Below are 121896 nucleotides of genomic sequence, written 5' to 3' on the forward strand. Positions count from 1 at the left end.
TGCGAGCCACAGTCTAAAATAAACCTGGCTGGAGGGAAAGACCTGGGTTTGGCACCCCACCAGACTCTGCAACGAAAATGATGAAGGCCTGTGACTAGCTCAGTTACACAAACAGGACAAAAGGACTTAAAAGTTGGAGGCAGCCATTTTGTAAATACAAAAAATCCAATTTGGCAATAGCCAAGTCAACATTTCAAAAAAGTAGGGGCCTGAACAATAGCACAGCAGTACGGCATTTACCTTGCAATGGGATGGACCCAGGTTGGATCCCCAGCATCCCATATGGTCCCCTTAGCCTGCCAGGAGTAACCCCTGAGCACAAACATATGTGCCCCCCCCCAAACCCCAAAACAAACGAAAAAAGCAGACTCTTGCACCAGCCAGAGCATCAGGCACAGCACTGCCAGGAGAGTTCCCTTGTCCCTAGGCTCAGTGCACGCATAGTACTGATGCCAAAACACCTCCCCAAATCACTGGCCTCTCTAGGTACCAGCTGTTGAAGCTCAAATCTTCTCACACACACCCTACACTGGTGTGCTAGAATACCTTCCCTATGTCTGAGCTGCAGGCACTATGCCAAAAGAAAGATCTTTCTCATTGAAACGGTTAAAAAAATAAAAAAAAATCGGGGTCAAAGTGATTGCACAACATGTAGGGCAATTGCCTTGCACTAGGCTGACCAAGATTTGATCCCCAACATCCTATATGGTCCCCCAAGCTTGCCAGGAGCGATTTCTAAAAGCCAGGAGTAACTCGAGTGCTGCTGGGTATGACCCCAAAAAATAAATAAAAATAAAAAATTTAAAAATAAAAGGGCTGATTGCCTATTCTCTTAGAGGGCACTATGTGCTGTGCTAACAGGATCCAGAAAATGCTGGAATGGATCAAGAAGCACTCAGTTATACTCACACCTATAGATGGACTATCTACTCCGGTACACAGAGGTTAAGATCTTTTATCTTTTGGTAATTAAAAACATCTTTCCTCCTTCATTATCTATATATTCTATAAAGAACCTCTTATTAAAATTTCTTTTGGGGGAGGGGATTTGGGCCACTCCAGAAATGCTTGGTGCTTACTCCTGCTTCTGCACTCAGGAATCACTCCTGGCAGGGCATGGAAGACCAAGACCATATGGGATGCTGGGGATCAACTCAATTATCAGCCTGATGCAAGGCAAACCACTCTACCTTCTGTAATCCTACCTATTGCTGGAGTGATAGCAGAACTGCTAGGGCATTTGCCTTGCACACAGCCAACCTGTCTCCAGCATCTCTATGGTCCCCCGAGCCTGCAAGGAGTAATTTCTGAGCACTGAGCATCATCTGGTATGGCTCACACATGAAGAGGAAAAACAAACAAGCAAAAAAAGTGGCACATGGTGGGTGGAAGCTATACTTATTTTTGGTATTCTATTTTAGGTACCTATGAAGTACTTCAAGTGCTATTTTGAGATGATTTTCCCCCTCCTTAATGTAAGTTCTGCATGTGTAAAAAATATTGATGCTAAATACATATGCTTAGGTGCTGGCCTCAATCATACCTAAATTTTATTAAAATAAAAGTACTCTAAGCTGTCTTAAGTATCATCCCAAAAAGGAAGAATGAGGGACCCAGGAGAGCCTGTAGTTGAGAACAGACTTCATGTGCAGGGGCCTGGCTTCAACCCTGGGCACCACATGGTCCCTTAAGCACTTTCAGGAGTGATCCCCAAGCACTGAGCCAGGAGCTGGGTGTGCCCCCAAAATCAAAAAAAGGAAAAAGGTGGAATAAATGTTCTGCCCACTCTGAATCCACCTCGTTCAGGAGCAGTCCCTCCTGGCCTTGGCCAGTTTGGTGTGTGTGAGGTCGTGGGCCAGGTATGTGTTGGAAACATTTAGGGTAGGTCCTGATCTAGCTTACCAGGACCTGAGCCAGGAGAGAAAAACTCTACAGCTCGCTGCAGCTGAAGGAAACTCGAGGGTACATGGAATAAAGCCCGAAGCTTGCTGGGCCTCTGACCACCCAGATGTCACAGGGTGTGGCTTGTGACACAGAGGCTCTAGGCTCCACTCCTGAGGGCCCTTGTCATTTGCACTCTAGCTACTGCAGTCTGGGGGGGGGGGGGAATGAGGGGGAAGAAAGCCCTGCTAATAAAGGCCATGAGCTTTGGAGACCCCACGAGGTGACCACGTGTAGAATAAAATAATAAAGAGACCCTTTGGATGGGCTTGGATGGTGGTGGATGGTGATGGAGGCCTTTCTCTGCCGTCCTAGGCCACTCGATGGATGAGTCTGGCAGATTTGTCTGGTCATATGAAAGGTCCTGCCTGGCCTTCTTTCCTGTGTTCCTGGAAACATGGATTTCGAAAGACTCTTTCTGAGAGGGAAAATGTAAAGAGGCTTTGTGATGCAGAAGAGCTGGATGTCTGGTAGAGTTTTTCAGCCGAATTGGTCAGAAGAGGGAATGCAGATTTCAAAGAACAGTTTCTTATGCTGCAACAGCTAATAAAATGAAGTATTTAAAAGTCTTAAGCCTGGTACATCTGATCGCACCTTTCCATCTTTACAGATGATACAGAGATGGTGCCATTATTAAGAGACAAGGAGGAGTATCAGAACTGAGGAGTGGGATGTTGGAACTATACTCCCTAAACACCTGCAACTCCACACACTTCAGAATAATGAGACAGCGGAGTGGAGGGCCAGGAGGCAGTGTGACCGCTCAGACAGGCCAAGAGGGCTCTGAACATCGCCTGCCAAGTTCCCAGCAGTTAAAGGAGACCAAATCAACAAAATGGGCGGTTTCCTTGGCTCTCTCTAAATGAAACTTCTAGGGCCGAGTTGGAGTCACTTTCTAAACCCCAAACTGCAAGGCTTCTCAGCCACTTTCAACAGTGGGATAGGGAGCCAGTCTCAGTTACATGAACTCACCAGGGAAATCATCTCCTCTCACTTGACTGACCACGACAGTGCATCAATGAATATGCTCTTAAGAAAGGCCAAGATATTCATGGAAGCATAAAACAATTGTACCTTTAAATAAAAATGCTTTATTCGTTCCTGACAGGTTATCAAAATGTACATTTGTTGACCAAGTAAAAATGGTACTCTGAAATAGCTTACTAGGGCATCTCTGCAGAACTGCAGGGGAGTAAAGATTGTGTCCCCTCTCCCTTTCCACGTCTTCTACGTCTGCCCCGCACTGCACTGCTTAAATGGGAACATAGATGTGATTCTACAGGGCCAATGTGCGTTCCCTTGCCTCTCCCAGACAAGGCACACTGTTCCAGCAGCTACTATTCCTAAGCCCCACATCTCCAGACTTCCACTCTGCACTGTTGTGACTTTGAAAACGACATCAAGAATAAAGCACAGGACTTACAGTCACCTACATACACACCCACAGGATAAAGTGCAATACGACAGACCCTGTCTGGATGCTTCTGGGTCCATGGAAATAATAGAGGCGAGACCCAACACGCCATAGGCGGGTGCTTAGCCCCTTCCTGGTGTTTCTACTGAACATTCTCTTTGCTCTGCTTCTCCTATGGCATCTGCTCTCCTTCTCAAGAAAAGTTTCATGGTTGTGATTCTTTTATAAATTTGGGGGGGAGGAATAAATCAAAACAGCTCCTCAGTGCCACAAAAATCCCTTTTGTAGCAGCAGGACTTGGAAAGGGAAGTGCCAGGGGCTTCTCACCTGTGACACTGCCTTCACAGGGGACCTGACTATAGCTCCCCACACTAACTTGGCAGCAAATGTTTTATGGACTTTGACACCAGCTACTAACTGCTTCTCCAGGCAAGTACCAAACTAGCCATAAAAAAAAAAAAAGCCGCCAGTTTAGGGGTTGCATGTTGCTTTGCTAGTGGATTACGGAGCTAGGAAATGCTGTAATTCCTGAGATGAGCACAAAATCAGAGTGAGTGAACCTCTCAGCAGCTGCACCAGGGCAGGCACTGTGCTCCGACCTCCACCCTCTCCTCCACCGGCTCCCCAAAGCCCCTCTGAGCACTCAGTCCTCCCCGTGGCGCCACTTCTGCGACTCATCCTGCCGCACATCAGGCCGGATCTGGTTCCTCATACCACCCAACACATTGGATGTGGCTTCTGTGGCCACAATCAGCGGCTTCACCACAGCTGGTGGGATCTGGCGCAGGACTTCGCCCACAGCGCCTGTCACCCCACGGCTCTCATGCTCGCGGGCTGCTGTCTCGTAGATGGTTTGAGCCGTGTCTGTGATGCCCTGCAGAGGAAAAGGCGAGAAGATACCTTGAATTAGGGGGGTGCTATGAGCCACAGTACAGTGGGAATGGCATTTGCCTTGTAGACGGCCAATCCATGTTCAATCCTCAGCATCCCATATGGTGCCCTGAGCCTAGCAGGAGGTATTTCTGAGGGCAGAGCCAGGAGTAAGCCCTGAGTGCCACCAGGGGTGGCCCCAAAACAGAGAGAGGAGAGGGGAGGAGAGAGAGGATAGAGAGGGAGGGAGGGAGGGAGGGAAGGAAGAGAGAGAGACAGAGTGAGAGACAGACAGACAGAGTCATACCCGGTGATGGCTCAAGGGTTACTCCTGGCTATGCACTCAGAAATCACTCCTGGCTTGGAGGACCAGATGGGACATTGGGGGATCGAACCACGGTCCATCCTAGGTCAGCCGCATGCAAGGCAAACACCCTACTGTTGTGGCATTGCTATGACCAATTTCTAATTGTAAGGGACAGTAAAAGATCGTGATTATGTCTTAGTGTAGTGGTGTGACACTTGTATATAAAAAAAAAATTAACTAAACTGCAATTTCTTTTTTTTTTTTTTTTTTTTTTGGTTTTTGGGCCACACCCTGTGACGCTCAGGGGTTACTCCTGGCTATGCGCTCAGAAGTTGCTCCTGGCTTCTTGGGGGACCATATGGGACGCCGGGGGATCGAACCGCGGTCCGTCCTAGGCTAGCGCAGGCAAGGCAGGCACCTTACCTCCAGCGCCACCGCCCGGCCCCTAGACTGCAATTTCACATCTAGAACTTTTCAGAGAGATTTAGTGATCCAAGAAGTTTCTTTTGGCACTAATAATAGTTAAACAAAACAGCAAATAAAGTTTCCTTTATCGTCACTAAATATCGTCACTAAAGAAATATGGTGATAATTCCTCTGGTTCAAGTAAAACAAGAACAAAAAAATGAATTCTACTAACTTCCAGAAAATAATAATAATAATTATTATTATTATATTATTATAATATAATATATTATATATATTATATATAATATATTATATAATAATAATAATAATTATTATTATTATTTGTTTTTTGGGTCACCCAAGGCAGTGCTCAGGGGTCACTCCTGGCAGGCTCGGAGGACCATATGGGATGCCGGGATTCGAACCACTGTCCTTCTACATACAAGTCAAATGCCTTACCTCCATCTATCTATCTCTCTGGCCCCCAGAAAATCATTTAATTTGTTTCAAATGATTATTTATGTACTAAAAATGATAACTGTTGAAAATTCAATTAAGATACAAGGCTAGGGCCCGGAGAGATAGCACAGCGGTGTTTGCCTTGCAAGCAGCCAATCCAGGACCTAAGGTGGTTGGTTCGAATCCCGGTGTCCCATATGGTCCCTCGTGCCTGCCAGGAGTAACCCTGAGTACCTCCGGGTGTGGCCCAAAAACCAAAAAAAAAAAAAAAAAAAAAAAACCAAAAAAAAAAATACAAGGCTATAAGGAATATTTTATTTAATTAATTAGAGAAAATCCTATGTAAACATGAAGCAGAACCAAGGTTAATAAATAAAAACCAAGCTTGAGGCTTTTTTTCATCATAATAAAATAATAAAATAATCATGACTGCTCAGATCTGAAGTTGCATAGGAGTTACAGGTGATTTTCATGGTGAGGTGCTTGGGTTCGAGCCCAGGCAGTGCACAATATAAAAAATAAGAAAGAAGCGCCTCCAGGTGATTTTCATGGTGAGGTGCTTGGGTTCGAGCCCAGGCAGTGCACAATATAAAAAATAAGAAAGAAGCGCCTCCAGATGATATGCTGTGCCATTCCACTGTGAGGGCTCAGGGAGTAGCATAGAGCAAAGGGGCTTGAAAACTCCTGGGACTCCAAGAGCCTTATGCCAGTCTAACTGTCGCCACAGTAACGAGGCAACCAGGTGCCTTTCAGCCAGCAGAGTCAGCAAGGTTGTCCAGCAGGAGTGAGCAGGAGGTTCAGAAGCCATGCAGTGCTCAGGGGCTACTCCTGGCTCTAGCTTTGGGGGTTGCTCCTGGCAGTGCTTAGGGGCTCAGAGACCAGGCATGCATCTGCCTGCACCCTGACAGAGTGCTCTCTCTACTCTCCAATCCAAATGCTATTTTTAAACACTATCTACATGGTAACAGGAGAAAATAAAAACCACATAAATGCAAAATAAAAAAGTTATTTCCACACAAGCCATGTCAGCATTCTCTCTCCCTGCACCCCTTTCTAGGCTGCTGGTAACAGGTACTTTTTTCTCAGGCCATGATAACCCCAAATAATAGCTAATGCTATCAGTAGGGCCCGAGCTCCATTTCTAAGGCAATTTGGTAATGCAAAGAGAGACACAGGTCATTTAGGCATGGGGTATAAAATGTGTGAGGCCCCAGAATCTGGAAAACAGCAGCAATGAATGTGTCTCTCACTCCCATCATGGAGCATGTGAATACAGATAAGTCCCTTATATGGGAAAAGCAAAATACCAAGGCGATGTTTAGACTTAAATAAACATGGACTTTAAAGAGCTTGACATGGCTCAGCAGGTCTCGGTGCTCCTGAAAGAATTGAGATCACCACGACTGCCCTCTCTGAACTCTCTAACCACAGTGAAAGGCAACCAGGCTGGGCCAGGGACTTTCTCCACAGAAGGCCAGAGTGCAAGTGGTCCCAGCTTATTTTACAACTGGCTTTGAAAATAACAACCTTTTCTCATATGCTTTTCATCCACTCTCTTTTTTATAGCCTTTTTTTTTTTTTTTTTTTTTTTTTTTTTTGTGGTTTTTGGGTCACACCCGGCAGTGCTCAGGGTTTTTTCCTGGCTCCATGCTCAGAAATCGCTCCTGGCAGGCACAGGGGACCATATGGGACGCCGGGATTCAAACCAATGACCTGCATGAAAGGTAAACGCCTTACCTCCATGCTATCTCTCCGGCCCCATTATAGCCACTCTTTTTACAACATTTTAAACTTATTAAAAATAAGCTTTAAAAAAATGTATCGCGTCAATGGGGAGGGGAAGGGTCCTCACAGGCTGTAGAGCCGCCGCAGTGGCGGGCTGGGTGGGCAAGACAGGGACCAAGAAGGAAAAAAAATGTATCGCTCATGCTTGTTAGAAGTGTGCACAAAACAGCTGCCTTCGGACAGGCTGCCTGGATACCTCTTCTTGTCAGAATAGAAAAGAAAATATCCCAAGTGGATCCAATAACTGAATCACAAGCACAATTTCCTTGAACCTTTTCATGTCAATGAAATTCTGGGGATCAAACCTGGGTAGACCATCAAATGCCCTCCCCACTGTGCTCCCAATCTCCAATGGGCCCAAACTCCATTTCTAAGGCAATCTGGTAATGCACAGAGAGACACAGCCATTTGGAGATGGAACATATAATGTGTGAGGCACTAGGCTCAATCTGGAAACACCAAAGAAGTCTGTTAAGTATCACAAACCCCAAGGTAAATAAAGCAGAGAACGAGTTCAGGTCAAGTCCAGTTGGGGGGACCTGGATGTTGGTTCCTATGGCTCCTTGTGTGTTTCTGTAGTGCAGAGAAATAGTCCCCCTACCACTTCCTGCTACTCCCAGGAAGTCTTTCCCTCTATGCAGACTGCTGTGCTCACAATTAGGCAGTGCTGAGGCCACTCCCTGCGGTGCCTGCAAATACTCTCCAAACCCTAGAGGAGAATCAGGAAAGTGCCAGCACCGTGCTCACCTCCTTCACCACACAGTAGGCTTTGGCCACGCCTTCCCGAAGGTCCACTGGCTGGTGGGCTAAACGGTGATGGGGAAACCTTCTGATCTTCCGGGGCTCAATGGCCAGAGTACCAGGGGACACCATGTCATAAGCTGTCTCTGCAGCTGCCTGCAACATTAGAGATGAATAGCCAAATTAGATGAGAGTCTGGGAAGTGGGGCACAATCTGGGATGGCAGAGAGGAACTGGGAGGGGGTGGATGGGGAGACACTCGCTTCCTAGCACATATTCCCACAGCATGTGAATTTGAGACAATAAGAATTCACATGTCACAATCAGGACTTTTTTGTGGGTTTTTTTGTTTGTTTGTTTGTTTAGTTTTGTTTTGGGGCTACATGCAGCAGCACTCAGGGGTTACTCCTGAATCTGCACTCAGAAATCACTCCTGGCAAGCCAGAAGACCATATAGGATGCCAGGAATCAAACCCGATCCAGTCCTGGGTCAGACCAGGTCAGCTGTGTGCAAGGCAAAAATGCCCTACTGCTGTGCTATCGCTCTGGCCCCATAATCAGGACTTTTGAGTGCATGTTAGAAACTAAACCTGGGACTAAGCTGGTGGTCTTCATCCCATCCCTCTCTGTGGGAATCTTTCCATGTTAGTCAGCTGGCGAAGAATGCAGTCTGTGAACTGACTGGTAAGGTACCATGCCAACTTGCCACAGCACACCTCAATAACCTCACAAAGGGATCTAGACTGTTTGTTCATAGTAAGCTACTCGGTGGTTTTTATACACAAATGTGGCAAAACAAATGCCCAGCTAACTACAGTTTACCTGGAAAAGGGAAACAAATCTGACACTGCCTTCCAGTGTTTTATTCTCATTATCTAACCCCATGGATCCAAAGCAGTGTGATAACAGTGTGAATTAATTCTATATAGAACAAACATCTGTTCTCCAGTCTGTGCATTTCCGTAGGGTCACAGTGCAGTACCTGTATGGTCTGAACCATCCTGTTGGTAAGCTCCAGCGCGGCCATGGCTGTGGAGGTGCCAAAGGACGCTGCGCCTCTCTGAAACCCACGCACAATGCGGCCGTCCTTCCGGTACTGCTCGATCGGCAACCACACCAAGTCCTTGAGGCCTTGCACTGGAAAAACAGTCCGACACATGAAGACATCAACAGTGAGGCTGAGGTCTGACTCTGTTTCCATTCTAGCCTTGGGAGCATTTTCCTGTTTTATTATTGGAGTAGGGGAGGGAATGCACCCTAGATGTGTTCAGGGATCAACTGAGCAGGATTTGAGAATGCTGGAAACCAAACCTGAATCAGCAGTATGCCAGACAAGCACCCTACACACTGTCCTATTGATGTAATGGCAGCTAGATTTGGACATGCCCTTTGAATACCCCCACTGTAATGATAGTTGAAACTACACGTGCCCTAGGCACACCCCCTTGTCATACCAGGTATAAAAGGGAAAACTTGGACAGCTGGAGTGGGAGCCCAAGATAGACCAGAACAGCATCTCCTGGGGGTGGGGAGTGGGAGACGGAGATAAAGCTGCCTATTTTGTATCTATTCCTCTATATTTTGGGGAAGGAGGTTGGTTTTTAGTTTTTGGTCCAGACCCGGTGGCACTCAGGATTTACTCCTGGCTCTGCACTCAGAAATTGCTCCTGGTGGCTCGTGGGACCATATGGGATACCGGGGTTAGGGATTGAACCTGGGTCCATCCCGGGTTGACTGTGTGAAAGGCAAACCCCATACCACTGTGCTATCACTCCCACCCTATCCCTCTATCTTTCTATTGAACCTAGACTACGGGTCTCCCCAGTCAGAGGTGGCCAGTGAATTTCTCTCTCTCTCTCTCCCTCTCTCTGAAACCCACCCTGGGCAGCAGTAGCAGGCTTCAGATTCGATAAGGAATAAAAAAGGATACTTGGTTTTTATCCCTCCCATTTTCTCTGTCTCCGGCCCCTTTCTCTCTCAGACCTGAGGGAGCTGTCCCTGGCAGCTTTGAACCTCATGCAATTCTGCAGCCCTGGCATCCTTGCACCTCTGCAACAGCTGAGCAGCAGGCAGACTTGTAGCTTACTACAATAACCTGCAGAAGCCTGGCAATTTTGTAGATAACCGCAATAACCCTCCTGTGGAAAACTGTGGCAGTGATTCTACACTGTCCTATCTCTCTGGGCCCCATTCTTGTTTTTTGGTTTTGGTTTTGGTTTTTGAGCCACACCCGGTGATGTTCCTGGCTATGCGCTAGGAAATTGCTCCTGGCTTGAGGGACCATATGGGACGCTGGGGTGTCCATATGGTCTAGGTTTAAAAAAAAAACCTGTCCTTGGGTTTTTTAAACCTAGAATTGGAAGTAGCATTTCAAATGGATGACCAAACATGAAAACTTTCTAAAAAATTTATTTCTCAGGTCAGAGAGATAGGGTGGGTAAGGCACCTGATTTTTATACAGTAGGCTGGGGATCAATCCTTTGTATACCATATAGTCCCTGGATACAACCAGGAATGACCCTCTGTTCAGACCCTGAGTACCACCAAGTGTGGGCCAAAAGTAAATAAATAAATTTTTTTTTCTCAATGTAGTTTTTGTTTGGTTTTTGGTTTTTGGGCCACACTCAGCAGCACTCAGGGGTTACTCCTGGCTCTGCACTCAGAAATTGTTCCTGGCAGGCTCAGGGGATGGGATGGTGGGGGTCAAACCCGGTCTGGCTCCCGGGTCAGCTGTGTGCAAGGCAAACGCCCTACTGCTGTGCTATCACTCTGGCCCACAATGTAGATATTTTTAAAAACATCAATAAACCTAAAATGGTAAGCATCACAAATCAGGCAAAATAAACAATCTTCTGATGAAAAGAAAACTCACCTAATTGTACTAGTGAATGCATTGGACCAACACCTCCCAGGATTCCTGGCAGCTGGTTTTTCTTAATGTCAGTGAGCCACTCTGTGATTGCATAGGAGAATAATTTGTCGACACCTAGCAAACTGTTAGTGGATGGAATGGAGAAAGAAAATCACAAGCTTAAATAAGTTTAGGTGTGTTTGTTTTTGTTTTTATTTTTCAGTTGACAAAGAAAACTGGGACCTGGAAAATAGCTCAAAGGGCTAGAGTACCAAAAACAAACAAACAAGCAAAAACAAATAAACCAAAAAAACAAAGGGGCCGGAGAGATAGCATGGAGGTAAGGCGTTTGCCTTTCATGCAGAAGGTCATTAGTTTGAATCCCGGCATCCCATATGGTCCCCCGAGCCTGCCAGGAGCGATTTCTGAGCATAGAGCCAGGAGTAACCCCTGAGCGCTACCGGGTATGACCCAAAAACAAACAAAAAACAAACAAACAAAAGCACAAAGGGCTAGAGTGCATGCTTTTGCATGCTAGAGGCTGGGTCCTATCCCCAGCACCAAGTAGGTTTCCCCCAAGCAATGCTAGGAGGATCCCTGAGCACTGTGCTGGGAGTAGCCCTGTGCACTGCCAGGAGTAGCCCCAAAACAACTATCACAAAAACCAAAAGGACAAAGAAAATTTACTAATTATTAGAGAAAAATTATTATAGAAGTTTAATCTGAATTATATATACACATATAATTCATCTATAAAGTTAATTATGATATTTAGTCTTATATCATCTGTATAAATAATTTTCTACTACTTCTTTTAGTCTTTGGGCTACACCTGGTGGTAAGGGGCTACTCTAGGGCTTGGTGCTCAGGAGACCATACAGACCAAAACTGGGACTCATACATGTAAAGCAAAGGCTTGGCCCACCAAGCCATCCCTCAGTCCTTTTAACATATTTAACACAACATCTACAATATTCAAGCAATGGACTCTATTTCACTTCCTAGTGCCATATATCCCTGAGCACAGAGTCAAGAGTAAGCCCTGAGCACCACTGGGAGGCTAAACCAAAAATAAACAAATCACCACCCAGGTCTTAGCAACCTCACTATGAGACTATGTCCCAATCTTTTTTCTAAAAAAAGCTAATTTACAAGTTTGGACAGTTTTAAAAAGTCTGTAACTAAAGCTGTTCTTTAAAAAAAAAGACCACACTGTTTTTGAAATAAATCTACTTTCAGAATAAAACTGCTTAGTAAAGGTTCTTGAAAAATGAGCTCTCTGCAAACAAAACTATAAAATCATGTTTGCTAAGAACTCTGAGTATTTAATATGTTGTAAACTACCTTTATTAACTCTGTCTGAAAACCTCATACAATAAATCAACTTACCCATGCCGATAGAAAAGTCTCTTTAACTTTAATTCAGAGCAGTTTAACTGGGCTAGACCAATCAATATTCCAGCTAAAGTACCCTGCAGAAAGAAAAAAAAAGGTCAGCCTGCCAAGTAAGAGGCTTAACTTTTAATTTTTAATTTTTATTATTTTAAAAAGAAAAATTAAAATCCATACCCAGTGACATGCAAGGGTTACTCCTGGCTATGCACTTAGAAATCACTCCTGGCTTGGGGGACCATATAGAATGCCGGGGGTATGGAACCACGGTCCGTCCTAGGTTAGCGCTTGCAAGGCAAACGCCCTAACTGCTTGCACCCCCACTCCGGCCCCAACAGACTTAACTTTTAAATAGTTATTTGAGTAAATCAAATCAAACTAAGGAATTTCAAACATCTATAGCTAGAAAACACATTAGTATAACTTTTATAACCCAATCCAATAATATAAAGTTTCACTTATAGGTTCTTTTATAAATATGTACCTTACTTTAAAAAATTTAATATATATGTCATTTAATTTATATAAGTTATGACTACAAAGTTTGAAAAAATAGAGCCCACTTAAAAAAATAATTTGTAAAGCATATTTGTACAAAATTTACAAATCTGGAACCTGAGAGATAATATAGTGGGTAAAGTACCTGCTGTGCATGCAGCCAATCCAGGTTCAATCCCCTATATACGTATGATGCCCAGAAGCCTGCCGGGGTGATCTCTGAGCACAGAACAAGGAGGAAGCCCTGAGCACTGCTGCTGAGTGTGAGCACCCCCCCAAAAAACCAAAACAAAAATTTCCAAACCTGATCCATTGATACATGTTTGCCATGATAATCAAGACGAATGGGAACTTCTGATGTGAATCTAAATTCTCTAAAGATAAAGAAAGTAGGGTAATATTTATAATCCAACATTTGTAAAATGAGTTTAGATATAAATTATCATGCTCAACTAGAGAGTAAAAAGACAATATAAAGAATATGTTTACAATATAAACTATAATAGCATAAATCATACAAGTATCTTGAGGCCTAAATAAAAGAAAATGTCCTTTAGTCTATATGCAAGATAACTAAAATAACAAGTGAACCAATGTCCATCATTACATAAATTGCACTTCTTTGATTATATTTAAATTTTCTCTCTTTTTTTTTTTTTTTGATTTTTGGGCCACACCCGGCAGTGTTCAGGGGTTACTCCTGGCTATCTGCTCAGAAATAGCTCCTGGCAGGCACGAGGGACCATATGGGACACCGGGATTCAAACCAAACACCTTAGGTCCTGGATCGGCTGCTTGCAAGGCAAACACCACTGTGCTATCTCTCCGGCCCCATTTAAATTTTCTTAATATTTTCCTAGTCTCTAAATTTTTTTTGTTTTGTTTTGTTTTTGTTTTGTTTTGTTTTGATTTTGATTTTTGGCTCACACCCAGTGGTGCTCAGGGATTACTCTTGTTTCTGCTCTCAGGAATCACTCCTGGAGGCATCAGGGAACCATATAGGATGCAAGGGATTGAACCCAGGTTGGCCCCCTTGCAAGGCAAACGCCCAAAAGCTTCAAACATAAATTATTTTTTTTGGTCTTTGGGCCACACCTAGAGGCACTCAGGGATTAATGTTGATTCTGCACTCAGAAATTGCTCCTGGCAGGCTCAGGGGACCATATGGAATGCCGGGATTCAAGCTACTGTCTGTCCCGGATTGGCCGTGAGCAAGGCAAACGCCCTACCACTGTGCTATCTCTCTGACCCTTTTAAAATAAATTTATGTATGATTGTTTATTATCAGTAAGTGTGATGCCTTTTTTTTGGGGGGGGGGGGCCAGAGCTTGTGCTTAGGAATTTCTCCTAGAGGACTCAGGGACCACCATATGGGATGACGGGGATCAAACTCGGTTAAGCCTGTACAAGGCTCAAGTGCCTAGACCATTGTGTATGTGTGACAACTATTTTATAGACCTATATACTGGGGTCAAATAAAAATTTCTCATTAAAATCGAAAAATTACCCCATGCCGGAGGCATTCTCCCTAGCTTGGGGGGTGCTGGGATGTTGCATGAAATAATTAACGATGAGGCTGGATGGTGGAGGATGCCATCCAGCCCACATGGCTCTGCAACCTCCATGCAGCCGGCGAGTTCCAGGCCCAGGTGAAATCACTCACTCACACGCAGCCATCAGGAAGAATCATCTTTATTCATGCCCTTGCCACCACAGGTGTGTGGCCTATGTCAACCTTTCAAGCACAGCTATATTTTGCTAGCCCTGCATCTTATCTCCTGTTAGCCATCTTCCCTTTGGGCTCCATGCGGCCCAAAGATCCAAAAGCCAGGAAGCCAAGCCGGGCCAAAAGAGAAACGGCAAAAGGGGCGAATCCCCTGGCTCAGAGGTTTATCTATCCTTTTCCAGACCCCTCCCAGAAATGGGAGGTCTTGCAGGTAGTTACACCTATTATCCGGTTCCCAAAACTCCTCCCAGATATGGGTGGGTCTTGGGGTACACCACACTGGGAGGCTTGGCAGGTCTCTAGCCATTCCCCTATTTCCCCCTGGACTCTACGCCTTTCCTGAGTGCCAGTTCAGGTGGCCTGAAGTGGGTTCCAGGTGGACTCTTTTAGGGGTCCTCAGGCTTCCCCCCCATCCCTGCTCTAGGGAGGAGCAAGGGGAGGGTTTGGGCAGATATCCGGCTTCCAGTTCCTTGATCCTGGAGGCCAGCTCTTCCCAGGTATGGGGTTAGGGGACACCCCATGCCGGAGGCATTCTCCTTAGCTTGGGGGGTGCTGGGAGGCTTGGCAGGCCTCCAGCCGTTCCCTTATTTCTCCCCTTTTCTCCAGGCCTTCCCTGGTTGCCGGCCCAGGTGGACTCTATAGTGGTCCTCAGGCTTTCCCCCTTTCTCTCCCTACACTGGGGGGGACGCATAGGGAGGAGGGCAGGCCAATGCAGCATTGGTGTACGTTGGGACATTCACTGGTAATTTTTTTCCCATTGGTCTTCATTTCAAAAACCGTGCAGGGAGGCGGTTTATATATATATATATATATTTACTTATTTACTCTCAGCCGCCTCTTGGTCTCTTCCTTCTTTCATTTTCTAACTGTGTTTGCTACCATACCAGGTTTCTGATTAGTTCCCACTCAAATGCATTTCCCTATATTGAACTGCAGGGAGTCATTTTGCAGACTCCAAAAAGCTAAATCACAGATCAAAGTAGTGTCCAGGATTCAGCACCCTCCTCCGACTATTTCTAATGACATAAAAGGGACATGCATCTCCTCTGAATATTGTATATTCCCTCAACCGCTATAACTATTATTGAATATCCCCCTAAACAGTGACAAATGTGTCCACTGTCTGAAGTCAGATTGTTTATTTTCCCCACTTTTTATCTTTTTTTCTCTTTGTGCACTGTTCAATAGGAATTTTGGTGAAAGAGTCCCTCAGTTTAATGCTTATGTTTGAACCAGGTCATGGGGATTGTTGGACTTGTTTTTGCGGCCCCTTTATGCACTAATAATGCCACATGGCATTATTCCTTGTTTGCATAGGCACATTAAAATGGAAAATACTATACATACAAATAAGTTCTTATCTAATAGAGATAGGAACATACAAATTTTGTGGTGCAATGGGAACTTACATCCTGAACATTGACATGATAACCTGGCACAGGCCTCAGAGGTTTGGGCATTCTCCATTCACCCCTGAACCAGGGAAGCCATCTATGTAACATCTAAAGTTGTCTATGACATCACCTGGAATCAATCCTCTAACAGGGAAGACCCTACTGCTGCTCTGACATCGATTTACTCAAGAGCCTTCCCTTAACACTGAGAAGATTAAAACAACAACAACCTGCGTACTAGACAGGGCTTTCTGCATTGCTCTTTAATTGTGAGTTGAAATTAGACGATGCTCCAAACCATCCTAACTTCAATGTAGTATATACAGATTCCAGGATCTTCAATACAGAAACATGATACCAACAACAGGGACTGTGTGAAAAATAAAACTGTTTTGGCACTACAGACAATGAACTGGATTGGACAAACTAGTTTGCCTGGAGCCTAGAAATGGTCTTATGTCAGGAAACTTCAGGGGTAGGGTCTTCTTGTATTTAGGCCAAGGTTTTTCCTTTCCATGTCTCCCATACTTTGGTGGGCCTATGCAAACGATAATTGCCACTCTTAACACCGTTTTTATTGTGCTCCTTTGACTCTAAATCTTTAAAAAACAAAACACTTAAACTTTTGAGGTTGACTTGAACTAATATGCAAGTGCATGGAAATGTAAAAATCTACTGTCTTCAAGTTTAAGGAGTTACATAAATTTTATGGCTTTAGATTGCTTTGCATACCTTTAGGAAAATTTATAATGTACTGCAATCTGGGGTCTTGGGGGACAAAGTAATTGTACATGGGTTCTGTTTTATTGTTCTTTGATTGTAAATTTAAAATTGGGGTGTCAGCAGGGGTATTTCTTCTTAGAACTCTGTTTTTGGGTGATTGTCCTTCCACTGTAACTTTAAATTGTCCTCTTTCTTTGTATCAAAAAAGAAAAAGAATTCAAAAATTTCTCAATAAAGGGGCCATGAATAGAAGAAAAAAAAAACATTTAATTTAACAGGTAAAATTTTTCTTAGAAATATTTATTTTCTCAATCCACATTCACTATTCACACACAATAAATTAATGATGACATCACTCAACTAAACCCAATAATGTAATCATGACCAAGAAATAAAAGAGAAGGAAGGTCTATAGAGAAAGCTTGGGGAATTTCAGCTCACACAGTCCAACTGTGCCCTAGGACCTTAATTCTGAATACCATTCACGGGGGAATTTGAGACTGCATTTTTCAAATGAACACTTTTTTTTTTTTTTTTTTTGGCCACACCCGGCAATGCTCAGGGATTACTCCTGGCTGTCTGCTCAGAAATAGCTCCTGGCAGGCACGGGGGACCATATGGGACACCGGGATTCGAACCAACCACCTTTGGTCCTGGATCGGCTGCTTGCAAGGCAAACGCCGCTGTGCCATCTCTCCGAGCCCTCAAATGAACACTTATAAACAGGCTATTGACATTGATACGGGGAATTTTTTTGTTTGTTTGTTTTTGGGTCACACTGGTGGCACTCAGGGGTTACTCCTAGTTCTGCACTCAGAAGTCACTCCTGGCAGGCTCTGGGGACCATATGGGATGGCAGGATTTGAAAAAGGGTCCATTCTGTGTTGGCTGAGTGCAAGGCAAATGCCTTACCGCTGTGCTTTCGCTCCGGCCCCTGATACTGGCAATTCTGTGGGAGCAAAATTATGATATTCGGGTGGCTACAGAAAGCAAAGGAACTTGCTTCCGAAGTTTGGAGTACAATGACAGAAATGGCACAGTGAATAGGGCACTTGCCTTGATTGTGGTCAACCCTGGTTTGAATCCCCTAGATCTCTTATGATCCCCGTAGCAAATGTCAGGGCTTACATATGTGCACAGTAGCCCCTGAGCATTGCTGGATATGTCCTCCGCATAAACAAAAAACAACAGTGAAAGTTGGGAGTAAAAATTAGGATTTGAGAAACTTTTTTTTTTTTTTTTTTTTTTTTTGGTTTTTGGGCCAACACTCGGAGGTGCTCAGGGGTTACTCCTGGCTGTCTGCTCAGAAATAGCTCCTGGCAGGCACGGGGGACCATATGGGACACCGGGATTCAAACCAACCACCTTTGGTCCTGGATCGGCTGCTTGCAAGGCAAACGCCGCTGTGCTATCTCTCCGGGCCCATGGATTTGAGAAACTTTTTATCCCCTGCAGACTAAATTTCCATGGTATACCCAAAGCCATTCTCCAAGTCTGCTTGCCCATGGGAGAAAAATGATTCCTGAGTCATTAGCCAAACACCCACTTTGGGTTTCTGGGTAAATGAGGGTACGTGCATCTTCATTTTTACACGCTTTCCCTCTCCACCTATAGGACAAGCCATCTAAATGATTTTTAAACTCAATTAAATGGGAATTTTGCTCATATGCACACAGTTAAGTTGCTCAATAAGCATCAAAGATGGTTGAGAGGGAAGAGGATAAATGGATAAATAGCCTGGGAAGTAAACTGAATCGGAATTAAAAAGACAAGAACATTCCAGTCCTTGCTTAACAGCAGCACACCATTCTGGACATTAACTTCCTCACGCTGTAAAGCAGTGGTTCTCAAATAGTGGGTGCCCCTCGGGGGGAGGGGGGGGGCACGAGGCTCCATAAAGAGGGGCGCGTCTGACCTCGGCAAACACTGTCAAAACGAGCTAAGCCCCGTGTTTATGTCTCTGTATGTCTCTGGAGCTGAGAGTTGCTGTGTCCTGCTTCAAACCCCACTTCGAAAAGTTATGTATTGCAAAACGTGCTCATTGTAGCCATTAATCCTGACATCACCTCTGATTAAAAAATCAACTCAAATTATTTTATATATTTTTGTTTTGCAGGTTAAAGTTTATTTTAATAAAAAATACTATGGGGCTGGTGAGGTGGTGCTAGAGGTAAGGTGTCTGCCTTGTAAGCGCTAGCCAAGGAAGGACCACAGTTCTATCCCCCGGAGTCCCATATAGTCCCCCAAAGCCAGGGGCAATTTCTGAGTGCCTAGCCAGGAGTAACCCCTGAGCATCAAATGGGTGTGGCCCCAAAAAACAAAAAAAATAAAATAAAAATACTATTTACAGTCGTGCAAGGGGGCGCACGAAAAAAAAATTTTTTTTCCCTAGGGGGGACGTGACAGAAAATAATTGAGAAGCACTGCTGTAAAGTGAGTGAATAATGTCAATTATATCATCAATTACTACCCCGATCCTGAATCCTCTGAAATACTTAAACTAGAAATGGAAACCTAGAGGCTGGAGCAATAGTACAAGTAGGCATGTGCACATGGCCAACAAGGGTTTGATCCCTGAGCAGAGCCAGGAGTAAGCCCTGAACTCTGCTGGGCGTAGCCCCAGAAACAGAACATGGAAATCTTTGAAGGGGGGAAATGTTAACAATTATATATACATTTATGTATAAATGTCTATATATATTTATATATAAATATATTAAATATAAATGTTTATAATAAACATATAGACATTTATATATAAAGCATTTTTAGCTGAATAAAAATGTATCAGATTGGCCTTTCTGCTTTCAGATCACAAGTATTTATAAAAATCAACTTAATGCTTAAGATATATTTTTATTAGTAAAGAAACAATTAAAAATAAAAAGCTCGGGGCCGGGAAGGTGGCGTATGAGGTAAGGTGCCTGCCTTACAAGCGTTAGCGTAGGACGGACTGCGGTTCAATCCTGCCCCCGGCGTCCCATATGGTCCCCCAAGCCAGGAGCGATTTCTGAGTGCATAGCCAGGAGTAACCCCTGAGTGTCAAACGGGTGTGGCCCAAAAACCAAAAAAATAAAATAAAATAAAATAAAAAGCTCACTGTGTTGAGCTAGAGAGAGAACATAGCAGAGAGGGCACTTACCTTGACACAGCCAACCTGGGTTGAATCCCTGGCATCCCATTTCCTGAGTGCAAAGCCAGGAGTAACCCCTGAGCACCACTGAGGGTGGGGTAGAAAGTGAAGTGGTCAAAAAAAAAATAATATAATAATAAAAAGCTCACTATGGAAAAATAAAAGATGTTCAATTTTTTTGTTTTTGTTTTTGTTTTTGTTTTTGTTTTTGGGCCACACCCAGCGTTGCTCAGGGGTTACTCCTGGCTGTCTGCTCAGAAATAGCTCCTGGCAGGCACGGGGGACCATATGGGACACTGGGATTCGAACCAACCACCTTAGGTCCTGGATCGGCTGCTTGCAAGGCAAACACCGCTGTGCTATCTCTCCGGGCCCAAGATGTTCAATTTTTTTTAATGAAAGATTTAGAATTATCAGAGATTATATGTCCCAGAATCTTTACATTTTCATAGTTTTTCTTTTCTTTCTCCATCAGGATAATATATTAAAAACATAAAACACTTCAAAAAGAGCTCTCTTGCCTATTTTGGTGCACCCAAGGGCTAACCTCACAACTGTATGCAAACAAGGGGCTTGCAGGATAGGCACAGAAAACCGAGATTTTCTTTCAGTGACTTAAGGAGAAAGGATCTTTATCGGTTCTTCTTCCAATAAGACATGCTTCATCCCTAGCACCAAGAGCTAGGTGAGAAAGAAAAGGGAAGAATGGACTTGAAATGAGGGACAGCCACGAGGTATAACCATGTGAGGTGAGCAGTGGCAGTGGCCATAGCAGATACTGCAGCCAGGGGAAGCCAAGAGTCAGGAAAGGCCTGATAGTTGGAAAAGGCCTGAGAGTGATGAGAGTAGGGAAAAGCTTGAAAGTTGGGAAAGAGTGAGGAGAGAATCGAATTGAGGTGACAAAGAAGAAAAGTTCCACGAGGGGAAAAGCAGGAATAGCAAAGTTGTGGTGAGTGGGGGGAGGGGGGAATACTGTGATTGGAGATGAAGCCGCTGAGGGGGAGGCGTGAAAAAGGAAAGAGCTGAGAGGAAAAGGAAATGCTGGGCCCAGGCTAACTACAGGGACTCCTGAGCCAGACCACTGTGTGCTGCATGAGAACTCTAAAGGTGCAGGCCCAGCGACAGACCCAGGAATTCAGACACCCGCTGACTGCTGCACAGTGCAGAGAAATGCTGCTGCAAGGCTCATAACTGCTGACATACAAACAAATCACAAAGCAATCTCAGCACATGAAGATGACTTCCTCTGTTATCAAGCCCAGAGTATTCACCTGAAGAAGACAGGCTGGTCGCTGAAGGATGCCTCCTCAGCTGAGAAGTCCTTTTCTTCTTCCCCGTTCACCAGGCCCACCAATTTGGCACTGTCCTGTACAGAAGGTTGCTTTGGCCTAGGAACGGGAAGAACCAAACTTGGCTCTTTGGAAGTGCTTAAGTGCCTTGGCAAACTGCAGGTGACATCAGCTCCAGGAGACTTTTTCACTGAAATATGGAAGATGCACATTAGAAAAGTTAGATGAGTTTCTTGAGAGTAGATGTTAAATCTCGATTTCACTCATTCTACCGTATTTTCCGGCGTATGAAATGACCCCTAATTTTTATGCATGTGTCCTGATACAGCAGCTTTGGCTACACAGAACGTCCCTGTGCTTTAACTGTATGTACCACAGTGAGTCAATCACAACAAGCAAAGGTTCAAAGGTTATACTGTAATAGACTTCCTCTCTGATTCTGGCCAATCTGAGCAGGCTTTTTACAGTGTAGATTTGGGTACAGAACAGTGTCTAATTTGCATGCATAAAAAGCCTGCTTGGATTGGCTGAGTTAAGAGAGGTGGTCTGAGCAGCCTTGCAGTGATTGGTGCAATATCGAGTTGGAAAATTCGTTTCGTGGCAATATCCAGACGATTTTCATTTAGCAGCATGAAACGTTTTTCAGGATATACTCGGCATATAAGACGACCGCTGGTTTTCGGTTGACTTTTTTTCGTTTCAAAAGTCGTCTTATATGCCAGAAAATACGCTATAATATTTCAACTAAGATGCACAATTACATCTATAGAGAAAATGGACTCATCTTTCAAGGCATGTTTACATAAACTAAACTTGCATAGTTACCGTATTTTCCGGTGTGTAAGACGACCCCCTAATTTTACAGTTAAAACAAAGGTTTAGGCCTATATTTGCTGTATAAGACAGAATGTTTCTGTGCTGCAACTGTATCTTCCACAGTGAGCCAATCACAACAAGCAAAGGTCCAAAGGATATACTGTAATAGACTTCCTCTCTGACTCTGGCCAATCTGAGCAGGCTTTTTTTTTTTTAGTTTTTGGGTCACACCCCGCAGTGCTCAGGGGTTACTCCTGTCTGTCTGCTCAGAAATAGCTCCTAGCAGGCACGGGGGACCATATGGGACACCGGGATTCAAACCAACCACCTTTGGTCCTGGATTGGCTGCTTGCAAGGCAAACGCCCCTGTGCTATCTCTCCGGGCCCCTGAGCAGGCTTTTTACAGTGTAGATTCGGGTCCAGAACATTGTCTAATTTGCATGCATAAAAAGCCTGCTTGGATTGGCTGAGTTAGAGAGGTGGTCTGAGCAGCCTGGCAGTGATTGGTGCAGGATCGAGTTGGAAAATTCATTTTGTGGCAATATTCAGACAATTTTTGTTTAGTGGCATATTTAAACATTTTTCGGGATATACTGGGCGTATAAGACGAACCCCGATTTTCGGTTGACTTTTTTTTTGTTTCAAAAGTTGTCTTATATGCCGGAAAATACGGTAAACAAAAAAATTGTTTTGGTTTTTGAGTCACACCCTGCAGTGCTCCTGGCTCTACCCAGAAATCGCTCATGGCAGGCTGGTGAATACGGGATACCAGGAATCGAACCAGCGTCCATCCCGAATGCACCTTATGCAAGGCAAATGCCCTATTGCTGTGCTATTGCTCTGGCCCCAACACAAAGTATTTTTATATAAAAGAATAAAGATTCTTTTTTTTTTTCTTTTTTTGTGATTTTTGGGTCACACCCGGCAGTGCTCAGGAGTTACTCCTGGCTCCGTGCTCAGAAATTGCTCCTGGCAGGCACGGGGAACCATATGGCACGCTGGGATTCAAACCAATGACCTCTTGCATGAAAGGCAAACGCCTCACCTCCATGCTATCTCTCCAGCCCCAGAATAAAGATTCTTAATAAAGGCCTTTTAACAATTAAAATTGGCCCAATCCCTGGTTACTAAATTTCTGAAACCACAGATATTGTCTACCTTCGGGATCTGGAGCCATCAGAATTTCCACTTCAGTAGAAAGACTTGTAAAGAAATCCTTCAGGAAGAACAGAGCATCCTGAAATTAAGAGAGAGGATTAAAACAAGAATGGAAAAAAATATAAAGGTACAGTGATTTATAAGATTATGATCAAAGTATCTGAAAGTCTCTTATTTTAGTCATCATCACATAGTACAATTTACTAAAGCCTCAGACCAACTCCAGTAATGTTCCTTCCTCCCATACTTCCCCTCCTCCCTTCTTCACCCCTCCATTTCTTTTCTTTCCTCTTTCTTTTTTCTCACATACAACTCAGACACACTTCCTCATTAATTTTCACAATTCATAAGAAAATTTACAAATGTGAGAGCCCTACCCACACTACTCTCACTCCAGCCCCAGGTCATTGCTATTTTTTAAACACACCATTTTCATTCTCTAAAATCAGTAGGGTAATATTACTAACAGTAATAACTGACACATATTTACTTGTGACTTAAGAGTCAAGTGACTTAAGATCTTGTTATCAGGGGCCGGAGAGGTGGTGCTAGAGATAAGGTGCCTGCCTTGCAAGCGTTAGCCAAGGAAAGATCGAAACCGCAGTTCGATCCCCTGGTGTCCCATCTGGTCCCCCCAAGCCAGGGGCAATTTCTGAGTACTTAGCCAGGAGTAACCCCTGAGCATCAAACGGGTGTAGCCCGAAAAACCAAAAAATAAATAAATAAATAAAAAGATCTTGTTATCAATGTTCTTGTTACCACTAATTGCTCTTACCATTGTTACACTGCCTTAAAACATTTTCTTCATTACATATAGTACTTGAAATAAAAGTTAAAAACAAAATTGCCTAGAGCCAGAGTGGTAATACAGTGGAGTGTTTGCCTTGTAAGCAGCCAGCTTGGATTCGATCCTAAGCATCCTTTTAGGGTCCCTCTAGCCAGCCAGAAGTGATTTTTGAGCGCAGAGCCAGAAATAACCAACCCTTGAAAACCATTGGGTGTGGCCTTCCAAAATAAATACAAATAAATTGCCTGGGGGCCAGAGTGGTGGCACAATGGTAGGGCACTTGCCTTGCATGTGGCTGACTTAGGACAGACCATGGTTTGATTCCTCGGCATCCCATATGGTCCCCCAAGTCAGGAGCGATTTCTGAGTGCATAGGCAGGAGTAACCCTGGAGCATCACTGGGTATGGCCCAAAAACCAAAAAATAAATCGCCCACCAGGAGTGATTCCTGAGTGCAAAGCCTGAGTAACCCCTGAGCATCACTAGATGTAGCCCCAAAATCAAATAAATAAATATAATAAAGTGTCTAAGCCTGTTCTTATTCTTCCCTTCCACTTAAAGTAAGTCTAAATATAAAAATATTAACAATGCCACAAAGTTTAATGTGAACATGAATGTTTTGTCCATATGTTTCACAGCACACAAAAAAGTTTGATGATTCCAAAGAATTTAAGTTAGAAGTCATCTTTTTTGTTTGTTTGTTTTTTGTTTTTGGGTCACACCCGGTGATGTTCAGGGGTTACTTCTGGCTATGTGCTCAGAAACCGCTCCTGGCTTGGGGGACCATATAGGGCCCCAGGGGATCGAACTGCAGTTAGTCCTAGGCTAGCACGAGCAAGGCAGATGCCTTACGGCTTGCACCACTGCTCCAGTTCTAATTATTATCTTTATTTAAGCACCATGATAACAAACATGTTTGCAGTTGGAAAAGGCATCTTTTCCACAGCATATAACCAGCCAGGGGTAAGCCAGTAATATGGAGGTGGCTCTGATTTTGCATAGGGTAGTGGACTCAAGAACTGCTCACAGAATTTCTGTTTTACACATATATGTTTAGTCTTATATAGAATTTACATGGTATACATTTATTACCTATTGATTTACCTATTTTTTTTATTTACTTTTTGGTTTTTGTTCCACACTGCCAGCACTCAGGAGTTACTCCTGGCTCTTTGCTCAGATATCACTCCTGCAGGCTCGGGGCCATATGGGATGCCAAGGATCAAACCTGGGTCAGCAGCATGCAAGGCAAACGCCCTACCCACTATGCTATCGTTCTGCCCCCCTCCCACTGATTTATCAATGTGTGTTACAGAGGATCTATCAGTATATTCCATTTATCCTAGGGCCACTGGGTGGTGCTATTCTAATGTTATAATGATTTTGCCTTACAAAAAATAAAAACAAAAACAAAGAAAATTCCAGATGAAAATCCCACTCCCCTAGCCTGTGATTTTTTAAAACTGAATCATCATGAAAGAATTACATAGTTGTTAATGGCTGAGTTTGAGTCATACAATCTCTTTCACCAGGACATTTCCCACCATTAATGTCCCCAGTTTCCCCCTGACTCTTTTGTTCTCTCTCCCTTTTTTCTCCTTCCTTTTCCTTTTAAGCATCATTATTTGCAATATTGTTACTGAAGGGGTATCCTGCATACCACTTTCCCTCCTTTCAGTAGCCAGTTCTTGTCCAGAGTGATCATTCCCAACTCTCATTGTCCTAGTGCTCCCTTCTCTGCCCTCATTGCCCTCCTCCACCCCCTCTTTGTGGCAAGTTTCCTACCTCCTGGTCCTCATTTCTACTGTCTTTGCATATTATTCTTATTTCGTTCTTTTACAGACACACACACACACACACACACACATACACACACCCTCCAACATTAGTCTGATATTATACACCCTCCAACATTTATCTGATCATTCTATGTCTGTCTCTTCCCTTTGACTCATTCCACATATAAGCACATTTCATGACTTTATTTTTCCTAATGACTGCATAGCCTTGTTGTGTATATTTTGTATATTTTTATTCTGGCCACTGTTACACCCTACTCAGGAAGGGCACACATCAGAAGTGTTGCACTCCTGAAAAAGAATTATTTGCCAAAAAGGCCCGCTTAGAGCAGTCAAATCAGTTGACCCTTCGCGTGGATTGTTTGGCTATAATTCTAAACGTGGCTGTAACTATCTCTCTCTTTAATTTTGACCATTATTAGAAATCAGGCCTTAATATTTCTTTCTAACAAAGAAGCACACTATCAAATCACGCCAAAAGTCTCCCACTGACCAGTTCTTTGTGATCTCTGCTACCTTGGCGCCAAGATGTTTTTTCCAAAACTTAGCTCATGAGTAAAGCAATTTTCAGTTTTTCCCAAAACTCTAAAACATTTCTCTCTCTTCCCACTTCCCTGAAAATTACCTAGTTTCTCCTGTTTACCCAAAACAAAGCTAACCCACAACAGAAACTGCTTTTCACCTTCAGTATCGGTTCTTTAATATGCAGATTTTAGCCATGGCCTTTCATTCTGTTTCCCTGACCATCTCCCACTTTCTTTGATCTCCAAAATTATACCCCACATTCCAGAGCTTACCCCTTAAAAGTTACCCAGCTCAAAAAATAAATTTGTCTTCGTCTTTCTAGACGCAAGTCCACATGCATTGTGTGTGGTAATTCATTTCTACAATATTGTTCCGTCTTTTCGCCATTTCGTGTTCCCACTCTCTCCCCGTGAAGGTTTCCCGGACTCCACGAAGAACCTGCTTAGAGGCGCTGGCGTCTGCAGCAGGCCACTGCTTCATGTGCAGTGCAGAGGGTGTCCCACTTACTACTCTTGATTTCCGTTTGCTTAGCCAATAACACTGACTCACTGATGATGCCTCCAGCTTTAGTGCCATGATAACATCTACTATGTTCTTCTCAATATAATTTATGAATAAAGATCTGATATTGAAGTCTTTAATCCATTTTGATTTGACTTGTACAGTGACAGAATTTTTTTTCCACATAAGAGACCAGTTTTCCTGACACATTTTGTTGAAGAATCTTTTCTTCCTCCACTTCCTGTTTCTTGCTCCTTTATCAGAGATTAACTGGACGTAGTAGCCTGGGGACCTATCTCTGAACTCAGTTCTAGTTCATGACTCTGTCCTTACTCCAGTCCCACTACACTGCTTTGATGATTACCACTTTATAGGATAGTCTGAAGTTAGAGAGACTAAAGCTCCGGTCTTCTTTTTCACTACAATTGTTTCGGCTATTCTGAAGAGGTTGTGGGGATCACTTCACATCAATGTTAACAGCACTTGACCAGAATAAAAACACACCCCAGGGATGTGAAGGGAAAAATCTACTCACCATTCACCTGATAAGACTACTATTCAAGATATATAAAGCATGGGCAGAGCTTTATAAGAAAAAAAATTTTTTTAATGTGAGGAAGGAATAAACAGATTTTTCTCAAAAGTGATCTGCATGGGCCATAGAGATAACATGGAGTGTGGTGTACCTGAGACCCACCCATTTCTGGGAGGGGTCTTGGGAACCGGATAATAGGTGTGACCTTACCTGCAAGACCTCCCATTCCTGGGAGGGGTCTTGGAAAAGGTAGATAAGGCTGGGACCAAGGGAATTCGGCCCCTTTTGGCCGTTTTCTTTGGCCCTGAAGATGGCTAAAGTGAGTTAAGACGCAGGGCTAGCCTAGAATGGCTGAATGCTTGAAAGGTTATGAGTAGGCCACACACATGTGGTGAATAGGGCATGAATAAAGTTAATGCTTCCTGATGCCTGTTTCTGAATGAGTCTAATTTCCGCCTTTCACCTGGGCCTGGAACTCGCCGGCTAGATGGGGGATAAAGCCACGTGGCTGGGGCCTAAGCACAAAGGCCTCCATGCATCGCCATCCAGCCCCATCGTTACTTATTTGACACAACAATGGAGGAAGGACGTTGGCCTTGCATGCAGAAGACGGTGGTTCAAATCCCGGCATATGGTCCCCTAAGCCTGCCAGGAGTGATTTCTGAACGTAGAGTTAGAGTAACCCCTGAGCACTGCTGGGTGTGACCCAAAAACCAAAAACCAAAAAAAAAAAAGTAATCTGTATGGCTAACAGGTACATGGCAAAATGTTTGGCATGATTCATCACCAGAAAATGCAAATTAAAACAACAGTGAAGTATCATTTCATAACAGTGAGAATGAACACATCACAAAGACAAAAACTGCCAGTGCTGGTATGATTGTGGGGAAAAGGGACCTTCATTCACTGCTGGCAGAAAAGACGAGTAGCCCAACCTTTTGGAAAAATAATATGGAAATAAATAATATATGGAAATAATATGGGAAAAAAACTAGGAGTTAAGTCTCCATATTCATTCATTCACAATTTCATTTCTTGGCATCTACACCAAGGACCCAAAAGTTCTTCAGAAAACACATTTGTGCTTCTATGTTCATTGCAGCACTAGTCACAGTAGCCTAAATCTGGAAACAACCCAAGTGTTCAAGAATAGATGCCTGGATAAAGAAACTGTGGTACATCTAGACAACAGAATATTACTAGGCCGTAAGGAAAGATGAAGTCATGGCACTTGCTGCTACACATGTGGATCAAGAGAGTATCAGGCAGAGTGAAGTCAGTCACTAGAGGGACACAGAATGATCCTCTCTCATATGCAAAAACACATGAAACACAGTAAGGACTAACAAGTGTCCACAGGCAACAGAACTGAGAACTAGCCCTTAGTGGGAAGCTTACCACAGCAGCAGGGAAGGGAAAATCAGATGAAAGAGGAAGGTGAGGGAAGGGTATATTATAATGGGACATGGTGGGGGGAAGCAGACACTCTGGGGGAAGTTGTGGTGTTGGAATGTGTTATGCATGAAGCTCTTCTAGTGCCAAAAATAAAATTTGAAAAATATTCCTGGTATAAATTTGTACTTTCAAAAAAACTGAGTCATAATGATTAAACCATCTCAAATCTGATGACCTGAAGAAAAAAATAAATATAATTTAGGATGAATGGCCAAAGGAGTTAAGGCACTTGCATTGCACATGGTCCATCCTGGTTTGTGTCATCCCATCCCCCATCTTCCTGTGTGATCTTACCTGATGGTAAGACCAGCCCATTTCTGGGAGGGGTCTTTGGAAGGTAACAAAGAAAGAAGATAGAGAGGAGTCAGTAAGGAACTTCAGGGGAAGTAGGCAGGATAAGGAGAGGACAGAAAGAGGTTTGAGATGCAGGGCAGCTGGAAAGAGGCTGCTTAAAAGGTAAGCCTAGGTGGCTAGGGTGTACTAATAATAAAGCTTCGTGTCTCCTGAAATGACTGCTGTGAATCATTTCCGTACCACTACACTGAACCTGCAGACCTGGTCAGCAGGAAGGGGTTGCAGGCGCCCGAGCTGGAACTGGAGGAGAAAGGCCTCACCCTCCATCCATCACCATCCACAACCATCCAGGAATCTATAATTAATATGTATTTCTACAGTTTGAATCTCAAGCACCATATATGGTTCCTCGAGCATGACCAGGGATCACCCCTCAACACAGAGCCCCTGAACATCAAAGAGTGTGGCAAAAATAATGACTACAACAACAATAATAATAATGACTAGACTTCCTGGCAGCAACAAAGGATCCCCTTGCCCCTCTCCAGAAGAGAAGCAGAAATACAAGGTGCAACACTTGGTGACGAGCTGGGGATATTGCTACAAGTCAGCCCTCTGGTGGCCAGCAGGAGGGAATCAGGCTTTCACGAAGCTTCTCTGGACAGGAGAGAAACTGGAATCTAGGTGAATGCGAAACCACCCCAACACCTTCAAATGAGGTAGGGAGGAAGAGGAGGAGGGAAGGAAGAAGTAAATGGGAGGGAGGGAGAAAAAAGGGAGGAAGAATTTTAACCTTGACTACAAATACAAATGTACATAACAACAAAGATACTAATATTCAGCTTTTCAAAATGGTCTAAGAATTGGGGACTGGGAGGATTGTGTGTGAACAATACTTAGCAATGCTCAGGGATCACCCCTGGCTTTGTGCTCTGGGATCACTCCTGGCAGGGTTCAGGGATCCGTAGATGGAACCAGGTCAGTCACACCAAAGGAAAACATCTTTCCTCTTTGTAATATCTCTTCGGCTCCCAGAATTTTTGTTGATATTTATGCTAAACCCTCCTATGCCGTACAACTTTTAAAAGCAGCAAAACAAAATACTGTACAAAATGGACTTGCAAATGCATCGGAAGATGCTCAGGAAACCCAAGTTCACCTGCCTGAACAGAAAAGCTGAGCCAGGAGAGAGAAAGCATACTGCATCAGGAGTGGCTCCAGCTGTTGGAGGGGATGTGGGGGACACACAGGATTCACATGGAGACTGCTGGCCAATTTCTGATGGCTCTGCCCTATCCCCTTAGCAGCAGAGCCTGGTGCACTAAAACAACTTTCACACAAGTTAATAATAAATACTGTGATTTTACTCAAATTGTTCCCAAGGTAGAACAGATGATTTCATCATAATCTCAGGAACTGTACTTGTGCTACAAACCTGGTCAATATTGAGGCGAAGTGGCATTAGGGACACTCGTAAGCAGCATTCCTGAGGGGACTTGCCAGACTCTGGGCGCACGTGTAACGCCTTCACTGTCAACTACGAGAGAAGAGAAACATTCACTGTCAACTATGAGAGAAAAACATTTTCCTCAAAGATGTTACAAGCTTGGCTTCCACTAAAAAAGGCAAAAAAAAGTAGGGTAGGGGCTTTCCTATTTTTATTTCTCTTATTAGACAAAAAAGGAAATTATTCATGCTCTTTCCTGAAAAGTCAAAATCAAACATTTCTGGGTGACACATGACATTTCCTCAAGAATCTGATGGATGGATAAGATTATCACATGAATTCCCTTTAGAAGGAAAAATGAAAATGATACAACTTGCTTGGCCTTGCAGTTGATTCACAGACCCATAGTCCAAAAAAACTTCCATTTACAAGTGTGAGAAATCTGTGCCACTTCTGAGAAAATGCAACCTTCTGTGTAGATCACTACAGATTTCCTGTTATCCTCAGGTGTCAACAAATCAGCAGTTACAGTTAATGAACCTTCTAGGAAACATGCCAATTAGTTCTACAAACAACAATGTTAAGCTGATGGGCCAGAGCAATAGCACAGCAGTAGGGCATTTGCCTTGCATGTGGCCTACTTGGGAAGGACCCCATTTGACCCCTGGCATCCTATATGGTCCCCCAAGCCTTCCAGGGATAATTTCTGAGTGCAGAGCCAGAAATAACCTTTCAGTGCAACCGGGTGTGAGCCCCACCACCCCAAAAAATTGAGTCAGAGCTAGTACAGTGGGGAAGGCACTTGCCTGGGTTCAATTCCCAGCATCACATCTAATCCCGACTTCTGCCAGGAGGGATTCTTTAGTGCAAAGGCAAGATTTACCCCTAAGCATCACTGCGTGTGACTCCAAAACAAAAGGAAATCAAACAAAAAGCCCCAAGACTTGAAGCAGCATACTGAACAGGAATTTTCTTATCAAAAGTGAGTAGCCAAAAGTATCCAGTCATTTCCTTCAAATTATTTGTCAGTTATTTATGTAAATATGTTTTCCAAAGCGATCACATATGCAAACACACTCAAAGCCTTCTCGGATCCCTGGCATTCCAAATGGTCCCCCGAACGCCTGTCAAGAGTAACCCTTCAGCACTGCCAGGCGTAGTTCAAAAACCAAAATACCGAAACAAAAACAAATAAAGCCTTCAATCTCACCATGTTGGAATGAGCTTTTCGTGGCATTTCTTTGCTGCAATAGAGGTACAAAAATTTATTCATCTGAGATGTGGCAAGGCGGTCACGGATCTCCAGGTCCTGAACAGTGAACACCTGCCGGGAGACCGGGTGCTCCACGAGGCTCGACTCACACTCGGGCTTGCAGGGCGGGTAGACCTCATGCTGAAACTTCACCTACAGGACAAGGAGGAGCTAATGGCAGCACCCATCTGCTATGAAGTGGACTCTCCCTTTGAAGCTCAGGCCCAAAGCAGCACACATCTCCCAGCTAGGACAGTCTAGCATCTAGGAATTAGACCTCTGCTTGGAATGCTGACCAAAGAGAATAAGTCACCACAAGTGCTTCGTTCATCCCCTTGATCTTTGAGCTAATCGTGCTCAGTCATGCTGGGCACAATCTAAATGGCATTTCTTCTCTGACCTGGGAAGGTTCCTTCTTCAAGCAGAGCCCTCAACGGGAGCAAGATATCACACCCTCATCTTGCCTGGCTATTCAATTGCTTGAAAACCAATTGATGGGATCAGGGTTCCTGGTCCAAAAGGGGCCAAAATATGGCATATATGGAACTGCTACTTCTATGCCATATTCTCTACCAGGTGATGCTGGTGTAACTCCAGAGAAGCTGAGAAAGTTGAACACAAATAATATCCTGGTGCTAGTTCTTCTGGCCCTATCATCCAATCAGCCTAGGCCCTCCCATGCTGTTTGAGGCCTGGTGTGGGAATGAGACTCAAAGCAGCCCCATTGGGTCTGTGGGTCTTTGCTTCTGAAGCACCACCTTACCTTGCTTAGCTGTATCTCCATTAAAAAGTCATGATTTCTTCCTTTTCCCCCATAGACCATATGACGACTATGTCTTGTGGGGGTGTGAGAAGGCGAACTGTAGGGACTTCTAAAATGGGAAGAGGGGAGCTTTGGTTAACTTATTTTCAAAGAAAAGCAATGAATGAATGACATCAGAAAAAAAAAAAACAAGATAAAAAAAAGTCGAGTGACTTAGAAAATGAGCACAAGGGGCCAGAGAGATAGTGCATCGGTAGGGCGTTTGCCTTAGATGCTGAAGGACAGTGGTTCGAATCCCAGCATCCCGTATGATCCCCCAAGCCTGCCAGGAGCGATTTCTGAGCATAGAGCCAGGAGTAACCCCTGAGCACTGCTGGGTGTGACCCAAAAACCAAAAAAAAAAAAAAAAAAAAAAAAAGAAAGAAAAAGAAAAGAAAATGAGAACAACATTTCCACAAGTTGTACAGTTTCCCACCAAAACCATATGCTCTGTATTCTGTAGATAGTGAGATCATAGACAGAGCCATTAGCATGAGTATCTGCTGGCCAGAGAGAGAATGACAAGAGTCTCTGAATGTTGGGGACTATATCACATAATTCAAAAATGAAGCCGCCTTAGAACTTCAGAAATCCTTTCTAGAATACAAGTCCTAGAGGACTCAACTAAGATAGAGAAGTTATCAATCAAGTTAACAACCAAGTTGGGGCCGGCGAGGTGGCGCTAGAGGTAAGGTGTCTGCCTTGCAAGCGCTAGGCAAGGAAGGACCGCGGTTCTATCCCCCGGAGTCCCATATGATCCCCCCAAGTGCTTAGCCAGGAGTAACCCCTGAGCATCAAATGGGTGTGGCCCGAAAAAACAAACAACAACAACAAAAAAACAATAACAACCAAGTTAAACAATTTTTCAGGTTCCCTCGTAAATAAAAAGCAATTTATCCATGAACACCGAGCCCCAAGTGATGACTCCCTGAAGTTTTCTCTGTGCCACCCCCCATAAAAGTCTCTTTAGCTGACTGATCATGCTAAAGAATCCTTTGGAGTCTGACAGGAACCCTTCTGGAAACTAAAGGGTCAAGGGCATGATGCATGCTGCCTGCCCTCATGGCTCACATGCCCTCATGCTCTGTGAACTGAGGGCAGCAAAAGTTCATAATCCGCTTTTCGAATAAGCCCCAGACATAGGCTTTGACAGCCCAGCTGGCTATCAAAGCTTTCTGCTGAGTAAGAAGTCACCAAAGTCACTGCTTTAATAAAAATACAAGTAAGGCAAGTAAGCTCACAGATGAAAAACTCTGAGTGTGATATTTAGTTTCAAAACTACCTTATTCATATTCTTGAATGGATAAAGTGCTAAATATTTTTCTATATAACTCATTGGCTTACCAAACAAAGGTAGAGAAAAGTTAACTTACCCATAACTTTTAGCTGGAGATGGAGGAGGAACTGGACCAAAATCTTTTCCACCATAGAGATGCCAAACCAGAGAGACTTCTTTGACAACATAGCGAATAACAGGGATGGGAAAGTGTAACGGGGCTTTGCTAGTATCTGTCTTTTTAATGGGCAGACTGAAATAATTATCTCTGATCACAATAGCATCATCAACCATTATTTTTATAACCGGTTCTTCTTCTTTCTCCTAAAATAAAGAATGGGTAGCATAGAACTTATATCGGCAGAAATTACCAATGATTAGTAGTATTATAAGGGAATTTCTTGTTGCTCTATTCCCTTTTTTCCTTTTCTTTTTTTAACAAGTTTAATATAAAATGATTAATTACTACCATTGATCATCACATAAAGATATTCCTTTGTGCTCATAAAATGAAATCTAATCTCTGCAAATCACTCTGAAGATTTTTTTCGTTGTTTATGTGACTTTTAGTACTTGCAAGATAATATAAGTTATGATTTTGGTGCAGGGGGGTTTATACAATTCCATCTTTGTATTTCTTCAAAGTTAAAATACTGCATTTCCAACTTGACATACTTCACTCAATAGAGTGACCAATTGTCATGTTCCTTCCTTATACACATGCTCTGAATTCAAACTTAACCTCAAGAACTGTGCATTCATTAAATCCAGACTGTACTTTTATGTGAGCATAATTCTCAATGAAATTTCTACCTATCACCAAGTCACCAGCCTTCATAAAAATGCATCCCTCTCTCTGGCTCTCAAACTAGCAGCAGAGTACTACTCTCTCCTGACACTGCAGGTCACCATTCTGTGTTATCTGACTACAAATCCCAATTACAGTTCACTGATCTAAGCAGGAAACTTGGTAAATACAGGATTTTGTTGTCAGATCTGAGGTACGATTAACATTTATAAAGCTTCAAGAGTAAATCGCAACACAGAATAATTCTGAGCTGCAAAAAAAAATTCACAGAATTTCTTTCCAAGCATCCTCTGGCCAAACAGCAACATTATTTGAAGGCCTGAGTATATAATCAAGTGATGACCTGAATTGTGGTCTTTGGTGCAAACAGGATGCAGAAGTCGTCATTCTCCATGGGTACTGCAGTCATTGCATCGCTGATCGTGTGGTGAGTGAAGGAGGTGTAAGTGGGGTCTGGCTCCTGGGACACGCTCCCACTCTCATCTGGGAAGAGGAAGAGGTCAGAACAGCAGTGCTCTGGTGCTGGTGATTTTCCATCGAGAGATCCTGCAGACAAACACCACAAGACTCAAGTCTCCTGCACTTTGGAACAACAGGAACATGTACTGTGCCTTTTAGCTAAACACATTATATACCAACTTATTTTTTAAATCTTGACAATGAGATGGGACTTTTACTTCAATGACTGCCAGGCCTAAAGAAGCCTTGATGCTGCTGCTGACGTGAATAGCCCTGCCAAGAACCCCATCTCACCCATCTATACACCTAAATTCTATCCACTTGTAGTGACTTATTTATTTCTTGTAGTGCTGATTACCAAACTCAGGAGCTCACATATCATGTAAGTTCTGTACTACACAGTTATATACATGCCCAGTTCCTAACCCACTTTAAAAAAAATGGTATATTAAAGAAAACTTTCACCACTAGATCCAAGCAATAGCATAGTGGGTAGGATGCTTGCCTTGCACATGTTGACCCGGGTTCGATTTCTGGCACCCCAGATGGCTCTCTAGGGTGATTAGGAGTGATCCCTGAGTGAAGAGCCAGGAGTAAACTCTGAGCACCACTATATAGTGATTGTCTGCCGAAAAACCTTTCATTAAAGCCCAATAAAGTCCAAAATTATATACAGTATACTAAGAGTTTTCTTAAATCATTTCTCATTCTAAATACTAACATTATTCTGAACTAGTGGCCATTTGTTTCACTGAACTACAAGATACAAGAAAATAAAAGAGCTCACAGCATCATTTAGCGGTTAGATGCTCAATGAAGGCACATAGAGGTACTAATAAATCTCATTTCTTAAAAGACCTGCTCATGGAAGAGTCTCTTAAGAATAGATTAGACTTCCCCCACAATACCACCACTCTGGAAACATGAGTCCTGACCTGTCTCTCCATTAGCCTGCGGCTTTGTGGCAGTGGCCTGCTGCATATCAACCTCCTCCATCGCGTCACTCATCAGATCTCGGAGAATCTGCTGTTCTGCTTCGGGAAGTACTGGGCCACGTGAAGATGTTCGACCACTAGAATCTACCTACAGCCAAAAAAAAAAAAAAAAAAAATTGCAAATGCTTCGAAAAGGAAACTAACATTTTGTCCTAGAATGGCACAGCATTTTACAAAAATATCAGATAAAAGAACATAACATCATTCTGCCCAGCAGCTATGACACTTTCACTATCTTTACTATCCTTATTATCAACTTTTTTTTTTTTTTTTTTTGGCTTTTGGGCTGAACCCAGCGATGCTCATGGGTTACTCCTGGCTCTGCACTCAAAAGTGGCTCCAGGCAGGCTCAGGGGACCATATGGGATGCTAGGAACAGAACCAGTTTCCGTCCTGGGTTGGCCACATGCAAGGCATATGCCCTACCGCTGTGCTATGTTTCCAGCCCCTCTCATTATCACTTTTAACAACTACTACAAATAAATAAATGTATCTTAGCCTGAAGCCAGCACAGTCATCTCAGATGATGACATAGCAATACACTGGAGTGAGTAGTGAAAATAACTGCAGTAAGGAGTGATTGAATTATTCTGCAACCTGCTCAAATCTGATAGTTGTAGTGAATTCCACCCCTTTGAGACAAAGCCTCATTTCTTTCTTAAATACTGGGCAAGGATTTGGTCCATACCCAACAGTGTTCAGGGGTTACTCCTGGACCTGCACTCAGGAATTATTCCTGGAGGTATGCAGGGGACCATATGGGGTGCCTAGGATCGAAGCTAGGTCAGCCATGTACAACACAAGGACCCTACCCATTGTATTATCTCCCCAGCCCCAATAACATTTTTTTCCCTTTTTTACTAATTAAAGAACTGTGATTTACAAAGTTAATGCTAGTTGAGTCTTGGGCACACAACAGTCCGACCCCATCCCACTATCAGTATTCCATGTTTCTCCTGGTCTGCTCCTGTGCTCTTTCCCATCCCAAAACCTTATTTCTTGACATGAATGAACAACTAAAGACACAGAAAGAAAAATATGGGCACTTATAAAGTTTAATTTCAAGGGCTGCTGCTTGACCATTCCGGTTAGTGAACTGTGGATAGATTTTAAAGAATTTTAAAATAGATATTAATGTAGAATGTCTTGGTAAGAGAATGAGCATCAAGAAGTGTCATAAATGCCTTCATTTGTGAGAATATAGCAGGAGCACTTCATTCGTGAGAACATAGCAGAAGCAAGGAATTAAGAAAAAAGTACAACATGAATGAAATCATGTGAGCACACAACTACTACTGCAAGGCTTGACAGGCACTCCTGAGATCCTCCATAACTAAAGAGAATTCCATCCCCTGACCAGAGCATGAGGAAGGAAAGCATCAAAAGAAAAAAGGCGGGGCTGGAGAGATGGCACGGAGAGAGGGCATTTGCCTTGCCTGCAGGATGGTGGTTCGAATCCTGGCATCCCATATGGTCCCCCGAGCCTGCCAGGAGTGATTTCTGAGTGCAGAGACAGGAGGAACCCCTGAGCACAGCCGGGTGTGACCCAAAAACCAAAAAGAAAAAAAGAAACTAACTCAATCTAGACCTCAAAGCAGGCTGAAAGGAGAAACTGCACCGGAATTGAAATATCAGGATATTATTGCCATCTTTTCTAGTTAAAACAAACTGTTTAAATTCTATAGGCCCTCACCTTAAATTTATTTTGACACCATGATTTATAAAGCTGTTAAACTCAAGAGTTTTAGCCATTCAATGACCAACTTCAAACCCTCCACCAATAACCCAAGGTTCCCGCTCTCTCTCCCCACTTCTCAGCTTTTTTTTTCTTTTTTGGTTTTGGGTCACACCTGGCAGCACTCAGGGGTTACTCCTAGCTCTATGCTCACAAATTGCTCCTGGCAGGCTTGGGGGACCATATGGGATGTCGGGACTTGAACCACCGTCCTTCTGTATGCAAGGCAAATGCCTTACCTCTAAGCTATCTCTCCGGCCCCTCAGTAAACTTTTTTAATTTACTTATATATCACGTGCTTACAATGTATTGAAGTTGCTCATGGTTTTGATGATTTCAGTGGTGAAAATTATTATCTATTATTATTAGAAAATTATTACCTATGAAAATACATTATCTATAAAACAGAAGCCTATCTATGCCTGGTCTATTGCATGATATTAAAGAAAATTACAGATGACAACATATATATAGATTGATAATAAATTTAAAAAGTATATTTAGAGGGATTGGGGAGAGAGCCCAGTGGTAGGCTGCTTGCCTTGCATGTGGTCAAACCGGGTTAGATCTAGGCATCCCATATGATCCCCCGAGAACCTCCACGAGTGATTCCTGAATGTAGAGCCAGGAATCAAAATAAATAAAAAAAATTTTAAATTACTAAATGTTTTTATGAAATAATGTTAATATTCGCCTGGTATATTCTCAAAGTTGTTTTACATTAACTCGGACATAAGTTTTTACATGATAAATGTTTATTTCTTCTCAGGTGAATATAAAGTTGAGAGTGTATCTGTTGACTCAGAAGCCTAATGCTCTGACAGAAAGGTTTTCCCAGGGGCCAGCAGAATCAATCACCTTTCTCAGCCTGATCATTCTGGAGGTCAAGGACGATTCAAGAGTTTGGCTGCCATGAACAGCCCTCTGGGACATCAACACGATCAGAGCCCAGTGGACTGAGGGTGAGCGGCTCTGATAAACGCCAGCGCCTACTGTACCTTGGTCTTCCTGTGAGGAGCTCCGGGCTTCTCTTTTGCTTTGCTGGCCACATGTAAGTCCCCATAGCTTGCGATGTACTGAATGAGATTCATTAAGGCCGCACAAGAGTCTGAACAGGTTCTGATGTGGACAATGTCGCTGGAGCAGTGTAACTCAAAGCGTGGCTGGGTCTGGACAGGACAGAGGGAAGAATGAAAATGTTTTCCAAACAGCAACACAAAGTTCTCCTTTGCACATTCTGAATAAACAATGTTTTTTGGTTTCAGGAAACATTTCCAACTAATTTTTTTTCTCTTTTTTTTTTTCAAATTTTTTTTCACTAACAGGAGTGAATTCTGAGTGCAGAGCGATTTTGGGCCTAGGTGTAGCCACAAAACAAAACAAAACAAAACAAAACAAAACAAAACAAAAAACAAAGGAGGAGTGGAAGGGAGGGACTGGAAGAGGAAAGAGAAAGGGGGAGTGAATGGGGAAGGGAGAAGAGAGCAAAGAGAAGGGAGGGGAGAGAAGAGAGGTCATTTCTAACTAATTGTTTAGTGTACTGGAGATCAAACCTAAAATCACGAAAAGTGTAAATGTAAATACTCAATTTGAGCAGAATTTACAGCTTCAATCCATTTCAAATATTTTATGGACTTCTGACCAAAATTAGGAAAATGGAAAAGTGATATAGTAAACTCTCAACAGAGTTTTCAGTGTCTCCAAAAATAGGCCTAAGATAAACATCGCATTATTTTCATAACTTACTTGTTCTCCATCATCAGAATCAGACTTCACTGCAGTGATAGTTAATTCCAAAAGCCCCATGTCCATCACCTGAACATAATCTGGAAGTATAGAGATGTCTTAGAATAATTTTCAATTTGTTTGTCCAACCAACAATAACACCAGTATTTCTTTTGTTATCAAATAGCAAATAATACAAACATTTATAAAGCAATGAAAATATAGCTTCATTTAAAAAAAATAATAAAAGAAAAAAACCACAATTCACTTTAGCTTAAAACAAAAGTCATGGCCCGGAGAGATAGCACAGCGGCGTTTGCCTCGCAAGCAGCCGATCCAGGACCAAAGGTGGTTGGTTCGAATCCCGGTGTCCCATATGGTCCCCTGTGCCTGCCAGGAGCTATTTCTGAGCGGATAACCAGGAGTCACCCCTGAGCACCGCCGGGTGTGGCCCAAAAACAAACAAAAAAAAAACAACAAACAAACAAAAAAAACCCAAAAGTCATATTAAACATCCCAAAGTAAACATATAAAATTTGATTATTCAACTGATATTACAAAATTTCTAAGATGTATTTAAATAAGGTCTTGATCCACTGGTATTATCCAATAGTTAAAAGGCATAAAAATACTGGCACATTGGGGCCAGAATGATATAGCACAGTGGGGAGCATGTTTGCCTTGCATGAGGTCAAACCAGGTCGGATCCCTGGCATCCCAAACAGTCAGTCTCCCAAGCCTGCCAAGAGTAACTCAGGTGCCACCAGGAGTGGCCCTAACCACCACCACCCCCACGAAAAAAATAAAATACTGGCACACAGGGCAAAGTGACTATGTACTGAATTGGGCTCACATCTTGCATGGGAGAACAAGGCTTAATCCCTGTCCCCAAGTGTTAACCCAAATCACACCAAAAGCAGCACTCCTCCAGCACAGAGCCAGAAGTTTTAAAGCTACTATAATGTGACCCCCTCCCAAAACAAATAACAATAATATAGTCACACACACAGAAAATAACAAATTAATCAATTCCAGTTTTTTAATTCCTACCTCTATTTAAATTTACAGTGACAGTATTACACTTGTCAGAAAGATGTAAGGCAGCTTCATCCAAGATTATTCTGAGAAAAAAAAAATCAGCATCAAAACAAGCTTCAAATATGGACCACATAATCATTATTAAGTGGCTGAATTATTTTTTGATATAAATGTTATCAAAGTCATATGCAGGCTATAGCTATAAATAATCATGTCACAGTTAGGCTTTCTTGGAATTTTTTTTTCTGCTTTCTGGGCCACACCTAGTGGTGCTGAGGGCTGTGCATGTAGGTCACTCCTGGCAGTGCTCAGGAACCTATACAGGATGCTGGGAATCAAACTTAGGTTTGCCATGTGCAAAGTAAGTGTCCTGCCCACTGCACTATTGCTCTGGCCCCCCATGTCACAAAAAAGCTTACTTTATTAATGCTAGGAACACTGGAAGGATGTGTAACAGAATCTTTCAATCTTTTTTTATACCTGAAGACAGGCCCCCACCTCCAGCATCTGAGCCATAGGCCAGCAGTGATATCCAAGTAAAGGGGTGGTTTTCAACCTTTCTATTCCTGCAAACTGGCAACCAATTCAGCACCAGAGGTTAAAGACAAAATATTAAACACCTGCTCCAGTAAACTTTGTTTTTGTAAATTTACATATAAGCTTTAACAAATTTGGTTCCCAACCTCAAAGTTTAATTTATAAAAATAAAGTATCGAGTATTAATGGAATTATAAATTAAATATTGAAAAAGCTAAGTAAGGACTGGAGAGATAGCATAGGTGGTAAGGCACTTGCCTTGCAGATAGCCAGCTCAAGTTTGATCCCTGACACTGCATATGCTTCACCTCTCTCCCCCGCACTCCCCTCCCCCCAGCATTGCCAGGAATAATTCTGGAGAGAGGAACCAGGAATAAGCCCTGTACATACCGGGGTGTGGTCTCCCAGACCAAGATTTAAATAAAATATAAAGTAAGAAGCATGAGGATTAATTTCTTTCCTTAAAGAACTATGAAATAAAATCTAACACAATAAATATCAGAATAGATTGGATAAGTAATATGAAAGTTTGGCTTGAGAGATAGTTCAGTGGAGGACATTTGCCTGGCATGTGCCAATCCAGGTTCGATCCTCAGCACCACATATGGGCCCCTCCACCCTGCAAGGAGTGATCCCTGAGCACAGAGCCAGACGAAGTCCTGAACAAGAGGCTGAACAAGAGGCATGAACCCAAAACAACAAAGAATATTGATTTAAAATTTTTATTATTTTGTGATATTAACCCCGCGGTTTAGATGGGTACCATTATTTAGAGGGTTTTTTTATGCACAGCTATATTTAATTCATAATAGTGTATACAAACATACCTGAGAGTAGATGAAGATTTGTCCAAGGAAACACTACTAGAAATGCTGAACGTTTCAACAGTAAGAAGAGATCGGATTGGCAGATAAAGAGGCCTAATATAAAAAAAAGGCAACACATCTCAACCAATTATAGACAGGAGTCCTTTATATGTTTCTTTTTTAAAAATTATTTTTGTTTAGTTAAAGAACTGTGACTTAGGGCTGGAGCAATAACGACGTAGCGGGAAGGACGTTTGCCTTGCATGCAGCTGACCCTGGTTTAATCTCTGGAATCCCATATAGTCCCCCAGCCTGCCAGGAATAACCCTTAAGTGCCGCCAGGTGTGGCCCAAAGAGTAAAAAACAAACAAACAAACAAACAAACAAACAAACAAAAAACTGTGATTTACAAAGTTACTGATGGCTAAGTTTTAAGTATACAATATTTCAACACCAATCCCACCACCACTGTTAACTTCCCTCCATCAGCGCTCCCACACTCCTCCACCCCAACCTTCCATGTCCACCGACCTATGTGCCACTTGGACAGGTATCTCACAAAGTTCTGTGGCTGCAACTTAGATCTCATGTTTGCAGTGTTGTTGAGTCTGTGCTTGGGACATACAGCTGGAGCACACACCCACATCACCAAAATGGCTGAAGCCCCGACCCTGTTCCTTCATTACTTCCCTTTCTCATCTTCTTCCTTCACCCCTTGATTTCTTTCCTTCTCTGCTCTCCTCACTATGCTCTGGGGCCTGGGGTGATCTTGGCATCCCCCTTTGCTACACTACATTTCCTTACCTAGTTATTGCCTAGTCCACAGGTGAGACCATCTTGTGTTTTTTTTTCCTGAGGCAGAAATCCATTATAAAGAGCATTCTGAACTAATATTCTGCTAAACCATGTCATTTTTTCGATACCTTAGTACATGTTTTAAATACATAAAACTTAATTTTTCTGTTTGTGAACTAACCTATAATCAAGAGCACAGCTCCAGAGATGGACGTGGAAAGTGGTAAATGAAGTTGGAGGGTTGTATCCCAGGACAGGTTCGTCAGCAATATTCAAGAAGTATAAAATCTATAGTCACAAAAATATAAATTGCTCTGCTTTAGAAGAAAAAAATTGTTTGATATATCTTAAAACCAGTAGAAAGCAAAATAGCTCAACTTTTAATGCTAGGAAAAATAACTATTTTTAGGGAAATTATAATGCTAAAAGAAACAAAGTCATCACTTTTAAGGAATTTATTTTAAAAAATATTTGCACCACTAGAATTTAAAATAAAAAGGTCCATCCAACAACTGTAATGACACACCGCAAAAAATCATATACAATTAATAAAGTAGGTATATCTTCACATTCCTAAAAATAACAAATTATGCAGACTATTAAAGCCAACCTTCTAGTTTTCTTTTTTTTTTTTTTTTTTTTTTTTTGGTTTTTGGGCCACACCCGGTAACGCTCAGGGGTTACTCCTGGCTATGCGCTCAGAAGTTGCTCCTGGCTTGGGGGACCATATGGGACACCGGGGGATCGAACCGAGGTCTGTCCAAGGCTAGCGCAGGCAAGGCAGGCACCTTACCTTTAGCGCCACCGCCCGGCCCCAACCTTCTAGTTTTCTATGTGATTTATCATTGAAAGAAGTTCCTTTTCCTTATCTGATACCAGTCTCAGGCCCCTCACCAGCATCAATTCTCCCCTTTCTAGCATAAGCAAATAAGAAGGACCAGAAGATAACTCAACAGGAACACCAGATCTGATTCCCCACACTATGTGGTACCCTGAGCAGAGCCAGTAGTGAACCCCAAGTATTAAGCCAGTAGCTGCCTCTGAGGAACACTGATAGAAGAACAAATTGGAAGGTGAGACTAAATCTTTCCCATACAGCTAGTCAATTAGTCATATTCTGATTGGTACAAAGAGAGTGAGTTGATGTTTTCTAAATGCTTTATGGAAAAGAAATCTTTGATCTAAAATGTTCAGTGCCCAGACTTTAAAGTAAAGAATCAGAGTTGTAGTAATAGTACAGGAGGAAGGGCATTTTTCTTCAGTGTGGATGACCAGGGTTTGATGCCCCAGCATCCCATAACATATCCTGAACCCAGAAGGAATAATTCCTGAGAACAGAACCAAGAGCAACAACAAAGCATAGCCAGGTATGGCCCTAAAAGCAGACAAACAAGTAAAAAAGCCTATTGCTCTGGGTTTGTGACGGTGTCCCACTCTACCCCAAGAGGTGTCATGGAAAACTATCAGCTTCCCTTTCAAAGGTGAGCTAAAGAGTTTCCATCTGGGCATTTTCCCATGTGTCTATTGCAGGAGAAGTTGAAAGAAGCTGTCCCTACCTGCTCATGCCAGCTGAGCCCAGAAGGCAGCACTCTGTGTTGGAGGGTGGCTCCTCGAAGGCCCACCGCAATCAGAAATTCCTGTGCAGAGGGACACAAAGAACTACAGTTAGCATCCTCAGAACCCTGGACTTCAGAATGTTTTCTATGCAATTCCACTAGGTGCCATTTTTCTTTTTATCTAATCAAATCAAGAGCATGTACTTCCAATGCCACAGAAGTAAAAAAAAAAAAATACAAACCTTTGTGTTGGACTCTGATTTATCAGATAAGATTTTGACGGCGACAGAGAGCATATTTAAAGTGTCTCCTCCAACACCATCTGTGGAAGCTCTGCTGACACCATCTTCCTCAGAGGAATAAATAGTAGGTTCCAACCAATGAGGGCGGTTGACACTGGGCAGGCGTGTTTCTGTGGGGAGCACCACCCCATCCACTATACCTGCAGCAACCACATTACAAGGCAAAAACAGAACAAAAAGAGTGCTTGACATTAGTACATGGCCTTGTGTAATTCCAAACACAAGTCCACATATTTCCAATGATTCTAACAAAAATCTGGAGATAACTAAATGAAAATTCTTTTGGTAATAATCCATAGCTTTCTAATATGGGCATGAGTAATAGCACCCAACTGGGGGCCGGGTAGGTGGCGCTGGAGGTAAGGTGTCTGCCTTGCAAGCGCTAGCCAAGGAAGGACCGCGGTTCGATCCCCCGGCGTCCCATATGGTCCCCCCAAGCCAGGGGCAATTTCTGAGCACATAGCCAGGAGTAACCCCTGAGCGCCAAACGGGTGTGGCCCAAAAACCAAAAACCAAAAACAACAATAGCACCCAACTGAAAACAAAAGCCAAGACTTTAAATACTAGAAAAGTGACACTTGAACAAAAAAAAATTTGTTTTGTTTTGTTTTGGGGCCACATCTGGCAGTGCTCAGGAGTTTCTCCTGGCTTTGCGCTCAGAAATTGTTCCTGGCAGGCTCAGGAGACCATATGGAATGCCAGGGATCAAACCAGGGTCTGCTCTTGGTCATCTGTATGCTAGACAAACACCCTACCACTGTGATATTACTCCAGCCCCAGAACAAGAATTTATTAACAGGGCCGGGCGGTGGCGCTGGAGGTAAGGTGCCTGCCTTGCCTGCGCTAGCCTAGGACGGACCGCGGTTCGATCCCCCGGCGTCCCATATGGTCCCCCAAGAAGCCAGGAGCAACTTCTGAGCGCATAGCCAGGAGTAACCCCTGAGCCTCACAGGGTGTGGCCCAAAAAAAAAAAAACAAACAAAAAAAAAACAAACAAAAAAAAAAAGAATTTATTAACAGTATTTTTTTTTTTTTTTTTTTTGGTTTTTGGGCCACACCCAGCGGTACTCAGGGGTTACTCCTGGCTGTCTGCTCAGAAATAGCTCCTGGCAGGCACGGGGGACCATATGGGACACCGGGGTTCGAACCAACCACCTTTGGTCCTGGATCGGCTGCTTGCAAGGCAAACACCGCTGTGCCATCTCTCCAGGCCCTTAACAGTATTTTTAACCCTGGCATTTAAATACAATGAAATAAACTAGGGAGTAAAGAGCTTGCCCTGCAAGCAGCTGCTCTGGTTCAATCCCCATCATCAGATATGTCCCGAGCACTGCCACGAGTCACTCCTAAAAAGAGAACTAGTGATAGCCACTGAGTATTGCTAGGTATGGCCCAAACCCTGTCCCCACAAAATAATCAAGTCAGTGGAAGAAACCAGTTACAAAAAACTATCTATTGTGTGATTACATTTATGTGAAACATTTTGAATATGCAAAACTAAGAAGACAGGATATTGATTGTTTAGGTCTAGGGCAGTGGTCGGCAACGTTTTTTTTCAACTGAGCCAAATCTTGCCAAAACCACAATTAAAATTTATTTTGAGAGCCACACAGGTCGCGCACTGACAGAGGCTAGGAACAGAGTCCTGACTCCTGGAGCGGCTGCCCGGCACACAGAAGAGCCAAATTAAAAGTGTAAATAAAGAACAACATATGGCTTGCAAGCCGCAGGTTGCCGACCACTGGTCTGGGGAATTGGGGGTGAAGGGTGAATTACAGCTAAAGAGAGCAGTGTTTCTTTGGGGGGGGGGGTAATAAAAATATTTTGAAGTTGATTAGGATAGTTGCTGCATAATTATGTCAAACAGTAGTCACTGCTGAAGCATATATTTTATGGGTGAATGGTATGGTATATGGATTGTATCAATAAAATTGTCATAAAAATGCAATAAATTTCAATTTCTAACTTACTATTAGGTATTCCATGGCCAGAGGAATAGCAAAAAATAATCTCTAAAACATAGTTCTGTCCTCAATGCTCTTTAAGTAAACAGAATTTCAGCACATTTAAGCAGGGGTACAAGACACACCACCATGTTTCTCCTACCTTTGTGGTACAGACTGAAACTGCTAGTGTGGAGGCAGATGTAGTGCTTGTCATCGAAACCTTCATAGTTTGTCACACAGAACAATGAGCCACCACTGAATTCGAACCAGAATTCACCATGCTTGTTTGCCAGCAGATCTCCATTTTCTTGCTAGCCAGAAGACAGAGAAAGAGTCATTAGTTAAGTAACTATACCCCTGGGATACTCTTCTGAATGCCACTAAAAAGACGCCTGTGGTGGAAGAGTAGCCTGATGCTTGAGCCACCCAAATTGGTGGAATTCAGGGCAGGTCTCAGGACCCAGGAAGTGGCCAGATGGCTACAGATGCCAGTCTCACAAGCATCAGGCTGTCAGAGATCACACTGCCTCGGGTGCCAAACCTGGTCCTGATAGTGTTGCTGAGTGAAACTCCCAGCAACTTCTCAGAGTGTGTGACTCTCAGAGAGAATCATAACCATGCAGAAGTTCCCCAGTTTTGTAACCACAGCAACCAAGGGGTGGTGGTGGTGGTTCTTCATTGTTCAGTGCTATGTGAGGGTCTCTTCTGCCACAGGAATTCCTGTGCTTCATTCTCCTTAAAAACAAAGAACCCACTAGTTGACACATTAGGTGAAAAATCAGCCTTTTCCAAAGGGGAAGTACATTTACCATTTGCCTTCACATCTGCAATGAAAGCTGGACTCTCAGACTTGCTATCATCAAAACTGGGATCTTCGTCTGCTACTCAAACAAACTGATTCTACCTCAATTTTTGGATTACAGAACACAGTGGGTTTCAAAGCAAACATACTTGAAAACACCTTTGTGTGTACTTACCTTGACATCTGTAAATACTGCCATTAGCCCATGATTAATACTCAGAAGAACTGAGAGGAAACTCTGCGAGTTCTTGTTTTGGGAGTCTAGTTTTTTCTTCCTACGGGAACGATAGTTGGGATCAACAGTAGAAAAATACTGCAAAGTCTCCTCTTCAGATCCACTTTCCTCATCTATGAGAAATAAATGGTCATAATTTATAGTACTGATAGTTTACTAAAATAATAGTTTGGGGCCAAAGCAAGAGTTCAGCTGGCAGGATGTTTGCCTTGCACCTGGGCAACTGGGGTTGGATCCCCAATACCCTCACATGGTCCTCGAACCCACCACTCCACCACTCAAGGAGTGATCCTTGAAGGGAAAGCCAGGAGTAGTAAGCCTTGAACGTCAATAGGTGTGACCCCCAAACCAAAAATAATAAAAAGTAAATCTGGCAGTATAATAAAAATAAACTATCACCAGGTGTGACCTAAAAACAAACAAAAAAAAGAACTTAAAAAAAGCTAAAATAAAAACTGTAGGGGCTGGAGAGATAGCATGGAGGTAAGGTGTTTGCCTTTCATGCAGAGGGACGATGGTTCGAATCTAGGCATCCCATATGGTCCCCTGTGCCTGCCAGGGGTGATTTCTGAGCATAGAGCCAGGAGTAACCCGAGTGCTGCTGGGTATGACCCAAAAACAAAACAAACAAACAAAAATCCTGCATATGCAAACAGAAGTGGAAAATATTATAAATTACTAAAAGAAATAATAGTTATGATCAAGGAGAGAATGACAAACTTGATTACATAATTACTGAACCTGATAAGTTAATACTCAGGCAAATTCAAATACATTACCATAGTGCACAGCAGACTTAAATGGAGTGAAACTATCTTTGTTGAAGGTATTGATCAGCTGGCTGGCTACTGAAAGTCCAATACCATAGGAAATATTTTCAAAAGTTTCCACTGGTGAAGGAGCTGTTGGTTCCCACAGCAGCAAGTCATTAAATATCCTACAGACACAAGTCAAACATAAGACCATGACTTAAAGTAAGCTAAAAACTACTCCACTCAGGCTGGGAAGACTGTTCAAAGAAGCACATGCCAGGCAAGCTGTGGCTGTGTGTTCTAGGGATAGGTCACTGGGGACAGCCCTGATAACCCCTCGAGCAAGGCCTGAGGTACTGAGCAATTCCACCAGCACAACTGGACCAAATAGCAAGGAAAGTGATCCCACCCCACAAATATACACAGATATACCCACCTAGGATCAGAGAAATAACTCATCCGCAGCACCACATGGCCCCTACGTGCTGGAGGGGTGGTAAAATAGTAACCAAAAGTTCCCAAATCTGTGTCAGGAGGTCAGCCCTGAGTACTGTCAGGTATAGTCCAAAAATAGAAAAAGGAAGGCATGCTCTTTTTTTTTTTTTTTTTTTTTTTGGTTTTTGGGCCACACCCGGTGACGCTCAGGGGTTACTCCTGGCTATGTGCTCAGAAGTCGCTCCTGGCTTGGGGGACCATATGGGACACCGGGGGATCGAACCGCGGTCCTGTCCAAGGCTAGCACAGGTAAGGCAGGCACCTTACCTCTTGCGCCACCGCCCAGCCCCCAAGGAAGGCATGCTCTTGTATATAGACTCAACCCCAGCCTCTGGCAGCCCCCTCTTCAAGTCACTGCACATGACACATAGTATGACAAGAGAGTAGGGCCCTGGACTGGTAAGGTGTCAAAAGGCATAGCCAATAGAAAGATGAAGGGAAGAATATCACACATGCAAATAAGCCAATTGTCTAACACACAGTGAGGACACTGTAACAAAAGGCTCATGAGAAGGCTCTGATTCTATCAACACCTTACAGAGAACACCATGATGAGAGACCACAAACACACATAGATAAAAGAGGTCAGGCACTAAAGTCCAACCCTAAAGACTTAACAAACTGTGTTTAAACTTACCTATTATAAAGCTTCTCATAAAAACTTTTATTAGGTAGTGTTATATGAACAGTGGGTAACGAAAGTTCCAGTACGTAGTGAGAATTGCTGATTGCTTTATCCTGAAACTCTGTCATTTCCACAGGGTCACCTGGCATCACCATCTAAAACAACAGTTTAGTGTTCAAAACAAAAACCAATTCATCAAATGAGCATTCTATCTTGGGCTGGAGCGATAGTACAGTGGGTAGGATGCTCAACTATTGCCTGACCCATGTTCAATTCCCCAGGACCCCATATGGTCCCCAGCACCACAGCAGAAGTAATTCTTGACTGAGTTCAGAACCAGTAGTAACCCCTGAGAATGCTAGATGTGACCCCCAAAATCAAAACAAAACCAGACAAAAAAGTAGTTCCAACAAATGAGCATTTTGTGTTAAAAGATAGTTGTACCATCTTCCTACCCTGTCCTAAACATGGCTCTGTAAACAAATAAAGAAGCATATAACCTAATTTTAACAACAATAACAAAAAGTCTTCCTTCCATCATGGAGCTAAAAATCTAACAAATCTAGCCCAGCGAGTAATTTTAAAAGCTGGACCATTAAAGCTGCTGATACAGGAGAGAGACCAGGTACCCCTGATGCCACTACCAGTGCACACGCTAGCAGTACCTGTTCATTTTCAAACATCACTCTGCGAGAGGAAAAGGGTGATGGGGCTGGTCTTCGGAGGTCACAGACGTCCTTGAGGGAGTGGGCGCCGCCCTCCTCTTCCTCCTGATAGTGCCCATCATTTTCCTCATCCTCTTCCTCCTCAGCAGCGATCCTCTCCAGGATGGAATGCATAGCTGGGGGATTGATCTTCAGTACAATCCTGAGCACAAAGACAATTGGAAAAATGAATAACTAAAGTCAACATCTATGGTTGCCTCCTATGTTTATACCAAATACCCGACCAAGCGGCCTTGGCCTGGACTGGATTGACTAAAAAGCCTATTCTACTGCCATCACTGGGTAGAGCTGGGAAAAGGTGAAGAGTGTTTTGGTATCTATTACCTTTTGTAGGCATCAGAATCAGGTTCTCTTAATCAGATAAGGGATTTTGGCCTTTTCCTTGTGAACTAGACTAGATCCTGAAATTTCCTAATATCTGCCATAACTTCTTTTTATTTATTAATTTACTTGTTTGTTTGTTTATTTTGGGGGGGTCATACCTGGCAGTGCTCAAGAGTTATTCCCAACTATGTACTCAAAAATCGCTGAGTGAGGGGCGGGAGAAATAGCACAGCAGCAGGGCATTTGCCTTGCAAGTGGCAAACCCAAGACAGACAGTGATTTGATTTCTGGCATCCAATATGGTCCCTTGAGCCTGCCAAGGGAAATTTTTGAGTGCAGAGCCAGAAGTAACCCCTGAGAGCTGCCAGGTGTGAACCCCATCCCCCCAAAAAAGAAAGAAAGAAAGAAAAAAAGAATCATTGAGTGAAAAACAGCAGTGCTGTGGAACCATATGATATAATGGGGAGCAAACCTGGCTCAGTCACATGCAAGGCAAGAACTTTACCCACTGTACTATGGCTCTGGCCCCCAGCTATGACTTTTTTTGGTGGGGGGGGTCACACTTGCCAGTGCTTAGGGGTTACTCCTGGCTCTAAGCTCAGAAATCAATCTTGGCAAGGACAGGGAACTATATGGGTTGGCAGGGATCGAACCAGAGTTCACCATGTGCAAGGCAAATGCCATATTTGCTGTGTATTGCTCTGGACCCTGAATTCTCAACTTAAACTAAGTGAAACTTTCTGGAACCATAAATACTGGAGAACTGGGTCTAGACTCCAAGAGACCATCATGATGCTTGTCCCCACACAAACAGTACAACAACAGAAATACTTTGAGGCCAGGAAACCTGCCAACTGATATATGACCTTGCATCTAGAAATCTAACTGAAGCCTTAACCGTTCCTGATGAAAAGGCTCTGCTCAGACGCCAGAGAGCTTGACAAATGGCACCAAAAAGATCACTCTCATTTATACAGGCTTTCAGATGAAGCATAAGTACCAAAATGTGAAGCTTAATTAAAATAAAACCGAAGCCCCTTTATCAAGCAAAATGAACTGAAGGAACTATTTAATCTAAGAAATCATGAAGCAGGGGCCGGAGAGATAGCATGGAGATAAGGCGTTTGCCTTTCATGCAGCAGGTCATCGTTTTGAATCCCGGCATCCCATATGGTACCCCGTGCCTGCCAGAAGCAATTTCTGAGCCTGGAGCCAGGAATAACCCCTGAGCACTGCTGGGTGTGACCCAAAAACCACACACACACACACACACACACACACACACAAAATCATGAAGCAGAAGCTCTTTAAGAACACTGAAGGGCGGTGGCGCTAAAGGTAAGGTGCCTGCCTTGCCTGCGCTAGCCTTGGACGGACCGCGGTTCGATCCCCCGGTGTCCCATATGGTCCCCCGAGCCAGGAGCAACTTCTGAGCACATAGCCAGGAGTAACCCCTGAGTGTTACTGGGTGTGGCCCAAAAACCAAAAAAAAAAAAAAAAAAAAAAAGAACACTGAAGCCACCTGGTATAACTTTAAAAAATTACTGATGCCAGGAAGTTTATGAAAACTTTGTTCACAAACAACCAGTGACCAGATAATTTATTTGACAACAGAGACATGACATCTCTTCTGGTCTTGAACTAGTTCTCAAATGGTTGACACTTTTTTGTCCCTCTAATTTGAATAGAATAAGGGGCTGAGAGATTGTACAGTGAGTAGATCTTGCATGTCGCCAATATGGATTTAATCCTTGATATACCATATGGTCCCCTGAGCCCTGCCAGGAATGATCTCTGAGCGCAGAGCTGGGAATCAGCCCTGGGCACCACTGTATTATCTACTCCCTCTAAAAAAAAGAAAAAAGAAAAGCTAGAGAATGAATTTATCCTACCACGTCTCACAATGCCTAACATATCACAGTCATAGCTGAGTGAGTACCAATATGTATTTCTGATTTAATTTTTGTACCCTTATTTGGGTTCTCACATCAGCGTTGGGCCTTTTTAGTACACAATGAACAGCCAGAAGACTGGAAAAGAACTATAGCAGTTAATTTTCAAAAGGAAAATCTCATGAAATTTGCACATATATTAGTTTACTTACCGTGGCCAATCAAAGTCATCTGAGGATGAAGGATCTCCATCTAGGCCACTAGAAACATGGAAAAACTTAATAGCTGGTTCTCCTTTATCTTCCTGGAATGAACCTAGGAAAGCGAGATATACCAACTGAATGATTTTCATCTGAAGTCCTGGAAAACAACTTTTCTCCTTAGAAACTTGCCATGTCTCTACATTACTTATTCCTTTGTTCTTGTTGGAGTGACAGATGAGGAGATGGGATGAGTAGATAAGAGATTTTTATTGAAATTCCTCAGTACTAATATTTAATGTGGAAGGTACTTATCATACATAGTAAATTTAACAGTTAATGTTTTATAAAAATCACTTAATGATCATTCATAAAAATTTCTTAGTTGGGCCAGAGTGATACACAGTGGTAGAGTGTTTTCCTTGTACATGGCTGACCCAGGACAGTCCCAAGTTAGATCCTCGGCATCCCATATAGTCCCCTGAGCTGCCAGGAGTGATTTCTGAGTGCAGAGCCAAGAGTAACCCCTGAGCACCACTGGGTGTGGCCCATAAAATAAAAACAAAAAAATTTCTTAAGCTAGAAATACATTTGGGGGAGAGAAGGCCACATCTGGAGATGTTCAGAATTTACTCCTGGCTCTGAGCTCAAGGATCAGTACAGGCAGGTTCAGGGAACCATCTGGTGTGTTAGGGATCAAACCTGGGCCATGTGCAAGGTAAACACCTTACTCACTATATGTGAGCCCAATAATCACATTTGTAAAGTCTATATTATGACAAACATACTCGGAATAATTTTTCACACTAACCCTATCCATGTGGTTTCCATTCCATTTCCAAATGAAGAGTGAATTAGTTCTCCCTAGAATGAGTTCTCTCCCATGGGAGACAGGGATACATCCTAAGAACTATTTATAGTCAGTGGACAACTGTCAATGCTAAGTATCTCTGCCTTAATTCTGCCTTCTGATAGATGCTCACAAAAGGGAAAGGAACTGTAACCAATTTCCATGGGGAGACTTGGCAAGTGAATCTGGTAGGGGAAGGTTATTGCAGAGAGGACTAATAACAGAAGAAGGTGGTGACAGAAAGGTGTGATGGGCACAGAGTGATAGCACAGCAGGGAGGGAGTTTGCCTTGCATGCAGCCAACCCAGGTTCAATCTCCGGTATCCCAATAGGGACCCCTGAGTCTGCCAGGAATAATTTCTGAGCACAGAGCCAAAAGGAGTCCTTGAGCACTGCCAGGTTTGCCCCCCCCCCAAAAAAAAAAAACAAAACTAAATAAATAAAAAAAAGAAAAAGAAAGAAAAGGGAAAAAAAAAAGAAAAGCATCTTAACAAAGTGAAAGAGCCACTATGTAATTTCCTTTCCTAAAACTGACATATCACATCCTGTAATTTCATTTCAAAAACTGATCTATCACATTCCTGAATGCAATACTGAGGAAAAGTCGTCACTCTTTACATGTGTTACATTTGGACTCAGTCATAGAAGCACTTGCTTGTTTGTCATCTGGTACGATCACAGGCAAGTTAAACCTTACCTGCTAGTTCTCTAAAGGTAAGTTCCAGTTTCATTTGTTCTGGAGTTGAGCCTCCTAAAAATTCAGTCTTGAATTCTAGATCTGTGAATGCTAAATGAAGGATCTCCTTCTGGAGGGACTTCTTAAACCACGGCCCTCTTTCTTGGTCTGACCGAAGATCAGGTATTGGGAAGCGAACAGAAAGGTTCAATGCTGGTGTGGCAACTTGTACCGATACTCGACAATTTGCAGGACTATGGGTATCATCTAGAAATACTTCGGTGAAAGCCTTGTGCTAAAGTACAGAAACCCAAAATATGGCAAAAATATTAAGCAAACAAAAATGACACTGGTATTCAACATTACAAAATGTATGCTCGCTATTTACTTATTCAGAATAAATCATTAAAGTAATTTAAAGTAAGGGCCAGAGCAATAGTACAGCACCTAAGACACTTGTCTTGTACATGTACAACTGGGTTTGATTCCTGGGATCCGATTTGGTTCCCTGAGGTCACCATGAGTCATCCTTAAGCAAAATCAGGAGCAAAGCCTGAGCACCATCAGATGTGGGTCTCCACAAAAAACAAATCAACAAAACAAAAAATTCCTCTATAATAAATAGCCAAAAACACAATAATATAAATTATATTCTCATTTTTTTGTTTGGGGCCACACCTGGAGATGCTCAGGGCCTATTACTGACAGGGCTCAGAGGACCATTTGGGTTAATCATGTATAAGGCAAGTACCATACCTGTGTACTATCTCTCCAGTCCCTTAAAATTTAAAATTAAAATGCACACAAGGGCTACATTTTATAGGTGGCTTAATAGTTTATTAAATAAGAATAAAATTTTGTGAAGATAATATTGTTTAAAATATTAACACAAAAAAAGAAAAGAAAACCTAATTCAATTATTCTGATATCCACATTACCAAATGGTATATGGCTAATCCATTCTTTTTCAGATTTTGGTCCACACAAGAGGATACTCCGGGGTTATTCCTGATGCTGCATGCAGAACACCTGGCAAGTGCTCAGAGGCCCAAATGGGATGCCAGATGTGACTGTGGTTGGCTGTGTGCAAGGAAAGCAGATATCCCGCTGAACTATTGCTCCAGTATCTATTCATTCTTCCTCTGTACATCCATTCTAAGTTGCAAAAAGTTTATATGGTAAACTTATTCTACTTTTTCATTTAATTTTAAAGTTATTGAACCATTTTTATGCCCATCATTTACAAGGTCACATAAAATTTCACTCAGTATATTAGCAAATTAAAAATAGTTTATTTTTAAAATTTCTACTTGAGTGAATTAGAGTGATAACACAGCAGGAAGGGCTTTTGTCTTGTACACAGCTAACTGGTATTCAATCCTTGGCATCCCATATGATCCCTTGAACTCACCAGGAGCTGATTCCTGAGCACAGGGCCTGGAGTAACCCCTGAGCACTGCCAGATGTGGCCCAGAACCAAAAGAAAACAATAGGGTTCCATCTGAGCAATAGCACAGCAGGAAAGGCACTTGCTTTGCATGTAGCTGACCTGGATTTGATCTCCAGCATCCCAGTTGGCTCCCCAAGTCCTGAGTGCAGAGCCTCAAGAACCACCCAAAAACTAAAAACTAAAAACAAACAAAAAATACCAGTCTACAGCTGGTAAGGGAAAGCAAAGATATAGTAAAGGAGTTAAGGTGCTTACAAGAGGCTAATCCCAGGCCAAAGATAGTGCCCTTAGCACTGTGGCACTGCCAGGAGTGACCCCTGCACACAAAATCTGGAGCATCCCCTTAGTATCACTAGGTATGGTCCCAAAGCCCAAAAAGGGGGAAAAAAAATGCCAGGAGTGATGCCTGAGCAGTGTCAGAGAAGTCCCTGAGAAACCCTGGGAATGTTCCATACCCACCATCACCACCATCACTTAAGTCTCCATTAGGGCCAGTGAGATTGGATATGAGCTGAACTCTCATGCCTAATACACTGCCTAACTTGGTTTGAATCCCAGCTCAACAGAAAGTACCTGCCAGGAGTGATCCCTGAGTGCAGAGCCAGGAATAAGCCCTGAGCACCTGCCACCAAAAAAGAATATCCCAAAACTTCCATTTCTCTGGTTACTACAAATAAATAATATAGGCCATTTTAATTTATTAGGAATATATAACTAAGAAATTATCTCAATTATCCTATTAGCTTGAGACAGTTATGACTGGCCCTTGCCGTTTCTGAATACTTACCAAACTAACATGCTTATTATATGAAGTATACATGTGAGAGGCCATCATCTCCACTGTAGACAGTTTCTGTGGCTGAAGCAAAGAATTCAACCTATCCACAATACTGATGTCCAGCTCACAAAATACTGGGTTTAGTTTAATTTGTAATTCAGCCTTCTGAGGAACAGCACTTAGTCTCGCTTGATTACCCTTGTAATGAAAGGAAAGCATTCATGTAATCGCTGATAGTATTACAAAGTGAACAACTTACAATTTTAACAAACTGTAATTCAATTCAAGGCAACGATTTCTTACCTGGGGTCCTTTACTCTCAGAATGCTTGTAATGAAGCTGAAGACACAATGGAGGGTGACAATCAGTTCGTTCTTTGGGATGAAACATTAAAAGCTTAAAAACAAAGATAGAGATAAACGCTAAAATATCATAATCACATGAGTTAACAATGTAACTAACACAATAGTAAGACTTTTTTTAAGATCTTTTTTTTAGGAAAGCTGGCTTTAAGTTTTACCTCTGCTACTAATAATATGGATTTTTGACAAATTAGTCAACTTATAGTATCTTGTGTGCAAAAATGCAGGTAAGGGTTCTAAATAAAAATCCAAGATATTACTTAGAAACTATACTAAACAAAGGCAAAGAACTAACAATGTTACATTAATAGCTTGAAAAACTTCTTGAGGAGGGGCCAGAGCAGTATCACAGCTGGGAGGGCATTTGCCTCGCACAAGGCTGGGTTCCATCCCCGGCATCCCATTTGGCTCCCCAAGCCTGCCAAAATTTCTGAGCTCAGAACCTGAAGTAAGCACTGCTTTACAAATAAAGAAAATGTTATTAGAATAAACTGTTGCAAGTCAGTCCCTGAAGAGGTTGACTGATAGAGGGATGGAGGATGAGGCCTTTCTCTTCCAGCTTGGAGCACGCGTCTGCCACCCTGTCTAGCCAACGGTTCTGAGGTGAAATGATGGGTAAACAGCTCACAGTCAGGCTTGTGGAAATATTAGCTTTATTCGGTGGACAAGAATGAAGTCCAAAGACTCAGCCTCAGTTCCAGCAAAAAAGCCCCGGCCTTCCACAGACCCTTGTTTTTATCCCCCAGAATCAGGTACCACCCAATGGCGGGATCAGATACCAACCAATGGTGGAAGCAGAATCAGGTACTATCCTAGGGTGGGGGCAGAATGCCAGGTCACACCCTAGGGTAGGGCACAATCACCAATCAGGTTAGGGTAACATAGCAATCCCCTAAAATATTTACATACACAACAATAAACAACAACAACAAAAACAGATTGATACAAATGAACACAAGACATTTTGCATATCTTAGGACTTAGCACACAATAGATATTTGGTGAGAAACTTTTGGTGCTAGAGAGATGGCCCTGGGGCTAAAGGGCCTGCCTTGTATATAATCAATACTGTTTCATCCCCAGCAAAATCTGGTCCCCTAAGCACCAAACTAGGAGCAGCCTCTGAGTATTGTAAGGTGTGGTCCAAAATACCACTCACTCCCAAATAATAATGATAAAAATGTCCAAAGAATTTTGTTGAATAACAGATTTCTTCTGAATCTAAAGGAACTTACCCGGGTTTGATCCCCAGCATCCCATATGGGCCCACTGAGACTGCCAGGAGTGATTCTTTTTTTGCGGGGTTGGGGGTGGGGTTACACCTGGCAGTGTTGGGGGGGGGGTTTACACCTGGCAGTGTTCAGGGTTACTCCTGGCTCTACGCTAAGAAATCACTCCTGGCAGGCAGGGGGACCATATGGGATGCTGGGATTCGAACCACCGTCCTTCTGCATGCAAGGCAAACACCCTACCTCCATGCTATCTCTCCAGCCCCCAAGGAGTGATTCTTGAGCTCAGGGCCAAGAGTAATGCCTGAGTACAACTGGGTGTGGCCCAAAAACAAAAACAAAAACAAAGCAAACTCAAGTCTACTTGTCCCATCACCCACTTGCCATTTAAAACAAGTCAACTTGGTGCTGGGGAGATAGCTTAAGGGCTGGAACATAAGCTTTGTCTGTCTGTAAGTGGGAGGCTGGAGTTTGAGCCTCAAGCCTCTGGGAACTGAGCTGTACCTGGAAGCAAGCATTGAACACCACTGAGTACAGCCCCCAAACAAAACAAATACACAAGTCAACTCAAATGAAAAAGTCCTGATATATTCTACTTTAAAAACTGTTCCTCATAGGGGCTGGAGCAGTGGCACAGTGGTAGGGCATTTGCCTTGCATGCGCTAACCTAGGACGGACCTTTGTTCCCATATAGTCCTCCAAGCCAGGAGCAATTTCTGAGTGCATAGTCAGGAGTAACCCCTGAGTGACACCGGGTGCGGCCCAAAACCTAAAAAACCAAATAAACAAAACTTCTGCCTCAGACTGGTGGGCAGGAGACAAATGTGGGGGGTTGGGGTGGTGGACACTGCTGGAGAGATGTGATCACTGGTGAAGATATTGGTGCTGAAACAGTGGGGGGCGAGAGAGAGAGAGAAGAGAGAGAAGAGAGAGAGGAGAGAGAAGAGAGAGGAGAGAGAGCGAGAGCGAGAGCGAGAGAGCGAGAGAGAGAGAGAGAGAGAGAGAGAGAGAGAGAGAGAGAGAGAGAGAGAGAGAGAGAGAGAGAGAGAGAGAGAGAAAGAGAAAGAGAGAATATACCACAGAGAGAGGCAGGTTGGGGATGGGAGAATAGGAGGGTACTGATGAAACTGGTGGTGCGAAACACACACTGGAGAAGGATGGATGTTGGGATGTATGACCTAAGCGCAAATAAAAATAAATCACTAAATTAAAAAAAATAAAGCTTTCCTAGATGGCGTTAATACCTTTAAAAATCAACAACTACAGCCACTTCCACAATACCTGCTGGCAACTTTAAGGGGCACCACTCACCTCTGTGTAGTGAGGAGGCACAGACTGAGAGTCAGTGGGAAACAGACACTCCACCAGCTCCATGTCCCCCACTGACACATCGGTACTGACGCAACGGGCAGCCGATCTTTGTCTCTGCTCATAGGACACTTTGATGCCAGTACCTATAAACCTAATAGATGACAAACGTAACACTTTAAGAAGACTCACGAAGACTTTTAGATTAAACAAGATGTCAAATAACACTCCAGGAAATGTTAAGCATTGCTACTTACTCTGCCAATTTCAAACTGTTAGTAATACATTTTCCTAAGGATATTAATCAAAAAGATTACTTGAAATTTCTTATTATCTGATGGTAAAATCAATTCATTTTTTTCTATGAACGAAAAATGATCTAGCTCATCCTTCTACATATTAAAATTCAGACTACAGTATAAGTAATTTTACTAATTACAATAATTATAGTAAAATATAATAATTATAGTAATTTCTTAAAATTATCTAAAAGCACCATGCAGTATTTTAAAATTCTCAGTCGAGAAGTCACAATAAAGATCTACTTGTAGCTTGTATTGTTTGTGGGTGTATTTCCTAGGGGGAGATATTTTGACACTAGCAAAACAAAGAAAATTGTTCTTAGAGGGCTAAAGCAATAGTAGGGCGTTTGTGTTGCATAGTCAATCCAGTTACAATCCCTGACATCTCACATGGTCCCCTGAGTATCACCAGGAATAATTCCTGAGTGCAAACCTGAGCATCCTGGGGTGTCCCAAAAAGAAAAAGAAAAAATAGTCTTCATTTGGCTATATATACTATGTTCCTAATAAAAATCACTTTTATTGCCAGATATAAAAAACTACTATATTTTTATAAAGTTAAAATTGGGTAAGAGCAATAGCACAGCAGTTAAGACACCCGTCATACATGTAGCCAACCCAGTTTCAATCCCCAGGATCAAAATGGTCCCACAGTACAGAGCCTACAGTAAGTCTTGAGCATTTCTGGATGTGGCTACCCCAAAAAATTATGTTTTGCCTTTTTTAGGAGCCACAGCCAGCAGTGCTCAAAATTTACTCCTGGCTCTGCACTCAGGAATCACTCTTTACAGGCTCCAGGACCATATGGGGTGTCAGGAATCAAGCCAGAGTAGGCCATGTGCAAGTACCCTACCTGCTGTACTATTGTTCCAGCCCACCTCTCCAATTTCTATTTTTGTTTTGTTGGGTTTTTTTTTAGGGGGGGCCACACCCGGCAGCGCTCAGGGGTTACTCCTGGCTCTACATGCAGAAATCGCTCCTGGCAGGCTCAGGGGACCATATGGAATGCCGGGATTCAAACCACCGTCCTTCTGCATGCAAGGCAAACGTCTTACCTCCATGCTATCTATTGGCACACAATTTTTACTTTTTATTCATTTATTTATTTTTTGGCTTTGAGGTCACACCTGGCAGCACTCAGGGGTTAGTTACTCCTGGCTCTATGCTCAGAAATCAGTCCTGGGCAGGTTCGGGGGCCATATGAACTGATGAGATTTGAATCACTGTTCTTCTGCATGCAAGGCAAACACCCTACCTCCATGCTATCTCTCTGGCCCCTCCCCCAATTTTTAAAAATAAAAGTTAAAATTTAAAAGCCTGAAGTATCTTTTCTCGAGCCAGAACAATAGAACAGCAGGTAGAGCACTTGCCTTACACACAGCCAACCCAAATTAATGATTAAACCCAAATACCGTTTATATGCAGATATTACTTATTAATACAGAAATATATATCTAAACTACTGTATAGGAGTTTTAAACAACTGCCTTAAATGAAGTCACTTTCATATTAAGTTAAGTATTATCTGCACATCCACAGTATTTTATTTTTAAAATTGCAGACACTAGAGAGATAGCACAGTGAGGAGGGCTCTTGCCTTGCGTGTGGATGACCTGGGTTCAATTCTCAGCATCCCATAAAGTCCCCTGACCACTGCTGAGTATGACCTAAAACTAAAAATTAAAATAAAATTGATTTCTTCAGCAATTATGAATCAACCCACGAGGAGATCATTAACTATTTGAAAAGCTTTGATTAAAAAGAAAAAATTTGGGTTTTGTTCTGGAGCACACCCAGAGGTGCTCAGGATTTTACTTTGAGCTCAGGATCACACATGTTATGCCAGAGACTGGAATCAGATCGCTTGCATTGCAAGGAAAATATTGTAACTTCTGTACTATCACTTCTACCTCAGCTTTAATTATTTTCAATTGAATATATCTGGCATGTAACATGATTACAATACATGACTATACTGTAAGGCAGCTTTGATATTTTAAATCTATTTTTTTTTAATTGAGGTCAGAGAAGCCTTTTTGTTGTCATTGAGTTTAAAAATGTGGTCTCTCAGTTCTAGAACAGACGGAGTTTTTTTCCCTAGTGTATGAGTGAATATAGATTATTTTCAGTGTATTCCAATTAGTTTATTTGACTCTCACTCCCACTTCCCATCTTTACTCATTCAGAAGCAATAAGAAATAATTTTAAGTTTTTAATGGTGATGGGGCAGGAGTGACATTATAGCAGGTAGGTCAGCAGTGACAGTACAGCTTGCCAGCTTATGTTCAATTCCCAGCACCCCATATTGCTCCCCAAACCCCTCTAGGAATGATTCCTGAGCACAGAGTCAGGAGCCAGCCCCAAGCACAGCTAGAAGTGGCCCAAAACAAACAAACAAACTAACTAACAAAAAAGACTGTGATGTTGTATGATAACAAAATGTGGTAATTTCTTTTCTTTTTAGTTTTGCTTTGTTTGGGGCCATACCAGGTGATGATGCTCAGAGGTTACTCATGGCTCTGCACTCAGGGGAGCATATGGGATGCTGAGGATTGATTCTGGGTCTGCCACATGCAAGTTAAGAGTCTTATTTGCTTTATTATCTCTCTGGTCTTTCCCCCCCTCTTTATATTTTCAGGGGGTCGGGGGCACGCATAGCAATCAATGCTCAGGAGTTACTCCTGGCAGTCTTTGAGGGAGCATATGGGATTCCAGAAGTAGAACCCAGGTTAGTTGTGTTTCAGGCAAGAGCCCTCTCTGCTGTTCTATCACTCAGGCTCCCTTATCATAGAGGGTTTTGTTTGAGGATCATACCCAGCGATGCTCAGGAGTTACTCCTGGCTCTGCCCTCAGAAATTACTCCTGGCAGTGCTCAGGGGGCCATATGGGATGCCAGATATTGAATCCAGGTCGGTCATGTGCAAGGCAAGTCTCAATGAGATATGATTTCTTTTTCTTCTTCTTCTTTTTGGTTTTTGGACCACACCCGGCGGCACTCATGCATTATTCCTGGCTCTGTGCTCAGAAATTGCTCCTGGCAGGCTGGAGGACCATATGTGATGCTGAGGATCAAACCTGGGTTCATCCCAGGTTGGTTGCGTGCAAGGCAAACACCCTACTGCTGTGCTATCCCTCCAGCCCTGATGAGCTGATTTCTTAACATAAGAGGAAAGCAAGGGATAAAAGAATTGAGAAAACTCCAGATTATTTTTATCTTAAATCTAAACTACTTTATATATCAAATAATCTAAATAAAAAATACTTCATTAAGTATCTTAGCAATATTGTAAGAAAGTATCACTCATTGAACTAAAATTCAAATAAAATGTGAATTAGTAAAATACATGTACAGAAGTAGAAAGCTAGAAACAGAGGTTCACATTTTGTTTCTCTCTCTTTTTTCTTTTTCTTTTTTCAAGGATCATTAATAAATAAGTTTACCTAAGATGATCATGAGAACAAGCTTCTGCAAATACTGCTCGGAAAGACTTAAAATCTTCGGTTGAGAATCTTGCTGGATCAATCTTTTCTATACAAGTAAAGAAAGCCATCGCCATTGAAGTCAATGGATTAAGGTTCAATGATGTATCGGGTGGAGATAAAGGATCAATGTGAAGCACAGAAACGGAAAGAGCTCCCACAGCTACTCTAAAAATAAGTTCAGGCCTGGATTCATCCACTGAAACAGACCTAGAAGGGAGAGCTGCAATACAGTATTAAAATTATGTACCTAGATGTCAGGCTTCACAACAATACACAATTCCGATATTCTAAGACATTCACTTATGCTTTACTTCTAAGGTGGTAAGAAAAACGTTAGAATGTATTTAAACAAGACAAAAATCACTACAATCTTCCTACAGTTTATATCCAGGATCCTTTCTTAATACTTGGAAGACACCAGTGGTATACTGGTGTCTCATGCCTAGTCCCTGAAATGCAAGCTGGGGTAGAGAGGAGGGAGGAAGGGGACATGGCAATCAGTCCCAGGACACTGGGTAGGTGCTCTACCACTGAGTTCTCTTATCTTCCTGTTTCTGAACAACTGTTTTGTTAGAGGTAGAGACTGACCAACATTCCCTCAATTAATATTTTTTCTTTTTTTTTTTTTTTTTTTTTGTCAAGTCTGGCAATACTCTGGGTTTACTCCTGGCTCTGCACTGAAAAATACTGCTGGCAGACTTGGGAAACCATATGGTATATTAGGGATCAAACCTGGGTCAGGGCCTGGAGAGATAGCACAGCAGCGTTTGCCTTGCAAGCAGCCAATCCAGGATCAAAGGTGGTTGGTTTGAATCCCGGTGTCCCATACGGTCCCCCGTGCCTGCCAGGAGCTATTTCTGAGCAGACAGCCAGGAGTAACCCCTGAGCACGGCTGGGTATGGCCCAAAAACCAAAAAAAAAAAAAAACCTGGGTCAGCTGTGTGCAAAGCAAATGACCTATCCACTGTGCTATAGCTCCAGACCAGACCCTACTTCAATTAATTTTTCAGAGAAAAAAATTGAGGTTTTCTTTTAAGTGAAATGAAAATCAAACAGAAGGCTGGAGATATAATACTGGGGGTAGGGTATAAGTCTTGTAACCTATGAGTTCCCCAACCACTGCCCAGAGTGATTCCTAAATGCAGGGCCAGGAGAAATCCTGTAACATCAGTATGTGATCAAAATAACAAAAACCAAACAAAAAAAATCAGATGGATAGCTGCAATTCCTAAACCACAATAAAATGCATTTTCTACTAAACTTAAATACAAAGAGGTTCAATGAATAGACATTGTTCTAAATTATTATACAAATAACTGTTCAACATTTTATTTACCCCCTGAATAAGTTACATAGCCTAGAAAAAAATGTATAAAGAAAACAATGAAACTACAGAGATGAGGAGTTGGGGATGCAGTTCAAGGGGAGAGAATGTCTCAACTGTGTGACACCTTGGGTTCTGGGCTACACTATGGGGGCGTGGGCATAGCCTTTTTGTAATCATTAGATCATTCAATTCTAGGGGAAATAATCAACTAATGTCTTATTTCTTTTTTTTTTTTTTTTTTTTTTTTTGGTTTTTGGGTCACGCCCGGCAGTGCTCAGGGGTTATTCCTGGCTCCAGGCTCAGAAATTGCTCCTGGCAGACACGGGGGACCATATGGGGCGCCGGGATTCGAACCAGTGACCTCCTGCATGAAAGGCAAATGCCTTACCTCCATGCTATCTCTCCGGCCCCCTAATGTCTTATTTCTACTTACAAGTCTTCTGTGAGACTCCTGGGTGAATGAGGTTGGATGGCAACGTGGACCCTCTGGCATGCTGCTCTTTCTGATGATCGAGGTAATCTCCCCAGGCTGGCTGAAGCTGGAAAATAAATAAGCCTATGAATAAACACGAGGAATTTAAAAACTAAATTTTCATGAATCGAACAAAATTTTCAACTAGCAACAAAGAGCTCAGTAAATCCTCAGACAATTACTTTAATAACTATTGTGAGATGTAACGATTTTCACAGATTTTCTTTTACTGAACTATTTCCTGATAATTCTACTTACCCTGTTTTGTAACAAGCAATATGAAATAAATTAATTTCTGCCTACTAAGGGGACAGTAGAGGGTGGTAGGTGGAAAACTGGGAACAATGGTGAAGGGCAAGTCACATTGGTAGTGGGATTGGTATTGGAACATTAAATGCCTGAAGCAACTGTATTATAAGCAACTTTGTAAAGCATGGTGTTAAAGTTGGCGGGGGGTGGGGGGGAGAATAAAACAAAAAATTAAGTAATACATTACCAGAGTAGCACTTAACGGAGATCCTGCTGGGGTATTTGTATTTGTACTCGTTAGAGATAGTTCAAGGTCCATATTTGGGGGGTCCCCAAGGGGCGGAAGAGAAGAAAGGCTGTGGGACATATCCATATCAGCCATAGAGAAGAAAACTTCTTCTTCTAGAGAGAAGCATATTTGGTCAATTGTAGTCATGATTCTACCCTTCATTTGCTAGTTTACCTAATATATATCATTTAATATACATTAATATGAGAATTTTCCATTTACCTGAAAAACTGCCATTACCTGCAGTTTATAATGTTGCCTTAAGTAATGCCAGCAGAGTAATTAACTTGAACCCAAGATATTAATGACATAGCAAAACACTGAAAAACTAGTGATATTTTTTAACTGTTTATCATAGAACAGGCAGTAGTAGTTTCTAACAGTTGAACTACAAGAACAGATTAAAAACCACTTGTCTAGGTGAGGGAAGCAAACCAACAAGATAGTATGTGCTCTAAATGCTCCTACTCAATCCCCAGTGCATTATTCCCCCTACAAGTACCCCTGGAATGAACCCACTGCACAGGAATGGGAGGATCTCTTGAATACTACCAGATATGCCCCCACCCAAATTAAATCAAATAAAAATCAATAGTCTAGTCTACTGCAGGGGTGATGAACTGTGAGTGTGTAATCCAGTGCATTCAGACATCTTTTAAAGGTTGAAAACCACCAAGATATTCAGTACATGGAATTCTTTTAAGTCTTAAGTGATAATAAAAAATTAAAGTCTAGATTTTAATATAAATACTTTGCAATCTCTTTTCATACAAATAAAACTTATCTTTAATTTTTAATTTTTTTCTTTTTTAGTTTTTGGGCCACACCTAGCAGTGCTAAGGGGTTACTCCTGGCTCTGTGCTCAGAAAACACTCCTAGCAGGTTCAGGAGACCATATGCCAGGGGTCTCAAACTCAATTTACCTGGGGGCCACAGTAGGCAAAGTCGGAGTGATCCTTGAGTGCAAAGTCAGTAGTAAGCCTTGAACATTGGGGGGTGTGACCCAAACAACTGAAAACAAAATGAAAAAAGATTCCTCTAGGGCAGGGCCACAAAATATTGTAAGGAGGGCTACGAGTTTGAGACTCCTGCATATGCGATGCTGAGGATCAAAACCGGATAGGTCCCGGGTTGGCTAGGTGCAAGGCAAATGCCCTACCCATTGTACTATTGCTCTGGACCCCATCTTTAAATCTTTTTTGTTTTTTGTTTTGGGGCCACACCTAGTGACAATCAGGGGTTACTCCTGGCTATGCGCTCAGAAATCGCTCCTGGCTTGAGGGACCATATGGGATGCCAGGGGATCAAACCACAGTCCGTCCTAGGTTAGCGCATGCAAGGCAGATGTCCTAACACTTACGCCACCACTCTGGCCCATCTTTAAATCTTTTTAAAAGGAAATAATGAAAAAGGGGGGATTGGGGTTAAAAGGAAAAAAAAGGAACCAACTATGTGGCTTCGAATTCTATTTGTATCTTCTTTCTGGAGATGGTCTAACCCTCATGCAAATGCAGTTTGAAATAGGCACATTCTCGTGAGCAGATGTCAACTGTGTACTTGTTTCAGTGTCCCACTCTTGACCTGATTCTTCTTCTTTCAGTTTGGGGGTCACACTGTATGATGTGTGTGAGCTCTGTGATCAAGGACCAATCCTGAAAGTGGTAGAGTGGTATCTATCTTGGCTAAGAGCATACAAGGCAAGCACTTTATATGCTGTATTGTTTATGAGTGCTTAAACATTCTGAAATACCTACTGCAAATCAAACTGAGTACAGGTTTCATTTACATAAAATAAATCAAAGTGTCAAGGAATCATGTGAGCTTGCAAAAATTTGACAATGATTTCAAATTTACCTCCAGCAACTGTATATATTCATGTTTATAAACTGATTTGCCATTGAGACAAACTAGATTTACAAAATGAAACTACACAATCTTAAAAAAAAGATACTGTGGACACATGTGCCAGTACATCACTTATTTCTAGGGTGAGAACAATTTATACACTCTTCCAATATAGACCTTTTGTTCTTTTATTACAAAATTCCATTTCCAAGGTCCAAAAATAAGCTTAACTTTAAGATAACATGTGGGTATCAATTTTTTCCAAACTGCTTACCACGGCTAGAAGGTGTGCGAGTCGTTTCAGATTCATAGAAGCTTTGCTCTGAAGGTACGCCCACAGAAAGGGAGTTTTTCCCCAAATAATAACGGTTCAATTCCAACTGAATCCGATATTCATCTTCCTGCTGCAGAGGTCGATTTTTTCTATCTTTATTAGCCAACCCAATTCTGCTAGAATTTTCTAAAGGTAAATGAAAGGAGAGCAAAACAATAATTAATTTTGGAATGAATCACTGCTCTCTCTAAACCCACTTATCAACTTCATGGCAACCCATTTCCCCTTAACTTGACTCAATGGCAACTTAATATCGGAGCCAGTGCAAACCTCCCAGCATAGTACATCAATCACAATTCCTCAGGGGAGCTTTCATGCTGGCAAGGAATCACAAAATCTGACCTTCAAGAGATGAGTCACTAAAAATCTTTTAGAACATATTCTACTTACAGTCCTCAATAACTATATTTCTCAACTGTTATGAGATACTACCCTCAACCACAAAATAAGCCAAGCAATCTGGAAGAAGTTAAGCTACAAGGGTCCAGAGTGATAGTATACAAGGCACTTGCCTTGTATACAGTTAAGGGACAGGGGAGGGCACCACATCCATCTCAGGAGACCATATGGGATGGCATGAATTGAACCCAGGTCAACCATATGCAAGGCATGAGCCCTACCTTTCTCAGAGACCCTGATTTAATTCATGACACCCCATATTATCTTAATAGATGATCCCTGAACTCTTGATTTACTTGATTTAAAAAAAACTTGATGGGGCCAGAGAGATAGAACAGCGGTAGGGCATTTGCCTTGCATACAGCTGACCCAGGAGCAACGCGGTTCGATTCCCGGCATCCCATATGTTCGCCCAGCCTGCCAGGGCTGATTTCTGAGTGCAGGGCCAGGAATAGCACCCGAGCACCGCCAGGTGTGACCCCAGAGCCAATCAATCTATCAAAAAAATAAAGTTTAAAGAGAAAAACAACTTGAACCAGGAGAACTGCTTGGCATGTCCCCTTTCCCCCAAAAAAGGGGAGATATAGATTAGATACAGATACACAAATATCTATATGTAAATATAGATATAAAAGACAGAAATGTATTACACAAATAACCTGAATGATAATTATTGCTCAAAGACCTAACAACAGATTGCTTATCTTTTTGGGGGTGGGGGGGTTTTGGGTCACACCGAGTTGCACTCGGGTTATTCCTGGCTCTGCGCTCAGAAGTTGCTCTGGCAGGCATGGGGGACCATATAGGATGCCAGAATTCGAACCACCGTTTATTCAAATCAACTGCATGCAAGGCAAACACCCTACTGTTGTGCTATCTTTCCGGCCAGTCTTACATTTCTATTATATACTTCAACTACAAAGCTTTCAACTTTAAAGTTTTTATTTTTTACAAAAATAAGTTATACTTGCCTGGTCCAGCAATCGCTGCTAACATATCCAAAAGCAAATGTACCTGCTTCGGCGACAGGAACAGATGAATCGAATCTATCTGCCCATCAATATCCAACTTGAAAAAAAAAAACAAACACAAAAAAAATTCATTCAAGAGGAAACTATAACCTTTCCATCACAAATCCCAGCAAATTCCAAAGTACTAATGACTCCTGGACCAAAGAGATAGCACAATGGTAGGGCATTTGCCTTGAATGCGGCCGACCGGGACAGACCCGGGTCAATCCCCAGCATCCTATACGGTCTCCCAGCCTGCCAGGAGTGATTTCTGAGCGCAGAGCCAAGAGTGACCCCTGAGTGCCGCCAAGTGTGGCCCCAAAACAAAACAAAACAAATAAAAAACAAAGTACTAATGACTCCTGATTAATCTTGGATGCCACTGCTTTGAATCACATAAACATCTATGGGGCTGAAGCAATAGAACAGAAGGTAAGGTAATTTGCTCTGCATGTGGCCAACCCAGGTTCAATCACTGGCATCTCATATGGTCCCCTGAGTCTGCCAAGAGTAAGTTCTGAGTGCCACTCAGTGTGGCCTAAAAACCAAACAAACAAAGGAACTCACAGCATCTAAATGAAGACCCAGGGCCACCGAATGCCTGTCTACACTATCTCTGGCCTCGCTACTTCCTGAGAGCAGGAACCACACACAGACCAGGGCATCACACATAGTTGGAGGTACCCTCTCTTGCAGTGCTTGCACACAAAGTGCACGGAAAGCAACTCTCTTAGTCAAGGCCCCCAGTCACAGTGGTGATACCTGCCTGAGGTTACTACAGTGTTCATGGGTGTTCAAGCACAGGCTGAACCCTCTAGCCATGGCACTCAGACACCCTTTTAGCTATACTCGCAAGGGCTGCCCGCTTTTGTGTGGTGATTACACTTGCCTAGCTGCAGTGTTGCCCAAATCCCTCATGGCTCTGGGGATGTTGGCAGAATAATCATGAGGCTCAAAAGAGCAGCATGCAGGGGCTGGAGCGATAGCACAGCAGGTAGGGCACTTGCCTTACATGAGGCTGACCTTGGTTTGCTCCCCAGCATCCCATATAGCTACTAGCCACTGCCAGAAGTGATTCCTGAGTGCAGAACTAGGAGTAACTTCTAGTAACCTGCAGAATGTGGGCCCCCATCCCCTCCAAAAAAGAAAAAAAAAAACAGTAGTACTACAGGGACTATGTTGTGCTGGGACACTGGGGATTTGAACTCAAGACCACAAGCTTGGAAGGCAGGTACTCTAAGCACAGTGCCTCTCCCTCAAGCTCCCAATTGCTGTTCTAAATAGGCAAGTCCTGTTGAGAAGTGCCATACTGGCCACTTTGAGGACACCCTTGGTGTCCCTCTAAGTTTTTTCAATATTTAAACTATTTGAGAAAGACCACCAGAGTACTTCTGCTGGTCCCCTGAACCCCCAAGCACCAATGCATCCTCCAGGCCTAGCACTAAACCACCAGCCCAATTAGCCCCTAAGAATGTACATTTATACAGCAGTGTACCACATTCATTCCCATCATTACTTTAGAATGTTACAATCATAATCCTCATACCTAGGATCAGCCTAGAGCAAGTATGCCGGCTCTGGGGGGCAGTCAGCTATTAACTGACATAGCTCAATTTTAGAGCAACTGTCTTGCATGTGTGAGGCCAAAGGGTTCAATACATAGCACAAGAGAAAGAGGTGGTGAGAAGAGAGGGAAAGTGGAAGGGGAAGGAAAAATGAAGAGGGAAGGAAGGGGAAGGGGCTGGAGAGAAAGTACAGAGCTTATAACACTTCTCGAGTGTGACTATCTGCAAAGAGTGTTCAAATCCTAGAACCACAGATGGTCCCATAAGCACAGAACCAAGAGGGGCCCCTGAACACAGAGCCAAGAGGAACTTCTGAGTACTGCGTATGTGGCACAAAAAATAGGGGGAGAGTGGAGAAGAGGGGAGAGCAGAAAAGGGAAGAGAATGGGAAAGAAGTGCAAGAGAAAGGAGAGTAGAAGGGTGGAAGGAGAGAGAGTGGGAAGAGAAGAGGGAAAGGGAAAGGAAAGGGGTCTAAGATAGCTCAGTGGAAAAACACTGGTTTGTAAGCATGAGGCTGTGATTTCAATCCCTGGCATGTCCCCACTGCATGCTGAAATGGAGCCATCCAAACCCTCAGCACCATAATAAAGTGAAGCACCATAATAAAGTGAGTCTTCTGCAGGCACAGGACCACTAACGACACTCATCCCAGACAGCACAGAAAGGCCTTCCCCTGACAAGCTCTGATGCCCCTGGACTTGTAAGACCTACCTGCTGTGGAGTGCAGGAGTGACACTGAGGAAGATTCCCAGGATGCTCACACTGTCCTCTCCCCCAAGCCTACTGTACCTTCTAGAAATGCAAGTCTCCCCCACAGTCACTCCAATCCTTGGGCAGGCAGGCTGCCAGAGACATTACTCTATGTCACATTCTAAGCTGAATATGTATCTGTTCGTTCATGGCCAATTCATCTGAGGCTTAATTTTAGTTATTATAGCTCCACATCCTATTACTTTTGTCAATTTGAAATTTAATAATACAATTTATTAAAAAGAAGTTTTTATTTAGAAGATGTCATCTTCCCAGAGAAAAAGCAACTTCTCATTCTAAAATCAAAAATCAGGGGGTTGAGATAATAAGGGAGTTACAGCCCAGGCCTTGCATGCAGTCAGTCCAGCTCAAGGTCCAGTACTACAGGGTTCCCCCAGCATCACCTGCTGCCCCGCCCACCCCCCAGCAAGTCTGGACTCAGTCCAGGTAACCCCAATGCCATAAGACTCAAGTAACTGGAGCCTTGTATCAAACCATGGCCCAATGGGCCATGGAGAATTTCTGGAAGAGGCTCCAGGTTCCCTGAGCACAGATTGAGAACTCCCCCAAATAAATTAATGTAAAAGTAAATCATTATTTGTTGCTTTAAAAAATGTTCTTAAGGGCCCGGAGAGATAGCACAGCGGCGTTTGCCTTGCAAGCAGCTGATCCAGGACCAAAGGTGGTTGGTTCGAATCCTGGTGTCCCATATGGTCCCCCATGCCTGCCAGGAGCTATTTCTGAGCAGACAGCCAGGAGTAACCCCTGAGCACTGCCGGGTGTGGCCCAAAATCCAAAAAAAAAAAAAAAAAGTTCTTAAAGAGCCAGAGCAGTGGCACACGCAGCTAACTTAGGAAGGACCGCTGTTCGATCCCCTGGCTTCCCATATGGTCCCCCAAGTCAGGAGTGATTTCTGAGTGCAAATCCAGGAGTAACTCCTGAGTGTCACCGGGTGTGCCCCCACCCCATAAAAAAAGAAAAGGAAAGAAAAAAGAAATGCTCTTAAGATGCCAGGAAGATAGAACAGTGGGAAGGATGTTTATCTTGCATGTAGCAGACTCAGGTTCAATCCTGGGCACCCCTTATGGTCCCAACAGCCACTAGGAGTGATTCCTCAGTGCATAGCTAGGAGTGACCCCTTAGTGTTGGAGGCCCTTTAACTAAAGAGCAAAATGGAGTCTCTGATGCCTGTGCTAAAACTGTCTACATGACAAGCTGCATGTTGCAGCTGCTGGCATTTCTCCCCTGGACCTAAAGAAAAGAGGGTGTAAACCGCAAGCCACAAGCTGTTCCAATAAAGATAGGTACAAGATTAGATATCCTGTGGCAATGATCCCTGAAAAAGAATGTTGTATGCCTGTAACTGTAAGATAAGTCTCCTGTAAAATGTAACTTTGAAAAACAGAATGTTACTGTGAAAAATTACCACCCCCTACTCCTTTGTTTTGCCCATGCTATATAAAGCCTACCTCTCCCTCAATAAATTTGACTCATGATCAGAATCTCGTCTTGAGTCCATCATTTTCCCAGCCCTCTTTTTATTTTTCAGGTCGAATCCTCTACATGACTCACGAATAACTTCGTGACCCTCGACCACCCTGCTGGTCGGGGCTCCGGGGGTCGCACCTTAGTACTACCAGGTGTGGCCCAAAGATCCCCCACCCCCCCAAATAAGTTCATGGGGTTAGAAAACTGATCCCAGGTTTTGCGTTCAGAAAACCCTGGTTCGAACCTCTACAATATATGGTTCCCCAGCACTGGCAGGAATGATTTCCAAGTACAGAGTCAGGAGCAGCCCAGGAACACAAGTTGTGGTCCATAAAGTAAAAAAGAAAAAGAAATGTCCATTATCTTAGTAAGAACTTTATTAATTCTCCAAACACAGTAATAATCATCTTTTTATTGTATGACAGCTCTATATAAGAAGCTTTTATTATGTGTCCATTAAGTACAATTTTGGGTTTTTGGTTTTAGGAATTATTTTGTTTTGTTTGTTTCGGGGTCATACTCAGCGATGCCCAGGATTTTTCCTGGCTGTACACTGAGATCACTCTGGGATGCTCAGCATACTAAATGGGATGCTGGGGATCGATACCATGTCAGCTACATGCAAGGCAAGCTCCTACATGCTGTACTATCTCACTCTGGTTCCAGTACACTTTCTGCTTTACCGTTAGATACTGGGTTCACAAAGGTTAAGTGAACTGCACATCTAAGAACACTAAAGCAAGGATTGCAGGCAAGGCTGAGAGCAGGGAGGCCTCATTTTTCCCATGTCGCCCAGGCCCTGTCTTGTGCTACCGGCTGCTGACATCTCAGACTACCAATCAGGCTCAAGAAAGAAGTGACGACTGAGCAACACAGGAAGAATCCTTCTGATTATATGCCGAATCTTAAAACAACTGATTAGTATGGAGAAGACAAGCTCTGATTGTCACTAAAACTATCAGATTTTTTTTCAGTTCTCTCTCTCTCTCTCTCTCTCTCTCTCTCTCTCTCTCTCTCTCTCTCTCTCTCTCTCTCTCTCTCTCTCTCTCTCTCTCTCTCTCTCTCATTCTTTCTTTCTTGTTTTTTTGGTTTCTGGGCCACACTCAGTGATGATCAGGGGTTATTCAGAAATCATTCCTGGCTTGGGGGACCATATGGGATGCCGGGGATCAAATTGAGGTCAGCTGCGTGCAAGGCAAACACCCTACCGCTACTCTATCACACCAGCCCATTTTTCAATTTTCATAAAACTGAGTCCAGGTAACAAAGAAGAATGTATTCCTTTTTATGAAGATAAAAAAAGACAAAACTTAACTTTTTTTTTTTTTTTTTTTTGGTTTTTGGGTCACACCAGCAGCGATCAGGGTTACTCCTGGATTTACGCTCAGAAATCGCTCCTGGCAGGCTCGGGGGACCATATGGGATACTGGGATTTGAACCACCATCCTTCTGCAAGCAAGGCAAGCGCCCTACCTTCATGCTATCTCTCCAGCCCCCAAAACTTAGCTATTTCAAGCTCAATGCAACACGGTAACTGAAAAATACTCAAAATTTAATATAAGTAGCTCCCTATTTTCATATAAAATACATTACTGAAAATGCATGCTAAAGTTAAATACTACAATACCAGGCTCACATAGTCCAAGGTAGGAATGGGCTAACAGAAATTAAACAGTAACACAAATCTTTCATCAGTTTGTTTTGTTTTTTGGGGATCTCTGGAGGACCAAACCAGAACCCAGGATCAACTCCAGACTTCTCATTCAAAGTCTGTCCTTCAGTCCTTTCATAACATTTTGGTACTATTATTATTATTATTATTATTATTATTATTATTATTATTATTATTATTTATGAGATCCATATTTCTCAAGGGTATATTCACAACTATGATTTCATTTAGAATTCATTAGAGTGAGAACAAATATGTTCAAATATTCAAATACATTTTTTAAAAAATCAGGCAAATATAGCAGTATCTACAAATATTCACACTGGCTAATTGTTCTAGATTTCGCTTGTCACATAATAAAAAGATGCCCTAAATAACCTCTAAGAGGAATTTATACAAATGGATATGTAACTGTGTACCCAAACATTTGAGTCTACACAAAAAATCAAAAACACAAATGTTCGGGACTTTAATTCATCAAAAGAGAAGCATAAAACTTAATGCTTTTAGTATTCAATCTTTTCAAGAGAAACAGCAAATACCTTCCCTAAAGGCCTAAGCATATTCATTTCCCAAGGAGGTTGTCACAGCCAAGAACTCCCTGCAGTATTAACAAATACCTTTGCTTTCTGCTCATTAATAATTCCATTGTGTTGCTCTATGGAGAGATTTAACATCTAGTGAAAGGATTTTGTATCAACCAAGGTAGGATAGTGAAGTAAACAGGTAGGAGTTCTGGAACTCCTCAGCCCTCTCAAACCTCTGTATGTGTATTCAAAGGTACCCAAAGTGATCCTTTCTTCCCCGGCCTCAGAGCAGTTTCCTTACCCCAACTGCATCTCTTACTAAGGCAAAGAAACTGTATTCCAAGCAGCTCAACATCTTTCCAAGGAGGTCTGGCAAGCAAGAGAGATAGATAGTAGAGCAGGTAGAGGATGCTTGCTTGGCAACATGGCAAATGCCCACTACAGCTATAAATCCTGAGCTACCGTAGAAGGGCAAGACAGTCCTCTTTAATTGAGATCAAAGGACAAATAAATGGAGCCAGAGAGATACTATAGTGTATTCATTTCACATAGTATATTCATTTCATAGTATACTCATGCATGCCTTGCATGCAGTTGTAGTTAACCCCGATTCAAACCACAGCATTACACACGGTCCCTAAAGCCCACCAGAAATGATTACTGAGTACAGAACCAGGAGTAATATCTGAGCACCTCTGGGTGCAACCCACCGAAAACAAAAACGAACAAAATGGAACAAATGTATAAACTGAGGGGCAATGTAAATTCAGAACTGCAAGTAACCTAGTCACAGGTTATTCACAGTAACATATCAGTGGGTAATAGAAGGATTGGAAAATACCATTTCACTGTAAAACACTAAAACAAACACCAACCTTTGCTCCTGGAAGTACTTCATTCTGTTTCAATGTGAGACTCAACTCCAATTTACCAATGAGCTCTCCAATCTGCACGGGGTCAGAGGGCGTGACCTCTGGTAAACTTCTAGTTAGTTGTGGGTGTGGCTCATAAACAATTTTGGGGTTCCAGCTAGGTGACAACTTTGGCTCAGTTTCCTGTAATGAAAAAGCAAGGAAAATCATTCTTTTAAATACTTCAGGAGCCTGACCTATACTACCACAGATAGGGCACTTGTCTTGCATATCATCAGTTATAAATTTGAGTGTATTTGGGCCCGGAGAGATAGCACAGTGGTGTTTGCCTTGCAAGCAGCCGATCCAAGACAAAAGGTGGTTGGTTCGAATCCCAGTGTCCCATATGGTCCTCCGTGCCTGCCAGGAGCTATTTCTGAGCAGACAACCAGGAGTAACCCCTGAGCACCGCCGGGTATGGCCCAAAAACCAAAAAAAAAATTTGAGTGTATTTTTTTTAATTTCTGAATATTTTCCCTATTATGAATCTTTGCATCAATTCCCAAATAAATGGAAACTCTTTAATACATGTTTTAGCAAAAGTCTTGAATAGCCCTCATTCCATCCTTTGAAAACTCAATGGCTTTCTTCTTGCCCTTTGGGTTGAAACAGTCTGGTTTGTTTTTCTTACCACTGGTGCAGTTGAACACACTGGGGAAGATTTTGCTGATGCAGAAAACTCATCCCAGAAGAGAGACACTCCAGAGAGCTGAAGTAACTTGTGAGCAAACGCTGTAGGTTGATGCACATTAATTCCTGAGGACTCATCAGCAGTTTCATCACAGTAAACAATTCTAAAAACAATTTCAAATAACTTACTTATAGGAACTGGAGAGAAAGTAGAGCAAGTAAGAGGCTTGCCTTGTACGTGGCCCACCCGGTTTGATTCCCAGAACTCTCCCCGAAGAGTCCCAAGAGCTATCCCTAAACACAGTGCCAGGAATAATTCCTGAGTACCAGTGAGTGTGGCCTCAAGCCAAAACCAACCAAACAAAAAAACAGCTTACTTAAATAATAAAAAAATGAACATTTATCATTTCTCCTTAGAATATGGAGATGTGGGTCAGCACTACCAGGCTTTATTACAATAATATTTTCATGAAACTAACCCCCAAATCGGTAACTTTATGAAGCTCCATACTGTGGAGAACTAACAGCATCCAAAAAAAATACCTTAACAAGAAACAATCCATGCACTCCCTCACAGATATCTACTGGCAACAATGTGAGTCACAAGTGTGATAGCAATGACATTTCTTGACTTCTTATGACTGTTTTGTATATTCCTATGACTAACCTTCAGTTTAAACAGAGCACAGAACATAGTTTTAAATATAGGGTAGTTTATTTATTTTTGGTTTTTGGGTCACACCCGGCAGCGCTCAGGGGTCACTCCTGGCTCTACGCTCAGAATTCGCTCCTGGCAGGCTTAGGGGACCACATGGGATGCCAGGATTCGAACCACCATCCTTCTGCATGCAAGGCAAATGCCCCACCTCTATGCCATCTCTCCAGTCCCAGGATAGTTTATTTTTAAATATGTTATTTAGAATAATGTAACCTAAATTCAAAAATAAGCAGTATTTCACTAATAAATAAGTTTTGTGAAAAATAGTAATAGAAGCAGGAAACATCTAAGCTTGAAGACTGGTCAAAGCAGTAACACAGTGGATAGAGTGTTTGCCTTAAAGAGGGGCTGACCTGGATTCAATCCCTGACATCCATAGGGTGTATTACGCCAGGAGTAATTCATGAGCGCAGATCCAGGAGTAATTCCTGGGCATTGCTGAGTGTGGCCCAAAAACAAAATCACAACAAGATACTATAGATATAACATGTAAGTTACACATCTATACACATTTATATGTTTATAGAGAATATATAAATGATACACCATTACTTAATAACTTATATGGCAATTGGAACGAAGTGAACAGTTACTATTTCAGATTGATATTCAGATATTACTCTGAAAATCAGTCTGTGAGGAGCACTAGTTTATTATAGTTTCCCCTGCATATAGTCAAATTGGGTTTGATCCCCAACACTCCGTATGGTCACCTGAGCCCACTAAGAGTGATACCTGAGCACAGTCAGGAGTAAATTCTTTGGGTATGGTCCAAAAACTGGGAGGAAGGAATGGAAGGAAGAGAGAAAATGAGGAAGGGAGAAAACTTAATGTGTTTATCTTTTTAAACTATAACACACACTGGCCTTGAAAAAAATATATTAAATCTTCAAAACAGTACCTTTAGCCTTTTCCACTACACAGTCTTTAGATCAAGCACAGAAAAGGCCAAAAAAAAAAAGGGGGGGTGCAGAGCAATAGCACAGCATGTGGGGCATTTGCTTTGCAGGCAGCTGACCTGGGTTTGATCCCCAGCATCCCATATGGTCCCCCAAGCCTTCCAGTAGTAATTTCTGAGCACAGAGCCAGGAGTAACCCCTAAGTACCTCCAAATGTGATCCAAAAACTAGAAGAAAAAAAAAAAGGCATTTGCCTCAATGAACAATGAAGGCAGAGTTCATTATTCCTAAGTATTTCATTAAGTCCTTGTATGAAAACACTGAAACTTTATCTGCACCCAAATAATCATTATTTTGATTCAATATTAACTAAGACAATTACTTGCTTCGAATGGTATTCCAAATGGCTTTATATATAATTAAGTCTCATCTGGCACTTTCAAGTTATTCAATGGGCTCAGAGTGTACCTCAGAGAGCAACCCTTTACCGGGAAACAAGGAGAATAGTAATTAGGCATCATCTCCAATCCATAGAAGCCTTACAAAATCTACTGACACTAAAATTTTAGGTTTTGAAAGAGTAGATAAGCACCACGTGGTTCCAGATAGACATCTTACCTTTCTATTCGAATGTCAAGTGCAGTTCCAGTTTTGGAATTTTCCGGCACATGTTCAATTCTCAAGACAGTGTCTATAAAAGTGACTTTGACTCTTCTCAGTACTGAAATAAATGGGTAACCATCAATATGAGACCATGTGTATATTAAATAAAACATCACAGAGCAATGGAGCAGTGTACTCACACAATTCAGTTTCAAACCCCAACACTGTATATGGTCCCATAAGCATTGCCAGGAGTGATTCCTGAGCACAGAGAAAGGCAAAATCCCTGAACACTGCTAGATGTGGCCCAACCTACCCTCCCCTACACCCCACCAAAAACATAATGGGGCCAGAGAGATAACATGGAGGTTTGCCTTGCATGCAGGTCAGTGGTTCAAATCCTGGCATCCATATGGTCCCCGAGCCTGCCAGGAGCGATTTCTGAGGGTAGAGCCAGGAGAGACACCTAAGCACTGCCGGGTGTGACCCAAAAACCAAAAACAAAAACAACAACAACAAAAAAAAAAACAAAACAGAAGTTTATCAGCTAAAAACTAATGAAAGAAATATTTTATAAGAAATTACATTGAGGGGCCGGAGCAATAGCATAGCAGGTAGGGCTTTTGCCTTCCATCCCCAGCATCCCACAGAGTCCCCTGAGCCTGCCAGGAGTAACCCTTGAGCACCACCAGTTGAAACCCCCCCCCCAAAAAAAAAAAAAACCAGAAACCATATTTTTTTAAAAACTTATTTTCCTTTAGTAATCCCTAAATCTTGGGTTTTTAAATAAATATTACTGGACAGAGGCAGGGCTGGGCTCAGAAGACTCCACATGCCAGGACTTCTGGGTGTCTTCGACTGGTATGTTGGGGGATCTGGGCAGGACAGCTAGCCATAGGCCCCCTGGGCTGACCACTTAGTCCAGGGGACTGATATCCCCCCACACCAGGCGGGTCTTCAGGGCCACGCCTGGTTAATCAGGCCCTGTGTGGGGGAGAGAAATTCCTCCCTATGCATCCACAAACTACAGAACCACGCGGGGGCACTGCGTGTATTAAAAGTATTCCTTATCCTTATGTTATGTTTTGCATATCCAGAATGTCCATTTTGTATTCTGCCCTTTCCCACATCCCTACAAAGCTCATTTTTATCCTTAACTCTCTCACCCCCCCAAACATCACTAACCCACATTACTCTTTTTAACTTCAGTACTGCACAATCCTAATCACAGACCAAAGCTATGCATTGTGTGTAACAACCCCAAACTGTTTCAAGAGACATAAAATGGACACATATTACTTTTGAATATTTTGTTTTTTTCCTCTGACAGCTATAAGTCTTACTAAATATTCTCTTATACAGTTACGATTCTAACAACTTTTTATCTTCTCTTTATGAGCTGTTCAACAAGGAATGTTGGTGAAAGAGTCCCCCAGTTTAATGCTTATGATTGAACCATGTCATGGGGATTGTTGGACTTGTTCTTATGGCCCCCATATGCACCATTAACACTACGTGGCATTGCTCCTTTTTTGCATAGGCACATTAAAATGGGAAAATACTATACATACAAATAAGATCCTATCTAATAGAGATTGGAACACACAAACTTGTAGTGCAAAGGGACCTTACACTCTGAACATTGACATAACGACCTGGCACAGGCCTCTGAAGAAAGGGCATTTTCCATTCACCCCTGAACTAGGGAAGCCATCCATGAAACATCTAGGTTTGTCTATAATATCACCTGGAACCTCCACCACAGCAGACCCTACCACTGCTCAGACATCGATCTGCTCAAAAGAGACTTCCCTTAACACTGAGAGGACTTAACAACAACAACGACCTGCTTACAGGACAGGGCTTCCTGCATTGCCCTTTAATGGTGAGGTGAAACGAGAGGACGCTCCACATCCTGACTTCAATGTAGGATATGCAGATCCCAGGATCTTTAATACAGAAACATGATACCAACAACAGAGACAGTGTGAAAAATAAAAGTGTGTTGGCACTACAGACAATGTCTTGGATTGGATGATCTAGCTTGCCTGGAGTCTAGAGTTGGTCTTATGCCAGGAAACTTCAGGGGTAGGGTCTCTTTGTATTTAGGCCAAGGTTATTCCTTTCCATGCCCCTCATATTTTGGTGGGTCTATGCAAACAACAATTGCCACTCTAACACCGTTTTTACTGTGCTCCTTTGACTCTAATCCTTAAAAAAAAAAAAAACCACTTAAAATTTGAGGTTAACTTAAGCTAATATGCATGTACATGGAAATGTAAAAATACTATGCCTCTAATGTTTAAGGAGTTACGTAAGTTTTATGGCTTTAGATTGCCTTGTGTGCTGTTAAGAAATATTATAATGTGTTACAATCTGGGAACTTGAGGGACAAAGTAATTGTACATGGATTCTGTTTTATTTATCTTAATGTTCTTTGGCTGAAAGTTCAAAGTTAAGATATCAGCAAGGGGACTTCTGAGAATTATGTTATGGGTGATTGTCCTTCCACTGTAACTTTACCTTGTCTTCTTTCTTTGCATCTTTGTTCTCATAATTAAAAATAAAAAATTAAAAAAAAATATTACTGTCTTGCTGAGCAAGACACTGTGTTTTATCTCAAACTCTGTTTTGTTTTGTTTTTGGGTCATTCCCAGCAACGCTCAGAGGTTACTCCTGGCTTATGCTCAGAAATCGCTCCTTGCAGGCTCAGGGGACCATATGGGATGTCGGGATTCGAACCACTGATTTCTGCATACAAGGCAAACCTCTTACCTCCATGCTATCTCTCCGGCCCTTATCTCAAACTCTTGAGCCAATACCTAATACAATCTGTTGGTCTTTCACTATGTAAGCATAATAAAATAAAGTCAAAACTAGAATACTAAAGAAGGTAAAATAAAATGATTATGACATCGAAAATAGCCTTGAGTTCAAGGAGAAAAAACTGAAACAAAACTTGCATGCAGCTGAAGCAGGTTCAATCCTTCAAGTACCCAGGTAGCCCAATTACTGACAGATACAGACCAATACCAGTCCTCCAAAAAATAAAGTAAAATAGGGGATCCAGAAGGACAGCCAACCAGCACCGTGGTGAGCTCCCCACATCTCCCCAAGTGGCAACAAGCGGTGCCTGCCACAGTCCATAAGGGACCCAGCTAGACCTGTCAATTGAGAAGAATATGGCTTCTCGGGGCCGGAGAGATAGCATGGAGGTAAGGCATTTGCCTTTCATGCAGGAGGTCATCAGTTTGAATCCCGGCGTCCCATATGGTCCCCCGTGCCTGCCAGGAGCAATTTCTGAGCCTGGAGCCAGGAATAACCCCTGAGCACTGCCGGGTGTGACCCAAAAAACACACACACAAAAAAAAAAAAAAAAAGAATATGGCTTCTCTGCACACATATCCTCTAGCCAATGAGCCCCAGCACAATATGTAGAAAACATTACACTGCAAAGGACATAACGGGGAAACAACATAGAACACCATCATGCTTATAGAATGAAAATGGTAGCTCTGCAGATCCAGTAGGTACCAGCCATCTATATAGTCTCTCTGATAAAGACTGTTGAGAGGAAGGCTGGAGACTATTCAAAGAGCTCAAAGAAACCATGGAATGACCAAAGGTAAGAAATAAGAGGATTAGGGACCGGAGAGATAGCATGGAGGTAAAGCGTTTGCCTTGCATGCAGAAAGTCAGTGGTTTGAATCCTGGCATCTCATATGGTCCCCTGAGCCTACCAGGAGCGATTTCTGAGCATAGAGCCAGGAGTAACCCCTGAGCGCTGCCAGGTGTCACCCAAAAAAAAAAAAAAACGAAAGAAAGAAGAGGATTGAAAGTAGAAATGAGAAAACGTCAGAAACCAAATTAAAATCACTTCAATATTAGTGCCAGGAATATGTCTGCAAGAACTAGAGCTCATGATCTGCATTTAGGAAGCCCAGTTCAATCACTGGCATTGTGTGGGCCTCCAAGCACTCGGTATGACCCCAAAACCAAAAAATAAAAATGAAAAACAAGATAACCACAACTCTAAAATTCTGAAGAGTGGGAATGCATTTAAAGCCCCCTCTTACTGAGACTAGAGAGATACTTTACAATACAAGCCTAATGGCACTTGCCTTGCATCTTACCAACCCCCTTTCAAATCCCCCACATCACAAATGACCCAGTCAGTGAGCACCACCAGGGATCACTCCTAAAAACAGATCCAGGGGGCAAGAGCGATACGATAGCACAGCAGTAAAGTGTTTGCCTTGCATGTGGCCCAAAAAGGACGAACCCCAGTTCGAATCCTGACATTCCATATAGTCCCCCAAGCCTACAGAAGCGACTTCTGAGCACAGAGCCAGGAGTAATCTCTGAGCACTGCTGGGTGTGACCCAAAAAACAAACAACAACAAAAACTAGATCCAGGAATAACTCTTAAGCACCTCGGCACGGCCCCAAAACAAAGAGAATCGCTCCAAAAAATTTTTCCTCATATAGCATCTGCTAAGTGACAGTATTAGATGACTAAATCTAAAAGAAAATTAAGGGTCAGAGTGATAGTACAGTGGCTAGGGCAGTTGCCTGTAGTTGGGTAGTAGTGAGTAGGGCAGCTGCCTGGCACTACATATGGTCCCCTGAGCACTTCCTGGAGTAATCCCTGAGTGTAGGGCAGGAGTTAAGCTCTGAGCACTGCTGGATATAGGCCCCAAAATAAATAAATTTTATGTGCCAAACCTGTTTCGATGGTTTCCGCAAACTTTTCAAGTCCTTCAAAAGGCTGAGTTCCTTCTCCTTGTTCATCTGTTAGTTTCTGGCTAAGACATTCTTTGGCCAATTGCATACTGCTGGTCATGAAACTTGACCAATACATAGGCTCAGAACCAGTTGCTGCAGAAAACATAAATTAATTCTAAATAATTTATTATCTACAAAAATTTCATTTCTTAAATACAATCAAAGAAATACATTCTTAATCCCCCATACTGAATATAATCCAGGGATACAATATTTTATAACTTTACTCTTGTAATTTAAGCACCACCTTATAAAAAGAAAGAAAACCAATTAAATCAGATCACAATAAATAAATAAATAAATAAATAAATAAATAAATAAATAAATAAAAGTCTAGAAATATATATATTCTCAGGGCCAGAGAGATAGCATGGAGGTAAGGCGTTTGCCTTTCATGCAGGAGGTCATGGGTTCGAATCCCGGCGTCCCATATGGTCCCCCGTGCCTGCCAGGAGCAATTTCTGAGCCTGGAGCCAGGAATAACCCCTAAGCACTGCCGGGTGTGACTCAAAAACCACAAAAAAAAAAAAAAAAGAAATATATATTCTCATTACATGAAAGGCAGGCACCAATTCATGTATTCCTTGAAGAAGTATTTATTTAACCACATGCCAATTCTAAACTCCTTCGACCAGGGATCAATAAACTTTCCCATAAAGGTTCTGAAAGTAAGATCTTTTAGGCTTAAAAGGCAATATGATCTCTTTAGCGCTACAAGATTCAACTTTCTCCCACTAATGCAAAAGCACCCATAGAGAATAAATAATGAGCAAGGAGCTAGGCCAATAGGACATTATTTCTAAAAATAGGTGACAGGCCAGATCTGAATTGTAGACCACTGTGAGTTAGCTGACCCAAAAAGAAGAGAGAGAAAATTGAAGGTCATAAATTCTGCTCGCAAAGAGCCAACAATATTGCTCAAGAAGTAAGACTTCTAAGAAGAATTCATGGGAAACCATTGAGTTAAGAGAGGTTCATTTGTGCAGACAAAGGAAGTGATCTGAATGTTACAGAAGGAGCAGCTGACCTCAGCTTTAGCGGTCAATATAGATGGAGACCAACTAGGAGAGCATAGCTGTGAGCAGTGAGAGACATCCTTCCCAGCTGATCATCAGAGGATGCCACGACACCTTTGACATTACTCAGAACAACTGAGAGGGCCCAGAAGACAGTGCTCAAAGAGCTAGAGCTGAGTCTTGGCCTCAAGATCGATCTCAAAGGTCTGGAATTCAGGCCTTGCATTTGTAAGGCCTCAGGTTTGATCTCAAAGGGCTGAAGCTCTTGCCTGTTCAGTGACCTTGTGGCCCTCAACACCACCACAGGCCCTAAGCACTGAATTGTCAGACACACTTCTTAAGCTCCCTTAAGAGATCCCAAGGCTCATTGTCTTCCCAGACCAAATTCAAAGCCCTTTTTATGTAATACTTCCTAAAGAAAATACATTTTCTTTTCTGTAGGAAAATTTCCCATAGCTGGAAGGATATATAAATATTTTTGTGAAATACCAAATTATGAGTAAGAATTTCTATATATAGATAACCAATATTCAATATAAAGATGTGATTTCTGCTTTGTTTTGATCTTTTTTTGGGGGGACCACACCAGGCAGCACCCAGGGATTACCCCTGGCTCTGCGGTCAAAAATCACTCTTAGCAGGCTTGGGGAACCATATGGGATGCCGGAATCATCTTGGGTTGGCTGCGTGCAAAGCAAATGCCCTACCACTGTGTTATGGCTCTGGTCTCAGGAGTAATATATATTGGCTTTTTGGGTCACACCCGGTCACACTCAGGGGTTACTCCTGACTCTGCTCAGATATCGCTCCTGGCAGGCACAGGGGGTCCATGTGGGATGTAGGGATTTGAACCACGGTCCATCCTGGATCAGCTGCTTGCAAGGCAAATGCCCTATCGCTGTGCTATCTCTCTGGCCCAGGTCTCAGGAGTAAGTTCTGACAGCAAAGCCAGGAGTAACCCCTGAGAGCTGCCGGGTGTGGTCTAGAAACGAAAAATAAATAAATAAAATAATCATGACTTCACTGGCTTATAAATACATTAATATTTACATCAATACATACATAATATATCAATAAATACATCAATACATCACTGTGTGGAGATCGCACATGCATGTACACACACACATGTACACACACACCTCAAACAGTACACACGCTACAATTTTTTAATGTCTTTTGTCTTGTTAATCTACTTTTCTTATCTTTCATGACACTAATATTGTTTTTCTCATTTTGGGAGTCCAAACACAGTGAGGGACAAGGGCTACTTGCAGTTCAGTGCTCAGGGACCCAACCCAGGTTCCCTGTGCAAAGAATGCCTTAGCCCTTTAAGCTATATTGCAGGTACTTATGCTTGTTTCTTTGTTTTTGTTTTTGGGGCCACACCTAGCAATGCTCAGGGGTTATTCCAGGCTCTGCACTACGATTTACTCCTTTGTGTTTGTACTTAACTGCCCTTTGGTCAGGGGACCAAACAGGATGCTGGGAATCAAATCTGAAGTCAGCTAAATGCAAAATAAGTGCCCTAAACTCTGTACTCAAGTGCCAGCTCACGTTGCTGACATTTTTGAGACTAACCACCAGTTTGTAGCATTTATTTTTAATTTATCTGACTGCTTTCCTTGATCCAGATTACAAACTTTTAGTAGGAACAGTATATAATGGATACTGTGTCATCATAATATCAAGCTTCACATTTTGTCACTTTGACTCAATAATAAAACTAAGTTTGATGACTCAATTATAATAGTGGCTCAACAGTCTCTAGAAAGAAATCTTTTATTTTTTGAAAATATCTTTAATTTTTCTGGATATGGTCTTAAGTATTTAAGTCCAGGAGCTAGAGATAGTATAGAGGGCAGGCTTATATGCAGCCAACCTGGGTTCAATCCTCAATGCCCTATATGGTTCTCCCGAGTCTGCCAGGAGTGCTCTCTGAGCACAGATGAATGTGGACCAACTCTGCCCCCCCTCAATTATTTAGGTCTTTTAAAACCTTTAAATAAATATTAGTAGATGAGTCTAGTTCAAATTGAGTTTTTACTATTGTGGTTGAAAATACAGTGATAGTCTATCATTTTCTCTACATTTACAAATAGGTATAGTAAATACCTATAGTAAAGAGTTTTCCCTTCTCCCAGACCTATTTTTTTTTTTACAATGTGAACTAAAGGTTCGTTCAATTTCGTTAAAGTGCTTTATTGTCATTATTCTTTGTGATACACATATTTTCCCAGATTTGACCAATAGAGGATCCCTTCAAACCCAACCCTGTGTCTGAAGACATAGTAGCCTTTTATTATTTCCCTTTTATATCTAAGAACTCCCTTATTCCCTTTGGCACAGTATTTCAAATGATTAAAAGACAAGTCACTTTAGATAATTTATAACAAAATTAATTATCTACGTACTAAAATTCTCATAAGTCAACAAAAAAAATACTTGAATAATACAATTACATGCCCTGTGTAGGTTTAAGTCCTAACATTTTAGTTACAGAAAACCTCACCAATAAATTACAAAGCTAAAAAAACTGAATTTGATGAAATTAGGTTACTGCAATTGCTGTAGAATAAAAGTAGAAATAAGTCAGAAATCTCTAACACGCCTACCTAGTCGGGGTCTAGGCCGGAAAACCATCTCCAACCCTTTCACTTCCAGTGCACAATTGTCCTGTAGCAAGGAGCCCCATGGAACTGAGAGCGAAATGGACTGTATGAATCCTTCGGTGACTTCTAAAGGTGCATCCGCCGACTCCAGGATCTCATTGAGACACTAAAGAGAAAAACCAAGCACATGTTGAAATCACAAGCACAAGAACGCAGTCTTTCATTCATTCAAAGACGCTAAAAATAAAAAAAAACGGGGCCGGAGAGATAGCACAGCCTTAGACGCGTAAGTACGGTGGTTCAAATCCCGAGCCTGGCAGAAGCGATTTCTGAGCAGAGCCAGGAGTAAACCTAGTGCTGCCAGGTGTGACCCAAAGAAACGAAACAAAAAAAAAAAAAAAAAAAAAAAGACGCTGAAGATGTTCATACGTGTATCAGGAACTAGGAATTGTAGGAGAGAGGAACACATTCCACTGGGCCATCTGCACATAAACCAGAACCTAGAAGAGGCCAGAGAGATAGTACAGAGGGTAGAGCAATTTCCTTCCACATAGCTGACCCAGGTTCAGTCCTGGGCATCCCACATGGCACTCTAAGCACCATCAGGGGTAATTCCTGCATGCAGAACCAGAGACATTGCTGGGTGTGACCCAGATTTAATGTGGCCCCAAAATAAAGAAACCAAAGCGGGGCCGGTGTGGTGGCGCTAGAGGTAAGGTGTCTGCTTGCCAGCGCTAGCCTAGGGCAGACCAAGGTTCGATCCCCCGGTGTCCCATATGGCCCCCCAAGCCAGGAGCGACTTCTGAACACATAGCCAGGAGTAACCCCTGAGCGTTACCGAGTATGGCCCAAAAACCAAAAAAAAAAAAAGAAAAAGAAAAAGAAACCAAAGCACTTATTTGGCCAGGATAGTGAAACTGAAAATAGCTAGAGACGGACATATAGTTCATAACAACAAAAATAAATAAACTTTTAGCAGGAGGGGCAGAGCAGGAATGAAAAATGAGCCCGAGGGTGAGGCATAGACAAGTGCTCAGATGGATAAAGATGTATTTACTGTAACACAACAGGAAGTCCTGGGGAAGGTTAAGGGGAGGATAAGTGGCTGAGAGAGAACAAAGAGCAAAGAGAGAGAGAGAGAGAGAGAGAGTGTGTGTGTCTGTCTGTCTGTCTGTCTGTCTAGGAGAAGGTGCTACAGTCACTTGCCTACAGTCATAACAAGGCTGAAGAAGGGGCAGCAGCCAGCTATTTTGGTTAGGGATCAAGAAGTTATGTAGGCTAGAAAAATACAGAAGGGTGCCATGCACATAGAGATGGGAATGAAAGCAAGAGAGGACAGATGGCCTTTGGTGTAAAATGGCCAAAGATTCTGATTAAAAAAATTTTTAAGAAAGTGGCTAGGAAAAATAATCTGCAAAGTAAACTGTGAAGTAAAAGGCAAACAGGGTTGGGGAGCTAGTACAAGGAATAAAGTGCTTGAATTAATTGCATGAGGCCAACCCTGGTTCGACACTCCCCCCCCCCCCCCGCCGCACCAACAGATATTTTGTGTGTGTGCATGCGCACATGTGTGTGTATAAGATCAATGATGATGGGGCCGGAGCGATGGCACAGTGGGTAGGAAGTTTGCCTTTCATATGGCCAATCCAGGACGGACCCCGGTTTGATTCCTGGCATTCCATAAGGTCCACCAAGACTGTCAGGAATAACCCGAGTCACAGGTGTGATCCAAAAACCCACCCCCCACCCCTAAAACAGGTATTCATCAGTGATGAATACCTGAGTTTAATAAGGAAAGAAACGTCACTGAACTTGTGTGTTTGTGTTACACACGTACCTACAGCTGGGCCTCACCCACACAAAGCAAGTGCTCTACTGTTGAGCGCCAGTGCTGGGTCCTAAATCTAGAAACATTAACGAAGAGTTTGTTCATTCATTTTCAACAGGACACTGGTGGGTTTCTAGGAGCCCAGAGGGAAAACAGCACAATGAAACATGTGAATTATGAGGTGATGGAACCAAGGGAAACGCCATCAGGAAGCAGAAAACAATCGCAGGATGCTCTCACTCCTGCATGGGCTCTGAATAACTGAAGTAGATGAGCTCGCAAAACACAACATAAAGAATGACTAAACTCGGAAACAATGGCGACTAGCAAAGGATAAGGGAGAGCAAGGAAGTGGGCTGAGTGGCCACCAGAACAGTGATCTGACACCAGCACTACAGAACGGGCTGTGAACTTTCCAGAGTGGTGTGAAACTGTCCTCTCAAAGCTGGGCAGTTTCAGGAAGAAAATGCAAATCGATAAAATTAGGGGAAGACAAAACAATTACAATGAAATTTACCCTCTAAAACTATTTTAAGTTTACATAGTCAAAATATACAGGTGAAAATATTTTAGATTGAAATCCCAGCACCATTTTCTGGATAATTCCAGGGCCCTAAAGCCACACCCCACCTGGCACAGAATGGGAGTGACCTTTTTTTTGTTTGTTTTTTGGGCCACATCTGGCAGTGCTCAGGTGTTACTCCTGGTTCTGTGTTCAGAAATCACTCCTGCCAGGCTTGGGGGACCATATGAAATTACGGGAATACAACCTGGGTGGGCTGCGTGCAATGCTATCACTCCAGCCCCAACACCAACACCTCTTTTCTTTTAATGTTTGTTTTTTTTTCTTTTTTGCTCTGTGGGCCACACCTGGCAGTACTCAGTGATTACTTGTGTCTTTGCACTCAGGAATCACGCAAGGTAGACTCAGGAAACCAAGTAGGATGCTGGGGATCAAATCCACGCTGGCCACATGCCACATGCAAAGTAAATAGCCTATCTACTGTACTATTACTCAGGCCCCTAAATAAAGACCTTTTTTAAAAGTTTTTTCCCTACAGAGAATATGTGGTCTTTAGAATGTAGGGGCCAGAGTCTTCAGCCCAGCAAACCCCACAGGTGACTGAAGTTACTATGGCTGGAGAAGTTAGGGTTTCTTGGGTCTTCTGCGCTAATGTAAAGAATAGAAATACAGAAAAAGAAAGACACATATGTGGGGCTGGAGGGATGTAGAGCAATTGCCTTGCATGCTCTAACATGCAAGATTCAATCCCTAACATCACAAAGAGTGTCCCCTGAGCATGGCCAGAAGTGATTTCTGAGAGCAGAGCCAGGAATCATCCTTAAGCATTGTGGGGTATAAACCCCCACCCCCCAAAAAAAGAAAAAAAAAAAAGTTGTGTAATCCTGCTGCACTGCTTACTAAGTACTAACCCATCGTAAATTACTTAACCATCAAGCAAGATGACAACAGAAAACAACGGAAAGCAACAAAATGTGTATCAAAACACCCAGCAAACTTGACAGAGCTGGGAAGTGTTTATTATCTTCCCAGTAAACCAAAACACTGGGAACTCACTGACTCACACCCCTCTAGTCATCACCTCAGTGCTCAAGGTCCTCATGGCTGCTCCAGCCACAAACTAGTCAGCCTTCGAGTCCTCTAATCATTGTGAATCCTGAACCTGCTCTGCATGCTAGTTACAAACGCAATGAACAAGCTTCCTTGAACTTTCGTCCACCTAATTCCTACAGCCATTTCTTTCTTTGGAATTCTACATGAACTTGACCTCTGCAACACCATGCATGCTTCCAATCACTTTTCCAGACTGTTACATAAATGTTACTGTTATATAAAACAGATTGCCTGTGCGCTGATCTACAGAGGTTCTTTCTGAAAGACAACTACCTCCCTCTCATGCACCTCTAAGCCCTACCAGCTTTGGAGTCACCACTGAGAAATTCCAATTATTGGATCATCCTCAGCTGATTCTCAAGCTCTTACTACCTGCTGAGTTTGTCTTTTTTTTTTTTTTTTTTGGTTTTGGATTTTGGGTTTTGGGTTTCAGGGTCATACCCGGCAGCGCTCAGGGATTACTCCTGGCTTTATGCTCAGAAATCGCTCCTGGCAGGCTCAGAGGGACCATATGTCAGGATTTAAACCATCTTCCTTCGCATGCAAGGCAAACGCCCTACCTCCATTCTATCACTCCAGCCCCTGCTAAGTTTGTCGTGAAGGTCCCCAAGTCAATATACTGAAGTTAGTCTTGCTCATTTTCACTTCCCTTCCTTTCTCCTCTACTTGCATCTGCCCTTGGCTTTGGGGTAAGGCACAAATGAGGGGGTAGAGGTGGGGCTTATTTACTCCCTAATTTATTCTTTCCCATCTCAGTAAAACTAGTACATTGTGCAACATACATCCGTTTACTGGTGTTCTCATTTTCCCAGATTAATTTTAAAAGGAAAAATATGAATGGGGGCCAGAGCAATAGCACAGTGGCAGGGCATTTCCCCTGCACATGGCCAACCCAAGACAGACCCAGGTTTGATTCTGGAATCCCATATGGTCCCCTGATTACAGAGTCAGGAGTAACCCCTGAGGACAGCCGGGTGTGGCCCAAACCTCCCCCACAAAATCTGAATGACACTACTTCCTCTTTTGAGACCCAAAAAATAAAAAGTAGTCAGAACTGCTTATTTCATTATTTCCAAAATTAAAAGTAAGAACTTTTGGTACTCAGTTGTTAACTTTGAGAGATAAGATTACCTGCTGCATATGCTGTACGTTTATATAAAGGGAAACAGACACAAACATATTGACATACACATATATGTATTTTTCTCTTGAAAAGAATTTTTGCAACAAACATCAGTCTTGAAATTAAAAAGTAAACACACACAATGGGCCAGAAAGATAGTAGAGTGGGTAGTGTTTGCCTTAGGCACAGCCAGACTGGGTTCAATGTCAGGTACTCTTTTGGTTCTGTAAGACTGCTACAAGTGATTCCCTAAGCGCAGAGCCAGGAGTGATTCCCTAAGTAAAGCCAGGAGTAATAACAGTATTGTTTCTTATAAGTAACTGAGTAAAAAAAAAAAAAAAAACAACACTAGAATGATACCAAAGTATCCTAAAGAGTATTTAGACAACAACCTTTACAATATGGGTATCTTTACTATCAGATGACCACCCAAGACCCTGAATTTGACTGACTACTTCTTCTTTTTTTTTTTTTTTTTTTTGGTTTTTGGGCCACACCCGTTTGACGCTCAGGGCTTACTCCTGGCTTTGCGCTCAGAAATTGCCTCTGGCTTGTTGAACCTCTGTGAAGATTTCCTTACTTATCAACCTACCAGTCGTCGCAACTCAAAACAAGTAACTTTGCACTCAGAATTCTCAATTGCCAGCCACTATGAGAAGACAAAAGGCTACCAACTGTTAGTAGTATATGCCCAAGTTTCTTCTCCCCTTGTTTCTGCTTGTTTGTTTGGGGGAACTGATCACACCCATCAGTGCTCATGGCTTACTCCTGGCAAAGAAAAGGGGCCCTTAGAAGGTGCCAGCGATGGAACCCCCGTCAGGCATGTGCAAGGCCTATGCTCTACCCTAAGTAATTTCTCTCTAGGATCACTGCACAAGTCTCTTAAACTGGAGGCTGTGTCTCCAGTGCAGATTTAAGAGTGGTTCAGTAGGAATGGAGGGGTCACCAAAAAATTTGGCACTGGTGAAGATGGTCATGAAATGACCAAAAGTCAGTTTCAAGTCAAACGCATAGTGCCTAGGAAGTACTGCAGGCTGTGCTTGCCTGGGTTGTGAAGCACTGGTCCGTGGCAGCCTTGGTTCCAAACAAACAACGCTTGCACTTTGCACGGCACATGACGGCATCACATAATGCCAACACACACTGCCAGGAACACTGAGCTAAGATTCTAGACTACTGTAAGTGAAGAATTAGTAGGTTTAAGTGCACAAAGTTTTCTGCTCTTCTGGAAACAAAGTCTGATTATGGAAAAAATAAGACTGAATATGTCTTATCAAAAGTCCTTTAAGGGGCCAGGACAATAGCACAGCAGGTAGGGCATTTGCAATGCATGCAGCTGACCAGGGTTCAATCTCCTGCATCCCATATTATCCTCCAGAGCCTATCAGGAGCCTATCAGGAGTCATTTCTGAGGAGAGCCAGGAGTAACCCCTGCATACTGCCAGGTGTGGCCCAAAACCCCTGACCCCCCCAAAAAATTCTTTAATAATGAGGCTGGAGCATATGGATTTGTGCACGATGCCTGGATATGAGCCCCATGAGTACCCTGCCCCCCACCAACACAAGCCCTTTTTTTTTTTGGCCCACCCCACCCCAACCAAAGTGAATCCAACACAAGCCCTTTTAATTATGTTTCTGTATCATCATCCTTGTATGCATTCATGTGAACCTCAACATTTTAAATTAAATATAAGCAAACCTAATTTCAATAACTAAAGAAAGCTAGATTAGAGAAACTATTAGTAATATTTATTTATATTTTTTTTGTTTTGTTTTGTTTTGTTTTTTGGGTCACACCCGGCAGTGCTCAGGGGTTACTCCTGGCTGTTTGCTCAGAAATAGCTCCTGGCAGGCACGGGGGACCATATAGGACACTGGGATTCAAACCAACCACCTTTGGTCCTGGAGCGGCTGCTTGCAAGGCAAACGCCGCTGTGCTATCTCTCCAGGCCCTTTATTTATATTTTTGAATAAGATTTGCAATTATAGATAAGAGGCTAAATTCAGACAGAAGCCACAAAAATTTTGTTGGCTATGTGGCAGTCAACTACCAGGTTGGAGTAAACAAAACTGACAAAAATAAGAAACTATGTTGAATTGTATTTTTACTGTGAATTTACTTCTAATATCCAGGATGGGGTGGAAAATCTCTACTAATTAGTAAGAAGTTTTGGCTGGCAAGAACATTAAACCAAAAAAACTAAAAATATCTTAATACCAAAGAGCATACATACTGAAATAAACCAAAGGAAATTTGGAAGGACCTTTAAAAGCTACTAGAAACTGTTTTTCATTAAAAAAAAAAACTTTTCAAAAACAAATGCTTTTTATTAACAGTAATAGTTTTCTCAAAACTCTTTGTTACTGTTAATCTAAGGTATTTACTTGCATTTTATGAAATGTGTTTAACTGCAAAAACTAAAAAGTCTTAAGAGATAGACATTCACATTACTTGTTGCTATTAAAAATGTCAGGATGGGACCGAAGAGATAGCGTGGAGGGAGGTAGGGCGTTTGCCTAACATGCAGAACAGTGGTTCAAATTCCGGCATCCCACATCCCAAGCCTGCCAGGAGCGATTTCTGAGCATAGAGCCGGGAATAACCCCTGAGCGCTGCCAGGTGTGACCCAAGACCAAAAAAGTAAATAAAAAATTTTAAAAAATTGGGCCCAGAGAGATAGCACAGCGGCGTTTGCCTTGCAAACAGCAGATCCAGAACCAAAGGTGGTTGGTTCGAATCCCAGTGTCCCATATGGTCCCCCGTACCTGCCAGGAGCTATTTCTGAGCAGACAGCCAGGAGTAATCCCTGAACACTGCCGGGTGTGACCCAAAAAAAATAAAATAAAATAAAATAAATAAAAAAACTTAAAAATGTCAGGAATAGTTCTTGGGGGAAATATAGGGGTAAAAATTGTGAAATTCCTTTGGATGACTCTGTTTCTAAAAATTAGTAATGGCCACTTTCAAAAGCTTCCTAGCAGGCTTAAAAGCAAAGTCCAAAGTTTGCGATCCGGTTAGATGAAACAACTGATCATTCAAACATGGAATGCTTGTTACTTTTGCAAGTTTCATTTATGAAGGAAGCAAATAAGAGGACTTGTTTTGTAGCCTTCTTGAAAAGCACCCCAGGCAGGAAGATATATTGTATCTATAAGCCAATGAATTCTGTCATAGCACAGCTGGTAGGGGGTTTGCCTAGTACTCAGTTGACCCAGGATAGATCCCTTGCAGCCTATAGTTCCAAGTCCTGGCCAGGAATAATTCCTGAGCACACAGGCGCATGCACACTGACATGATTTTCAGTGAAATTCTGTCTTAGAGCAATGGAGAAGGCTAGATTTGTCGCCAAAGTTAAAGCTGGTAACAATGAATATGCCACCATTATGTGAGTAATGTATGATTCATCAGGAGGCACTGGTAGCCAAAAAAAAAAAAAAAACAACCAAACACCAAAGTTAAATGTACTTTGCAACACTATCTAAATCATTGATTTAATTAAAAGCCATGCTTGTTTTCAAACCTTTGCAAAGACAAAGACTCAGACTACTAAAGCATATCACTACATGCAGAGGTAAGGGGCTGTGGGCTATCAAGGGACAGAATTTAAATCAATCCCTAGAACAGAAACATGAAATTGTTCTGTTTTGGACTGAATTGCAAACTGATTTTGTTACTTTATTTTAATCATCACTTTGGCCTCCTAGACTAACAATTTGTTAGTTCTTTTCAAGAAACTCAACTGGTTTTTTGGGGGGAGGGGAGAACCATAGCTGGCTGTGCTCGAGGCTTACACCTAGCTTTATGCTCAGGGAATATGACTGGCAGGGTTCAGGGGCCATGTGGGTGCCTCGGATGGAACTGGGGGGTGGAGGGGAGGGTCTGCGGGGGCAGAGGGAAGTAGTAAAGCAAACCTACAAAGCAAGCACTCTATCTCTTAGACCCAAATTCAGTAATTTAAATATGTTGCTTTGATGAATAAAAATGGTAACATTTCTGTTAAAAGAGAAGAAAAGATTTACTAAAAAACTAATATGTGGGGCCTGAGAGATAGCATGGAGGTAGGGCGTTTGCTTGCATGCAGAAGGACGGTGGTTCGAATCCCCGCATTCCATATGGTCCGTCCCCCCACCCAACCCCCACCCTGAGCCTGCCAGGAGCGATTTCTGAATGAAGAAACGTAGAGCCAGTAGAACCCCTGAGCACTGCCGTGTGACCCAAAAACCAAAAAAAAAAAAAAAACAACAACAACAACAAAAAAAAAAACTAATATGTGGAGGAACAGGTGGGAAAGCTTTAAATTTTTCCAGCTAAACTTGAGCTTGCTACTGGGCTATTCTTGCCAGGGAGATCTGCTGCTCTGGCTGGCATCACAAAGCGCACAGGGGCGGGAAGCAGAGCCCCTGCATTCTAGCTGGGTTCCTGCAGCCACCACACCTAACTTGTGCCATATTAGTGGGCCCACAACTCCTGAAGTGCCAGATCTACTCAGCAAATTACTTGCTGCTCAGTTACACTTCCTGTTATTCATGTTGGGGAGATGGACGAAAACAACCCCAGCCTAGTCCCTCAGCTTCTTCCAGGGGGTCTAACTATTCAGACTGACACCTAGCACACCAAGAATGCTGGAAAATCACTAGGGGAAACACTTGAAAGCTCACTAAGTTTAAGGAGTGAACCATACAGTGTGACAGCACAAACACTCCCAACCTACTTAAAAACAATTTTATTGACTCTACATAAAAATGTTTGATGAACTCAAAGAAATGATGGCACAGCTGGTCAGCAAAGCCCAAGAAAGGATAAGAATAGAAATGAAATGGCACTCGAAAATGACTGAAATAAATGGCAGGATAGAAGACAAAAAAGTCAATAGAAAGCCCGCGTGATACTATAGTGGGAAGGGAGCTTACACTGTATGAGCAAACCCAGATTCGAGAGCTAAGCCAGAACTAATCCAAGCATCACATATGGTCCCCCAAATCCACCTGGAGCAATGATGAGTGTAGAGCCAGGAATAAAGCCTGAGCACTGTCAGGTGTGACCCCCAAACAAACAAACAAACATCAACAGAAGATCTGAATGACAGAATAACAGCAGCTGAGTAAAAAGATCAAGGTGCTCAATTCTAAGATGAGGAAATCACTAGGAAACAGAAGGTGGAAAATAGTCTGAAAAAAATGAACAGCATTAACAGAGAAATATGGGATGAGTTCAAGAGGAACAAATACTATCAGAATTATCATGGTGAGGCCGGAGTGGTGGCGCAAGCGGTAGGGTGTCTGCCTTGCATGCGCTAACCTAGGATGGATGGTGGTTCGATCCCCTGTGTCCCATATGGTCCCCCAAGCCAGGAGTGATTTCTTTTTTTTCTTTTTTTTTTTTTTTTTTTTTTGGTTTTTGGGCCACACCCGGCATTGCTCAGGGGTTACTCCTGGCTGTCTGCTCAGAAATAGCTCCCGGCAGGCACGGGGGACCATATGGGACACCGGGATTCAAACCAACCACCTTTGGTCCTGGATCGGCTGCTTGCGAGGCAAACACCGCTGTGCTATCTCTCCGGGCCCAGGAGTGATTTCTGAGCACATAGTCAAGAATAACTCCTGAGTGTCACCGGGTATGGTCCAAAAAAAAAAAAAATCATCATGGTGTCGGAGCGATAGCACAGGGGGAAGGATATTTGCCTTATATGCGGCTGACCCAGGTTTGATCCTGGCGTCCCATATGATTGTTGCCCAAGCCTGTGATTTCTGAGTGCAGAGCCAGGAGTAACTCCTAAGTGCCGCTGAGTGTGGCCCAAAAACCAAAAACAAACAAAAAATAATCATCATACTCCCTGAAGCACAGGCAGGCTAATTCGGCAAAAAACAGCGGTTAAAGAAGTCATTGCTGCAGCTCTACCAGCCAAGTGGAGACAGGGCTTCTAATCAACATCACTGGGCCTATTCTGAACCGAGAGGGTCCAGAAGCTCCACACCCGGGCTGCACCTTATTAAGGGCTCATACCACAGCTCCTGAAGTGTACTCAGCAAATTATATGCTGAGTGAATCTAGTCTTCATGTTATTTGGTGAAGACCTGCAGAGCAAACAGAAACTAAACACAAAAACTCACCCCAGCACAGTAGGAACACTAGAAAATCAAATAGGAAACCATATAGGAACCCACCAAACTCAATGAGCAAAAATAATATCACATAATACTAATACAAACATCAAGTCTTTAGTGACACTATAATGACGGTGTTCAATGAAACAATAGCACAAGTAGTGAGCAAAGCATGAGCAAGTAGGAGAGGCGAAATGAAAAAACTACTTTGGTCAGAAATGACATAAATGAAGAACATGGTGATAGAAAAATAAAGTCAATAGGAGCTCTGGACAGCAGGATAAAAGAAGCTGAGCAAAAGACTGAGGCATTCCAAGATGAGGAGGAAACGGCAGAAGGTGGAAAATAGTCTGAAAAGAAATGAACAGTGAATCAGAGAACTGTGAGATGAGTTCAAGAGGAACAATGTAAGAAGTCCCTGAAGAAAAGGAAGGCAAATGTGATGAAGAAACAATAGTTAAAGCAATCATTGATAAGAACTTTCCAGAGTTCAGGATTACTAGAATGGGATAGCACAACTGCATTTGCCTTGCAAGCAGCCAATCCAGGACCTAAGGTGGTTGGTTTGAATCCTGGTGTCCCACATGGTCCCCCATGCCTGCCAGGAGCTATTTCTGAGCAGACAGCCAGGAATAACCCCTGAGCAACGCCGGGTGTGGCCCAAAAACCCAAAATAAAAACAAAAAAAAAAAAAAAAGGATTACTGGAACCAAGATCTGTGAGGCCTAAGAGGCCCTAATGGAAATAGACCCAACTGCAAGACATATTGTGTTCAAAATATTGAAAGCAGCAAGATAAAAAAGGAATTTACATCCAAAGAAAGCCCCTAAGATTTACAGCAGATCTATCAAATGAGACACTAAGAGCCAAAAGTGAATGGAGGGATAAAATACAAAAACAACAAAATGAACACCTCCCCAAGAACTCTCTTCAGCTAGATTATCATTCAGATTTGAAGGAATGATACAGAGCTTCACAGATAAGCAACAGTTTAAGGAATTTATAATCTTGAAACCAGTTCTGCAAGAAGCTTTACAAGAGCTTCTTTAAGGACAGAAAAAAATTTCCCAACATGTGGCATCGAGTATGGCACTCACTAATGGTGCATATGATTGCCCTCTACTAGATTAAGGTATGTTTAGGGGAAAGGGCAGTACAGTGGTAGGGCATTTGTCTTGATTGCAGCCAAACCAGGTTCAATCTCTGAATTCCATATGGTTCCCTGAACACTACCAGGAATGGTTCCTGAGTGCAGAGCCAGGAGTAATCCCTGAGCATCACCAGGTGTAACCCAAAAACCAAGGCCTCCCCCGCAAAAAAAGAAAGGTATGTTGGGGCTTGAGCAATAGAACAGCAGGTAGGGCACTTGCCTTACATGTGGCCAAAACTAGTTTAATCCCAGCATCCTATTCGGTCCCCCCAAGAACCACTTGAAGTAATTCCTGAGCTCATGAGCTCAGAGCCAGGAGTAACCCGAGTGTGCCAAGTGTGCTCTCCCCCGCCCCAAATGTTCAAGGAACCAGAGAGAGAAGACACTATCGGGGTTAATCCAATTGCCCTGCATGAAGCAAACACCAGCTCCATCCTCCTCCCTCTCACCCCAGCAACAAACAGGGTCAACCCCATGTATCCTGGCCCAAACTATCCCACACCCATATCACAAAATCAAGAACTTGCCAAGTTATCAAGCAACACTGGTATAAAACTTGGATGTCCTTGGCTAGAAAGATAGTACCGCAGATAAGGGGCTTGACTGGCAGGCAGTCAACCCAGTTTGATCTCTAGCACCCCAAATGATCACCTAAGCCTGCCAGGAATAATCCCATCACACATAGACAGGTATAATTCCTGAACACAGCCAGCTATGTGTGGCCCCTGAACCAAACCAAACTAAACAAATTTGACTGTCCTAAAAACTTAGATTAGAACAGAATTTCCAGGGGCTGGAGTGGTGGCACAAGCGGTAGGGCATCTGCCTTACATGTGCTAACCTAGAATGGACCACGGTTCAATCATCTGGCGTCCCATATGATCCCCCAAGCTAGGAGCGATTTCTGAGCCATAGCCAGGAGTAACCAAGTGTCACCAGGTGTAGCCCCGCCAAAAATAAATTTATTTAAAGTTGATATAGATCATTTATATTTTACATCTATACACATATATAATACCTTCCAACTCACAAGAGTGATTACTAAGATCAAGGAAGACGGGGCTGTCTCAGCCAATTTCCACACAAGACTTGGCATACTTGTATGGGGGCTAAACCAATAATATATATTCTTAGGGACAATGATTTTTCATTTGGATCTATGAATCTTTATGAGGAATCTTTTTTCAATCATGTAAGTCCTTCACATCAAGAATCAAGGACCAGAAAAGTGGCTAAAGTCTGCTTTGTGTGCAGGAGGCCCAATTCAATCCCCAGCATCAAACGGTTACCCCCAAAACACCACCAGGAACAATCGCCAAGTACTGAGCTCAAAGGAGTACTGAGCATCACTGAATGTGGACCCAAATACTATCTGTGTACATATACATATACACATATACGTAAGACAGGTTTTTTTAAGCCAGTCATATTGAGCAGTGGGTAAGACACTTTTAAAAACAAAATCAAGAGTCAAAAACAGAGAAATTTAGAATTGAAACTTTTAAAGTTATATCTAAGTATCACATTAAGATTTAGAGTCTGAGCTGGAAGATAAAGCACTTGCTTTGCATGTGCCCAATCACTATTCCAACACAGACATCCCATAAGGTTCCCTGAGCACTACCAGAAGAAATTCCTGAAAGCAAAGCCCTGGAGTAACTGATAACTACCACTAGGTGTGGCCCAAAAAGAAAAAAGAAATTTTCAAGTCTGGGTTTGAGAAAAAAATCAAAGGTCTGAATGCATTCTTTTTTTTTTGTTTTTTTTTGTTTTTTTTTTTTGTTTTGTTTTTCGGGCCACACCCGTTAGATGCTCAGGGGTTACTCCTGGCTACGCGCTCAGAAATTGCCCCTGGCTTGGGGGGACCATATGGGACACCGGGGGATCGAACCGTGGTCCTTTCCTTGGCTAGCGCTTGTAAGGCAGACACCTTACCTCTAGCGCCACCTCGCCGGCCCTGAATGCATTCTTTACATGAAGGAGCTGGGACCCTGGCATCCCCACGATCACCACAGGGAGTTGATTAGAGTAGGCTATCCTGTCCACTCCATCCCCCACCACACATACACACCAGCATCATTGGGTATGGCCCCAAAACAAAAATAACAAGAAACAACTTCTCAAGTCATTAGCACTGCATACTGAATAATAATAGTAATTTAAAAAGTGAACTAGTAACAGCCAAAGCTTAGTTTGTGGAGTAAGAATAACCCATAATTTTCAGAATGACTCTCACCAACTTATTCTGCCAACACTCCTAAAGTACAAGCACCCCCATCTGATTTGTAAGAAATAAAACCAACACTGCGCTAAAGTAGAGATGAACTATTAAACACTATCTGCTCCTTTATGTGGAGCCATATAATTAATGATGGAATCATGTGTTGAAGAATGAAACATGTTTGCAATTTCACTGCACCATGAGCTAGCGGTGTGAGGAGAGAAAGCATTTAACTTCATTTGTAAAAACGGAAAAACAAAACTGACACATACAAAATCATTTAATTCATTAGAAATTTATGAATTTCCTGCCTTCCTCCTTCAAACTAAGCTTATTCATTCATAACTACCGAAGCACAGAAACACAGTCTCTGGATTCAAATGCACCTATTGATCGGGACCCAAGTAGGTAGGGATTTTTGACTTGCATGTGGCCAACCAGGGGTTCAATCCTGGCATCATATACAGACCCCAGATGGCACCACCAACAATAACCCCTGAGCACAGAGCCAAGAGTAAACCCTGAGTGCTGCTGTGTGTGGCCCCACCACCCCAAATAATGCCTCAGAATCCCATTCTTCCCAGGCCCATCATGTCCAATGTCACTTCTCTCAACCACAACATTCAGTCACTCCTAAGTGACACTAAATGTAATGGGGTCTTTTAACCCATTAAAAACTGCCCAGGAGCCGGAGCGATAGCACAGTGGTAGGGCGTTTGCCTTGCACATAGCTGACCTGAGAGGGACCCTGGTTCGATTCCTGGCATCCTACATGGTCCCCCGGGGCCTGGCCAGAAGCAATTTCTGAGTGCAGAGCCAGGAGTAAGCCCCGAGCACCGACCGGGTGTGGCCCCAAAACCAAAAAAAAATAAATATTTGGAGCTGGAGAGATAGCACAGCCATAGGGCATTTGTCATGCTATCCGGTCGGTGGTTTGAATCCCAGCATCCCATATAGTCCCCCATGCCGTCCAGGAGCGATTTCTCAGCAGAGGCAGAGCCTGAGTGCCGCCGGGTGTGGCCCCAAAACAAACAAACAAAAAACCAACCCTGTCCAGTAAGTTACCTAGTTTAAATCAGTTCTTGCTGCTAAATTGTGCTCCTTCATATGCTAAAATTGTGCTCCTTCATATACTGTGTGGGGTAGGGAGATAGCACAGCAGGTAAAACACTGAATTTTGCGTGCAGTTAACCCCAGCTTTACCCAGGAATCCCTCAAGGTTCCCGCAGCACTTGCAAGAAGTGGTTCCTGAGTGTAGAGCCAGGATTAAGCCCTGGCCCACACAGGCAGGTGTGACCCAAAAACAAACAAAAACATATACTGTGAACTTATATGCACAAATTCAGGGGCACAAAAGCTGTAACTATGATTTGAGTTCTCCGAGTTTCTATGGCTAAGGAAGTATTTTTTTTTTATTAAAAACATTTACAACAAAAACAAACATTAAACACTTTACCCATAGCTAAAAACAGAGGAGCATGGGAGGAATGTTTTTTCTTTTCTTTTCTTTTCTTTTAGGGAGGCTACATCTGGTAATGTTCAGGACTTTATTCCTGGCTCTGCACTCAAGAATCACTCTTGGGGATGCTCAGGGGACCCCACATGGTGCCAGGGATCTAATCCAGGGACCCCATAACATACTACCAGGTGCAAAGCAATCACTACCTGCAGTTTGTTCTCTCTCCTTTCCCCTCCTCCATCACTCCCTCTCGCCCGGGTAATGTTTTGTGTTTTTTTTTTCTTTTTCATTTCCTACAACTACCACAGGAAAAAAAAAAACACCTGTTCGTGATTTTTCTGAACGCAAACTGTGTAAAGTCAGGCTTTCAGAATCGTCAGACACAGGCTGGAAAGGTTTCTACACTCTCCCAAACAACCGGCACAGGGAGCAGCGAGCTCGGGTGTGAAAATAAAGGGCTGGGGAGCCCCAGAGAAAGTAGAGCGGGTGGGGGTGTTTGCCTCGCACATAGCAGAACTGAGTCTGACCCCCGGCATCTCATAAGATATCCCGAGCCCGGAGTTATCAATTCCTGAGTTGCAGAACCAGAGTTAAATCCTGAAAGGAAGGGAGCGGGGAGGGGAGGAAAGAGATAAGAAACGAAGGTACTGGGGGAATGACCACCCACGGGTCTCTGATCCGAAGCCAGGCAGGATAAGACCTCGGCACCCGGGAGCCCAAACCTATCCGGGCCACCTTGGGGTACACGCCGGAAGGCAGCTCCGCCCCCTCCGACGGAGCAAACAGGTTTGCAGACATCTGTCTGCGAGCAGCAGCTTCGGCTCTTTGGCAACACCTTGCTTTTCAAGACCTGTCACGGGAAGCAACAGGCAGAAAGAACCCCACAACATCAGGAGCGTGCGGGGTTGCAAGCGCCGCTCCTGAACCAGGGGACCCTAAGGATCCCTTGGAAGCACATCATCGAGCCCCAAAACGCCAGTGACCCGGTGCGGTAAGGCACGCTCGGCCTCGAACCCACTTGGTCTACAGACATCTTAGTTGGGGGGGGAGCGTGTTCATTCTCTTAGCTTTCCTTTCCGGCTGTCAGCAGTCCCACCTTCTCGGGGGGACCCCCAAAACCGGATATCCAAGGTCCCTGAGAGCCTCCATGAGGTTTTTCTTTTCTTTTTTTTCTCTGCAACACGTGATGGGGTGCATGGGGGGAAGGGTGCTGGCTACAAACTTGCTGCCCATAAAACACTGGAGCCTGTTCCTCCGGGTTCGGCCACAGTGGGGTCCCACCAGCAGGTATTTCCACGCCAAGGGGTGACAGCCACCGACATCAGGCCCAGGGGCCCCCGGCTGCTCTTACCCACTTGTCCAGGGGGACCTGGGCCAGGGAGCCGGTGCCCTGGTAGAGATCCAGGCTGAGCTGCTCCAGGCTCAGCTTCTCCTGCAGGAAGTGGCCCAGGTAGCGCTGCAGCAGGTAGCGGCAGGCCCGCTTCTTGATGGACTCGGAGAAGGGCCACGGCATGGTGACGGCGGCCGGCGGTTCCAGCACAGGCTGCGACCGACAGTGTCGCCTCGGTCCCGGCCGACGGGGCCTAAGCCCGGGCCGGCCCCTCCATGGCCACCGAGTAATCGGCCTGCGCCCGGCGTCCCTCCTCCCTCAGGACGACGACCCCATCGCGCAAGGCCCGGAGCAGAGAGCCCACACCCGGGGGGTCTTCCCAGGTCGAAGAATCAATCCTACACGGCTCCGGGAGAGGCTTCTTCTTCCTTCAAGAGCGGCCGCGGGCAGGCGGCGGGGCCTGGCGCGCGCGAGGTCGGGCTGGAGCCGCCGCCACAGCCGCCACACGACCAGTTTGTTGTCATCCGCGACGCGCGCGCCCGACGCTCGGGACGCTCCGGCCGTGCGCGCTCGCGAGACGCCGACTCCAGCGGCGCGCGGCGGAGGAGGCGGCCGCGGCGGGACTGGCGGAAGTGACGTTGTGCTTGTGTCAAGGGGGCGTGGTGAGGAAGCTAGAGGGGGCGTGGGCTGATGGGTCCAGAGAGGAGGGGTTCCGGCTCTGGGGGTGTGGCCTGGAGCCCGGATAGGAACTGTTCCGGCTGCTTGGGGGAAGGGGGTGGCCTGGAGTCCAATAAGGCGGGGTTCCGGCTCTGGGGGTGTGGCCTGGAGCCCGGAGAGAAGCAGTTCCGACTTAGTGGACTTAGTGGGCGAGGCCTGGAGTCCAGAGAGGCGGGGTTACGGCTCTGGGGGCGTGGTCTGGAGTCCGGAGATGAGCGGATACGCTGATTGTGGGCGTGGCCTGGAGCCCAGGGAGGCGGGGTTCCGGCTCTAGGGGGTAGGCTGGAGCCCAGAATGGAGCTGTTCTGGCTTGGGGGGCGTGGCCTGGAGCCTGGAGGTTAGTAGTTCCGGCTTAAGGGCGTGGCCTGGAGCTCGGAGAGGAGCAGTTCCGGCTGCGTGGGGGCGTGGCCTTGGTCCCGGAAGGAAGCGGTTCGGTCTCCGGGGGCGGAGCCGAGCCGGGGGCGGCGCCGTGGGTCGGCGCGAGACGCCTCTGGAGGGAGGCGAGGAGGACGCGTAGTGGCGCAGGTGAGCGACTGGCGAGCGGGCTCGGGGGCGGGCCGGCCGGCCGCTGGGCTGGGCCGTGCGGGGCCGTGGGGAGAAGGGGTCTCTTTGGGGATCCGAGAGGGGCCCGGGGGCGGGGCCGAGCGCCTCAGACCCCGGAACTCGGAACCCGGAACCGGCCGCCGGCTTCTCTCGGCCGCGACGCCCATTGTCAGCAGAGCCTCGGCCGCGCGGCGCCCTGGGAAGGGCCTGGGTGGGGGCCGTGCTTCGGCGACCCGGGGCCGGCCCTCCGTCCCGGATCAGACTCTGGCCCGCAGTCAGCGTCGGCCAGACGCCCCGAGCAGCCTTGCCCCGGGAGTGGTGGTGGTACCCAGGATCCGAGGAGGCTTCAAGGATGCTGATGCTGCGGCCGGAGGAGGCTTTAGTTGAGCGAGTGAAATGTCTTAAAGGGGGTCTTAGCGTTTGGCTCGCACCTGACCGATTCGGGTTCGATCCCCTGCATCCCATATGCTCCCCCGAGCTTGCCAGGAGTGATTCTTGAGTGGCCCACAACAATGAGAAGTCTTCAAGTAGGCCTGTTGAGTGGTTGATTGATCCCTACCCCCTGAACGCCTCTTCGAAACAACACAGAAAATGTTAGATGAACAAAGCTGGGCCTCCCCTCCCCCCCATTTAGAACCGGGTGTTTCCAGTTTGTGTTTGAATGATTATAATTTTGGGTTTTGGGGCTACATGGGCGATGCTCAGGAGTTACTCCTGGCAGTGCACTCAGGAACTTAAGGGAATTACATGGTATGCTAGGAATCCAAACAGGTCGACAAGGCAAGCGCCCTATGCGCGCTGTGTTGTCCCTACTGCCTGGCCTCTTATTTATAGAGTCTCCTAAGCTGTTCAGTGACTCCCTTGTTCTTCATTCACATTCCTTGCACACAGCCGACCAGGGCTCTACCGTGGCATCAGTAAGTATTGTTTCGGCGCCCGCCAGAGTAATTCCTGAGCACTGCCAAGTGTAGCTCAAAAAACATTCTAAGGTCTATTAAGTAGATGCTTCCACTATTAGTGGCGTGAGAAAAACAAGTGGGTTGAGCATGCACCTGGCTTGTACCTAGGGAAGATCTATTCTAGGTTCTATTCCCGGTACATAAAAGATGAGTCAGGAATGTCAGGAAATTTTATATTTTTGTTTTTGTTTTTGTTTGTTTTTGTTTTGGGGCCACACCCGGCGGTGCTCAGGAGTTACTCCTGGCTGTCTGCTCAGAAACAGCTCCTGGCAGGCACGGGGGACCATATGGGACACTGGGATTTGAACCAACCACCTTGGGTCCTGGATCGGCTGCTTGCAAGGCAAACGCCACTGTGCTATCTCTCCGAGCCCAGGAAATTTTATTTACGTTCTAGAGTGGAAGGTGCATTCCCTTATTTGCTATTTATGGGATGGGATAGCTCCAGAGGCGAGGTAGGATGCTGCCAGGGCCTGGAGCAGATTAAACCCCTGCCCTGGAAAAGCCTGTTGCTTACTGTCAAGTTGGAGAAAATCAAGTTACATTGAATTAAAAAATTCCTACAGGGGCCAGAGCATTTGCTATGCCAAGTATCTCCCATCCCTGATTCTATCCCCAGCACCACATAATATCCTCTTAGCCCCCTAGGTGTGATCCTTGAGCACAGCTCAGTGTGACTCAAAAACAAAAGAAATATGCATGCATATGTGTGTATATGTATGTATATAATATTTGCACAAAATGACAGGAATTAGAATAAGTCTTCAAAGGTTAAATGTACTTAAAATAAATCTGCACAATTGACTTTTTCAGGGACAAAGAGATAATATAGCATGTAGGGCACTTGCCTTTCACATGGCCAGCCCAAGTTCCACCTCCTGCACCACATATAGTCCCCCAAGCACTGCCAAGGAGTGATCCCTGAGCTCAGAGCCAGGAATAAGCACTAACTGAGCATTGCCAGGTATGGCCCAAAACAGCAGCCAGGAAAAAAAGGACAGATTAAAAGTTAAATTCTAGAAATCAAATGGTTTGTGCCAAACCTCCAAAGAAACCCATGTAAAACATGAAATAAAAGCTAGAGGAGGGTTTGAAGCTGTAATGATGCTGCAGGGCACTTGTATTGCATGCAGTCCACCCAAGTTCGAGCCCCAGTATCCCATATGGTTTCCCCCAAGTACCGCCAGGAGTAACCCCTGAGCATCACCTGGTGGGGCCACAAAACAAAATGCTGATGGTATGCGCCGATCTTTCAGGGAACAGGAATGGGATGTTAACAGGGTTCTACTCTCAGACTCTCAAGTACAGCAAAGCTGCTGTCACCACTCCTCCCTCCTGTAGTTGAAAGAGCATCAGATCTGGAGTCCTTCAGACGGTGTTTCCAGCTCTTGACTTTCTGCTTTCAAGTTACCCCTCAAAACTTAGGTTTATTTACTTATTTATTTATTTTTGGTTTTGGGGTCACACCTGGCACGCTCAGGGGTTACTCCTGGCTCTATGCTCAGAAATCGCTCCTGGCAGGCTAAGGGGACCATATGGGATGCCGGGATTCGAACCACTGACCTTATGATTGCAAGGCAAACGCCCTACCTCCATACTATCTCTCTGGCCCCCAGAATTTAGGTTTAATAGTATATAAGGAGTGGAAAGCTTTCTTGTGTTTCCTGGGTGCCAACCACAGGCCCTCATTCTGCTCTCAATGTCCCCTGACCTTAGATGCTCATTTTCCCCTTCTGTTTAGAGAGGGTGTGTGAATGACGTGATCCGAGCACTTTGCTCCAAATCAGAGTGACCTGGTGGGAGCATGGACAGTCCAGTGCCCCGGATTGTATATAGAGCCCTTTAATCTCCATGCTAGCTCCTTTTTCAGTTTGCAGGGACTCTCCAGACTCTGCTGTGGGAAACATAAAAGATGCTGCCCCCAGCTGACTAATAGTGACTGAAATTTCAGTCACACCAGTCCCTTTGAGATGCTTGAAGGCTGTGACTTGGCTGTTGTCTCACTCTGTGGATGGCCATTCTGTGGCCATTCTGTCTCATACAGGACAAAGCAGACTTTAGCAGGCCTTTGAGGTCTTGAATGCTCGGTGAAACAAAATTAAGTGTGGTCCGTAAAGAAGTAAATAATAAAGAACTGGGGATTGGTCTCCCCCAACACTAACACCATGAGTTTTCCCCATTTATCCCAGCAGATGAAAAAGAGCTAGTTTCTCGCTGTTGTGTTATGGCATAAGAAGGAACTGTTTACCTCAACTAGAAAAGCCAGAGTGAGACACAACCAAGCATTTATTTAGGAGTGAAAGATTGCAGCGGAATATACAATTTTAGGTTTAAAAAATCAAAAATGTGCTCAGAGAAAAAGAAAAGGTTTAGCGTTTTATGAGAAGGAGACGATTCAGAGAAAAATTCTGTAGTCCAAGAGACAGTTCAGCAGCGACCATGTTTGCCTTGCACAGGGCCAACCTGGATTTAATCCCTGGCACCCTAATATGTTTCCTTGAGCCCCTCCAGGAGTGATCCCTGAGTGCAGAGCCAGGAGTAACTGCCAAGTATGGCACCAAACAAAATTCTTTCTACGGAAACTCAAGCCAGATTTCTCTGCATAGCCCAGTAGTTTTTGGTCCAGTGCAAGCAGACTGTGAGCATTTGTTCTATGAGGACTCCTGATCTGTTACTCCTGCTCAGTGCTCAGGAATCACTCCTGGCAGTGTTCAGGAGGCCTTATGGTCGAATTGAAGCTGAGTCAGCCGTGTGCAAGGCAAATGCCCTCTCCACTCCGCTGTATTATCATCCAGCCCTCTACAAAAACTGTGTCTTTTCTCCAGCTCTCTCTGAACACCCTGAGTCCAGCCCTGCCCTGCCCTGCCTGAGGGTGCCTCCCACGTAGCCAGAGCAGCATCTCCTCAGTTTGTCATGTTCCACCTAATAGAGAAAACTGATTTCGGGGCATTTGGGCCCCAAGATTGTGCTAGAGGAGAAAGATTCACAAAGGTTTGTGATGAAGACAAGCATTTTAAGAGGGGTTTTAAGTCCCCTTTTGTGGGGTTTACATTCCCTTTGTGGGGTCTTTTAAGTTCTGTGGGCATCATTTTATTAAGCCTTTGTAATCAGTTCAGAGCCCTGCATGACTATTATCTCAGTAGTGTGACTTTCTAATATCAAGTTAGGCAGAAGAGACAATTCAGGCAGTGACATTTCTCTGGTGGAATAAAGTCAGGGTCCAGACTAGAGAATGGGGATGTAAGGCAGGAGGCCGTGCAAATGGCAGCTGTTTAGAGGGGTTAGAGAACAGAATTGTCTGTCTCATCCTTCCAGCCCCTGCATGGATTTGGTTGACTCACTCTGTACTCACTCTCCAGCAGTGTTTACCCAAGGACAGCAAGAAGTATTTATGAAGAAAACGGCCTTGTTTAGCATGATAACATCAAGAGTAATTATTTGTTCAGTTCAAGGCATGCAAAGGAATACAAAAGTGGTGGGGTGAATGGCTATTGTTTTAGCAATAGTTTTGGTTATGTTATCTCAGGTTTGAGAGAGCTTTATTGACTGTGTATGTATATATATTTCTCAGTGTCTGCTGGAAGTGAATATTTCTTGTAAACCTATCTCGTTTTCCTTGAGTTGACATTACCAGTTAATGATTGTCAGGTCTTATGTAATTAGGTATAGGCTTTCCGGAGATTTCACTGGCTCTCTTGGAGCCCAAGAGATAGAATGGGGGCTTGCCTTGCACACAGCAGACACAGATTCAGTCCCCAGTACCCCATAATATCCCCCCAAGCTCTTCCAGGAATGATTCCTAAGCTCAGTTTGAGTTTCTCGTTGACCATATGTCAAAATAGACATAACTATTAACACAGTTTAAAAGAACTAGAATGTGGTGCCCAAACCAGTTTATAGGTAAAACTGGATGTTCAACAAAATGGCTTCAGTCACCCACCCATTAAACGACAGTGACAGAGGTGGAGGAAAGGGGTGCCATAGAGTTCACTCAGAAGCCAGTAAAAGGAGGCCTCGACCCTCTCTGTAGATGTGAAGTTTGATGGCCTAGTGTTTTCTTTCCACTAGCAGCTTGATTCTCCTTATAGGGGACAGTCTCCGCCAGCCTCAGAGCTCCGCCTGTGACATGATCCTGGCCCAGTAATTATCTTGGGGATTGTAGAATGTGTTCTCTTTCAAAATGAATTCCTAGGGCCAGAGAGAGAGCACAGCAGTAGGGCATTTGACTTAAACACAGTCAATCAGGATGGATGGTGGTTCAAATCCCAGCATCCCATATGGTCCCCCAGCCTGCCAGGGGTTATTTCTGAGTACAAAGCCCGCAGTAACTCCTGGGCACTGATTGGCCCAAAGACTAATAATCAGTCAATAGTTTTAAAAAAAAAGTGAGCACCAGAGTTGTAGCATAATGGGTAGGGCATTTGTCTTGCATGCAGCTGACCCAGGTTTGATCCCTGGCATCCCATATTGTCCCCCAATCCCACCGAGTCATTTCTGAGCACAGAACCAGGAATAACCACTGAACACTGCTGTTGCATGTGGCTAAATAAATAAACAAAAGGAGGGGGTGAAGAGATAGCACATCAGTAGGGTATTTGCCTTGCATGCGGCCGACCCAGGATGGACCTGGGTTCATCCCATATGGTCCCCCAAGCCTGCCAGGAGTGATTTCTGAGCATAGAGCCAGGAGTAACCCCTGAGTGTTACCAGTGGCACAAAAACAAGAAAAGGGCCCGGAGTGATAGCACAGCTGGAATAATACCTTTTATGCAGCCAACCTGGGTTCAATCCCCGGCACCCCTTAAACCCCCTCCAAACCTGACACAGAGCCAGGAGTAAGGCCTGGTACCTCCCTCCAGGTATGCTGCTTCCCTTCTCCCAGAAAATACCACCAAAGCTAACAAACAATATTCAGAGCTATAGCAATAGTACGTGGTCTGACCGGAGTGATAGCACAGCTGGTAGGGCATTTGCCTTGTATGCAGCCGATCCAGGTTCTGTCCCCGGCATCCCATAGGTTCCCGCCAGTCTGCCAGGAGTGATTTCTGAGCACAGAGCCAGGAGTAACTTCTGAATGTCTGCAAAATGTGGCCCAACCACCCTATATATATATACTACAGTGGGGACTGGAGTGTTATAGTAATAGAGCATTTGCTTGCATGCGACCAACCCAGATCTGGGTTTGATCCCTGGCATCCCATATGGTCCCCTGAGCACTACCGAGTGTAGCCTAGAAACAAACAAAATAATTAAAAATGGGGGCTGGTGGGGCCGGGCGGTGGCGCTCGAGGTAAGGTGCCTGCCTTACCTGCGCTAGCCTAGGAGACGGACCGCGGTTCGATCCCCCGGCGTCCCATATGGTCCCCCAAGCCAGGAGTGACTTCTGAGCGCATAGCCAGGAGTAACCCCTGAGCGTCACCGGGTGTGGCCCAAAAACCAAAAAAAAAAAAGGAAAGGAAGACATCAAGTAGTAACATCAGATATAGGAGAAAGGCATCATTATGGGGCCGGAGAGATAGCATGGAGGTAAGGCGTTTGCCTTTCATGCAGGAGGTCATCGGTTCGAATCCCGGCGCCCCATATGGTCCCCTGTGCCTGCCAGGAGCAATTTCTGAGCCTGGAGCCAGGAATAACCCCTGAGCACTGCCAGGTGTGACCCAAAAACCAAAAAAAAAAAAAAAAAAATAGGGGCTGGGGGTCCGGTAAGGTGGCGCTAGAGGTAAGGTGTCTGCCTTGCAAGCACTAGCCAAGGAAGGACAATGGTTCGATCCCCCAGCGTCCCATATGGTCCCCCCAAGCCAGGGGTAATTTCTGAGTGCTTAGCCAGGAGTAACTCCTGAGAATCAAATGGGTGTGGCCGAAAAAAAAAATGGGGGCTGGAGAGATAGCATGGAGGTAAGGCATTTGCCTTTCATACAGAAGGACAGTGGTTCGAATCCCAGCATCCCATATGGTCCCCTGTGCCTGCCAGGGGCGATTTCTGAGCATAGAGCCAAGAATAACCCCTGAGTGCTGCCAGGTGTGACCCAAAAACAAACAAACAAAAAAAACAATTAAAAATGGTATAGTGGGTAGATTGCACACAACCATCCTAAGTTTGATCCCCAGCATCCAATGATCCCTAAGCCTCCAGGAGTGATCCCTGAGTACTGTCAGGTATACCCCCCTACAAACCCCCCCCCAAATAAAGAAAACAAGCTGTTAATGTCTCCTTCAAGTCATGGGCTTCAGGGAAGCCTGTTTACAGGTTGTAGTGTTGTTGAATTTGCAGCTAAAGACTTCTCAGATCAGCATTGGAGTCTTCACCTCTGCCTGCCCAGCAGCAGGAGCACATGTATGTCTCATGGTTGAAAGTGAGATGCACGATCTTTTTATAACTTGCACAGGTAGGGAAAAATAGCCATTGTATTTAAATCACAAATATAGCTGCATTCTACAGATTTTTTTTTTTTTTTTAATTACTTTGGTTTTGAGTTAACACCTGCTGAATGGCCAAAGATCACTCCTGGCAGTTTTGAGGGCCACTTGGGATTCAGAGGATCAAACCAGGATTGATCATATCTCAAGTTCAGGGTAGGGTGTGTGATATGTTTCTGTAAATTTCTAGTACTAAAATCCATGTATGAGGATTAATGTTTGCATATGCTTTTCCTGTGCATAAGTTTCTGTGTCTAATTACTGGATTGCAACCTCTGTAGTTTTCCAGGTATAACTTTAAATTCTTGCCCCCCATCATCCTCCAGGGCTAAGGGAAATGAGAAAAGGGCAGATTGGTTGGTGGCAGTTACTAGGAACCGATAGGGATTTCTTTTTTTTTTTTTGCTTGTTTTTTGTTTGTTTGTTTGTTATTGGGTCACACCCAGCTGTGCTCAGGGGTTACTCAGAAATCACTCCTGGCAGGCTCAGGGAACCATGTGGAATGCCAGGATTCGAACCACTGTCCTTTGCACAGCAAACACCTTACCTCCATGCTATCTCTCCAGCCCTGGAACTGGTAGGGATTTCTGCACTGTCACATGATAACTAGCCTTCCACACCCCGCTGCCCTCCAGCTCTGGGTCACTGTGAAGGAGTGGGGGCAGGGTTCTTGGCCTCAGAGTACTTGCCCTGATGGAGTTGGGGAGTCAGTCACACACATACACATACCCATTACTACCAGAAGACACCTTGAGTTAGTGACGTCATGCTTAGAAAAATGCTGACTATATATCAGTGGCATGGAAGAGGAGGGAGAGGAGATATGATGAAACTGAACTGAGCTATTGCAGAATGGGCTAGACAGAGGACAGACAGGCTTCTAAGACACCTTGCACACAGCAGACCCGACTTCAAATCCCCAGCACCATATATGTTCCGCTGAGCTCAGAGCCGAGAGTAAGCCAGGGGTGGTAGAGAGGCTGGAGAGGTAGTACAGCAGGGAGAGAATGGGCCCCATCCCCTCAAAAAAAAAGGAGAGGTACTCAGGGAGTACACTCCTTGTATGTGGGGGCTTGTGTTTGATGTTCGATTCTACACAGACCCACAAGCATGGAGCCAGGAATTATATCTAAGCACTGCTGATTGTGCCCTCCCAAGATCCACGACACAGACACAAATCAAAATCATACATTCTTTTTTTTTGGTTTTGGCCCACACCCGGCAGTGCTCAGGGGTTACTCCTGGCTGTCTGCTCAGAAATAGCTCCTGGCAGGCACGGGGGACCATATGGGACACTGGGATTCGAACCAACCACTTTTGGTCCTGGATCGACTGCTTGCAAGGCAAATGCCGTTGTGCTATCTCTCGGGCCCACACACATTCTTTTTTTTTTTGTTTGTTTGTTTTTATGCCACACCCGTTGATGCTCAGGGGTTACTCCTGGCTATACGCTCAGAAATCACTCCTGGCTTTCGGGCCCATATGGGACGCCGGAGGATCAAACCGTGGTCCGTCCTAGGCTAGAGAGCGCAAGGCAGATGCTTCACGCCTGGCACCACCACTCTGGCCCAAAAAATCACACATTCTGGCACATCCCAATGCCCAATTTTTGAAAGGGAATTGCGAGTTCCAAGGATGGACAGAGGTGACATCCCTGACTGCCATCTTATTCCTGCAGATAGTTGGAGAATAGGGGAGGAGTTTCCTGTAGGTCATGAAAGGCACCTTGCAGTTGTGGTTAAATGAAGATCTTGTATGAAGGTATTATCCTGGATTTGGGGGGTGGCCCAATGTAATCACAAGTTCCTTTGAAAAGGGTGCAGGTACAGGTCGGAGTGATAATATAGTGGGTAGGGAATTTGACTTGCACTCAACCAACTTAAACCAAAAAATAAAATAAAATAAAAGAGTGATTCCTGCTTGACGAGTCAGAAATAAGTAATCCCTGACCACTGCTCGGTGTGGCCCTTAAAGCTGTTTTTAATGCTCTATAGCAAGTAAAAGTCATAAGGCACACGACTCTTTAAGTCCTATGGGAAGTTTTGAAAACTATTCCCTAAGCTGATTTGAAATGCTTCTGTTGCAGGATGGAAACAGACTGTGACCACCTGGAGCGAGGCAGTCTGGCTGGGTTCGAAGAAGGTTCTGAGCTGAATGGTTTAGAGGGAACTGACGTGAAGGACATGAGGCTGGAAGCCGAGGCGGTGGTCAGCGACGTCCTCTTTGCTGTTAACAACATGTTCGTCTCCCAAACCCTGCGCTGTGCTGACGACGTGGCCTACATCAACGTGGAGACCCGTGAACTGAACCGATACTGCCTAGAGCTCACCGAGGCAGGGCTGCGGGTGAGAGTCTGGGGGAAAGGGCCATTGATTAGAACTGCTTGATTGTCCTTGGTGAAAAAGGGTGCCTCTGAGGAGTTGCTTTCCAGACTTATTTTTGGAGGGGGGCATACCCTGTAGCAGTCAGGAGACTTTTATTCCATTTGGGGTGGGGCAGCATCACACCCACCTGTGCTCAGAGCTTGTTCCTGGCTATGTTCAGGGATCACTCCTGGCAGGTTCAGGAAACCATCTGTGGTACTGGGAATCAAACCCAGGTCAGCCACATGCACTGCAAGCACACTGCCTACTATATCTTTTTTCCAGCCCTTTATTCTAAAATCCCTTCCGTGTGTGAAGATAGGGGTTTTGAAAAAGGAAACCTTCTGATTTTCAAAGTATTATTTTGTTGGAGTCATTCCCATGTGACCTTGGTGGCTCGCACACAGATGTGACTTTGGTAATTTAATGAACACACGGCGATGCCCAGGTGCAGTTTGAGAAAAGTAGAAAGCATTACCTGGGAGCAGCTCTACAGAGATACACTGGGCTAGCACTTGCCTTGCACACGGCCTTCCCAGGTTCAGTCCTCAGCACCACATAGGGTCCCTTGAGCACCAACAGATGTGACCCAAAGATAAAAGTACAAGTGAGAGACCTGGGAGTATCGCTCAGCCATTTATCCTTGTATACATGGGCCAAGAGACCAGACATCTCTACTCTCTCTACATTGACCAGTGTAAGTGTTCCCCGGAACTGCCACAAGAGTGCAGCCCCCATGCCACTACAGATAGGTGGAAGTATTGCAACCAAGTATTCCACCCCCTAATGCAGCAACAACTTAGGGGAGGGGAGAGGGATCAGCTTTAACCTTAGTCACTGTTCTTGACCTAGTCAGAGACCTCTGGCTTATCTTTCTTTGTTACGAACTGTTGGCCAGGGCCAGAGCCTTACTACAATGGACAGAATTCTTTCCTTAAACACAGCTGACCCAAGTTTGATCCCCAATACCCCATATGGTCCTCCAAACCACAGCCAGTAGAGACTTCTGAGCACAGAGCCAGGAGTAAGCCCTGAGCAGAGCAGGGTGTAAGCCCCCACATGGAAAAAGAGCCATAGACCACTGTTGAGAAGCCACATGTCAAGTGGAATCTGAGTAATGTGTTATGTGTGTAGGCCCTCCCAGCTTCTCCAGCTGCCAAGGGGAGAGTTGTGGGGGGTGTGGGGGAGGCACTGCATTGCCCCAGTTATGTATTCATTTCTAAATCCTGACATTTGTCTAGAAGCTCATATTTAGACATGGATCTGGCCAGGGCTATATTAGTGTTTTAGTTGTGTCAAATCTTGGGTTGAATCCCCATCCTTGAGGTGGAGGAGGGCTGAAATAGAAATAGAGGGCCAGAGAGATAGCACAGCGGTAGAGCATTTGCCTTGCAAGCAGCCAATCAAGTATGAACGGTGGTTCGAATCTTGACATCCTATATGGTCCCAAGCCTGCCAGGAGCGATTTCTGAGCACAGAGCCAGGAGTAACCCCTGAACACTGCCGGTGTGACCCAAAAAAAAAAAAAAAAAAATAGAAATAGAGCCAGAGAAAGTATAGAAGTTAAGGTGCTTGCCTTGTCCATGGCTGACTCCAGTTCAGTCTTCAGTTCCTCCTAGAATATGGTCCAGAAAAGCACACAGCTAGGTGTGGGCCCCCCCAAAAAAAAATTATCCAAAGTAATAGAAATAGGCAAATGAAGATTAGAGAAAAGTGAGGCCAGAGTGATAGCATTGGAGTAGGATATTTGCTTTGCATATGGCCAACCCGTGTGTTCTATCCCTGGCATCCCATATAGTCCCCCAAGTTTGCCAGGAGTGATTTCTGAACACAGAGCCAGGAGTAACCCCTAAGCACAGCCGGGTGTGACCCCAAAACAAAAATAGTCATTCCTGAATGCAGAGCCAAGAGTAACCCCTGAGTTAAGGTGGGTGTGACCCAAAAGCAAGAACAAAACTAGAGACAAGTGAACACAGGTAAATTCATTTTTATGTTGATTAATTCTAGGTTGACTGATGAGGTATGAAGGATTTTCTAATCAGGGTCAGTATTCATTTTTGATTTTGGAGCCTTACCCAACAGTCTAACATCTTGTTTCTGACTCTGTGCTCAGGGATCACTCATGGTAACACTCAGGGAACCAGAACCATAGGTGAGGCGAGGGAGCAAACCCAGGTCAGCTGCTTGCAAGACAAGCTCCTTTCCTACTGTATTATTTCTGTGGTGCCTTAGATTCGAATTTTAGTCATCTTGGACAAGTCAGTCAGCTTGAGTTCCTGCTACTTTTTCTATATTTGTTTAATATAGAAACAGGGTTGGGGCCGGCGAGGTGGCGCTAGAGGTAAGGTGTCTGCCTTGCAAGCGCTAGCCAAGGAAGGACCGAGGTTCGATCCCACGGCGTCCCATATGGTCCCCCCAAGCCAGGGGCAATTTCTGAGCACTTAGCCGGGAGTAACCCCTGAGCATCAAATGGGTGTGGCCTAAAAAAAAAAAAAGAAAAGAAATGGGGTCAAGGGCTGGAGCGATGGAACAGCTGGTAGGGGCATTTGCCTTGCATATGCTGACCCAAGTTCGATCTCCTGAAATAGTCCCCTGTGACTACCAGGAGTGATTCCTGAGCACAGATGTAGAGTCCGCATTGACACCCGAGTCAGAGCTGAGAATCAAAGACCACCTCTAATAATGGAAGGTGCAAAAGGGAGTTTATTCATCTAGCCCAGGTCCAAGTTTTATCAAACTCAGTGGAGTCTTGACAAGGACCACAAAGCAAATTCTTAACCAGTTTTTATAGGGCTCACAGATTTCAACAATTTAAGCATTTCATTGGTTAATACAGTTTATTCTTCACCACATACTTGATTGGCCTATAACTGTTTGCACACAAAGCACATTATTTCATAGAATAGATGTTTCAACTTTTCTCTGACTCGGAGCTTTATCTGGTGGAACATTCCACAACCACCTCGTCCTCTGTCTCAACAGAATAGGGAGATTGCTGACATCCCCACATTCCTTTGGAGGGTACATTCTGTGCTTTTATCTCTAAGCAGTCTCCCTCTGCCTTAGCTTAGAGTAGAAAGCACCTTAAAGGGGGCCGGAGAGATAGCATGGAGATAGGGTGTTTGCTTTGCATGCAGAAGGACGGTGGTTCGAATCCTGGCATCCCAGATGGTCCCCCCGAGCCTGCCAGGAGTGATTTCTGAGCGTAGAGCCAGGATGAACCCCTGACAGCTGCCAGGTGTGACCCAAAAACCAAAAAAAAAAAAAAAAAAAAAACCACCTTAAAAGGGCCAGAGAGATAGCACAGCGGTAGGGCGTTTGCCTTGCATGCAGAAGGACAGTGGTTCGAATCCCAGTGTCCCATATAGCCCACCTGAGCCTTCTAGGGGCAATTCCTGACCATAGAGCCAGGAGTAGCCCCTGAGCACTGCCGGGTGTAACCCAAAAACCAAAAAGTAAACACCTTAAAGTTTGACCTGATGTGACCCCAAAACAAACAAACAAACAACTTTTGACCTGTCTCAAGAATTACTTTATTGGGGTTTGGAACCATCTTAGTCTTAGGCTCAGGGGTTTTGTTTCTCACACAGACAGGAGTAACTCCTGGGCTCCTCTGGATGTGATCAAAAAAAGAGGTGGGAGGGGGACAGAGAGAACCTACAGGAGGGAAGGTGTTTGCATAGAGCCAATCCCACTTCAATACCCAGCACTATCTCTCTCTCTCTCTGTCTCTCTCTCTCTCTTACACACACACATATATACATATATACATAACATGATTCTGTCTCACATTTTACTATGAGTTTGTAGTGTCACAGTTGACTAAGCTATGAGGTGAAAAGCTTTCAGATCACTATAAAGGCACACAGATGATCCAGGTTCAATTCTCAATATCCCATATGGTTTCCTGAGCCCACAATGAGCGATTCCAGAACACTGCCACGTGAGATCAAAAAAAAAAAAAAGACAAAAACAAAAGCTACAGTTTCTGGATCCAGAACAATGGTCCACAAAATAAGGTTCTTGCCTTGCACACAACCATCCCAGTTATTTGGTTGACTCCTCAGCACAGTTGGGTGTGGCCCCCAAACAACGCCAAATATACAGAGATCTTTAAAAAAGTTGACTGAAGTGGGAGCATGTTTTTTTTTTGGTTTTTGCGTCACACCCGGCCGTGCTCAAGGGTTACTCCTGGCTGTCTGCTCAGAAATAACTCCTGGCAGGCACAGGGGACCATATGGGACACTGGGATTCGAACCAACCACCTTTGGTTCTGGATCAGCTGCTTGCAAGGCAAACACCACTGTGCTATCTCTACAGGCCCGGGAGCATGTTTTTTGCTGTGTGTGTGTGTGTGTGTGTGTGTGTGTGTGTGTGTGTGTGTGTGTGTGTGTGTGTGTGTGTGTGTGTGTGTGTGTGTGTGTGTGTGTGTGCTATCTCTCCAGACCTGGAGCATGTTTTCTGCTTTGTTTGTGTGTGTGTGTGTGTGTGTGTGTGTGTGTGTGTGTGTCATACCGGCAGTGCTCAGGGGAAACTCCTGTCTCCATGCTCAGAAATTGCTCCTGGCAGGCATGGGGGACCATATGGGACGTCGGGATTCGAACTGATGACCTTCTGCATGGAAGGCAAACGCCTTACCTCCATGCTATCTCTCTAGCCCCGGGAGCATGTTTTTGGACTTGGAGAATAACCCTGTTTTGTGGACCTTTCAAATTCCCTCTTTTCCATTCCTTTTAGAATCAGGGCTGGGTAAATGAAACTTCCTGAGATTGTTTTTGTTTGAGGGGCCACATTCGGCTGCTCTCAGAGGTTCCTCCTAGCTCCGCTCAGGAATCAGTCCTTGCAGGCCTGGGGGACCAAACAGGATGCCGAGAATCGAACCTGAGTTGGCCACATACAAGGCAAACGTTTGCCCTCCTTGTTGTGCTATGGCTCCGGCCCCAAAATTTTCTGAGTTGTAAGAATAGAACTAGAAGGACCTTTGTGTGTTTCTGTAAATTGGTGCCCATTGTCTCTGTGTTCTAACTTGCTACAGTAGCGCAAGATCTGCTGAAACATGGAGATGGTAAGTAGCAACTGGAGAAGTGGTGCCTCAGGAAGTTCCTACACCTCTGCCGTGCAATCACTGTGGCGTCTCTCTCGCAGGTGGTAGGCTATGCCTTCGACCGTGTGGACGAGGCCGTGCAGGCGCCCTATCACGAGACCGTCTATTCCCTGCTGGATACACTCAGCCCTGCCTACCGGGAAGCCTTCGGCAACGCACTCCTGCAAAGACTGGAAGCTCTGCAGAGGGACGACCAGTCCTGACAAAGCTTTCCCTCCTTTCCAGAGGGCTGGGGTCCAGGTCCGAAATGTAGACAGAGGCTTGGATTGTCGGTGTCCAGCCACTTTTACCCTGGCCACGGCTGAAATGCGTCTTTGGTTTGTGTCTTGGTCGTGGCACATCTCAGATATCAGCTTCTGACTTCTACCCAGCCTTAGGAACCACCTTTTAGTTTCCGAGTCATTAAGGATGGTTGCTGGGATACCATCCCTCGAGACACCCAGATTTCTTTAGATAGTAGCTGTCCCATTTCAAAACCCGACCAGTATTTCATTCTATATTCCAGGGCTTTGATGCTGCCAGCACACTCTCGTACAGAGGAAAGTCTCAATTTGCACAGTAATTTAGATGTTAAAAATGGCCTCACTTTACACTTGGACTCAGTTTGCTAAATCAGGGGGTTTACTACTAGCTTGAACTGAACTTGGAGTGATGACTCCTGGCCTTATTGGAAACAAACAAACAACTAGTTTCCCCTGCACAAATTTGAATTTCATGGCTATCTACTTACTAAACACGAACTGATAAAGGTGTATTAGTTACCTATGACTTATGTAGTATTAGCTGGAAAAAAAATGGTACTGAAACAGTTCTGATTCCTTATTTGCAACTGCCAGCCAACTAAGAGGACAAACCGCTAGCAAATGAATGTAATAATCTTTTCAATATGTTTAAGCACATCAGCAAATGTAGGAATAGGCTTTGTTCTTTTTCCTTTTTAACCAACAGCATATGCGATCCGGATGACAGCAACTGAAGATGATTCTGATCTCCCAGAAAATACTATTTTGGCCTGTGTTGACTCTGATTCTGAATGTTTGTTTACATATGTACAGTATATATTCAGAAGGTATTTTTGCTTCAGCATTTACTTTCTATGATGTTGTGCTTTGGGATTTCCATGACCTCCCCCGCCCCCCAACAGATGTACAGTGTTTGTCTTAATGCTCAGTCTACAATGTCATATGAGTGCATTGTATGGGTCTGAAACCAAAGGATGAATGAAGCATTCAGACACTTAAATCTTTGACAAAGGAAGACTCTGTATTTTATATTTTCGTACAGGTATTAAACTTTATAAACTTAATAAACAATACCATGCTGCTACGTGTTTTCAACGACATGTTAAGTGAAGAGGGCTGGGGAGAGTGCTTCTTTCAGAGTCTTCTAAAGCAGTAGCTTTGGAAATGTGGAACAATTTCTGCCTCTTAAACAAGGACACACTTTCATAAATTGGTCAGCTGAAGATTTTTTGGTGAGAAACAAGGTTGGGAGGGGTTTCAGGCCATACACTAAAGGGTTATTCCTGGCTCAGAAATTATTGGGCAGGCTCAGAGAACCCTATGGGATGCCAGTGATAGAACCTGGGTCCACTGCATGCAAAACAAATGCCCTATCTGCTTTGCTATCACTCAGCTCCCCAATTTTTTGTCATCATTAAATAGTAGCTCCTTCCAGACTTGAAGAGCATATAGACCGGAGCAGACTAAAGTTTGGTTTGGGGGGCCAGAGCAATGGCACAGCAGTAGGGCCTTGCATTCGGCCAACGCGGGACGAACTCGGTTTGATTCCAGCATCCCATATTGTCCCCGAGCCTACCAGAAGCAGTTTCTGGGCACAGAGCCAGGAGAACAGGGCCCCCCACAAAAATAAATAAAGTTCGGTTTGGAGCACCAGGCCTTATCCTACTTCACAGAAGCAATTTTGTCATGTTTGATGAATTCTCCACTTTTCAGGTGCTTTGGGCAACGAAGTCTGAACTCCAGCCTCAGACTTCTCGTGTAAATTTTTTCACGCATTACCTCACGCTAAAGGTAAAGAATATTTGTAAAGTTCAGATAAATCTTGTCACT

At 43.7% G+C, this 121896-nt stretch overlaps 2 protein-coding genes across 2 annotated transcripts; one reads left to right on the forward strand and one right to left on the reverse strand.

Annotated features, from left to right (window-relative positions):
- Positions 1-3009: 3009 nt before the first annotated feature.
- Positions 3010-103923, reverse strand: ATG2B (autophagy related 2B). The gene is made up of 42 exons (XM_049769916.1): positions 103743-103923; positions 86873-87035; positions 83182-83334; positions 78472-78574; positions 76238-76400; positions 75571-75750; positions 68655-68751; positions 67225-67410; positions 65064-65218; positions 64529-64634; positions 62727-62988; positions 58987-59137; positions 56388-56480; positions 56094-56282; positions 53878-54151; positions 52343-52445; positions 49855-50056; positions 49202-49344; positions 48097-48254; positions 47258-47430; positions 46441-46591; positions 44275-44474; positions 44033-44113; positions 42658-42764; positions 41703-41795; positions 40351-40421; positions 39322-39401; positions 38574-38744; positions 35781-35928; positions 34730-34932; positions 33676-33902; positions 32264-32372; positions 31459-31653; positions 30237-30338; positions 22906-22984; positions 20914-21121; positions 12971-13040; positions 12166-12248; positions 10798-10919; positions 8908-9062; positions 7932-8081; positions 3010-4229 (listed from the first exon to the last, which is right to left on the reverse strand). Exons 1-42 carry the CDS (start codon positions 103902-103904, stop codon positions 3999-4001), a joined length of 6252 nt encoding a protein of 2083 aa, XP_049625873.1. The 5' UTR covers positions 103905-103923; the 3' UTR covers positions 3010-3998.
- Positions 103924-104869: 946 nt separating this feature from the next.
- GSKIP (GSK3B interacting protein) lies at positions 104870-120045 on the forward strand. The gene is made up of 3 exons (XM_049769907.1): positions 104870-104963; positions 114444-114702; positions 119866-120045. Exons 2-3 carry the CDS (start codon positions 114445-114447, stop codon positions 120025-120027), a joined length of 420 nt encoding a protein of 139 aa, XP_049625864.1. The 5' UTR covers positions 104870-104963; position 114444; the 3' UTR covers positions 120028-120045.
- Positions 120046-121896: the final 1851 nt, after the last annotated feature.

The sequence above is a fragment of the Suncus etruscus genome, chromosome 3 (assembly GCF_024139225.1).
Source record: "Suncus etruscus isolate mSunEtr1 chromosome 3, mSunEtr1.pri.cur, whole genome shotgun sequence".
Lineage (NCBI taxonomy): Eukaryota > Metazoa > Chordata > Mammalia > Eulipotyphla > Soricidae > Suncus > Suncus etruscus.

Excerpts from the sequence above, each read along its gene's own strand:
- ATG2B (XM_049769916.1), bottom strand. The coding sequence starts at position 103,904 with ATGCCGTGGCCCTTCTCCGAGTCCATCAAGAAGCGGGCCTGCCGCTAC. Across the intron at positions 87,036-103,742 it reads AGGTCCCCCTGGACAAGTGG|TGTCTCAATGAGATCCTGGA; the intron begins GTAAGAGCAGCC and ends TTTTCTCTTTAG. Across the intron at positions 4,230-7,931 it reads CCTACTGTGTGGTGAAGGAG|GGCATCACAGACACGGCTCA; the intron begins GTGAGCACGGTG and ends TTTCCTCTGCAG.
- GSKIP (XM_049769907.1), top strand. The coding sequence starts at position 114,445 with ATGGAAACAGACTGTGACCACCTGGAGCGAGGCAGTCTGGCTGGGTTC. Across the intron at positions 114,703-119,865 it reads TCACCGAGGCAGGGCTGCGG|GTGGTAGGCTATGCCTTCGA; the intron begins GTGAGAGTCTGG and ends TCTCTCTCGCAG.